This window comes from Patella vulgata, chromosome 2, assembly GCF_932274485.2.
Source record: "Patella vulgata chromosome 2, xgPatVulg1.2, whole genome shotgun sequence".
NCBI lineage: Eukaryota > Metazoa > Mollusca > Gastropoda > Patellidae > Patella > Patella vulgata.
Window position 1 is genome coordinate 62,546,678 of NC_065880.2, and position 144,179 is coordinate 62,690,856.

Consider the following 144,179-nt stretch of genomic DNA (forward strand, 5'->3'; position numbering starts at 1 on the left):
CACAGAGTTATGGGTATGTAAGTCAATTTCTTCGTTCGTAAAATTCGGTGATTTCGGATTCGTAAAACGTTTTGAAAATATATTTAATCAAAAGCTGCTACCGATTTTTGGGGTGTAGGTCAAAATTACAGAAAGATCCTATGGTTAGATTCTGAGAAATCCGATTTGCAGAAACTACACAAAAAATAACAACTAGGTCTGCTACTGTCCCATGCAGATATGAAAGCTTTCATATTTATCGTCACGTGACATAGATTATATCAAGTATCTTAAAAGGAAAAAGGACAAGAAAAAACAATTATCAAAATCGGTGAAAAACTCGCGAAGTTACAAGTCTAAACATAGTGAGAAACATTGCACCCGGGCAAAAAAGTAATCTGAAAACTAAAGGGAAATAACTGAGACGTGGATTGCTGTAATCGGAATGACTTCCCGTTCCAGAAGTTTCAGAAAAATGGATCAAGCCGCTTAAAATGAAATGAAAATGGCAAGAAAGAACTAAAAAAAGGCAGGAAAATATCGAAAAATAAATGAGATAACTTTGAACGGAACTAATATTTTTTTTTAATCAGATTGGCCTCAGCTGTTCTAATATTTAGGTTAAATTTGTAAATTTTGAAAATTAAAGACATAAATTGTCCAGCAAACAACTTTGTCGGCACGTAAAAGGTCATAGGCGAAATTCGAAATTTTAAAATTCAGTGCAATCTGACATATATTTAGTCGATTTTTTTTTAAAACTTTGATCCTTAATTTCTCCAAGGGGCGATAAATTAGAGAATATCTAATGGTAGTGTTGAAGTTGGGCCAATGAGATCTACATACATTCCAAATTTTACGAAAATCGTACCAATATTAAAGAGGTTGTCAATTCTGTTTTACTTACGGGGCGAAATGTCAAGGACGTAATTATCGAAAATCGGAAATAGCAGATTTGAAGTAAATATATCAAGGTACTCAAAGAAAAAAAAATAGTAACATAGGTCACATACTCACAGAGGTAAGGGTATGTAGGTTAATTTCTTCGTTCGAAAAATTCGATGATTTCGGATTCGTAAAACGTTTTGAAAATATATTTAATCAAAAGCTGCCACCAATTTTTTTTTTTTTTTGGGGGGGGGGGGAGGGGTAGGTCAAAGTTTCAGAAAGAGCATATGTTTAGATTCTGATAAATCCGATTTGCAGAAACTACAAAAAAAGAAAATAATAATAATAACAAGATCTGCTACTGTTCCATGCAGATATGAAAGCTTTCATGTTCATCGTCACGTGTCATGGATTATATCAAGTATCTTAAAAGAAAAAAGAACAAGAAAAAGTAATTATCAAAATCGGTCAAAAACTCGCGAAGTTACAAGAATAAATATAGTGAGACAATATTGCACAGGGGCAAAAAAGTAATCTGAAAACAAAAGGGAAATAACTGAAACTTGTATTGCTGTAATCGGAATGACTTCCCGTTCCCGAAGTTTCAGAAAAATGGATCAAGGCGTTTAATATAGGGACGGGTGAGAAAACGAAATGAAAATTAACGACATAAATTGTCCTGTAAAAAACTTTATCGGCACGTAAAATGTCAAAGGCGAAATTCGGGGGGGGGGGGGGATGGCTGAATGGTTAGCGTGCGCGCGCTGTATCATAAAGTCTGTCATTGAGTCGACTGGCGTGGTTTCGAATCCCCGGTTGTACGTGACAAGGAGTAGGGTCGCCTGTCCAACCTCGTGGGTTTTCTCCGGGTCCTCCGGTTTCCTCCCACTGCTAAAGACCCCTAAGCGCAAGCGAATTATGTAAATAAAATTAAAACCATATGTTAGTCCCGAAATGACCTAGTTTGTGTCGAGTGGACGTTTAACCCCATTTCTCTCTCTCTCTCTCAAAGGCGAAATTCAAAATATTGAAATTTTCAAATACCAAAAATTCGACCCTGATCCCGGAATGTATTAATTTCAGAAATAGGAAACGCATTGAACATACTACGGCATATTGTGTTTATTTTGACGTTCGTTAACGTGGATTTTTCACTGTTTTCCATATTAAATTCAGAATGATGACCATCAGTTGACCGAAATCAAAAATTCTGCACTGAAAGTTTCTTAGACATCCTTCAAGGATTCAGAAAATGGAACTCCCATGTCTGTAAGTAAAATATCGCAAAAGCCTTAAGGATTTTTCACATTTCAAGATGTTGGCACTTCCGGCTCCATCAATAGACTTCATATTTTGTATACGCATCAGTAATTTCTTACCTAGTACAGAAAACAAATTTCAAGGCAATCTGACCTATATTTTGTCGATTTTTTTTTTTTTAAATTTGATCATTATTTTGTCCAAGGGGAGATAAATTAGAATTTTTTAATGACACCGTTGAAGTTGGATTAACCAGATCTACTTACATTCCTAATTTCATGAAAATAGTACTAATGTCATGTTGGTTTTACTTCCGGGATATGATGTCAATGACGTAATATTCGAATTTCGAAAATAGCAGATTTAAAGTAAATGTTTCAATGTACTCAAAGAAAAAGGAATTAGTAAAATAGATCAAAAGTCACAAAGTTACAATTTTTTATCAGTAAATTTCGGTGATTTCGGATTCGTAAAATGTTTTGAAAATATATTGATTCCAAAGCACCATCTATTCTTGGAAGGAGGCTAACCAGAAATTATTAATTTCGGAAATAGGAGACGAATTCACGAAACGCCGGCCGATTTCGATTATTTTCACGCCGTTAATGGGAATTTTTCACTCCTAAACAACTTTGTCAAGGGTGAAATTAGAATTTTTGGAATATTCAAATACCAAAAATGCGACCATAAGCCAGGCTATCCTGAAATGTATTAATTTCAGAAATAGGAAACGAATTCAACAAACTACGGTCTATTCTGTTTATTTACAAGCCCGTTAATGTAGATTTTTCACTTTTTTCATATTCAATTCAAAATGGTGACTATCAGTTGACCTAAATCAAAATTCTGCTCTGAACGGTTTTTTTTAGGCATTTTAGGATTTAGAAAATATAATTCCCGTGTCTGTAAGTAAAATATCAAAAAAGCCTTAGGGATATTTCACATTTCAAGATGGTGGCACTTCCGGATTGAGCTACAAACTCCATTTTTTGTGTACGAATCAGTTGTGTCGTAGCTAGTAAAGAAAGAAAAAATAATTCAAGGTAATCTGACCTATATTTCGTCGATTTTTTTAAAACTGTGATCCTTAATTTGTCCAAGTGGAGATAAGTTAAAAAGTTTCTAATGACATCTTTTAAAGAAGTTGTCAAATTGGTCTTAACTTCCGGAACGAAATCACAGCGACGAATTTTCGAAATTTGAAAATCTGAAATTGCAGGTGAAAATGTCTTTCGTCAAGGTACCCAAAGAAAAAAGAATTAGTAAAATAGATCAATAAACAACAACGTTACGACTATGCATTGTTAGTTAAACGTTCGTAAAATTCGGTGATTTCGAATTCTCAAAACGTTTTGAAAATATATATTTAAACAATACTCACCACCCATTTTTTTTTTGGGGGGGGGGGGGGCGGTAGGTCAAAGTTTCAGAAACTTCCTATAGTTGGATCCTGAGAAATCCGATTTGCAGAAAAAACACACAAAAAATAATAATAATAATCTTAACAGATTATGAGAGCTTTCATATTCATCGTCACAGATTTTTACAAAACTTCACGTCGGGTGTTACTGACTTTATCAAAATGACAACCAGGCGTCACTTCAAATCAGTTGTTATTGATCTTATCTCAAAGATAGGTTGCCAGGCAACGAAACATACGCCCACAGCAGCTAAATCGTACAGGCAGACACCATGAGTTGTCGCATATTCTTTCTTTTGATGGTAATAAATTATTTATAATACACTAAAATCTGATTAAGAGTAATAACTCATTAAGTAATTATCAGAGAATCATTAGAATTTGTTTGGCCCATGCTAACGTTTAGTGTATATGAAACATTTAGCTGTTCATGTTATCAAAATTCATTGAAAATCAATATACTTGTGTATCAATCTAAAGTCAATCGAAACGATTATATATAGGCGTAAACAAGGTGTATAAATATGAAATCAATCAAATGATAACTATGGTCTTTAAAGTAGCCTCAAGAGTTTTTGAAGTGATCACGGGCCACAACTCACGGGCGGTAATTATCGGAAATCGTTGAAATATGTCTGCAATATTCTTACTTTTAAATTACTTACATTAAAATTCTTCACAAAAATAAGATCTAAAATAATATTTCCATCAGTTGTAATTTCTATGACACACTGCTTATAAACATTCCTCTCCATACATTGTTGTATTCCAGCTTTACCCTTTAAAATATCTTTATTAAAATCACCCATTATCATAACACTACCTCCAAAGTCATCAAGTTCATCTAATAATTTCTGTAAATATGTAATAAATAAATACATCACTTTTATAACATGGAGGCCTGTATATGACAACTATAGTCAGATTTGTGTCTGGTAAACCAAATGCAATATGCTCAATATTAAATACAACTAAATTATATAAATGGCACATTCTATTCCGTCTGTAATATAAGCCAACCCCACCATGGAGTATGTTTCTTAATTCTGTAAAAATCTGAGAATTATAATAACATGCTTGTCTTGATTTATTGTGTAAACTAAAATCATTTAAATTCAAAATTTCTGCCTTCAACCTCATTTAGCCAGGTTTCAGTTAAAAATATATTATCACACTCAGTAAATCTATAGTCTGTTTTTAAATCTTCAAAATGTGAGTTTAAACCTTGTATATTTTGGAGAATTATCACAGTTGCTGAACGTTCTTCAGTACTTGGTTCACTATAAAGGGGCATTTCATTCAATGAATCTGTTATAGCCTTATCACAATATATAACCTTCTCATTGAAATCTTTAACAACAAGTCCATTCAAAGATGTTACTCGACTTAAGGCTACATAACTTTGACCTGGTGCAAAAACTTTTTTTTAATGAAACAACAGCGTTTTAAGGAGATAGTCCTTGAGTTTTATGAATCGAACAGCTATATGCCAGTTTCAATGGGAATTGACGCCTTATGTCATTGCGGTAAAAAAAATTTCACCTGTCTGCCAATTGGAATACAATTATTTGGTACATTTTCTGGTAAAACCCTGTCTTTTCGAATTTTGGCTCCAACTTTTTTATTATCACATTCTACATAAATTACTTTCACATTTTCATCTTCATCTAAAGCAATATGACGAACATAACCAAATACACCATTACATAATCCATCTGATACATCCAGGTTTTTTGTTAGTAGAACTCTTGCACCTTCGGCAATATTTAATACATTACTTAAACAGTTATCTACATCTTTTGAAGTTATTGTATTTATCTTAACCATTTTACCTGATCTTTCATCCTTTGAGAAATCATTTGCGTCAATACGAATCAGACTGTCACATAGCTTACCCAGCATCTTTGTGTTATGTTCATCAACCAGAGCATTAGTAGCAAATATATGTAGAACATTTTCATCGTAGTCTTCGATCTCTCGACTATTTAACAGATTGACATCTTTTGGACTGAGAGATTCTGCTTTGTTCTTATTCTATTCAAAGCTTGTGCAAAAATCAAATCATCTTTTTGTCTCATTATGTCTTGTAATTCAACAATTTTAAAATTATTCTGCCACAAACTGGTAAGGTCATCAGTATTTCTATACAGTGGTTCTGCTTTTACAGGTGGTAATTGATAGAAATCTCCTACAGCTATTATACAAACATTTCCAAAAGGTGTAAAGTCAGCACATTGTTTTATTTGTCGAAGTCTTCCATGGATATAACATAATAACTTTGGGCTCACCATAGAAATCTCATCTATAGTAAGTATTTGTAAATTACCTAAATCAGCTCTTAAGCTATTTATCTTGTCTAAACCTAGTCCAACGTAGGGTAACTTTATACCAGTTCTAATCTTTACGGAATAGTGGATTGTGCTACAGCCTAAATTCATTGCCGACACTCCAGTTGGCCATACAATAAGCACTGTCTGTTCATCTGGATTATCTGTTATTTGAGATAATAATCTATTAGCTTCATAGTATATACTCTTCATGACGTAATTCTTTCCAGTCCCAGCTACTCCAGACAAAAATAACATAAATTGTTCTGGATGTTTCTTATGTATCTTGTTCAAACAAAATTCTGTTACTTTATAAAATACATCCATTTGTAATCTGTTCAGTGATCTTAACATGGGTATAACTTATGTCCTACTTACAACAGTATTGTATGATGCCTTTTAAACATTTTTGTTGTTTTTTTCGGATCCCTATCAAATCTGGTATTTCAATTTCCTCAACATCATCGTGTATATTCTCATCTGGTATGTCAAGACATTCAAGATTATCAACTTGATTTTCTATATCCAATGATGACCAAGCATCTTTTAAGTTTGCTCCACATGTTTCTATTATGTCAGTCGCAGCATCAATATTTACTTTTATCTTTTTTAAATAAGCTACGATTACTATCAACAATATCTTTAACATCTGCAGTTTTTTTTACATATTTGAACTGGACCAGATTTGTAAAATGTTTCATATCCTATTGGTTTTAACTGTTTAACTATACGATGTGGTAAAAATAGTTGTAAACTACTAAGATAATATTTTTTCTGGTTCTTTTGTAAATGAGAATCTCGCATATCGAATTACAGCTGGTTTAGATCTTGTTCGTTTAATGATATAACCTAAATCTTTCTGAAGTTTATATGCTTGATTTTTTTTCAGAATTTTCATTAATTCTTTCAGATTTGGACATAACTCGATATTCTGAACAAAATGTAGCCAAACACATATTATTGAACTGCTCTGTCTTAGGTCGAGCTTTATATCTATCTATTATACTGGTCATAAACATGTTTTCATCACTCAAAGCTCCTTTTGCTTTACTCTGTAGAACTTTTAAAGGTAATGTAAGTCTGACGTTATTTTCACCAGTTGGAATAAACTGAACCTTTCGAGATGATTCTCCTAACCTTAAATTACATACTCTATAAGCACTTTCTTGTGCAGAAACTTCTCTACAATGTAGATATGTACTTGACATTGTCTTTAAACTTTCTTTTGCTGTCAAATTTCCGTCTTTAGCTTCTTCTTTTGCCTCTGATAAAACTAAATCCATTTCAGGTTCCTATTTCGATTTCGATATATACGAACTATATAAACTATAAATGAATAGGCATCAAATACATACTGTATATCCATGTTTGCATCCTAAGCTCTCAACAAATTTGGATTATAAGGATTTATCCATACATCTTTCGGGTTTCGTTTTAATATTACATTATTATTCTTTGATAGCACCTGACAAGCTTTCTGAAAAAATTCCTGTGTCATACCAAGATCATTATATAATTCATCAATATAAGTTTAGTTTTTCTCTTTATCCGATAATGCTTTCCATAATGCTTCAAGAAGACTTTTTGCTGTGTTCTGGGTCATTTTATCATTGCTACATGTATTGTCTCCATTTTCATCTTCATTTTGTTCTGGAATGTTTATATCATAATTATCTATTAAACGACATATGAAACTTTGTTTTGATGGTGGTGTAGGAAAATTAATCTGCAAACCGTTTTGTTTTTCTTACAACTCTTTGTATATTTATAACTATGCCTTTGCACACTATTAACAATGTCATTTAACTCTGGGTTATGATCTTGATCTGGCATTCAGATGATATATATTTATCTTAAAATCAACCACATATTCATCCTCATATTCATCAATTTTAGGTGAATTCTCAATCCAAAATAAACAATGTGCATGAGGCGTTCCACGTGCTTGGAATTCTAATCTGTAGAAATAATCAATTACTTTACCAACTTGTTCAGCATCTGACATAATAATATGCTTTAGAAAATAGTGAAACCTATGGTCAAACATTCTGGCAGTAGTAATATGATTACTTCTAAGTATTTCACATATCGCCGCCTCGCATCTTACTATAACTATAGGTACTGAAGAAAGTCGGAATACCCAATTGTCTTAACACTGCAAATAATCTTTTCTGTGTACTCTGCCAATATGGAGCTGTACCTCTAATAGGAGTCATAAATTTATAGCCCTCATCATTTCTGAAAATATTTTTTAATGGCTCTTTTGTTGTCAACATGTCTGACGTTATCTTATTTAAGTTATTTAAACCAGTTTTTCCTTTTCGCAAGGCAATAGATACATTTGATACAGATTGGCTTAATTCAGAAAGATACTGGGTGTAAAATATGTAATCGGTGTTTTGTGCAAATCTATTGTCAGCAGTCATCAATCGACAATTTAAATATCGTGACAAGGTGATTCTCTCTTCATGGTTATCATGGTATGTATCAGTGCCATTAGGAAATAGTGTTTGGCTTCTTTAGGTTCATCAGACAATATTCTAATAGGACTATTACCTTCAGCAGGAGAAATAGAAAATATACTATTAAAATGATTATCTAATGTTTCACTTACAATATCAAGAGGTTGTAAACATGTAGCTAATTCTGGGCCATCTATGTCAGGTAATTCGTCGTCTTTTACATCTATGTCAGGTAACTCGTCATCTTTTTTATCTATGTCAGGTAACTCGTCTTTTTCATAATCTGAATGGTTTGAAGCCAATTCTTCTATAACACTTCATCTATGTCTGAAACATCAACCCATTAATCATTAAATTCTATATCTGAATAATATTTGTTATTATGTTTTAGATAATGCAAAGCATGTTTCATTTTTTCTTACTTGTGTATTGATATTGATAATAGCCTTTTTGGCTTTTACGCCTTTTAAGTTTTATCCTGATAAATTGAGTATCACTTTCAATTCTTTGCAATAAACTAGTTGTATCTCCAGAGACCTTATGTTGTTTGAACTTTGATAAATTAACCATTTTCATGAAAGGAATATGTAGAGATACCAAGTGAGTTTCTAATGAATCCAGTGCTTTTTAAACTAGTTTATTCACCGTAATAAGTAATATGATACAGTAATATACACATTAACATACAAGTTCATAAAAAAATGTAGACACATTCAACATTACAATCAGTTCATGATGTTTGTAAACTTCTTATCAATCGCAACAGTTCGAGGAAGATCAGTGACTCAAAGGGATTTTCCACTTTTCTAAATTGTCCCTATCTACTTGTGAGTCTATCCTTGCGTTTGTAACCTTCTTTAGTTGGTTGATTGGATTCAAGTTTTGTCTTGTAAATATAATATTTGGTTAATATTATTGCATGGTTCACAAAGGAAAGCTCCGACTGGTTTTTGAAATTGCCGATGTTTTCGTGCACATTATAGTATCCAAAATGGATGACGGGAGATGTCAGGTTACTATAGATACCTCTTTTTTGCAATATTTCATTCAGTGAAGCCCATAGAATCTGGGAGTATTGGCAGTGTATAAACAAATGGTCGATCGTTTCGATATTTGATTGACAAAAGTCACATAAGGTTGAGGAGACCTTTCCTATTTTAAAAAGTTTAAAGTTGGTGTAGATTATTTTGTGAATGTATTTGAATTGGTATATTCTAGTTTTTATGTCTGTACATGTGTTATTGATTAAATTAAATATTGACTTCATTTCAAGTTCGTTGATTGTTGTACCGAGTTCCTCTTCCCATTTAGTAATGGCGCTTGGAATAATTGTATCGAGGTGAATTCTTCATTTGTAAATGTCTTTTGGTTTAAGGTTTTGTCCTTTTATGCCATAATATGATATTAAATTTGTCATAATATACTATTCAAAAAAAGTAGGGGATATTTGATTTTTAAGTGTTATTAAAGTCACCTAATGAAACTGACGAAGAAACAAATGACAAAATGAAATGAAGTTCACATTCATCGATTTATTCCAAATGATCGTTAGACTAAGTAAGGCACAGACTGACCATTATAAGGGTAAAATGATACCCGGGGTCAAACAGCAAAGTTACCACAGCATCACAACCAAGTCAGTAACGGGTAAATCCTCCTCTGTTTGCCAAACAAGCATTGATCCGACGTGGCATACTCCTAATGAGACGTCTAAGGTCATTTTGGTCCAGATTGTCCCATTCCTGTTGCAACGCAGCAGCAAGTTCTTGGACATTGGCAGGACGTTGTTGACGTTGACGTAACCTCTGTCCAAGCATGTCCCAGACATGCTCGATGGGGGAGAGGTCGGTCCTCAGTGCTGGCCAAGGTAATGTGGTGATGTTCTGTTGTTGGAGGTAACCTGTAACGATCCTGGCCCTGTGACATCTTGCGTTGTCATCCTGGAAGATGAAACGGCGGCCATTACGTCGTGCGAACGGCACAACATGGACTGCCAAGATGTTGTCCCGGTAGTACTGGCCTGTAACACGCCCTGGAACAACATGTAAAGCCGCTCTTCCAGCAACAGTGATGCCTCCCCACACCATAACAGAACCACCCCCAAATCGATCATGTCTGATGACGTTAACGTCTTGGAAGCGCTCGTTTCGACGACGCCACACCCTCCTACGTCTGTCCAAAAAATCAACAGTGTTGACGATCCCTACACCAACGACGTCTTGCCTGAATGTGATGATCTCTCAAACAAGGGATCACGCGAGGACGTCGGGCGCGAAGGTGACCCCTATGCAGTCGATTCCGAATCGTCTGGCCACTCACTCTCACACCAGTGTCTGTTTGAAGACGAGCGCTGATCTGATTTGCTGTGATGACACGATTTCTAAAGGCCAAGGTACGGATAAATCGATCCTGGGCTTGAGTTGTCGCCCTTGGTCGACCTGAGCGTGTTCTGTCCTGTACAGAATGTGTATCACGGTATCTGGACCATAGCCCGCTTATGACAGACTGAGAAACATTCATCGTCCGCGCCACAACCGCCTGTGTTGTGCCGATCTGTAGCATGCCAAGGGCACGTAACCTTTCATTTTGGGTAAGCCGACGCATATCAAAATTTGTTTTCTGGTCACTAAAACAATTAAACTGATGTTTCCAATCTGGAATTCAATGCCACAATGACTGTAACATTCAAAGTCAGAGTCGTGCAAATCTTGAGTTGGACCCCCATGATGATCCCAAGCATCACCTGCATTCCATGCGGTAGCTATTGGTGCGTTTGGGCGTCACATGTAACTGGAAATGTTTCTTCTGTTAGGTTCTATAGTGACTTTTTTCGTAGTCATTTGCATATTTTAGTATTATGCCCCCAAAATCAAATATCCCCTACTTTTTTTGAATAGTATATTATAATTTAGTACATGAATGGGTTTGTGGTCGCTTATAGGTTTATAGTCATCGTACAATTTTTTCACATTGTCTTTTGATAAATTTGAAGATTGGTCTTGGCACAAATTGCATGTTAATCTCTTATAGGATTGAAATATAAATAGTTCGTTGGATGTATAAGGTTTGGGTAAAGGTTTAAATGTATCAGAAACAAAGTATATGTTTTTATGAAATAATTCCATCGTTTTATATTTTGTAATATTCAGATTTTTGTTCATATATAATATCTGTTCGGTTATTTCTAATTTGTCTAAATTCACGTTATAAATTTTATGCCAATTTGCAAATAATTGTTTGTAGAAGCATGATGAATCCAATGCTTTTAGCTCATCGACTTTAAACCAGGATCTAAATTATTAGCCATCGATTCTTGTCGCTTCTTTCCCGATTTAATTTTTCTGTCACATGTATAACATATCCATAAAGATTTAGAACTTTCCGGATAAACGCATTCATTTTGGCATGTGTTTGAACAGTCATGTAAATATTTCTTAGATATACATTCACTTGCTATCTGTTTAACTTTTGGAGCTTTATAATGTTTCTCACTACAACAAGTTACTTGATTATTAAATAACAATCTATGACACACAGCAGATTTTTTTCCTTTTTGAAATCATTGATAACAATATCTATTTTACTGATTTCTATTCTTTTTTTTTCATCCCTATCTTTGTTTTTTTTTTTTGGTTTTTTTTTATAACATCTCTGTGGTTTTTATCCAATTTATACTTAATTTGACTTCTTGACTTTACATCAGACTGAAATTGTTTATCTGTCTTATATTTGTATTTACTTTGATCTTTTAGGCTTTTCTTAAATTGTTCATTTGTTTCATATTTGCATTTACTATGAGCTTTAACAAGTACCTAAAATTCCGTATTTGTTTTATATTTTTTCATGCTAATAGATTTAAGGTGGTCCGGATATGTACTATTAGATTTATATTTCATAATTTCATATTTCTTCAATTTTTATATTTAATCATTATTTAACCTATACTTTTCTTTTTTTTTCTGGATTAAATTATGTTTGAATATTTGACAGAATTTGTATTTGTGATTCAATTTATGACAAATATTATCATATTCATTCTTTAATCTATAGTTCATATTCATTCTTGACTTTTGAATTTGCCTAAATTTATAATCTGTATTATATTTGGATTGTCCATCTTCTTTCAATTTATCAAAATTGCAACTTGAGAACTGTATTAGTGAAATTAGAAAGTGGATGTCAAAGAACTTTCTAAAATTGAATGATGATAAAACCGAATATTTGTTACTAGGCTCAAGGCATCAATTAAGTAAATCTGCACAAGATAACCCCCCTGTTGTAATTGGTAATTGTGATATATTTTCATCTTATTCTGCTCGTAATATTGGCGCTATCTTTGATAGTTTTATGCTTATGGGAGCTCAAGTAAATAATATTTGTAAATTGTGCTATTTTAATATTAGAAATATAGGTAAAATACGTAAATGTGTAACTGTAGAGGGAACTAAGTCACTTGTTAATTCTCTGATCACTTCTCGATTAGATAACTTTAATTCACTTTTAGTTGGTTTACCTTTAAAGCTTATAGATAAATTACAAAAATTACAGAATACTGCGGCTAGACTTGTTACTTTAACTAAGAAATGTGACCACATAACTCCTGTTTTATATAATTTACACTGGTTACCTGTTAAATATCGAATTGATTTTAAGATTTTATTACTTACTTTTAAATGTTTAAATAATTTAGCTCCTGTTTACCTCTCAGATCTTTTAGAACTTTATACACCTGGCCGAACATTACGTACATCAGATAAACTACTTTTAAAGCCCAAAACTGTTCAACTAGTCTCCTATGGTCAGCGCTCTTTTAGTTATCAAGCACCTGTTTTATGGAATAATCTACCATTTAGTTTAAGATGTTGTACATCTCTGTATTCTTTTAAAAAAAACAACTTAAAACACATTTATTTAATCAGGCTTTTAACTGACTCTGTATACAATCGTTAACATGCCCATAATCTTGTTGTTTATGTGTGATTTACATTGCACTTTGTAAAGTGCCCCTGAACATGTTATATGAAAGGGTGCACTATAAATATGCTGTAATAATAATAATAATAATAATAATTTAAATCGTCTTCTATTTGTTCTATTCTCTCTTTGATCTAACAGAATCTCATTTTCTCATAAATGTCCAATATCTATCATATTCAGATTTCTGTTTGTCCATTATTTTGTCAGTATCAACTTGTGTCATATATGTGTATTTCTTTCTAGAAGACCACTTGTTTCCCCTTCGCTTACGTTTTCTACACTTTTGTTTTCTAGTGACTTTCAAGTCTGTTTCATCTGGTTTTATAGGGATGTCATTATCATGATAAATATCTTTATTAAAACTTTTACCTTGCGACTGTACATCATTATCGTTACTTCTATTACACGATGCAACATTCAATACTACTTCATAGTGAACCTATTTTCCGACGTGGTTTCCCCTTGTCAGTGATGCAGGACGGAGGGCCTGACAAGGACAGCTGTCTAGTCCTTCGGATGAGACAAAAAACCGAGGTCCCGTGTAAACATTGGAATGCACGTAAAAGATCCCTTGACAGTTGGAATTCGATATAAGAGTAGGCGATAGTGCCGCTGCCCGGGCAAAATTTCCCTCATAGCACACTGTATGGCGTATGCCCGTCTTCATTAGCCCAGTATAGGAGCAGAACAGTAGGACGTTAAACTCCATTTCATTTCATTTCATTTCATAGTGAACCTGATTGGCATGGTGAATATAAATCCGCTCATTACTATTCGACCCATCGTCCAATAACTGTAAATTAGAAACTTCCATCCACCTGTTGTTACTATAAGTATTTGTAATAAATCAGCACAAACATATATTTCAAGTTCTGTAGCCCATGACCCTAAACATCTCATTCTTGATCTTTTTAAATAGTCATCAACAGACAAAAAGCCAGCTCTACGATATGGTGTAAAAATAACTGCATTGTTTTTAAATGATTAACAATAGCTAACCTGACAATTCTATGATTCACTTCTGTACCAGATATAGCATATGATACTGACCTAAAATAACAATTACCATCTCCAGTAATACTTTTAATTTGTGATGGTCGATTGATTGGACATCTATTCACATTACTAGAATTATCGTCAACTCTATTTACTATATTAAGTTGTGTATATATTCTGATTTGCTCATCTAAAGTCAATGTATACTGAGCGCCATGGAAAACGCATCACTTTTTTTCCCCAATATTTTCTTACTAGATGGTTTTGTATGTATAATATTATGCAATACTATGAACTATTGTTTCACACAATGCTCCCAAACGCAAAAAATATCGGCCCGTGTGCAAAAAAAAAAAATTGCACGAGATGCACATGAAAAACCCAATATTCACGTGCAGCATTGTGTGTGAGCCCTTTAAAAGCATGTTTTCAACTTAATGTGCAGTACATGAACTGTTAAACGTCAATCTGTCGTAATTTGTTGTTGGACGTGTGAAGGAATTAAGCTAGAGATGCTGAGACTAACTGAAAATCAACGGAATGAAGCCATGGGAATGTCCCGGGCTGGCATGTCTACACGTGCTATTGCTAGACACTTCAATTGTCATCAGTTCACTATTTTAAGGTTGGTGGAACGTGTTCGAGTTACTGGATCAACACGTGACCGTCAACGTCCTGGTCCACAACGCGTTACAACCCAGGCTCAAGACCGCTACACTCGGGTCACTCATCTGCGTGACAGATTCCGCCCAGCGACTCGAACAGGTGCAGCAGTCGTCGGAAGACAAGGACCAGTAAGTGCCAACACCGTAAGACGTCGTCTAAGAGAAGTAGGACTCCCTGCACGACGACCTTATGCTGGAGCTATCCCCAGGGATCATCACCGTCAGCGGCGTTTGATATGGGCCCAAGGACACCAGCCAGGGAGAAGAGTAGACTGGCAAAGTGTGCTCTTCAGTGATGAGAGTCGCTTTCATCTTTATCACGCTGATGGCCGTTAACGTGTGTGGAGACGTCTTGGGGAACGTCTTGCAGACTGCTGCGTCTTCGAAACGAATCGATAGGGTGGGGGAAGTGTAATGGTGTGGGGATGCTTCACATTTCATTACCGGACCGCCCTACACATTTTCAGGGGTCGCGTTAATGCTGTAGCCTACCGTGATGATGTCTTGTAACCAATTGTTGTTCCGATGTTTCGAGCGCACCCACAACTTCAGCACTTCCAACAGGATAATGCATGTCCGCATACCGCCCGTTTTAGTATGGACTACCTGGCTGCTAACAACATCAATGTCTTGGACTGGCCAGCCATGTCTCCGGACATGGCACCGATAGAACATGTCTGAGATGAGATTGGACGCCGTCTGTATCGGAGACCACAGATGCACACCATTGCTGCTTTAGAAGCTGCTCTTGTCCAAGAATGGAACAATTTGCCCCAGGCCTTCTTTCAAACATTGGTTAATTCCATGCCACGTCGCTGCACAGCGTGCGTAAGAGCCCGTGGAGGACACACGCGCTACTGACATCTGTGTCGTACTTTTGGTTTTGACCTCTCTGACTTTGTACCGTTGATTACAGATTAAACATCCATAAGTGTACAAATGAGTTGTTATTGATGTGTTCCCATTTGAATATTGTTCACAATAAGAAGCAAAATAAATAAGATATGTTTACAGGATCATTTTGTTGTACGAAAAACTAAGTGATGCGTTTTCCATGGCGCTCAGTATGTAAAAGAAAAAATTGCTTGTTTCAATATGAGATATAAATACATCATCATATATTTCATTTATGGGTTTTTCACTGAAAATTTCACTACTATTGTCATCAATTAATACTTCATCATGTCTATGTATTAATGCATCATTAATGATATATATACCTGTTACTTCAAACTGTGTATTCATACCGATTTCCATTGATTCAGCTAAATTACAGCAGTGTGTATAAACATCTACAATATCTTTCAATTCAATCAGTACTGATGATCCATCTGGAGTTAATAGACCCACTGAATTTCTGGAATGGCTATCAAATATATAATACATTTCATTTCTTTTTATGATTACAAATGTATTGCCGCCAAAAGTTATAAAGCATGTCTCATATTGTAAAAGACATGTCTGCAGAGCTTCATACAATGTCATAGACATTTCATTGTTTTCAAAAATACAGTCTCCAGTTCGCATCAGTCCTACTACAGAATCCAGCTGAATATCTATATTAAAGAGTTTTTAAAAAAACAATAAGGTTTCTTGGCAATTCAGATATCAAAATATACCGGTTATCCATTGATGAAGAAGATTGCAAAAAACTGTATAATTCATTACCAGCTATTAAAATCTTATCCAAGTCATTTGTATTCCATATATGAACAGGTCTAATTGCAGAAAATAAAACAGCAACTAAAGAATTTCCAGGACATTGTGTGCCACTAAATATACCAAATCTTACCTGATAAAAACTACCAAAAACATATTTATAATTATTTTCCTTGGACTTAGATATTTCCTTCCTACATGAAGGGGAGATTGAATGGCCGAATGGTTAGCACGCGCGCGCTATATAATACGGTCTGTCATTGAGTCAACTGGCGGGGTTTCGATTCCCCGGTTGTACGTCGCCTGTCCAACCTCGTGGGTTTTCTCTGGGTCCTCCGGTTTCCTCCCACTGCTAAAGACCCCTACGCGCAAGGGAATTATTGAAATAAAATTGAACCATGTGTTAGTCTCGAATTCACCTACCTTGTGTCGAGTGGACGTTAAACCCCATTTCTCCCACGCTCTCCTACATGAAGTTTCATTACCGGTATCTGATTTTATCATATTCTGTAAACATTTATCTACTGTATTCTCACCACTGTTATTTGATCTTTCTTGTGCTGTCATATCATTTTCAACTTTATTATTTTTTTGCAAACGTCTTCAAATTCAAAATAGCTTTAGACTTTATAGCTGCCGACACCTCTTTTATGGCACAAAATCGGAATGGAGGAGGGAGGTCTAGGCGGTTAGAATTTACATATCAGGTTCACAGGATAAATAAGTTGATAAGTCGAGTTTTATTACTGCTGACAAATTTATTAAAAGTAACTGTTCAAACTGGATACATATAAAGTTTACATCATATCTGTTCTTTTTAAGTACTCAAATACTTGAAGCTTATGTAACCTTCATTTTAAATGCTCAAATACTAATCACAACCGGATAGGTATTACTTAGATACTTAGATTTCTACCACATCTGTGAATCAACCGTCACATCAGAAATTATGTAGACGTCATAAATAATAAACGTATGTGACTGTTAGAACAAAGTAATTGCGACCAATACTCAGGGTCTAAAATAAGATACGTTTACCGCTGATATCGTCACATCATCATAATCCAATTATGAGTCCATGGGCCAATTCGATTATGCAGTCCGGACTCTCCACGTTCTCCAATCCGGATTGTCCGCGTTTACGGTGTAATCGAGTACAGGTGGAGAACCAAAATGGCGACTGTAACTCTAGTTTTGATTCTAGAGAACCTCCTGGATCCATCAAATTGCCAGCGAGAGCACGTCAAAAGAAGACGACGTATTGCTTTATTGTCAACATTGTAAGTCGGTTAAATTAATCATTTGGGGGTATAATAAATATCTGGATCTCCGGTTATGGGCTGTATTTTGAAGATAGATAAAAAAATAAATTCAAAATCAAATTTAGTTTATGCCTGATTTTGAGACAGACAACTGTTTTTAGAAAACTAGGTTCTATCCCTCGATCGTTACGTATTCCAGACTACAACTGGTCAATTGAATGAGCCTTCGCCAGTCATATTGGATATTCTTGCGAGATTATAAAATTGTAAACCCGAGCAAAAGGGGGCCTGCCAGGTCGGATTTTCTAGTTTTCCATTTTATAATTTCAGAATGCGATCAGACAGAATTAAGATTGGCAACTATGTCGCAGATATAGTGGACAATTACTTGGTGGATGATTTTAAGAAACTTTTTAGAATGGCACCATCCACTTACGAGATATTATGCAGACAAGTAGTTACGTGCCCATCTTTAAAAGAGCCAGAAGTTCCGCATGGAAAACCACCTGTCCCAGTTGAGAAAAAAGTTCTTGTAACTCTCTGGTACCTCGGTTCCCAGGACACATCAAAGCAGATATCAGATCGTTTTAACATAACCGAGTCGACTGTTATTAAATGTATAGGCAATGTCATTGATGCATTTGGAGTTCATTTGCGCAGACATTATATAAAATGGCCAAATGATCAAGAAAAGGCAGTAATAAGTAATTATTATTTCAACAAGAATGGGTTTCCTGGAATTATTGGCTTTATCGATGGCACTCACGTTGAAATAAAAGCCCCCCCCCCCCCAAGAAATGATAAACAGGTTTTCATAAACAGGAAGGGGTATTATTCTATGAATATACAGGCTGTTTGTCGTGAAGACATGAGCTATACCCATGTGTATGTGGGCTGGCCGGGCAGTGTGAATGATAGTCGTGTTGTACGAAACAGCGATCTCTGGGATAATAATCATCTTTTTGGCGAGAGGCATTTAATTGGGGATGGAGGATATCCTTGTAAGAGTTGGTTGATCATACCCTATAGAAATGATGGTAATCTTACTCAAGCACAGAGAAGATTAAATTATCTTTTATCAAGTAATAGATCAATCATTGAGAGATCATTTGGGAGAGTTAAAGGTCGATTTCGAAGACTAATGTTGTTGAATTGTAGGTCAGTTAAGAAAACAATCAAAGTTATTGTGTCCTGTTTTGTCCTACACAATGTATGCATCATGTCAAATGATGATCTTGAGGGTCTAAATATCGAAGAGAATGGTTTAAATGATAACCTGGGACATAATCCAGCAGGTGTCTTGGAAAATAATGCTCAGGGTGCTAACAAAAGAGACATCTTGAGACGACAGATTGTTGGAGAGTAATAAAATATAACTTGCCTAAAGTTGTGTCAATTATAGCAAAAAGCACTGCCTTTATATTGAAAGATTGTGAACACTTTGAAAAGAATATTTTTATAAATGTAAACTTTATTTCTTGACTGAAAATAAATCATTACAATGGAATTGTTATCTTAATTGGCGTCTTTTGAATACAAAGAGTAAGTTCTCAATTACTCTATAAAAAAATAAAATATGAACAAGTAAAATGAGTATTAACAAAAAATTTAAAACAAAATAAAACAAATAAAACAAAATAAAACAAAAATCACAGATGACACTATTTGTGCATTTTTAAGTGTTCAATCAGAAACTTTGAACTACTGACTAGAAACTAAAAATGTTCACTTTTTTGCCAGTATTCCGACAATGGATTTCAACAAATCCATTTTTTCAGTGTGCATTTTCTGTGTGGCTTGAAGTTCACGTTCTTGTCTTTCTTCATCCTTCTCGTCCATGGTTTGCAAATATGATATGACCTCGGCTGCTGAGGTCGAATTACGCTTCTTGGTGCTGTATCAGAATTATGTTTCTCGGCAGGTCTTTTGTTCGGGGCCTCTGGAATGGAAATAAATGAATCTTCTGTATCTGATTCCTCCATAATAGCAGATGTTTCTTCATCCATAGTTGACAGTGTAATTGGATTTATGTTAGCTGCTGATTCACCGAAAGTTTCATCCAGTTCTTTTTCATACTCATAATCAGTCACACGGCCATTTCCAGATTTATTCTTCTGGTCTTTAACCCGTTTATAGCCGCTTGTTATTGTCTTCCAGCGTCCTCTAACTTACTCTCCAGTAAAATTACCAATGTCAGTGGCTATTTTCTTCCATAGAATCACTTTACGCATTTTCCCACTGTTAACTTTATCGATATACTTGTTATACAAGTCGATAAGATGTAATGTATTGGCTTTGGTCCAATGTGCTGCAAGACCTTCACCATCAGAGTTACCACTTCCAACTACTGCTGACCGCGAACTAGGTATGGTTTCAGATGCAGTAGAAGCACAGCTGGTTTTAGACAGTACTGGGGTATTAGCATCAAGTACCGGTGTCTTAGAATTACATGCAACAGTCTCAGAAGAGCAAGCTGATGTACCCAAAAGAGCTTCTGAAAGAAAATAATATATGACACTCATTAGTATACATATAGGCTATTTGATCTTAGTCAATAATTATGAGACATATTTTACAATGTTATTAAATATATACTATACTACTACTCTATATTGATAAAGGCTTAAATAGTCATTACCACATTTTCAGACATCCAATACTACCTTTATGACTCCAGCTTTTAAATAGTGGCCATTCATGATGATGGAGTCACAAAGCATCAACTAGAAATTTATAAACTGCATTTACCTGCATTATTATTCCCTCCATTTGTCTTTGCAAATTGGTTGTAATTAATTACCAGCTGTCTAATAACATTTTCATCTGTAAAACAATCAAGATAAATCATTCATTTGATAATCAGCTGTCAAGAGGAGGAGAACTATTTTTAGGCAATATGAAATCTAATCCAATATTGGTTTCCTATTCAATTATTTGTTACTCAAAAGTCTATTTTTCTGAATGATTGGTCAAAAACAACAACACAGAATATGTTTATATGAGTAGGCCATATATGAAAGAAGTATTTCTTAGGCTTTTTTAAATTAAAATTTTGAACCAACATACCTTTACGAAGAACCACAGCATCAAAAACATCTAGGCCAACTTCAAATTTTACCAACTGTTCCCCAATTTTTAGATGCACTGTTTTTAAAGCAATGCCTGGAGCACTATCACACATGTTGCTAAAATATTTATAAAAAAAACAACAGTTATTAACAATATTAAATCTGATGTAGCTAATTAATTGAGGAAAGTGGCCGACGATGTTATTATAAAATCTCTCATTCAGGCCTCTAGAGGCGATGATCCGATTTATTGGACGTTGTTGTTATTAGGCCTATTGAAACTCTAATCGAATTGAAGTTGATTCACATGTCATACAGTCGATTACATGTTTGCTTCTGAAATGCAGCGATTTGACGTGAGGCGAGGCAAAATTCTATCGACAAATAAGATTACGAAGCGATTGAGGCGACTGTAGGGTGAGATTATCGTCAGAAAACAACGAAACTGATTCATATTTGTAAAATATTTGTAAAATTTGGAAGGAAATTTCTTACCTTGCCGCCATCTTGTTACGTCACTCTCCGCAATCGCACCGGTCGAAAAATTGGAGAGGTTGGACGATCCGAACTCTCCAAAAATGGTCACGTGACCAATAAACGAATGGAAATGGACAGAAACATATTGACGTCACCGGACCGAAGAAATATCTTGAACCGTTAGTCGGCCGGCATAAACACTAAATGCTAAGTGGCAACCATAGCTCGGCGCTATTGCACTTTCGTACCTCTACCAGTTCCCGTGGTCGTAGGAACTTGAAAAGTTTGAGTTCAGTTTTCTGTAACATGACCTTGACCTACGACTTTGACCCATTTATCTTTTCTGAAGGACGTTGTCTCTGCTTTCACCCCAAGCATTAACTTTGATAATACAGTAAGAAATAGGGTCACGGCAAGCATAAACGAAAAGGGCCCGAGATGGATGGGAAGTTTGGACTCAAGGTCGAAGTCGAGGTCACGGATGGTTAAAGGTGACTAGTGGAGGTCACCACGAACTTTCACATTGGCCACGCCCATTGACTTCCTTTCGGGCACGGGCCCCTCTGCGTTTGACCGTTTTCTGACCGAGCAGTGTGCGACAGGACCAAGGTAAACGCCCATGATTCAAGCCAAGTTGATAGCCTTCGAAATTGGTTAGGGGGTCAAGGTTGTAAGTCAAGGTCAAATGTCCCAAAACTGACTTTGAAAAGTTTGAGTTTAGTTTTCTGTAACATGACCTGGACCTACGACTTTGACCTTTTTAACTTTTCTGAAGGACGTTGTCTCTGCTTTCACCTCAAGCATTAACTTTGATAATACAGTAAGAAATAGGGTCACGGCAAGCAAAAACGAAAAGGGCCCGAGATGGATGGGAAGTTTGGACTCAAGGTCAAAGTCAAGGTCACGGATGATTAAAGGTGACTAGTGGAGGTCACCACGACCTTTCACATTGACCATGCCCATTGACTTCCTTTCGGACACGGGCCCTTTGCGTTTGACCCTTTTCAGACCGAACAGTGTGCGACAGGACCAAAGTAAACGTCGATGGTTCAAGCCAAGGTGAAAGCTTTCGAAAATGGTTACGAGGTCAAGGTCGTAAGTCAAGGTCAAATGTCCCAAAACTGACTTTGAAAAGTCCGAGTTTAGTTTTCTGTAAGATGACCTTGACCTACGACTTTGACCCAATTATCTTTTCTGGAGGACGTCGTCTCTGCTTTCACCTCGAACATTAACTTTGATAATACAGTTAGAAATAAGGCCACGGCAAGCATAAACGCAAAGGGCCCGAGATGGATGGGACATTTGGACTCAAGGTCAGAGTCAAGGTTACGGATGGTTAACGGTGACTAGTGGAGGTCACCACGACCTTTCACATTGACCACGCCCATTGACTTCCTTTCGGACACGGACCCTCTGCGTTTGACCGTTTTCTGACCGAGCAGTGTGCGACAGGACCAAGTTAAACGTTCATGATTCAAGCCAATGTGATAGCCTTCGAAAATGGTTACGGGGTCAAGGTCGTAAGTCAAGGTCAAATGTCCCAAAAATGACTTTGAAAAGTTTGAGTTTAGTTTTCTGTAACATGACCTTGACCTACGACTTTGACCCAATTATCTTTTCTGAAGGACGTCATCTCTGCTTTCACCTCGAACATTTACTTTGATAATACAGTAAAAAATAAGGCCACGGCAAGCATAAACGCAAAGGCCCCGATATGGATGGGAAGTTTGGCCTCAAGGTCAAAATCAAGGTCACGGCAATATTTACACCTAAAGGCCAATCCACTGATCAACACCAAATAGTATTTTATAGAAAATGGTAGCTTCGCGCAAAAATTAAAGTATACGAAAATTATATTAATTTTTATGAACTGCAGTGTTAGGCAGCTAGTGCAGTGTGTCGGTTTCCGTCTAAGTGTCTTGTTATTCGAGTCGGTTTCCGTCTTTGAAAAGTTTGAGTTTAGTTTTCTGTAACATGACCTTGACCTACGACTTTGACCCAATTATCTTTTCTGAAGGACGTCATCTCTGCTTTCACCTCGAACATTTACTTTGATAATACAGTAAAAAATAAGGCCACGGCAAGCATAAACGCAAAGGCCCCGATATGGATGGGAAGTTTGGCCTCAAGGTCAAAATCAAGGTCACGGCAATATTTACACCTAAAGGCCAATCCACTGATCAACACCAAATAGTATTTTATAGAAAATGGTAGCTTCGCGCAAAAATTAAAGTATACGAAAATTATATTAATTTTTATGAACTGCAGTGTTAGGCAGCTAGTGCAGTGTGTCGGTTTCCGTCTAAGTGTCTTGTTATTCGAGTCGGTTTCCGTCTTAGTGTCTTGTTATTCAAGTCTAATTAGTAAACAAAGCAAATGGCGTCAAACGGATGAAGTTCTCTCTCGTTAGAAATTAAAAGGTCGGTAAAATAAAAAGTTATTTATCGATTTGGCTGAAATTTGGTGTGTGGTCATTGCTAGCCCCCCTTAACATCCTCTGAAAATTTCAAGTGCCTATGACCACGGGAACTGGTAGAGGTACGAAAGTGCAATAGCGCCCCATAGCTCTGTATACAGCATCATCAGGCCCAGAAAGTTTACCACGTGCAAACTAGATCAATGCAAACTAGTTAAAACAGTCATATTTAATAATGTCACCGTGAAAACTCTAACTTTATCACGCACAAAAATTCTATGGCTCCTCCATTTTTGCCCGGGAAAAACGTTGTGCGCTGGAGTAATCCTTGATATGCTAGAGCTTACCAAATCAGCCTAAATTAGTAATAAATGACCTAATTCATACTTAATGAAATATGATAACCTATTAGAAATTAACCTAAAGGTATATATATGTAACAAAGTAATATTAATTAGATATAAAGTAGAACGGTAATTAATTCTAAATTAAACAATGAATACTCCAACTTTCAGCAAACACATAGACTTGCATACCAAGTCTCTCAAATACGGACATTCGGCTCACCATTTCTAATCTAATACATATATGAATCTACGGCAGTTACAGACTTCTTTGTCTTTGACGCATAATTAAAATTTCACTCAGTGAAAACTGGAGTTATTTCCCTTTAATTAGACTTATTGAAAAAGGGATTCTACAACCTTCTGACTAAAATATTTATTTCTTTTTTTTTTTTTTTTATTTCTTTTCTTTTCTTTTTTTCTTATAGTTTTCATGTTATTTGGTTTAATATTGTTCTTCAAAAAATGACCTTTTCCTAAGACAATAGAACGTCACAATCCTATTGAATAGCAGATTCGTATATAAGACAGTGTTGCCAAGCAGAGTGTTTCAACGTATATCAGTTTGCAAAGCTGATATACAAGCTAAGTAAATTAGAACAGTTAGCCAATCTGTTATACTGTCTGTCAAGTTACTACCACTAACCAATAAACCAGAGTTTAACCAGTCTAAAGCCTCAGATCTGAAAATATACAAAATATACATATTATAAATATTTGTAGTCTGTGTGCGTATTACATTAGAGTGAAAGTCTTATCTCTAAAAGAAATATAGTCAATTCCTTACAATGTTTACAAAGATAGGAGGAACTAAATTTCAATATTCGCCATACACTGCAGACAATATATAGAATATAATCAAAAGCAGCTAACACAAGTATAATTCTCATAGAAACTTTCTAATGTTTTTTTTATAGGAATGAGATTGAGATTACAGTTGAAGAAGAAATATTACTTGTATCTAATGTATAGCAACTTTATTATGATTATAAATTATAGCTATAAAATGTAAACAAGCCGATGGTGAGACTGCTGTCATCTGCCTCAAACCCAAAGAAGTGGATTCCTTAATTACATATTTATGTTTATACAGCATCTAGAAATCAAATTATTAATCACTCTAACCTAAGCACAAAATCTTAGAAAACCCACGAGGTTGGACAGGCGACGTACAACCGGGGAATTGAAACCCCGCCAGTTGACTCAATGACAGACCGTATTATACAGCGCGCGCGTGCTAACCATTCGGCCATCCAACCCCCCCCCCCCCCTTCATGTAGGAAGGAAATATCTAAGTCCAAGGTAAATAATTATAAATATGTTTATGGTAGTTTTTATCAGGTAAGATTTGGTATATTTAGTGGCACACAATGTCCTGGAAATTCTTTAGTTGCTTTTTTTTTTTCTGCAATTAGACCTGTTCATGGAATACAAATGACTTGGATAAGATTTTAATAGCTGGTAATGAATTATACAGTTTTTTGCAATCTTCTTCATCAATGGATAACCGGTATATTTTGATATCTGAATTGCCAAGAAACCTTATTGTTTTTTAAAAACTCTTTAATATAGATATTCAGCTGGATTCTGTAGTAGGACTGGTGCTTACTGGAGACTGTACTTTTGAAAACAATGAATTATCTATGACATTGTATGAAGCTCTGCAGACATGTCTTTTACAATATGAGTCATGCTTTATAACTTTTGGCGGCAATGCATTTGTAATCATGAAAAGAAATGAAATGTATTATATATTTGATAGCAATTCCAGAAATTCAGTGGGTCTCTTAACTCCAGATGGATCATCAGTACTGATTGAATTGAAAGATATTGTAGATGTTTATACACACTGCTGTAATTTAGCTGAATCAATGGAAATCGGTATGAATACACAGTTTGAAGTAACAGGTATAAATATCTTTAATGATCTTTACATGAACATGATGAGGTATTAATTGATGACAATAGTAATGAAATTTTCAATGAAAAACCCATAAATGAAATAGATGATGATGTATTTATATCTCATGTTGAAACAAGCAGAATATGTACACAACTTAATATAGTAAATAGAGTTGACAATAATTCTAGTAATGTGAATAGATGTCCAATCAATCGACCATCACAAATTAAAAGTATTACTGGAGATGTTAATTGTTATTTTAGATCAGTATCATATGCTATCCAAATTTAAGACATGTGATGGCTGCCTGACAAGTCACACCTGGAAGACTGTCTACAATGTTTTAGCATTTATACAAATTGTAAATGAGTGTGAGCTGTAAAAATTTGTACAGATAAAGTTAAGAAGCTAGATAAATGATATAAAAAAAAATTCTAATCTAAAATACAAACTTTGCTGAATTTGGACAAATTAATTTTTCTGAAGATTATCAGTAGTGATTACTCATCCGTGACAGGTAAATACTGAGCTATACAACACTGCAGTGACCACAACTAAAGCTAACTCAAACAACTGATTACCTGCTCTCGCCTGTATTCAGGTCATTGTGTGTGTCAAAGTTAAAACTGTCTGCAATATGTCCACTGGTCAACCACAGAAACGAATCAGAGAAAGTTCCACACAGTCGGATTTAACAGACCCGTTCATGGATATTGGTGAGTTCACAGAAGTCGTCGACGGACTTAAACAAAAAATGGACTCAATGATGACTAAGAACGACTTCAAAATTATGATGAAAGACATAGTAAGTGTTATATATAACCAAGTTAAAGAATCTATCTCCGCTGAAATTAAAACAATTGAAGTGTCGACTAACGAAGCGCATGAGAAAATTGAAAAACAACAAGATAGTATAAAGCCCGTCGTACACGAGCAAATTTTCTTTGACAAATGGAGATTTTTTCAAAGAAATTTGCTCGTGTACGAGAGGAAATTTGCCACATTTTTATTTGCCATATGAGATTTGACAAAAGCTGGCATGCATAGCTTTTCGTCAAATAAATGTGTCAAAGATTTGGAACTTATGCTCGTGTACGATATGCCGTCAAATAAATTTGCCACAAATCTGCGCACACATCTAATGATTTCACTTTCATTTTTCGAAGCAGGGGCGGGTAAGTGCAAAGAAAAAGTAGTTGAACTTTCGATTATCGTCTCGTTAATTAAATTGCAAATATGCCTATTAATTGGACTGATCGAACGGTAGAAATCCTGCTAGATGGACTGCGAAGTCGCGAGTGCTTATGGAACACTTCAAGTAAGGAGTATAAGGACCGAAACAAGAAAAGCGCTCTTTCGGAATTAAAATCACTATTCTGAATTTTTTGTACACTAGTTGGCTTTCTTTTTGTTCTATGAATGCGGTTCTTTCGGAGTACCGACCAACCATGTAAAGTGGCGCTGTGATCGTCATTTGCTGGCTTCGTACACGGTCAAAGAAAATTTGAAGAGACCGTCAAAGAAATTTGTCAAATTTTCTTTGCTCGTGTACGACTGACTTAAGTGTCATTAAAATAAAAACCAAAAGCTTCAAAGTAAACTAGACAGTGTCACCCAAGAGTTAAATGCACTAAAAGCCACTAGCAATCAAGCCATTTGTATGGCAAACTACAACGAGCAGTATAGCCGAAAAACTAATATAAAAATATTAAATTTAACTCAAACAGACAATACTAATTTGCAAGCGACAGTAATAAAAGTTATCAGTCAGGTAACTGGAAAAACAATTTCCGATAATGATCCGATAATGAATGTGTCACTAAAATTGACTAAACTTATAAATTCAAACCTCTAAAAATATTAAGGTGTATTAAGCACAATTCCAACCTAATTCATCCTAAGTTACCGTGTTTAGTTTTGAGTGTTGTGCTGGTCTTTAAAGTAAATGACACTCAAGTCTTTTAATTGGCACAATACATTAGCATGTATACTTTCTGATAAAATGTATGCTCACTCACTCAAAAACCAATTCTTTTAATGTTGTAGAAAAGTCTTTCTACAAAAAATGGTAAAACTAAAAATAGACTTTCTCATATTTTTAACATACATTTTTAATTATTTTTTCCCTCTACATTTACGTAACAAAATGTTGTTTGTACCTAAGAAAACATGGTTCTATCAAGGTTATTGTCTGTTATTAACAAGTCATTCTCTTATATTACATATTTCTATTAAATTAAAATTTAAGAAATATTTTAATAAGTAATCATATAAAAATAATAACAATTAATAGTCAAGGTCTAGGATCAAAACGTAAAAGAAACGATGTTTTCAATTTTTATAAACAACACAATTATAATATAATCTGCTTACAAGACACTCATTTCAGCACACAAGATGAAACTCAAATTGAATTACTTTGGGGTTATAAGTGTCTATTTAATTCTTATTCCACTAATTCGAGGGGTGTTGCGGTACTTTTCAGAAATAATTTTGAATTTACAATACATCGATCCAAAAAAGATGAAAATGGTAACTTATTGGCAATTGACCTTAATATTGAAGGAATCCGAATGAGCCTTTTAAATATTTACGGCCCTAATCAAGACCTCCCTGATTTCTATGACTTGGTAAGAATAAGTATTATACTAGAATTCGGAAGTAACTCTAATATAATTTGTGGCGACTTTAATCTTGTTTTAAAACCAGAAATAGATACTGACAATTACTTACATATTAACAATCCCAAAGCAAGGTCCTGTATTTTAAGCGTTATGACAGAATTTAATTTACTTGACAACTTATAGAATTTTATACCCTGACTTAAGAAGATACACTTGGCGAAAAAAAGAGACCAAAGAAACAAGCTAGATTAGATTTTTTCTTAACTTCAGATAATCTTACTAATTTCATAGAAAATACGCGGGGTATCGATCGGATCATTCAACTGTAGTTTTAGAACTTTCAGTAAGTAAATTTGATAAAGGCAGAGGGTTGTGGAAATTTAATAATACTCTCTTAAAAGATGAAAACTATTCAAATATTATTAAAAATACAATTAACCAGGTTAAACAGCAATACGCCATTATTATTTTTGACAGAGACATGATACCTAATATTGACGAACACGACTTACAATATAGTATCTCGGATTCAGACCTTTTGTCAATTCTAATTATGGAATTACGATCAAATTCTATGTCGTATTCTATACACAAAAAAGGTGAAACAAAAAGTAGAGAATCCCTTTCAGACCAAAACAAACTAAAATCAGAACTAATAAAACTAACCGAACATAAAAATGATCTTGAAAATATTCGGAATGGCTATATGAAAGGCGTTGTAATTCGATCTAAAGCTCAATGGATTGAGGATGGTGAAAAACCTTCAAAATATTTCTGCAATTTAGAACTAAACAATTTTATGAATAAAACAATTCACAGGGTAGAAACGGGAAATGGGAATATTATTAGAGACCAGAAAGAAATTCTAAAACAAGTCAGACACTTTTATGCCTCACTTTATAATGATCGCGAATTAGAACTAGATAATTATGACCTTAACGAACTGCTGAACAATTTTAATTATACTATTTTGGACGATACACAATCTAACAGTTTAGAAGGACTAATCTCTGAAGAGGAATTACTTATAGTTTTGAACAAAATGAAATTAAACAAATCACCTGGGTCTAGCGGATTCCCGGCTGACTTTTACAAGCATTTTTGGGGTCAGTTAAAAACCATTATCCTCAGAGCTGCAAATGACATTTATGACAAAGGAATACTGTCTATTGATCAGCGATTTGGAGTAATAACTTGCATCCCTAATGGTGATAAGCCGAGACATCTTCTTACCAACTGGCGACCCATAACCTTACTAAATGTATTTTATAAACTATTATCTGGTGTCATAGCAAATAGAATAAAATCTGTTTTAAATATTTTAATATCCAATTCTCAGACTGGTTTCATAAGAGGGAGATACATTGGGGAAAATACTAGGCTTTTGTTTGATTTACTTCACTACATCGAAAATAATGACATACCGGGACTACTAATTCTTATTGACTTTGAAAAAGCTTTCTATTCAGTTGCTTGGTCTTTTGTTTATAAAGTCCTAGACTTCTTTAACTTTGGCGATACAATTAAAAATTGGATTAAGATTTTTAACAATAATATCCTATCCTCTGTTATACAAAGTGGACATCTGTCTGAATCCTTCAATGTTAAGCGCGGTTGTCGACAAGGTGATCCCATTGCCCCTTACATTTTCATATTGTGTGCTGAAATTTTGTCCATTTTAGTTAAAAATAATAAGCTCATTGGAGGAATAGTTATAGGAAAAACAGAACACGTCATTTCGCAGTATGCCGATGATATCACTCTTTTTCTAGATGGATCGAAACAATCATTTCGCTCAGCATTAGATACCCTAGACCAGTTTGCAAGCATATCTGGTTTAAAAATAAATAGCTTCAAAACTAAGATTGTGTGGATAGGTTCTAAAAAATACAGTAATCAAGTCTATCATCATGATAAATGGAAATTATATTGGGGTTCTACTTCCTTCTCTCTATTAGGCATAGACTTTTCTATTGAACTTAACATTATCATAATGTTGAATCTTGACAAACAGCTAATTAAAATTAAAAGCTCAATAACACAATGGAACCGGCGAATTTTGAGTCCGATAGGTCGAATTACTGTAATAAAAACTTTACTACTACCAAAGTTAATACATATATTTATCTCACTACCAAATCCTTCTATTGATATGATTAAGGCAATAAACACTGACTTCTTTAAATTTATATGGGGTTCTAATGTCGATAGGGTTAAAAGCCCATTAATGTGGATTTTTCAGTATTTTTCATTTTCAATTCAAAATGGCGTCCATCATTTGCCAGAAATAAAAATTCTAAGCCCGACATTTGATGGGCATTCCTTCAAATATGAAATATGAAATATTAATAATCTTAACAGAAACAATAAGCTTTCATAAGAAATATGAAAATTTAATAATAATAGTAACTTAACAAAAACAATAAGCTTTCATAGAAAGCTTAATAATAATCTTAACAAAAACAATAAGATTTTATATGAAATATGAAAGCTTAACTAGATCTGCATAGCAGATATCAAAGCTTTCATTTTAACTGCAAAAGCGTGTATTAGAATCTATTGAAACAATAAGTATAAATGTCATCAGGTATCTGAAAAATTACATTTTCTTTACGAACAAGATGGGGAAGATACAAAACAAAAATTGTCGTGTTGTAGCTACCCTCAAGGCATATTTAGAAAACAGTTATATACAGAATATGTTAACTCTTGAATAGAACTTTTAGTAGTTTCGCGTACGCAGGGCAGGAAGTAGTTGTGTTTCAATGTAAACAGTCCTGTTCCTTGCATTTAGTTTTAGAGTTAGGTGTGATTTTCAAAGGATTTAATCGGAAATCGCTGAAAATCAATAAGCTTCTTTGTGTCATGACCTTAAACACTGTGCGTAAATCTAAAGCCAATCAAACATTAACTTTAGCCTGTAGAGCATCCACAAGAATTTTCGAAGTGGTCAAGGGTCATAACTCTGACAGTAATTATCGGAAATGATTGAAAATAACTAGGATTCTTCCTGTCGTGACCTTAAACACCGTGTATCAATTTAAAGTCAATCGGTTATTAACTTTAGCAGCCAATTCTTTTTTGGAATTGTCAGATATCCTCTCATCGTCTCATATAACAACTTTTCATCTTCAACTGAATTATCAGTGAAATGAAATTCGATCGTTTGTATGTTACCGCTCGTTACTTCAGTCAGTTTTATAGAAGGACAACTCGTGTTTTTCATGTTTGACATCACTTACCGTTTCTGCACGTGCTTGTTACACATCTCCCGTAGCAATGATCTCTGTGTTAAAATTATATTTGGGATGTATTTAACGAGCTCTATCACATATTTTATAATGACTGACACCAATATTGTCCTTTAAACGTTCTACCTCAATTAAAATCAGGCCAATCAAACTGTTATCGCTACTTAGCCTAAGCAGAACATTCTCATCGTCGAACTTAGTCAAGGTATTGCTATAATGAATCTATTGAGTTTCATCACTCTCACCCAATTAGAACCGAAGTCATCGTGTTCCAAAGTCTATCTGCTTAGCCTTCGTGGAAAATGCGTATAATCGAACACTGTCAAGACTTTCACCTAATAGACATCTACACCAGGTTTGAAAATTCTTCCTCAATTAGAAGGAGAGTTATTGTATTCAAAGTTCTCGACCAACCAGGCTGAAATCTCTACTTAACCTAAGCAGAAAATGCTCAGCATCGAACTTAGTCAAGGTATTGATGTAATGAAACTATACACGAAGTTTCACCACCACTCTCACTCAATTAGAATCAATGTTATCGAACTCTAAAGTCTCGACCAATCAAATTGATTGTCGCTACTAATGTCCTAATAATGTGAAATTGTCAAAGTCAAAAGTGAAATTTCGAGTTTAGATCCAGATTGCACAATACCGATACACCATTTATTTCTAAATATCAGATTAAATTGCCAAAAAGTTGTCATTTTACAAATCTGTCCTGTTAATGTAGACCATATGGGTAGAAATCACGGTGTCTGAGTGCAGCAAACGCCGAAAAATGGGGTTAATGCGATTTGATGATCATGATTCGTTTATTTCCCGCGTATTTTAGTCTCCAACCTTTCGAAAAAAGCAGGGGACTATTAAAATGGGTCTGTCCATCCGTCTGTCTGTATGTCCGTCACACTTTTGGGGACACAATAACTCTCCTTCTAATTTAGCCAGAATGTTCAAACTTGGTGTAGATGTTAATTAAGTGAATTTACACTTGGCAAACCTAGACAGATTCCGTTACTCTACATCTAGCCTCGGCTGTATGACGGTAAGTGATATGTACCTAAGCCTATGCAATTGCTTATCAGGAAAACGTGTCGCTTTCAAAAAGAAGTTATCAAAATTTGCTTCGTTCGATGCGTGTGTAAAATTTTCAGTGCAAAGTTGTCCTTGTTTGAAGAAAATCGGAAAAACTTGCAAGAAAAACAGCTTCAGACTTTGAAATATTTGTATTATAAAACATTCTTCAAAGGCGTCGTCATGGGCAACGCCATTGGTAATCCAGGAACTTAAAAGTAGTTCCAATGGCGGACTTTGTCATACAGCCGAGGCTAGATGTAGGGTACTGGAATATGCTGAGGTTTGCTGAGTGGTGAATCCATTGATGGAGTTCGAAGCTGAACATTTTCTGCTTAGGCTAAGCAATTTGATTGGTTGATGCGTTGGGACACGATAACTTTGATTCTAATTAAGCGAGAGTGATGAAACTTAGTGTATACTTTGATTACGTTCGATTATGGACCATGGTTCGACAAAGAGAATTTTCACTGTTTTAACTTGCTGTATTCGTTACTCCTCGGTTTTATGGGAAATACGACTAACGAAATGGTAAGTAGCGTTCGTAACTACAAAATTGGTTCGGAAGTCGTGATTTCTACTCGGGTAGATAGACCTATATCAAGTTCACGACATGGCGTAAAAGTTGAACTTTTTGAACGGTAATAATACTGTTTTTGTAGTTAAATGCCGGTTGGGGGTGGGGGTGGTGGTGGATGGCCTATTGGTTAGCGCGTGCTATCATAAGGTCTAACCTGTTATTGTACGGTAGTTCAGGTTTTAGGATGGTACGGTCTGTATTAACAAAAATGTTTCAGTAACGTGAGAGAAGACTCGGCAAAAACTAGTTCGTTTCGGGACTAACGTACGTTTCTTTGAATTTAGATGTCTACATACCAAAACAATTAATATTTAACCCCCGTCAGACCGGGGTGGCGTCCTTACTTCGCTGCTACGGCGACGGAAAATGGTTTTAGAGCGCGTTAAAATCGCCATAAGCGTGGTGGAAACACCAGCTATAGTGCTGTGGTCACCATGGTCGCCAATGATCGCTGATTTACAAACGCCAAGGTTCTGCGATCTGAACTGGAAAGCTATGAGAACACGACTTTTTTCAAGTTTGTAATTTTTTGGGACATTTTCTCGCGTTGTGTTCACGTTTGCCGGCGACCTTGTGCATTTTCTGATCGCCGTACGGTCGCAGCAGCGCAGTAAGGTCGCCACCCCGGTCTGACAGGGGTATTAGATATTACCAGTAGACCCATGCTAAGCTAATTGACCGTGCCGCTCATTGACATTTGCATTTTTAGACAATAGGCCCTATCTAATTTTTGCACGGCTTAATGTACATTTAATTAAGAAAACAAAACCAATATATAGGCCATCAACGGTATATGTAAATATTTTCCTAGTTTGAATTGGATTTGACAATGGCCCATCGAAAGATTTACCAATACTTAAGAATTACACTGGCCTGTTTACATCGTTTGCATTGGATGCCGAACGCTGATAAATTTTCAATTCATCATCTCTTTGTAAATACTGAACAAAGCTGAACCTTCTTTAGACTGGTATTCCTTTTAGCGATTTAAATTTCACAAATGGCGATTAGCGGTTTTAATAATCCTTGACGGGATAATGATAGCCATGTCGATTTCCCCACTTGTTGCAGCCGAACACGACAAGTATGTTATTTACTATTTCCTAGTGGGAAACACCATATTTCCAAGCGGTAACGAATACAGCAATAATATGATTTCTTCAGAATGTGCTTGATTTTGTACACACGTATTTGGATAATTTCTCTTCGGAATTATTGTCAATTCGCATGCAAAAGCAGCACCGTGACTAAAATGGGAGGCGTTTAAAATTGTGTGTTCTTTCTAGGGCCTATTAGGCCTGGGCGTCTGCTGTTTTTTAATTTGGCATAATGAATGCCGACGACTGAACCGCTTATAAACTGGGGGGTAATACCCCCGTCAGACCGAGTTTGCGTCCTTACTACGCTGCTACGGCGACGGAAAATGATCTCAGAGCGCGTTAAGAAAGTCAAAAGCGTGGTAAAACTGTGGTGGGTATTGAGAAAGTAAAGTATGGGCACTTTTGAGAAATAGACTATTATGATATTACGGTGGCTGATTTTGGACACGCAAAAATAATTTAATATCTTGAGCGCTCGAATACTAAGTCGAGAAATTGAGATACTAAGTCGAGCGCTCGAGATAGTTATGTCGAGCGCTCTAGATAATTAACTCGAGCGCTCCAGATACTAAGTCGAGCGTTTGAAATAATACAATCGAACACGGGTCAACCGATGTTTTAATCTGTATAATTTTGTGCATTATTTAATGGTAAACTTGCAGAACAAAGATATTCATTTGTTCGTTTTTACAGACCATCCAAAGCTGCAGTGACGGAGCGGCCCCCTCCCCACTCACACGCACACACACACACTCCATCCCATGTTCATCACCACCACTAAATATTTCCCGTTATATTTACCCGCTTCCAAGTAGGGAGTATATCGCATGTTATTATACGAATCAATAATTGTATATTTCAAGGTTACAGAGTTTTGCTAGGAGAGACTGGCATTTCCTCTTATCTAGAAGCTCGGGTCTGACCCAAGGTTATTTATTTCATATGTAGGACCTGATCATTGCCTAATTTACTCTGGCCCAAGTGGCGCGATCCTGCCGGGCTTCTACATTCAATCCCCGGGCCCTACAGGCCGCAATTCTTAATCAATCATCTTGAAAACTCTTCATACTTATTCCTTATACCCCAAAGATGACTTCTATTATTTTTGGTGCATTTCCGACCCCGTGGGACAGAGCCACACCAAATTTTTGTGTGTGTTTCTCCTAGAGGATGACCCCTATTGGGGTTTTTTGTGATTGCTTGGCCCCCAGGATCAACGCCACACCCATTTTTTCTTTGTATATCTGTGTGTTGCCTACAGGCCAGAATTCTTAATGGATCGCTCTTGGAACTTGGCATATGTATTCCTTATAGCCCATGGGCATGGGATGGTGTGAGTGTATGGGGGGGGGCGGGGGCGCTCCGTCATAGCAGCTTTGGATGGGCTGTAAAAACGAACAAATGAATATCTTTGTTCTGCAAGTTTACCATTAAATAATGCACAAAATTATACAGATTAAAACATCGGTTGACCCGTGTTCGATTGTATTATCTCGAGCGCTCGACTTAGTATCTCGAGCGCTCGAGTTAATTATCTCGCGCGCTCGACATAACTATCTCGAGCACAAAATTATACAGCTTAAAACATCGATGCTATGGAAACGTATTTGGGTCACTACTTATTGAAATAATATCGCAACATATCGAACTAAAACATGTCATCTTCATGAGTTATATTACAACATATCGACTTAATAAAGTCGACTTGGCGCATTAAATTCACCACTCTTGTCGACAAAAGCTATATCGATATGTTTACATAATGTCAATAGCCGATGGATGAACTTTCTCGGCCAATGCAGGGATCGAACACCCGACCTCCAGGCTAGCGAGTCAGCATCTTACCCATCTTGCACAAAATTGGCATTTATATCTAGTACAATAAATAATCTGTAAAATTTAAAATGATATACCTGTAATTGTATTGATCTCTAAATTTGTGAGAGAACAAAAATACAAACAAATTTAAATTTTCTCTCCGCATACAAATTCATTCTTATTTTTCTGTTAGGAAATAACATAAAATGGGGTTTAACGTCATACTCCTTGTAACGTACAACCGGGGAATGGAAACCACACCAGTTGACTCAATGAACACCTTATAAAACAACGCGAACGTGCTGACCATTCGGTCATCCAACCTCCATTATACACTTAGCACCCATCCACATCCTTTCTCACACCAAATTACACTAACAGTTATTATCGAAAAACATTTCTTGTTTTATCGAAATACAAGTTAAGGAGGACTATACATTTTAATAGAATAGAGAAATGCCAAAGTATCTACTCGGTACAGTATAATACATCTTGGGGCACCAGTCTCCATTTCCAGTTCTAGAAATTGGACAGATATTAACAAAATTCCCCAAAAGCACACTGTATGGCGTATGTCGGTCTTCATTACCCCAGTCGAAGCAGAACAGTAGGACGTTAAACCCCATATCCTTTCATTTCGTCATTTCCTTTCATTTCGTCATTGAATTCCAATTGTCATTGGATCTTTATGTGCACACTAACGGGTACAAGAGGCCCAGTCTTACCATACAAACGACTAGTTGCCTTTCCTTGACAGACCTCACTCCCTTCCCTATTGACGGTATCTTCTATGGAGTGATTACGTGTGGAGTGTGATTTATGGAAATAAAATTGTAGTATATGTTAGTTCCCACCGACGTATGCCCCCGACCGCCCCCCCCCCACACACACCTAATTTGTGACTTTTTCTCTCTGTTAAAAGTTCTAATGCTATATATAAATATTTAACAATTAGCATAATTAATATGAACATGTTTTAGGTTGCATTGGACTTATTACCATAATTAAGACCTTTACAAAACACTTAGCACTAATCCACAACATTTCGCACAACTAAACGTAATTATCGAACAACATTTCCTGTTTGATCAACATACTACGTTTCGACGATGGTTCTTTCGTCTTGGAGGGTGGGGGAGATGGACGAATGGTTTGGGCGTACGCGTTGTATCATATGGCCTGTCATTGAGTCAACTGGCGTGGTTTCGATTCCCCAGTTGTGACAAGGAGTGGAATCGCTTATCCAACCCCGTGGCTTTTCTCTGCCCCCCCCCCCCCAACCTGCTACAGGCCCAACGCGCAAGAGAAATATTGAAATAAAATTGAATCATATGACCTAGTTTGTGTCGTGTGGATGTTAAACCTCTCTCTATCTCTCTCTCTCTCTGTCTCTCTTTTCCAAACGAATTGTAGACATGTTAATTATACTACTGATCTACGGACCCCCCTCCCCACGACGTACAAGTACAAAATATTTAGGAAAATGACTCTTAATAAAATGGCTGACTATAAAATGTACAACTGGCGTGGTTTCGATTCCTCAGTTGTGACAAGGAGTGGAATCGCCTATCCAACCTCGTGGCTTTTCTCTGCCCCCCCCCCCCCCCCACCTGCTACAGGCCCTACGCGCAAGAGAAATATTGAAATAAAATTGAATCATATGACCTAGTTTGTGTCGTGTGGATGTTAAACCTCTCTCTATCTCTCTCTCTCTCTGTCTCTCTTTTCCAAACGAATTGTAGACATGTTAATTATACTACTGATCTACGGACCCCCCCCCCCCCCACGACGTACAAGTACAAAATATTTAGGAAAATGACTCTTAATAAAATGGCTGACTATAAAATGTATTCGTTACAGACGGACGAGATGATAGATTCAAACCACATTAGTTAGGCTCGTTTGTTTTTTTTTTGTTTTTTGGTTTTTTTTCGGGGGGGGGGGGCTTAATTTATACAGTGTGAGACATTGACTGCATTCATAATTCACGCGATGTTATATCAGTTGTAGATTAATCACAACAATAATAAAACTAATATTAAAGATACATTATATAATATTTAGATAAAGAGATGACCATTCTTACTATAATAGTTCAAAAATAGATCATGTAAAATAAAAATATTGAAAATTCATTCAAATTACTCCATTCTGACAGGACGGAGGGCCTAACAAGCTGTCTATTCGTTCGAATGGGACGAAAAATCGAGGTCCCATGTACACATTGGCGTGCACGTAAAAGATCCCTTGGCAGTTGGAATTCGATATAAGAGTAGGCCCGGGCAAAATTTCCCCCATAGCACACTGTATGGCGTATGTCCGTCTTCATTAACCCAGTTTAGGAGCAGAACAGTAGGACGCTAAACCCCATTTCGTTTCATTTCATTTCTTCAATTGTGTACCAGATAAATCTATGGTAATACTTGAAAACTACAGGAGGACCGCACTTCACACAAAACAAATCTGATAAAGCCGACAAGACAATATACACCGACTTTAAAAAACACAACACAATTTACATGGGAAACAACTTGTTTGTACACATTGTCTACTCTTATATCGAATTCCAACTGCCAAGGGATCCTTTACGTGCACGCCAATATGTACACGGGACCTTTGTTGTTCGTCCCATCCCACCGACTAGACGACTGTCCCAGTCAGGCCCTCTGTCCTGCACCACTGACAAGGGGAAACCACGTCGGAAATCCCGATGAACTTTCTCGGCCAACACCGGTATCGAACCCGCGACATCCAGGCTAGCGAGCCATCGTCTTACCCACTTAGCCACTGCGGCTCCTGTACACATATAGCACGACGTTAAGACACACTTGTAATAAAATGAAATGGGGTTTAACGTCCTACTTTTCTGAGACACTTGTAATTAATAACAATAAGAGAATATTTGTCGAAACGTCGTGACGATATATGTCATATATGTATATAAAGGATTTCCATATAGATTGTGCTGTGTTTTTTATTATTGTGCTCAATCGCTAAATACAATTCAAAGATTATAAACAGACAGTAGAAGATCTAAACAACAGAATATGAGATCAAGTTTATTTATCCAGGGGGTAGTCGTAGGCGTCCAATACTTTGTACTTTCATCCATTATTAATAAACTGTAGCTTTTACGATCATAAGCCAGGGACATAAACTGCAATGTGAGTGTGAATCTATGAATATCAAAGGGACAGTACTCTAGATGACCGTGGCCGCTCACAACATTGATCATGAAAGTCGACAAGTCGACAACCCGACATCACGACAACCCGGCACCACGACATTTTTACCCGACATCACGACATTTTTACCCGACATCACGACACTAAAAATGTCGTGATGTCGGGTAAAAATGTCGTGATGTCGGGTAAAAATGTCGTGGTGTCGGGTTGTCGGGTTGTCGTGATGTCGGGTAGAAATGTGTTGTCGGGTTGTCGCGTTATGAAATGCAACATCACGACATTATGACATGATACCAATCAGCCACCATAGTATAGCGAATTCTTCTGTCATTTCAATGTAAAATCTCCCTCCGTGAATTTGAATATTTATTGGGCGCCCCCCACCCCCTCATGGAAAAATTCGGCGCCCTTTCTATAGGACTGGACGCAATACGAGGACAGCGACAAATGTTCCCATATCAGTATGGGCGCCACATAAAGGCGAGTGACACTGGTTGCCCGCCAATGTCACTTGGTTTTATGGGCGCCTCGACAATCATGTCGTTATATATGAGGCGCCCCTCAAATGGTTAGGCGCCTCATAATATCTCACACGATTAACACCACAACTTGATTGATGGTGCGCCCAAAACGGCTTGATCTGTGGGGTATCTTATCCAGAGGGGCGCCTGTAATGATATGGTTGGTGGGGCGCCTTATAATGACAATATATGATTGTCGGGCTGCACATAATACATAATGCCTAGTAAGATTGGTTGGGCGCCCCCGACTTGATCAATGGGGCGCCCAAAACGGCATGATTGGTGGGCTGCCTCATCCCGTAGGTGCGCCCATAATGCTGAGATTGGTGGGCCGCCAATGACGAGGTCATGGGCGCCCATAGTATAATTCGCAAAAAGCCTCATAATGACTAACATGATTAACACCACAACTTGATTGATCGGGCGCCCAAAACGGCTTGACCTGTGGTGTGTATTATCCCGAGGGGCGCCTGTAATGACATGATTGGTGGGGTGCCTTATAATGACAATATATGATTGTCGGAATGCACATAATGCCGAGTAGGATTGGTTGGGCGCCCACGAATTGGTCAATGGGGCACCCAAAACGTCATGATTGCTGGGATGCTCATCCTGGAGGGGCGCCCATATTGCCGAGATTGGTGGGCCGCTCATATTATAATTGGCGGGGCACCCATAATGGCGAGGGAGATTGGTTAGGCACTTAAAACAGCGTGATAATCTTCAAAATTAAAAAAATTCGCACTCTAACCCGATTCCGAACTTTTCGTTTTTCTCATAAATTATTACAGGTGCATTATTATGTTCATATCAAAATATCATAATACGCCAATATCGCAAATTCATCCTCAAAATGAAATTCTCCGTCATTTTCAGGTGCAAATCCCATTTTCCAATATTTTCTGGGGGAGAGCACCAAGTGTAGGTATATCAGCGCCTCCAGAAGCCTCATCGCCCCCCCCCCCCCGCCAACAATTTTGGGCTAGCTACGGGCCTGCCGCCATTATCTACCTACCATATCCAAAATAATATAATATATGAAATCGAGAACATTTTGGATGATTTGTAGAATGTCTATATTTAAAACACATTTCCCCTTGACAAACAATCTATCTTGTCGGTAACATCCGAAAACTGAAGCTAACTTGAATTTGAGTTTTGTACATTTATGAAATATGATATGACTTTATCATATGATTTACATGTATATCACATTTATGAAGTACGATATAAAAGTCATAACTTTCATAACAAACTGAAATATATCTTTAAAAATGTTCGTGAACTTTAATAAACTAATTGGTTTTTGTTACAAACTCATAATTATAACTCAAAAAAAGATGGAAAAAAACTTTGTGAATTGTAAATAAAACTTTTCATTTATATCCAAGTTAGGCATGCTATTGTATTTCTTTAACAGGTTATTAAAGTGAAATATACTATTCAAAAAAAGTAGGGGATATTTGATTTTGGGGGCATAATACTAAAATATGCAAATGACTACGAAAAAAGTCACTATAGAACCTAACAGAAGAAACATTTCCAGTTACATGTGACGCCCAAACGCACCAATAGCTACCGCATGGAATGCAGGTGATGCTTGGGATCATCATGGGGGTCCAACTCAAGATTTGCACGACTCTGACTTTGAATGTTACAGTCATTGTGGCATTGAATTCCAGGGTGGAAACATCAGTTTAATTGTTTTAGTGACCAGAAAACAAATTTTGATATGCGTCGGCTTACCCAAAATGAAAGGTTACGTGCCCTTGGCATGCTACAGATCGGCACAACACAGGCGGTTGTGGCGCGGACGATGAATGTTTCTCAGTCTGTCATAAGCGGGCTATGGTCCAGATACCGTGATACACATTCTGTACAGGACAGAACACGCTCAGGTCGACCAAGGGCGACAACTCAAGCCCAGGATCGATTTATCCGTACCTTGGCCTTTAGAAATCGTGTCATCACAGCAAATCAGATCAGCGCTCGTCTTCAAACAGACACTGGTGTGAGAGTGAGTGGCCAGACGATTCGGAATCGACTGCATAGGGGTCACCTTCGCGCCCGACGTCCTCGCGTGATCCCTTGTTTGAGAGATCATCACATTCAGGCAAGACGTCGTTGGTGTAGGGATCGTCAACACTGGGATAATCGACGCTGGAGCAATGTGATGTTTTCAGATGAGTCAAGGTTCACTGTTGATTTTTTGGACAGACGTAGGAGGGTGTGGCGTCGTCGAAACGAGCGCTTCCAAGACGTTAACGTCATCAGACATGATCGATTTGGGGGTGGTTCTGTTATGGTGTGGGGAGGCATCACTGTTGCTGGAAGAACGGCTTTACATGTTGTTGCAGGGCGTGTTACAGGCCAGTACTACCGGGACAACATCTTGGCAGTCCATGTTGTGCCGTTCGCACGACGTCATGGCCGCCGTTTCATCTTCCAGGATGACAACGCAAGATGTCACAGGGCCAGGATCGTTACAGGTTACCTCCAACAACAGAACATCACCACATTACCTTGGCCAGCACTGAGTCCCGACCTCTCCCCCATCGAGCATGTCTGGGACATGCTTGGACAGAGGTTACGTCAACGTCAACAACGTCCTGCCAATGTCCAAGAACTTGCTGCTGCGTTGCAACAGGAATGGGACAATCTGGACCAAAATGACCTTAGACGTCTCATTTGGAGTATGCCACGTTGGATCAATGCTTGTTTGGCAAACAGAGGATGATTTACCCGTTACTGACTTGGTTGTGATGCTGTGGTAACTTTGCTGTTTGACCCCGGGTATCATTTTACCCTTATAATGGTCAGTCTGTGCCTTACTTAGTCTAACGATCATTTGGAATAAATCGATGAATGTGAACTTCATTTCATTTTGTCATTTGTTTCTTCGTCAGTTTCATTAGGTGACTTTAATAACACTTAAAAATCAAATATCCCCTACTTTTTTTGAATAGTATATAAAAAGCGATTAAATATCACTGCATTCTTTGTCCAAAGCATAATTATTTAACTGTAACAAACAGAAAATGTCTTCTAAAATCCCTTAAATCAACATTAAAGAACAAATTATAATAGCAGGAATGTCACTTGTTTTCTTTTAAATTTGCACAATCTGATTAAAATACAGATCTATATTTCGTTTTGTTTTGTTTTTATACTTTCGATGGCCAACACTACATGAAGATGTGACAAGTGGTACTCGAAGGTCGTATCAGGGGTCGTACGAGCGGGTTTTGACCCTATGACGACAGACATTGATTAATCAACCAGCGTTGACGTTTCTAGTGGTTTATACGCAGTTCCGTGCATCAACAGGTCAAGAACTCGCCGTAACAGACCGTTTCATTGGCTTATACCCGACTTCAACCAAAACGGCGGTAATATAACAACTCTTCCATATCCTAGTATAGATTGAAATTTGCAATGCAGTATTTTACATATAATAGTTAAAAATGTCGAAGTAAATGCATCAAGTTACAAAATAATACACGAGAGTCTTCAATTGTTGACGGCAATACTATATCATGTCTTGATATTCCTGTCAGCAACTCGATTATTTCAAGAAAATGTGTATCACATCCAAACAGTGGAAAATTCGTGCTGTATTCATTGGATATTTCTTCCAGCGTCTGCAAACTACAAGGTAGAGGAAATGCATGATCGACTGTATTATGTATCTCTGGCATATGATACAGGATATCAGGGACTCCGGTTGGCTCAACATTACCTTGACGTCTTATTCTATGGCTATTCCAAACAACTGTAAATGTGTCTAATTGTTGTTGTAAAACACTTAGAAAACAAAATCGGATGCACTTGACGTGAAGAACATCTGTGCGATCAAATTCAATATCAATACACATATCGTTAAAATAATTTCTCCAAAATTGTATAATAAGCGCTCTTAAAGTTCCCCAAAAACGCTCTATTCTTTGATTAGCAGTAGAACGAGAAACTATACACGATTGTAATCCTCTATTTCGTCCTATCACAGTCCAAAATGCAGTTTGAATATCACGAACAATGACGTTTTCTGTCCCGGCATCCATACGAACGCAGAATGGAACTTTTCGAATCTCCTTTATGTAATCCAAAAAGAACCTTGCAATATAATTGTGTTATTATTTGATGGCCCAGCTTTAAGCCATAATAATTTCCTTGAATAACCATCTATATCACCAATGATGGCGATGCCGAAAGGTTTTAATTTATCATATCCGTCGATTTGGATAAGGTAATTAGGTCCCTTACTCTGGTACACCCTCCTGCGTAATTTCCTGTGTGTTCGTAACATAACACCTTCGGGATCAATGACGCGTAGACACAGAAGTACAGTCTCTTGTGTGACACGGATACCATAATGAGCATTTAGTAATCTCCAAATCGTTTTGTATCCACTATTTGAATAACCATTATTTAGTAATTCACAAATTTGTTCCAAAATTCCCATAACATTTTCCTGGTTTCTCCATCTATGCAGCCGCATCCGTCTTAATGTCCGTTTCAACTTTGAATGACTAATTAGTGTATGGTGGCATATAAGTAAAAACCCGAGTATTTCGTAATAAGTGTACCCTAGTCTGAAGTAATGCCCGATTAAAGATTCTAGAGAGGCGTCATCACCAGTATAAACTGATATCTGAAATAAAATTAAAATGTTAAGCTATTGTTCAATATTTAATTACTTTAAATGCATAAAACCCGGGAGCCGTGGTAGCTCAGCGGGTAAGGCGCTGGCTCGCTAAGCTTGAATGCCCGTGTTGGCCGAGAAAGTTCCTCAGGGTTTTTTTTTCCACCGTGGTTCCCCTTGTCAGTGGTGCAGGACAGAGGGTCTGGCAAGAACAGTGTCTATTCGTTCAGATGGGACGAAAAAACGAGGTCCTGTGTATACGTTGACATGTGCGGAAAAGAACCCTTGACAGTTGGAATTCGATATAAGAATAGGCCGTAGCACCGCAGTCCGAGCAAAATTTTCCTCATAGCACACTGTATGGAATTTGTCCGTCTTTTAATTCATTAGCTCGTTAGGTGCAGAAAAGTAGGACGTTAAACCCTATTTCATTCATTCATTCATCAAAAGTTTATGATCGAGTTTAACTGTTGGTGGTGGGATTCAAATGTATTTCGGATATTTTCAGCCCTCATAGTTAAATTACAGGAGTTTGTAAATATGGCTGAAACTAAGAAATAATGAACCCGAAACTCACCTGTAAAAGAGTGTAGCCTGTAAAAAAAACATTTTGTTGTTAATCAAACGACAATCACAGATAGAATGGCAGCTGTGGTTATTTGCGCTCAATTAAATAATGTTGGGATGATATTAAGTAAAAAAGCGACATTATTTCTATATAAAAACATGACATGTCGATTTAGAGTCAAATCGGCTATTGACATTATGTAAACATATCGATATAGCTTTTGTCGACAAGAGTGGTGAATTTAATGCGCCAAGTCGACTTTATTAAGTCGATATGTTGTAATATAACTCATGAAGTTGACATATTTTAGTTCGATATGTTGCGATATTATCTCAATAAGTAGTGACCCAAATACGCTTCCATACTTAAAACATCGATTGAGACGTGTTCGATTGTATTATCTCGAGCGCTAGACGTAGTATCTCGAGCGCTCGACTTAATTATCTCGAGCGCTCGACTTAATTATCTCGAGCGCTCGACTTAACTATCTCGAGCGCTCGACTTAGTATCTCGAGCGCTCGACTTAATATCTCGAGCGCACGAGATATTATTTTTTTTTTGCGTGTCCTAAATCAGCCACCGTATGATATTAAATTTAGTCATATTACTATAATGTACATAAACATCATATAGACTATAATTTGGCGAGAAATTGTAGAAGGCGGCTCAAAGATAAAGATAGTCTTTGAATAGTTGTTCATACTGCATGTTGGAAATAAATTGATTAGGAGCCATTGGGTCGACTGGAATCTGATATGGTGTCAGAAGCTGGAGTTAAATAGTAATAATAGGCCTAGAATGATGTAAAGCTGGTTAGTGATGGTTGCACATTGAATTGTGACACAGGTCGACGAGAAGAAATTAATTACGAAGACAGAAAATGGCAAAGTTTTTACCTCCACAGAATTTTCATTTTGACAAACCAAGCGAATGGCCCGAGTGGAAACAGAGATTTTCAAGGTACAGGTTAGCTACAAAATTAAACAGAGAAGAGGGTGACGTCCAGGTTAGTACATTGATTTACACCATGGGCAATGAAGCTGAAAATATTTTCCGCAGTTGCGGGGGAAGATGGAGAATATTATGACGATGTGCTAGCCAAATTTGACGATTATATCATACCCAAGAGAAACATTATTTTTGAGAGATCAGTATTCCATCATTGTATGCAGAAATCAGGAGAAAATATTGAATTATTTTACGTCATTTGTACGAATTATCGGAACACTGTGGATTTCATAATAAAGAAGAAAGAATTCGCGATCAATTTATAATTGGTTTGTCAGATAAGTCGGTATCGCAGAAATTACAGATCGAAGCGGATTTAAATTTAACAAAGGCTGTTGATCTGGCGAGAAATAATGAACTTGTGATAGATTTGATACGACAGAAATGAGACGAAAACTTGATGCTGTAGGTCGTGAAAAGAGACAGCATCGTCCAAATAATAATTATAGTTATAGAAGTTATGATTCGAGTACTTTTAATAAACAGAACAGACCTGTCAATCAGTTTAACCGGGGATTTTCAAATAGTTATTACAGATTTCCACAACAAAAAAAGCATAGATATTATCGTGAGTCAAATAATGGAAACGCTTTTGTTCATAAAAACTGTACCCGATGCAATAGAAGACACCGGCAAGGTGATGGATGCCAAGCTGAGGGAGCAATATGTCGAAAATGTGGGAAAATGGGACATTTCGCTATTCGATGTAGAACATATAAGAGAAATACAAGCCAATAATGCACGCTTGCAGTCACCTGGCAACAACGTTTCAAGCATAGACGCGCACACCTGTGATAGTGGGGTTTATCAGACAATAATGTCCAGTGATTATAACAAGGCATGTGGATTTTTAGGTTTAGTGAAGTGTTTACTGTAATGATAATTGCGAGCCAGCTTGGAATGTTGATTTGGAAATTAAAGGGCAATCTGTACATTTAAAATTGACTCCGGTGCAGACATTTCAGTCATGTTTGAAACGAGTTTAAAAGGGACAATAACACTCTGGCTGACTTGACAGCTCCAGAAAATAGAAAAATAGCCTTATTTTAAGTACTAGATGTGTTAGTGTCTTACCTGATGTGTTAATTATCCATTAAATCCTATTTTACTTGTCCAAAGGGTTCGAAAGTATTTTTTAAGTCCCAATCCAGTTGAATCGTCTAACGTCAGACGATTCAAATAATCTAAGAGCCATTTCTATCAAGGGAGGTAATAAAATCCAGATTTGATTGACTTCCTGTTCTAAAAATAGCTTTCCACGATGTCATAAGGGGGATATCCTCAAGTGTTGCGCGGTTTATTGTCGCAAATAAATAAATACGTAATATCAACGGGAATGTGAAAGGAAATGGGGATTAATATGGCTTGGATTACCACACAATTAATTCAAACTTATTAATAACATTCTAGACAGTCCGTCTTAGGTCTAATTAGCCTGAATTGTATATACACGTAGAGGTGTCAATCAGCTAGATCTCTATCTATCTATTGACTACATGTATTGTCCGCGAGTTCGAACAGTGTGATTTTTTTCCCTTCGATTGACAAGTCTAATTAACCGTGGTACGAATTGAAGGAGAAACTGAAAAAAGAGACTCACCAAGAAATAGCAAAGCCTTTATTGGACAGGTAGGCCTAATTTGCAAAAAAATATATTTTTATGAGAATCTATATTCAGCTTATTATTACCATTGGAATGGGAAACGTTTCGTTTTGAAAAATATTACTGATTCTGAATATTATGTGGGGATCACGGTAGCTATTTGGGCAAGACGCTGGCTCGCTAGACCAGAGGTCGGGTGTTCGATCCTTGCATTTACCGAGAAAGTTCATCCAGAATTTCCGACGTGGTTCCCCATTGTCAGTGATGCAGGACAGAGGGCCTGATAAGGACAGCTGTCTAGTCGTTCGAGGGAAAGGAAAACTGAGGTCCCGTGTACACATTGGCCTGCTCATAAAAGATCACTTTACAGTTGCAATTCGATATAAGAGTAGGCCGTAGTGCCGCTGTCCAGGCAAAATTTCCCTCATAGCACACTGTATGGCGTATGCCCGTCTTCATTAGCCCAGTTCGGGGCAGAACAGTAGGACGTTAAACGCCATTTCATTTTATAAAAGATGTGAAATATTGTTTCTATTTCTTTACCATTGTTTAAATCGCTAATATATGGGACCTAGAAATTGACACAAATGGGTCGCAACGTTAATAATAATGTAATATATGTGTACATATATATAAACTGATTTACAATTTACATTCAATCATTTCTGTTTTTACTGTAAATTCTAATCAGTTATGTTCGACGAATTGCCCCAGAAGTATCAATGGGGCGGCAATCTATTTATTACGCAGGCTCTCCACCTATGGGGTCACCGTCCTGACTTGTGGAATATGTCTAGCCCTGTTATTCGAGTCCCTTGTTACAAATGGTAAACATGTAAAATGTTCATTTTGTCTTAAATATTGGATGTCAGAAGCCCATCTTTTCCCGGTAAAATCACAACATCAATGTCGATTTAAATTGACAAATAATTTGTGTCAGACTTTGGGTGATATTGGGTTAGAGACTTAGCTACTGTACTTTAATCTAGATGGTTGACTATCTCATATGAGCTATGGTTTATTAGTAACCTGAATTTAAATTTAATTATTGTAAGGTTTTCTTTTACTATCTTGTATAATAACTAATATTAACAGACAATTTTTTGATGAATGACTGGTGAATGTATTTATTTTTTCAGCTATTGGCGGAATTAGTGTACCTTCAAATGCTGGAGCACTGCATGTTTCAGAACTATCATCCATTCATGGCAGGTAATATTTGTACAGCACCTGATTAATTTTTTTTTGACAATTATGTTACATGTAGATCACCCTGGGCTGTTTCATCCCAAAATTACATCGGTCGTTTCATTCCACTTATATAGGGTTGTGTTTCATCTTACTTATACTGTATAGGGTCGTTTCATCCCATAAATTTAAAAATGAGGGTTATATGAAAAAACACAAACACAACTTTTAATATATGAATTTTTAATATGTTATTTATATATTAATAACAATAACAATTTGATCACTGTTTCGAATTATTCAGTGACATTATTGTCTCAGTGACATTATTGTTTCATTCACTTTGAATTATATCCATTATTACTACACCTTATTTTTTGTCACAATATTTTTCCAACGCTGTGAAAATCTTAGTTGTTGGTCAAGTACCAGACACTTTCATCATTAACATACTGGTGAGGATATCGTCACTTTTATACATGATAGTACCAATTATTACAACTAATTTTGTTTTTGTAGTACTGATGCAGACAAGGGAAAGAACAGGCCTCCTGAAATGTCTACAATCTTTGTAAAAATTAGCCCCACACGAAACAAGAATTTGTATTAATTGCCAAACCATCCTGGAACAATTTTGATGTCTTGAATTTACTATCTTTATAGGGCCAGACTCGATGATAAAGGCAAATCGGGGCTAAAATGAAAACTAGACCAGGATGGTCCTCGAAAGATTGCAGACACAGTTGCAAAACCCCAACCAGAACCAACTTCAGAGACAGCCAAGAAACAGAAAACCAGATTTTAATGTAAGTATTTTCATAATAATCGTCTTGGATTAAAACCCATGCCATTTCTGTCTTGAAACGATAATCCTATTTTCAGAACACAACAGGAGGGTACTACTACTCTATTCCCTGTACCACCACATAACAAATTGTCTTCTCCTTTGATTAATGTCTTCGTCCATATCAATTGCTAGTACACCGTTTCTATATACATTAGCAAGATCCAGAACTTGTGGCTCTAAACAATATTGTTCAAACTCCTGAAAAAATTAAATTAAAGACACATTATGCGAGATAAGATAACGAGTTGGCAGTTCTCACTATAATAGTTAAAAACTAAATAATGTAAAGGCAATTTGCTGAAAATAAGTGATCGAAAGTTCCGCATAGCCTTGGTCATCATTACTAAAGTCGGTACGACAAAAATCAGTCTCGATTATCCATTTAATCGTTAAATCGAAAAGGGAAGTTATGCAGCAAATCGGATCATAATCCAACAAATATCGCAGGTTAGCATTGACATCGAGTGTTGATTATGGTCAGGATACGTTAATTAATGTCTAATTAATAGTTTGTATAACATTTCAGGCCTAAAGAAAGACCTACAATAGGCATATTTAGCTCTTGCATAATGTATATTTAACTATTTTTAAAATCTATTTTCAGTAAACCAGCCAATTTAAAGTGACTGAAATGAAGGCTGCAGAACTTCCTGCTGCCGGTACTACCCAGGCCAATGACATTAATGTTTGTGGATGAAATATATCAAAGGATATTATTACAGAAATAAATCACTTACTGGTGGTAATGAAATACAATTCTCTGGTCTGATACCGCAACATAGCTTCTCAATATCTGTTGGCATATCTCCACATCTGTCATAGGAACACCAATCTGGTGCAGTTAAGGTTGGATATGGGGGTTGGATTGGATGTTGGTTTCTTAGTTCTTCAGAAATGTCAAATAAAACTGCAGGCATTTTTTCAGCCACAGACAACAAAAGTATCCTGCATCCATCCACTTACCAGTTTCTGAAATTATTTAGGGTTTCACACTGCGTAGCCAGTGTGAGACACTATTGTTTTTGTTCGGATTATTATTCTTATTAGGGTTTCACACTGCGTAGCTTGTGTGAAACACTATTGTTTTTGTTAGATTATTAGGGTTTCACACTGCGTAGGTTGTGTGAAACACTATTGTTTTTGTTAAGATTATTCTTATTATTATTCTTATTATTATTATTTTTCTTATTCCATTTTGATTGTATCTAAGAAACTACTTGTCGGATTGATTCGATGTCTTCGGTTTTACTGGGAAAGTGGGTGTGACTTAGAGATTAAAGCTATTTCGAACGTTCTGCGACAATGCGAAATGTCCGAAATCGTCGAAGTTATTGTTTTTCGAAATATTGCCGTAATATTAACAATAATCGTTGGATTTTAACATTGGATACATTTTGACATAGCCAGAGACAAGGCACATAGCTACGGTTCTTTAGATTTTTTATTTTCGACGAATCTTCGGAGATATTAGGCGCTTAATTTTGAAAATTTAAATTTTTACGAAAAACTTTTTTATTAATGAATATTTTTATGTGGTATTTTACCCAGGGTTCAAGAGTCATCTGATTTGACCAAAAATTGCAACATTTTTTGTCACCATATTTTTCCTTGGCCCCCATTGGCTAATTTAGTTTTTCAGTCCTGGATTAATTATTTATTGTTCGATTTGTATAAACCAAAGTTCATATGCCCCGTGGTCCAAAATGTCATTTTTTTTGTTACGGTACATTTTCCTTTCGGCAACTTAAAGGTGAAAAAGGGTGAAAAAATGAGCTATTTACAACCCATTCAGGCTTTTCATATTTTAATATATTTTTTCGCAACTTTCATAAACTAGTAGCAATAATCCATACGAAGAGAATGTATGTGAAAATTAGTTTGTAATATAAGCAGTTGCCGAGAAATGGGCAATTTTGCATAAGTCCCTTTTACGCTAGTTTGCCTGTAAAAGAGTCAATTATTATTCGATTTTCATAAAAGTGACACCATTTGATGCGTAATGTCAATTTTTACTAGGTCAAACGAATTTAACATTTTCAATGTCACCGGAAATGACATAATTTGGGCAAAAAATGTATTTATAGCCTTCAAACCAGTAATTTATTCAAACGAGTCGTATTTGTTATTTGTTTAGAATTTTGATATTTGATTCCAATCAACTAATAGAATGAACCCATACGATCATATAGATATCACAAAATAGTTTCTAACTTGTTCAGTTGCGGAGAAATATACGATTTTCAACAGGTAACTTTTCAAGGTTTTTGGTCCATAAATGTGTCAATTATTATTCGATTTTCATAAAATTTCCAGTGTGTGATACCTAATGCCATTTACGATTTTATACAAGTAATTTAACACTTTTTCTGTCACCGGAAGTAACGTCATTTTGGCAAAAACTGTATTTTTAGCCATCAAAACAGATATTTTATTCAAATGAGCCTGATTTGTATTGTTTTTAAAATTATGATATTTGATTCCCATCAACTAATAGAATGATCCCATACGATCATATAGATATCACAACATGGTTTCTAACTTGTTCAGTTGCGGAGAAATAAGCGATTTTCAGCAGGTCACTTTTCAAAGTTTTTGGTCCATAAAAGTGGCGATTATTATTCGATTTTCATAAAATTTCACTGTGTGATACCTAATGCCATTTACGATTTCATACAAGTAATTTAGTATTTTCATTTTCACCGGAAGTACCGTCAGTTTGTCAAAAACTGTATTTTTAGCCTCTAAAACAAGTAATTGTTTGAAGTAAGCGATATTCATTATTGGTGTAAAATTATGATATTTGATTCCTATGGACAAATAGTATCAATCAATACGATCATACTGATATCACAAAATTGTTTCTAACACCTTCCCTTGCCGAGAAATAACCAATTTTGTCAGGATCAATTTTTAAGATTTTTCGCATTTTAATTTCAGTGTATGGGTTCTGGGTTAATTATTTATTGCCTGATTTGTGTAAAAGAAAAGCCCACCTGGTGCAAATTCTCAACTTACTTCTACATATAAAAGTTTCTGACGGCACCGGAAGTGACGTAATTTTGCCCAAAACTTCAATTTTGACGTGTCGAAAGGTCTTTTAAAAAGCAAATATTAATCTAATAGATCAAGATGAATGCTCATACTAAAGAAGCAAAATATGTCTTGCTTTGTTTTGTTTTTTTATTTCGGTTTTGCATTTCCATCATTTTGATTTAAAGCTGAAAAAGGTGTAAAAATGAGCTATTTACAATGCATTCAGATTTTTCATATTTTAAAATATTTCTTGACAACTTGCATTAATCCATACGATGACAATTTATGTCAAAATTAGTTTGTAATATTAGCAGTTGCCGAGAAATAGGCAATTTTGCATGAGTCACTTTTCACGTTATTTTGCCTGTAAAAGAGTTAATTTAATCCGATTTTCTTTTTTTTCACCATATGATGCCTAATGCCATTTTTGACTGGGCCGATCCATTTTACATTTTCAGTGTCACCGGAAATGGCGTCATATGGGCAAAAACTGTATTTATAGCCTTCAAAACAGATATTTTTTTCAGAGGAGTCTGATTTGTAATGTTTTTAAATTTATGACATTTAATTGCAATCAACAAATAGAATGAATCAATACGATCATACAGATACCACAAAGGTTTCTACCTTTTACGGTTGCAGAGAAATAGACGATTTTCTACAAGTCACTTTTCAAGGTTTTTGGTCTATAAAAGTGTCAATTATTATTTGATTTTCATAAAATTTTCACCATGTGATGCCTGATGCCATTTATGATTTCATGGAACTAATTTAACATTTTCATTATCACCGGAAGTAATGTCGTTTTGGCAAAAACTGTATTTTTAGCCTTCAAAACAAATATTTTTTGAAGTGAGTTATATTTATTATTCGTTTAACATTATGATATTTGATTCCAATGGAGATATAGATTGGATCAATACGATCATATTGATATCCAAAAATTGCTTCTACCATCTTTCTTTGTCGAGAAATAACCAATTTTGTCAGGATCCCTTTTTAAGACTTCTTTCACATTTTAAGTTCCCATTAGATAGTCAGCTAACTTAGTGGTAAGTTAGTAATAAATTGTCAGGATCACATTTTTGACATATCTAACGCATGGTAAAAAATGTATAAATGGAATTGATATTGCTGGATTTGGTTGATTCTGCGTCCATTTCATAACACGTGTGCAATGCTTACGTTGAAATCTGTTTAAAGGTTTCATTGGTACCGAATGTGACATAAGTTCAAGGGTAACGTGGCACCAGTGAAACCCGTCATTACTGCGTCGCAGTTCTAGTTATTATTATTATTATTATTTTTCCATTTGAGCATATCTCAGAAACTACTTGTCGGATCGATTCGATGTCTTCGGTTTTACTGGGAAAATGGGTTTGACTTAAATTTTAAATCTATTTCCAACGTTCTGCGACAATGCGAAATGTCCGAAATCGCCGAAGTTGTCGTTTTTCGATATTTTGCCGTAATGTTAGATATCACAAAATGGTTTCTAACTTGTTCAGTTGCAGAGAAATAGACGATTTTCAACAGGTAACTTTTCAAGGTTTTTGGTCCATAAAAGTGTCAATTATTATGCGATTTTCATAAAATTTCCAGTGTGTGATACCTAATGCCATTTACGATTTATACAGGTAATTTAACACTTTTTCTGTCACCGGAAGTAACGTCATTTTGGCAAAAACTGTATTTTTAGCCATCAAAACAGATATTTTATTCAAATGAGTCTGATTTGTATTGTTTTTAAAATTATGATATTTGATTCCCATCAACAAATAGATTAAAGCCACACGATCATACAGATACCACAAAATGGTTTCTAACTTGTACGGTTTTATTATTCGATTTACTTAAAAATTTTCACCATGTGATGCCTTATGCCATTTATGATTTCATAAAACTAATTTAGAATTTTCATTATCACCGGAAGTAATGTAATTTTGTCAGGATCACTTACATGTAACAAATGTATACAATGAATTGATATTGCCGGATTCGATTGATTCTGCGTACATTTTATTTGATGTGTGAAATGCTTACATGGAAACCTGTTTAATGGTTTCATCGGTACCGGATGTGACATATGTTCAAGGGTAATGGGGCACCGGTGAAACCCGTCATTACTGCGTCGCAGTTCTAGTTAGGGTTTCACACTACGTAGCTTGTTCGAAACACTATTGTTTTGTTAAGATTATTCTTCTTATTATTTTTTTTTCCACTTGAGCATATCTCAGAAACTACTTGTCGGATCAATTCGATATCTTCGGTTTTACTGGGAAAGAGATTAAATCTATTTCGAACGTTCTGCGACTATGTGAAATGTCCGAAACGCCAAAGTTGTCGTTTTTTGAAATATTGCAGTAATATTAACAATAATCGTCGGATTTAAACATTGGATACATTTTGACATAGCCTGAGACAGGGCACATAGCTACGGTAGTTTAGATTTTTGATTTTCGACGAATCTTTGGAGATATTAGGCGCCAAAATTTTGAAAATTTAATTTTGACAAAAAAACTTTTTTATTAATGAATAATTTTTTATGGCATTTTACCCAGGGTTAAGGGGTCGTCTGATTTGATCAAAAATGTGAACATTTTTTGTCTCGATAATTTTTCTTGGTCGCTATTGGCTAATTCAGTTTATCGGTTCTAGGTTAATTATTTATTGCCCGATTTTTATAAAACAAAGTTCATATGCTCCATGGTGCAAATTCTCAATTTTTTTATTACCGGTAAAGTTTTCTATCGGCACCGGATGTGACGCAATTTTGCTAAAAACTCCAATTTTGTTGCAAATCTGATAGATCAAGATAAATGCCCCTACAAAAGGCGCACAAAATGTCGGACTTGCTTTTTTTAATTTTGGTTTTCTATTTGCGCTATTTCGATTTAAAGGTGACAAAAGGTGTAAAAATGAGCTATTTACAACCCATTCAGGCGTTTCATATTTCAAAATATTTCTTCGCAATTATCATAAACTTGTAGCATTAATCCATACGAAGAGAATCTATGTCAAAATTAGTTTGTAATATGAGTATTTGCCGAGAAATGGTCAATTTTGCATGAGTCACTTTTTACGCTATTTTGCCTGTAAAAGAGCCAATTATTATTGGATTTTCATAAAAATGACATCATTTGATGTGTAATGTCAATTTTGACTAGTTCAAACCAATTTAACATTTTCAATGTCAACGGAAATGGTGCTATTTGGGCAAAAAATGTATTTATAGCCTTCAAAACAGATATTTTATTCAAACGAGTCTGGTTTGTAATGTTTTCAAAATTATGATATTTGATTCCAATCAACTAATAGAATGATCCCATACGATCATATAGATATCACAACATGGTTTCTAACTTGTTCAGTTGCGGAGAAATAAGCGATTTTCAGCAGGTCACTTTTCAAAGTTTTTGGTCCATAAAAGTGGCAATTATTATTCGATTTTTATAAAAATTTCACTGTGTGATACCTAATGCCATTTACGATTTCATACAAGTAATTTAGTATTTTCATTTTCACCGGAAGTACCGTTAGTTTGTTAAAAACTGTATTTTTAGCCTCTAAAACAAGTAATTGTTTGAAGTAAGCGATATTCATTATTGGTGTAAAATTATGATATTTGATTCCTATGGACAAATAGTATCAATCAATACGATCATACTGATATCACAAAATTGTTTCTAACACCTTCCCTTGCCGAGAAATAACCAATTTTGTCAGGATCAATTTTCACGATTTTTCGCATTTTAATTTCAGTGTATGGGTTCTGGGTTAATTATTTATTGCCTGATTTGTGTAAAAGAAAAGCCCACCTGGTGCAAATTCTCAACTTACTTCTACATATAAAAGTTTCTGACGGCACCGGAAGTGACGTAATTTTGCCCAAAACTTCAATTTTGACGTGTCGAAAGGTCTTTTAAAAAGCAAATATTAATCTAATAGATCAAGATGAATGCTCATACTAAAGAAGCAAAATATGTCTTGCTTTGTTTTGTTTTTTTATTTCGGTTTTGCATTTCCATCATTTTGATTTAAAGCTGAAAAAGGTGTAAAAATGAGCTATTTACAATGCATTCAGGTTTTTCATATTTTAAAATATTTCTTGACAACTTGCATTAATCCATACGATGACAATTTATGTCAAAATAAGTTTGTAATATTAGCAGTTGCCGAGAAATAGGTAATTTTGCATGAGTCACTTTTCACGTTATTTTGCCTGTAAAAGAGTTAATTTAATCCGATTTTCTTTTTTTTCACCATATGATGCCTAATGCCATTTTTGACTGGGCCGATCCAATTTTACATTTTCAGTGTCACCGGAAATGACGTCATATGGGCAAAAACTGTATTTATAGCCTGTATTTAGGAGTCTGATTTGTAATGTTTTTAAATTTATGACATTTGATTGCAATCAACAAATAGAATGAATCAATACGATCATACAGATACCACAAAGGTTTCTACCTTTACGGTTGCAGAGAAATAGACGATTTTCTACAAGTCACTTTTCAAGGTTTTTGGTCTATAAAAGTGTCAATTATTATTTGATTTTCATAAAATTTTCACCTTCTGATGCCTGATGCCATTTATGATTTCATGGAACTAATTTAACATTTTCATTATCACCGGAAGTGATGTCGTTTTGGCAAAAACTGTATTTTTAGCCTTCAAAACAAATATTTTTTGAAGTGAGTTATATTTATTATTCGTTTAACATTATGATATTTGATTCCAATGGAGATATAGATTGGATCAATACGATCATATAGATGTCCAAAAATTGCTTCTACCATCTTTCTTTGTCGAGAAATAACCAATTTTGTCAGGATCCCTTTTTAAGACTTCTTTCACATTTTAAGTTCCCATTAGATAGTCAGCTAACTTAGTGGTAAGTTAGTAATAAATTTTGTCAGGATCACATTTTTGACATATCTAACGCATGGTAACAAATGTATAAATGGAATTGATATTGCTGGATTTGGTTGATTCTGCGTCCATTTCATAACACGTGTGCAATGCTTACGTTGAAATCTGTTTAAAGGTTTCATTGGTACCGAATGTGACATAAGTTCAAGGGAAACGTGGCACCAGTGAAACCCGTCATTACTGCGTCGCAGTTCTAGTTATTATTATTATTATTATTTTTCCATTTGAGCATATCTAAGAAACTACTTGTCGGATCGATTCGATGTCTTCGGTTTTACTGGGAGAGTGGGTTTGACTTAAATTTTAAATCTATTTCCTACGTTCTGCGACAATGCGAAATGTCCGAAATGTCCGAAATCGCCGAAGTTGTCGTTTTTCGATATTTTGCCGTAATGTTAGATATCACAAAATGGTTTCTAACCTGTTCAGTTGCAGAGAAATAGACGATTTTCAACAGGTAACTTTTCAAGGTTTTTGGTCCATAAAAGTGTCAATTATTATGCGATTTTCATAAAATTTCCAGTGTGTGATACCTAATGCCATTTACGATTTATACAAGTAATTTAACACTTTTTCTGTCACCGGAAGTAACGCCATTTTTGCAAAACTGTATTTTTAGCCTTCAAAACAGATATTTTATTCAAATGAGTCTGATTAGGGTTTCACACTGCGTAGCCAGTGTGAAACACTATTGTTTTTGTTCGGAGTATTATTCTTATTATTATTATTTTTCCATTTGAGCATATCTCAGAAACTACTTGTCGGATCTATTCGATGTCTTTGGTTTTACTGGGAAAGTGGGTTTGACTTAAATTTTAAACCTATTTCCAACGTTCTGCGACAATGCGAAATGTCCGAAATCACCGAAGTTGTCGTTTTCGGATATTTTGCCGTAATGTTATCAATAATTGTCGGATTGTAATATTTGATACATTTTGACATAGCCAGAGACAAGGCACATGGCTACAGTTCTTTGGATTTTTTATTTTCGACGAATCTTAGGAGATATTAGGCGCCAAATTTTGAAAATTTAAGCTTTTACAAAAAACTTTTTTATTAATGAATATTTTTATGTGGTATTTTACTTAGGGTTAAAAAGTCATCTGAATTGACCAAAAATGGCAACATTTTTTGCCACCGTATTTTTCCTTGGCCCCCATTGGCTAATTCAGTTTTTCAGTCCTGGATTAATTATTGATTGTTCAATTTGTAAAAAACAAAGTTCATATGCTCCGTGGTCCAAAATGTCATTATTTTTGTTACCGGTAAAATTGCCTTTCGGCAACGGAAGTGACGTAAATTTAGCAAAAACTACAATTTTGAGAGTTCGGTACCACTTTTTGAAAGCACATATTATTTTTTTCGAATTTGGTATGACTGAAAGGGTGTGCCCTGTAAAGGCGCAGAAAACATCGGACTCACTTTTTTTAATTTCGATTTCGTTTTCGTGTAATTTCGATTTAAAGGTGAAAAAGGGTGAAAAAATAAGCTATTTTCAACCCATTCAGGCTTTTCATATTTTAATATATTTTTTCGCAACTTTCATAAACTAGTAGCAATAATCCATACGAAGAGAATGTATGTGAAAATTAGTTTGTAATATAAGCAGTTGCCGAGAAATGGGCAATTTTGCATGAGTCCCTTTTTACGCTAGTTTGTCTGTAAAAGTGTCAATTATTATTCGATTTTTATAAAAGTGACACCATTTGATGTCAATTTTAACTAGGTCAAACCAATTTAACATTTTCAATGTCACCAGAAAATTACGTTATTTGGGCAAAAAATGTGTTAATAGCCTTCAAACCAGTAATTTATTCAAACGAGTCGTATTTGTTATTTGTTTAAAATTTTGATATTTGATTCCAATCAACTAATAGAATGAAACCATACGATCATATAGATATCACAAAATGGTTTCTAACTTGTTCAGTTGCGGAGAAATAGACGATTTTCAACAGGTAACTTTTCAAGGTTTTTAGTCCATAAAAGTGTCAATTATTATTCGATTTTCATAAAATTTCCAGTGTGTGATACCTAATGCCATTTACGATTTCATACAAGTAATTTAACACTTAACAGTAACGTCATTTTGGCAAAAACTGTATTTTTAGCCTTCAAAACAGATATTTTATTCAAATGAGTCCGATTTGTATTGTTTTTAAAATTATGCTATTTGATTCCAATCAACAAATAGATTGAACCCACACGATCATACAGATACCAAAAAATGGTTTCTAACTTGTACGGTTGCAGAGAAATGGATTATTTTCTACAGGTCACTTTTCAAGGTTTTTGTTCTATAAAAGTGGCAATTATTATTCGATTTACATAAAAAATTTTCACCATGTGATGCCTTATGCCATTAATGATTTCATAAAACTAATTTAGAATTTTCATTATCACCGGAAGTAATGTAATTTTGTCAGGATCACTTACGTGTAACAAATGTATACAATGAATTGATATTGCCGGATTTGGTTGATTCTGCGTACATTTTTTTTGATGTGTGAAATGCTTACATGGAAACCTGTTTAATGGTTTCATCGGTACCGGAAGTGACATAGTGCGTCATTACTGCGTCGCAGTTCTAGTTGAAAATTATGTTTGCAATTTGTAAATAATTATCTCTGGGCTCATATACTATGTAAATATTTTATATAATTATGGCCAGAAATATATATATATATTTGTTATATAATTACAAGATAAGTGCGTGAGTAATAATCCATTGTGAGCTTACAAAATATTTCTTTATATCTTAAAAACTATTAAAAAGAGTTTTCTTACTTTGAGTCCCTCAGTTTTTTTTCTTTTTTGAGTCTTTCGACCCTCTCCCTTGTTGACTCAGTTTTCCCTTTTTGTCTTTTCCCTCTTTTTGGTCTCGGTGGGGTGGTTTCGGATGACGTAACATGTAATTGCAGCTTCCGTTAAGATCTAATTGTCCTTGATGTAGATGTGGATGTTGAAGGTTGGGCAGCATGAGTGGCTTCTGGCATAATTGGTAAAGTAGAGACGGTTGGGAGGGGGGGGGGTCAACACCTGGCATGCTCGACACAAGAATGGTAGATCACTCCCAGTTTTGACTGACCTCAAATAGACAGCTTTCGAAATACCTGTAAAACCAAAATGCAAAGTGAATAAAAAAAGGATTTTCTTAACTCATAGAAAATTGGAGCCAATAAACTTAATTAATAGCCTAATTGCACACAAGAAATTTGTCGGACCTGTTCTACATGTCTTAGGTGTCCATTTACCACAGGAATCACAAGTAACTGCTTTTTCATTGGCACCAATGAATTAATTACACACATAGGACACTGTCAGTCATAATAATTATCAAGTTCAAAAGTGCAGAAATAAATCTGATGAATGATTCATTTAATTTGATATTATTTATATATTTTGAGGGTGAAACCATGTTGCAACCTCAAGAAGTTAAAAATAATCAGCTTCTAAGATTACTCATTATCAATTTAAAAAATGCAGGTGGATGAAGCCATATCGGTCTTACGTCTAATCAAAGCTAAGTATGAACCCAATCATTAAATTTTAAAGATAATCTGTCTGTTTGATCCATCAATAAGGTACCGGTAACCAAACCAAGTGAAGCCATGCAGTGAGTCGAGTGACTGATAATAATTTAGTCGAAGTAGGCCTACCATTACCAAATGACAACCATTCAATCTAAATTCCGATCATTCACTTCGCAATTCGTTGCCGACTTTGAAGCCATGCGAGCATAAGTAAATAATCGTAATGAATATAAACTTACCGGGAAAAAATGGATTCATGGTTTGGCATGAATCGTAGCAGTTAAAGTTCCATATCCTCTAAAACTGTCAGCTAGATGTATAAACATTACAGAGCGAGGTGTATTTGACGTTTTGCGTATGCGCTACAATGGGATTCCCCCTTTTCCGTTTTGTAGACTGTTTTTACCAGTCTCTCATTGTGAAATTGGTGAGAACACCATCCACCCAACGGAATTTTTACATTTTTTTTAAATACCGTTGATAAGATCATGCATATACCACTAATGAATTGGGATATTGTATAATAGTACAATTTGTTGACCAGAATGAAGATTTCGACATATTATTCAGTTACGGCCAGAGTGTTATTGTCCCTTTTAATAAACTTGTAGAGAAACCAGTGTTACAACGAACTAATATTTTATTAAGCAGTCCAGGTGGAAACTTAATCTGTAAAGGATACTTTTCAGCTGAAACAGTTTACAAAGGCGAGAAATATAATTTTCAAATTTATGTAGTTAGTTCAAATATGAATCACAATCTATTAACTCGTTCAACAGCTGCCCAGATTGGTCGTTTTCGTTTTAAAAGACTACCATTCGGAATAACCAGCGCTCCAGAAATTTTTACCCGTATTATGAACGATATTTTAGTTAATTTAAATGATGTTACTGTTTACATGGATGATAGTTTCATATTTGGCACCCTCGAATAACATGATCGACACTTAACCGCTACTTTAGAAAGGATAAAACAAGTAACAAAGAAAAATGTTTATTTCGTCAAATTGAAATCGACTTTTTTGGTCATAGATTGAATCAAAATGGTATTAATCCGCACCCTAATATGATTTCCGCGATTAGAGACCTTAGATACTTGGCATGATTAACCCTTTGGACGGTGACGCCCTGAACATCATTAGGCCTATATACTAGCCCTCCGGGGTAAAAATGGACAAAAATATTTTTTTTGTGATATACTTGTTTTATGCATATAAACCCTTTTAGTATTTACTGGCAAACAAGAATACATGCAAAATTAGTGAAAAGGGAGTTTTTGTCTTATTTCTTGTTTATCGCCAGTACTCCACCTTGTGATGCCATTCAAACCAGCAGTTCTGTTTCGGTTTGTCAATGCACAAGCACTCCTCACAGAAGTTAAGGCGAAAAACAGTCTTGCATCTCTTGGGCAAGTCAGCATTTCTATCATCAGGGTCGGCTCTTTGAGCCCGAAGGTATTTCTCCCTGCAGACATGACATCCATTATTCCCAGTGTCATCTGCAGCCCGTTCCACGTCATGATGTACATCCCGTTTCAGCCGTCGTTCGTTCTCAGCTGCAGCTGACACGCGTCTTCCAAATGTGGTCTGCTTACTTCGTGTTGTGCCAACAAATTGTTCATAAAGAGCATGTGGAATGTGTAGGGTGCTTTACCTGGGGGCTTGTGTTGAATCACGAAACCCATCTGCACATATGCGTTGTAGGCGGTCCACACGAAGAACGTCATGGTCAGTCACCTCGGCCATTTGTAATGCCTTCTACATTTCTGTACCACCCATGAAATCATTGTAGGCCATCAAAGATTTGGGATTTTATGTACCTAATCTGTCTGATATTGTGCAACCTTTGAATGAATGGCTTAGAAAGGACATTTCTTGGATATGGGGATCGCCTCGGGATAATGCGTTCAAGAAAATAAAAGATGTAATAACTTAGAGTCCTGTTTTGGCTGTATATGATATTTCAAAGCCAACGATGGTCAGTGCTGACGCAAGTCATTATGGTATTGGCGGTGTTATTTACAGTTACATGGTAATAATTGGAAACCAGTCGCGTTTTACTCCAAGATACGCTCTAATCGGAAAAGAATGCCCGTCTTTATTGTGGGCCAGTGAAAAATTTGAAAAGTATTTATGTGGACTTGATTCAAATCGCTAAGTGACCGATCATAACCCTTTTATTCCTATAATCAGTTGTAAAGACATAGATCAAGTACCAATTCGTTGTCAGAGAATGCTTATGCGCTTAATGCGATATAATCTGGTAGCTGAATATACTCCAGGTAAAAATATGGTAATCGCTGATACACTATCCCGAAGCCCTGTTAATTCGGAAAACAAACGCTATAATTTAGAAGATGAAATTGAAGTTCATGTGAGTCCTGTAATTAGTTCTTGGCAAGCATCTGATAAACAGTTATCTAATATTCGTCATGACACATTGGTAGATCCTACTATACAACGTGTGTTACATTATGTGCGACATGGTTGGCCAAAGTATCAATGTGATGTTTGTCTGAATATTTTTCTGTGCGTGATCGTTTAAGTGAAATTAACGGCTTACTAATATATGGAAGTCATATTGTTATTCCAAAATCAATGAAACAAGAAATGATAAATAGAGTTCATGAAGGACACTTAGGCATAACGAAATGTCGAGAACGTGTTAATCAGACTATCCTGTGGCCTAAGATAGTTCAAGACATTACAAATAAAGTTTTTTCTTGTTCATTTTGTCAAGGTAGTAGACCATCGCAGCGGAAAGAACCTCTGATTTGTACATCGTTGTCGGATCGTCCTTGGCAACACTTAGGCGCCGACTTATTTACTTTTAGAAATAGACAGTTTTTAGTGATCGTGGACTATTTTTCGCGATATATTGAAATTGTATATCTTTATAGTACTACCAGTCAAAGTACTATCAATAAATTTAAAGATTGGTTTGCTCTTTTCGTATTCCAGAATTGTTAACCACATAAAACGGACCACAGTTTGTTTCCGCAGATTTTGTTCAATTTTGCAGTCATTATGGTATATCTCATATTACAACAAGTTCTTATTATCCCCAAGCAAACGGGGAGGCAGAAAGAGCGGTTCAAACTACCAAGAAGATTTTAACTCAAGATGATCCATCTTTAGCCTTATTTATTTATAGAGCTACCCCCTTGCAAACAACAGGTACCAGTCCCGCCCAGTTACTTATGGGAAGACAACTTAGAACAACATTACCGACACTTGCACAGAATCTTCGACCTAAATGGCCAAATCTTTACCAAGTAAGGGAAAGAGACTCACAAAATCTAAGTTTGATAAACACAATTCTGTTTAAGATTTGACAGAGTTATTGCCCGGTGATCAAATCTATGTTAAATTGGGCTGGGAAAAATGTGGAACTCCAGGAATTCTACTTAGTAAATGTTCCCAGCCCAGATCTTATATGATTAAGGCAAGATTTGGTATTTACCGACGAAATCGTAGACATCTCCGCCGTGCTAATATTGTTAAATTGAATGCAGAGTCTGATGATAAACCACTTGATTGGATAGATTTGCCTAACACTGTACAGCCGGGTCAGCAACACGAACGCCGTTTAGATCAACCACTACAACAATGTATTAATATAAACCAAGATGTACCTCTTCTTCGTTCCTGTCGTACAATCGTTAAACCAGTACGATATCGTGATTAAGTGAACCGTTTAAATGTGTCTAAAGTTGTTAAGTAAATGACAAGTGAATTTAGTTTAACATAGTTTCTATGAATAAGGACACAGGAAGTGAATTAACATTTTAGTTTGAAATAATTGTATTAAAATTATTTTCTTTTCAAAAAGAGGGAGATGTTGAGAAAGTAAAGTATGGACACTTTAGAGAAATAGACTATAATGATATTAAGTTTAGTCATATTAATATAATGTACATATACATCATATAGACTATAGTTTTGCGGGAACTTGTAGAAGGCGGCTCAAAGATAAAGTCCGCCTTTGAACAGTTGTTCATGGTGCATGTTTAAAATGAAATGATTAAGAGCCATTGGGTCGACTAGAATCTAATAGTGAAAACGCCAGATATCGTGCTCTGATCTCCATGGTCGCCAATGATCGCCAAATCACAGCGTTTGTTTTGAGCATGTTAAAAACCAACGCCAAGGTTCTGACAGTAAGGACGCCATCCCGATCTGACTGGGGCATAATACAGGTAAGTGAAGGGCACGAATATAATAATCAAGGTGAAGGACATGTCACAGAACAATCCAATGGAAACAGGGACATAATTATAATGTTTACTCGATGTTGCAACTAGATGATACTTACCTCTCAAAATGAGACTATGTTTTGCCCGTTTCCTTGTTCCGCGTTTATCTAACTCGTCTTTTAATTTCCCGACAGTAAATCGATCGTCATTATTTTCCACCGTGGTTTTGCCGCTATCAGTCGTAACGAGTAACCACAGTACAGTGGCGCCACCTCACACGATATGCGTGTTGTTTTTTGTTTACTTAGTTTTTCTCGGATTCTTTTTACTTTGTGACAATCCGCATAAAGCGCCGCATCAATGCTATACCGTGATTATCTATATTTTATTTGTAAATATATATATAGATGTGATAACCAATATTTTTGTAAATTTGCATATAACTATATAACATATCAAAATGATTTAAATCATTACCAATGTACATCATCAACTTTTTATGTTTATTTGTGTTTTCCTGTTGTTTATAGTTTTGCTTGTTGTTTGTTATTTTTTCAATACGTCCCAAATATTATATCTATGACCCTTTTAGTTTCTAGTGATATTGAAAGCAATCCTGGCCCTCCTCGCAACTTGTCTATCGTCCATCTGAACACAAGGAGTCTCCGCCACAAAGTTGATATTTTAGCAGCTGAACTCTCCGAAAAATTTGACATTATTCTCCTAATTGAATCATGGCTTGATAAATCAGTAGACACCAACACATTACTACTAAGTTCTTTCCACGTACCGATAAGAAATGACAGGACATACGGACATGGTGGGCGTATTGTGGCTTACATACGGGACACATTCTCTGTGAAAAGAAGACCTGACCTGGAAGTCGACGGTGCAGAATGCATATGGTTACAATTAAATACTTCAAATAAAACTATTTTAATAGGTACCTTTTACAGACCTCCAAGTTCTACTGCTGAACAAAAGAACATTTTTTTGATTCGATTGCTAAGTCAGCACGTGATAATGTCGATAACTGTTTTATTTTTGGCAATTTTAGTATCGATTTTATGACTTCAAGACAATCATTTCTACACAATGCAATGATACTTTTCGATTTTTATCAAGTAATTAATACTCCAACGCGATTCGGAAATTACGGTACTAACTCACTTATAGATTTAATTTTAACTGTCCAAACTATATATAAAAGAATCAGGCTGTCTAGATAATTTTTGTAGTGATCATTGTCCTGTGTATTGTCGACTTTCATTCCAGAATCCAAAATAAACATGCTACAGACGAGTTATTTGGCACTATAACAATATTAATACAGGCGAAATGCGACGGGAAGTTACTGACGCGGACTGGGAAAGCTTACTTAACATCGAATCAATTAATACAGCTTATGTTAACTTCACAAGTGAGCTGACAAGGCTAGCGAAAAAACACAATCCTAATAAAACAAACAGTAACTATCAGACTCAAAGACCAACCATGGATGAATAATGCGATTCGAAAGTTGAGTAGAAAGAAAAATAAAATACATAAAAAGGCATTTCAAAGAAATTTAGAATCAGATTGGCATAAATTCAGCACTATTAGAAATGAATATATAAACCTAATCAGAAATTGCAAAAAGCAATATTTTGACAAAATCGATAACAAAATTAATAATTGCAATCACTTTGGAAGTAAAAATTGGTGGGGCCTTAACTCATTTATGAAAAATAATCGTGCTGGCACTAGCAATGAATTGCCGCCTCTGTCAGTAACCTACACTACATATCTTATATCATCCGACAAATGTAACTGCCTTAACGATTTCTTTATTAACATAGATAGCGACAATGCACAACTTCCTGCACTAGAAAAAATACCCAACTCATTAACTAATATTACCCTCAGCCAGAAGGAAGTTGAAGACATCATTACTACTATTGATCCCTCGAAAGCCAATGGACCCGATAACATCAGCGGAAAACTAATATCAAACGAAATCTCTAAACCTCTCTCTAAATTATTTAACCACTCCCTTTCATCGAAAACAGTACCGAATATCTGGAAATTTGCCAATGTAACCGCCATATTAAAAAAAGGTGACCCGTCGTCAGATTGTGGAAATTATAGACCCATATCACTACTTAGTATCCTAGTTAAAATATTCGAAAAATGCATTTATAAAAATGTCTTCAACATTCTAAGGGAGAATCCTGTTCTAACTAACCTTAGAACGGCTTTTTCCATGGGGATTCTAGTGTTTACCAACTTACCGATATTGCACAATACTTTTGTCAAGCCATTGATCACGAGATCAGTGTTCTGCGACATCAGTAACGCTTTTGACAGGGTCTGGCGTGCTGGACTGTCACAAGCTTGAAGCTGCGGGGATACGGGGAGACATCATTCAATGGTTTCAGAACTATTTAGAGGGAAGAAAACAATCGGTTATTACTGAGGGTGTCTCCTCCCGCCCCCCAAACCATTCCCTCGGGCGTGCCATAGGGCTTTGATCTCGGTCCCCTCCTTTTCTCATTTATATAAATGACGTTGTGAATGATATTACATCAAATGTTCGACTCTTTGCTGACGACACTTCCCTTTATCTGAAAATTGATAACCCGACCCAAGGCGCAAATATACTAAACAGTGACCTGGATAAAATTAACTCATGGGCTAAAACATGGCTGGTATCCTTCAACCCACTAAAGACCGAAACACTAGGACAGACAACCAAACAAAATCCCATTACTCTAAATAATGTTCATACCAAGGAGGTCCCCCATCACAAACATTTACTATTTAGGCTTGACATTTCAACAAAATTGCAAATGGAACAAACATATTAACCACATTATAGAAAAAAACAGCAAATCTCTCAATTGTTTAAGACCCCTTAAATGCAGACTTAACCAGAAATCGTTACAAACCATCTATACCTCTTTTATCCTACCCCATTTTGATTATTCAGACGTCATCTGGGACAACTGCACAGACCAACTAGCTAATAAATTAGAGCACCTACAACTGGATGCACTTGGATTCATATGTGGTGCTGTAAGGGGTACCAGCCACAGAATGTTATATGAAGAAACCGGTGTTATTACGCTAAAAGAGAGACGCAGAAGACATAAACTCAAATTCATTTATAAAATTATAAACGGCCTTTCTTCATCCTATCTTCATGATTTAGTCTTGACAAAAAGCGCACATTATATTCTCCGAAAAAGAAGCCTACCCGAATATAAATGTAAAACAAATATCTTCTATAATTCTTTCATACCATCGTCAATTAGTGAATGGAACAAATTAAGTGCAGACACAAAAAATTCAATATCTCTAAATATTTTCAATTTGAAACTCATGGCTCAAGATCCAAAACCACCAAAAACCTTTTCGTTTGGATCCTGCGTAAACCAAATCATTCATTCTAAACTGCGTCTCTCTTGCAGCAATCTAAACGGACATATTTCTGACAATCCATCCTGTAAATGTGGTCATCAATTTGAAGACATTGGATATTTTTTATTGAATTGCTCCTTATATCCAGATGCCCGAAATAATACAATAAATAATTTTTACCTACTATCCATCGAAACACTATAATCTTATTGTACGGAATTGACTACATAGAAAACTCATTCAATATTTTTAAAACTGCCCACTCGATTTTCGAAATCACCAGACGGTTCCAGGGACAACTACAATTATATTTTTACTGTAATTATATTTTCACTAGTACATTGTTTGTTTCTTTATGTAAATACATGTATTTATATCTCACAGGGAGAAGGGTTTAATGTAGGCTATGCCTGTTCTCCAATCCCTATTCAGATACAAATCTGAATAAAAATATTGCTTATATAAAAAAAAAGACGCTATGCGCGAGCGGGCAACCCCATTAAACATGAATATTTTATGTTTAGACTAGGTATAGATAAGCAGTTGGATTGTTCGATTCTTTATAAAAGGACACATGTTCAATTAATTAATCAATTTCGGCGGGAAACACCAGTCTCAGAGTTGGCTTGTTTTATTTCAGATTAGTCAGTTTGAGTATGGTGATATAAAATATATTTCTTTCTGAAAAGTGAATGGATGTTATGTTATTATTCTCTGTATGAAACCACAAGTTACGTGGTTATTAAATAGTGCCATGTACCCCCACCCTTCCGTGACGAAAGCCCGTGCTTAGCCTGCCCCGCTCGCATTGATGTGCATGGGGTTTTTTTAATTGTGGATGATATTTATCTTGTGACAGTCATCAACACTTTCGCAAATAAAAAAGCTTGAAAGAAACTTATTATGTAAAATCAAAAATGACTATTAGTCAATATTCGCTTGGACGCCAAAAGCAACGATAGAGATGACATCTGTGCGAATTAATTAGCTCCTCTGCAAATTAAACTCTAAAACATTTTTTTAAATTATTAAGGGACAAAAAGGTTTTTGAAGTATATCTGAATAAAAAATATTTCCAGTTTGTATTGCTAAGTCAAGGTAGAACTTTACTTGAATTGACCTTGTACAGTGTTAAAGAAGGCCTTCGCATTAGAGTTGGTAGGGCAGGGTGTCCCAAGCAGTCCAAATTTACACTATTAAAAGTTGAACTTACTTCTACGAAATGACGATTTCTCTAGCGATTAAAGAACAGACACACAACACGTGACAGGGTCTATACAACTAGCAACTAATAAAGCCGTAAAAAATATAATGTTAACGATTCTGAATTACAGTAATATGTAGCTTGTTGGATATCACAACAGTTTTTGAAAACTACGTTCAGTCTTTTTTTCAATTCGCTATATTATTGACCATATCGTTAGGAGCGACATCTTTTGGTTTTGCAAGGTTCTGAAAACAATTTTTGGGTTGCTTAAGGCGCGTGTTTCTAAATTTGATTTCTTGTTCTAGCTTTCTGTTATGTTTCGTAGAAAATATCTAGACCTGACAATCAACCGGAGAACGGTCGGTAGACTGGTTTAGCACGTCTAGTTTTTCAAACCAAGGGCACGTAATCCATTTTACACTCAAAAAGGCCAAGATGTAATGTCCGCTTGTGGTTTACATTTTCAGTCTATTTTTGGTGTTTAAATGGTTATAATTGTTAAATACAATATGACCGTTGTTTAGTGCTGCCCACGTTTCAAATGTGCCCACAACTCATCTGACTACATATACCTTCACCATTATTCAATAAAACTATGTTCTCAATCCAATCACTAATTGGTAGTTTTTAAGAATTCTGGTCCACATCTTACTTAAAATTGCCCCCCCCCCCCCCCGACGCCAAGAATAGATTGTGAGATGGTAGTTTTACGAGAACCCTATAAAGTTCGCATAAATAAATGAGGAATATGCATATTGCAATTCATAAGTAATTACAAGAAAGGGGTGAATACAATATAATGATAACATGGCAATCAATGTTAATCCCGCGAGGCTTTTCTATTGCAATGAAGCCATACTGACAAGAAAATAAAAACCATGCCAATACAAAAGAAAATGGGGTGGGGGATGTTTTCTGATCTAATTATAAAATATGATATAGTCCTTAACTGCGGATCAGCTAATGATAGTCACGTTTGTAGTAATAATGGATGGTGTAAACATATGTGCAGTGAAAGAGAGAGAAATGATTGGACATCAAAAGATATCTGCGGTCGATTTTTCTGCTGTGTGGATTTTAGTAACTTGTCTATTTAGATTATTAAATTTGTACATTTCTTAATATCCATTTTTAGATTATTTTTAGAACAAAGAAAAATGATTGGACATCAAAAGATATCTGCGGTCGATTTTCTGCTGTGTGGATTTTAGTAACTTTTCTATTTAGATTATTAAATTTGTACATTTCTTAGTATCCATTTTTATCTTATCTTTAGAACAAAGAAAAATTTCATATCGAAAACATGTGATAAACTGTGCATGTTTTAGACTAGTAATTGCTTCCGCTGGACTCACGATGGAGTGAGTTAATTTATATCACCCCCCCCCCCCACACACACACACACACACACACACCCACACACACACCCACTTCTTAGCATGGCTCTTTTGTTGACCTTTTAATCTAAAATTGACGAAGAGTGTTTGAAATTACATTTACTCCCAGGATTTGGTGAATGGTTACGATTTTGAGGCGGGCGGACCAGGAAGTAAACAGATATGAGTGTGGGAAATCACAAAAATGACGTCAGAGATTATAGATTCCTTTGACCATGAGTAGCAAAATATTGAGGTGGTCAACACCCTTCGATATTTATATCAGATGATTGTGACATCTTGGGCTCTTTTTGGTTAGAAAGATTGAGATCATCGGAATATACAAACAAATATTATAGGCACAGGAGTGGCATATATTTAACATTCAGATGGACTAAGACTAGTAATTACCTATATTTATAACGGCGCATATGTGTTGGGGTGTGCATCTGTGTTACGTTTGTATAGCTGATAACTGCATAAATACAAAATCGTTCAAATGTGAACACATATCAAGTTTGGTACAAATTATACTTCTAGACGACTCAACTGATGTTAGCCGCTTCAAGAGGACTTGGGTTAGTGATGTTAGCCGCTTCAAGAGGACCTGTATTATTAATTTATCATATATATTATTATTTTGGCTTATTGAAGCGGCTAACATTAACACATGTGTATTCTCTATGGAGAAACTTTGACCAATGAAAATCATTATGTGGTCTTTTTCACGCACGACCAGACGGTCCGGTTTTTGTAGTGTCGGGTACTGTTCCGTACGACCGTTGAGGTCTGGTGAGGGTGGGTGCGATTAGATAACAAACCTCATCTCTCTACCTTTTTACGTTTTTAGCTACGTTCTCGTAGCTAGGGTGCCAGGTGTGTGAATGTCGCCAGTATGGGGTTTATTTCACCATTGCAACGTTTGGCAAATATTTGTATTGCATTGCAGTGGACCTTACGGTAGGCCTAGGCATAGTATAGTTTAATGGCCATTTCCCCTCGCCTGTTACCCAGTCATGCTCCCAAACACAAGCACCGACTAAATTGTTTTTGAACCAGGAACTGGTTGCATGTAGTTACTAATCTTTTTCTTGTTCTTCTTCTTATTATTATTATTCTTGGTGCAACGCTCTTCAAAAAAAGACTAAGGCTCCGCCATTTCAAGTACGATCGATCTGAAATTTGAACAAATGCGCATCGACTGACGGAGTTCGACTTTTGAAATGACGTCATGGCCAGTTCCTGGTTCATGTTGTACGCTCGTGCTTGTTCTTCAGATTGCAGCCTTGTTTTATAATAATATGCCGAATGGTCCCGAACCGCCAAAAAATCGCGCTTAATTTCAGGCAAAATGGAGGGGGGAATGCGTAAGGAAGGTAGGACCGTTGACGTCCTACTCTAGTTGGCACTTTTTATATATTGATTCCGTGGCTCATAATCCTAACATCTTATTCCGTGTAATTAGGGGGTTGTTTGCAGAGAACAAAATTATAAATTTTGCTAGGCCTATATGATCGAGCCACGTTAGACTCAATGCTCTGTGTGTGCCTTTTTTGCACCGAAGAGTTAGTAGAGGCCTATATATTAGAATAAGGGAAGAGGTCTCGGTTAGAAAGATATCACCGTTGACGTCTAGTGTTAGAAGACATCGCCTACACTGTAAGATAATACATTAATGGTGTAGCCTAACATCGGGCTGCAATGAGCGAGTCACTTAAAAACTAAAGGAAGAGGCGTAACTGAGTTTGTTTACTCATTAATATTAAGATCCAAGGCCTGTTTCAGTGAAAGTGTTTGATTCATACTTCGGCGTGACAGAAACATCATTATTGGAATTGAAAACATGCAGATTAATTTTTTTGTGTAAAATCATGAGACCTTTTTATTTGAAGTTGAAAAGAACCACCATTTGTCATGAAAACAGAGAAATATTAAAGAATTATTATTATTACCAAAAAAAAAAGGGATGAATTCCAAATCAAAATTGAATCAAAAACTCCATCTTGAGGCCGCGGCCGAAACCGGTTTATCACAGAAAATGGTTTTGGTAAGTCGGCAAATATAGGTCTACATGATTTAGATCTACTTTAATTTTATTTATAAATTATATTAGATTATTCAAAATTTAGGATAAAATTAAATGGATCAATTTCACAAAACTTTTGAAAAGTCACATAATTGAAGATCTATATGCTTATAACCAATCGATTCAAACATGTTAGCTTTACCTCAATTATATATTTGATTAATAATCCCGTTGAAATGAAAATTCTGTAAATGAACAAATTAAAATGTATAAGCTTACAGGCTTAGACAACTTAGAGCTTATTTTCTCCATGAAGCAATCTAGATGCCTTATTGTTTGTTTATTATTAAAGCTTATCATTTCAGGATTGGGTTGGCAACCAAAATAGACATAATGAAAAACATAACCCGCAAAAAAATGTACAGAAAGGGTGTATCGGCCTTTAACCTTTTTGTTAAAGATAATAAAGGTATTAAGATTCTTTAAAATCCCATATAAAACTAAACTTTTTTGTCATACTTATACTCATTCCAAAACGACAGGATACAGATTATTGCTTTACTGCTTCACCCTGTTTATTAATATGACTAATTTTCATTATCATTTTTGGAAAAGCTTAGTTCCATGACGCCCCCCCCCCCCGCCTTTCATTCTATTAGTAATGTAAAGTGCAAGATGACCGCACCGCACACACAAGATAATGCAAGTAATAATATCAAATTATGTGAATGGACATCAACATTTTTTTAGTTCTAAGAACTTCTAATAATTATTTCCAAACTGAAATATATTAATCTACTACTAGAAATTGTTATTACAGGTAATTAGTTATGCGGCGCAGAGGAGGTTTGAATTATAAGTGTGGGCCCCGGGATGGGGGAGGGTCATTGGAGTAGCGTTCGTGACAAATATTTAGTTTTCGGAGTCTCAAGCAGCCAGGGGATCACGTGGCTAAGTGGTAAGGCGTTGGTTCGCTAGCCTGGAGGTCGGGTGTTAGATCCCTGCATTGGCCGAGAAAGTTCATCCCGATTTTCCGGCGTGGTTTCCCCTTGTCAGTGATGCATGACGGAGGGCCTGACAAGGACAGCTGTCTAGTCGTTTGGATGGGGCGAAAAACCGAGGACCCTTGTACACATTGGAGTGCACGTAAAAGATCCGTTGGCAGTTAGAAGTCGATATAAGAGTAGGCAAAATTTACCTCATAGCACACTGCATGGTGTATGTCCGTCTTCATTAGCCCAGTTTAGGAGCAGAACAGTAAGACGTTAAACCCCATTTCATTTCATTTCATTTCTCAAGCAGGCAAACTGCAGAGGTACCATACTCCTTTTTGCGTTAACGAACTAAACTCGTATGTTTTTTATTTATTTTATTTATTTATATGTATATATTTTTGAGTGACAGAAAGAATGCCCGAATTTCAATCAATTACTTTCTATAATATTCCATATTTTAACAGAAACACCAGCCTGGAATCAATTGAATGAAGAAGAAAAAAGTAGTTACCCAAAAAAAAGCCAAATCGATTTGCCCTGTCAGCAGCAAATAAGCTTTGTTCGGACAAATTGCTTCTCTTATAAGTTGTTGTCCTTTTGTATCCTTTTGTATTTGAAACAATAATGAGGGTCTGAATGACACCTAGATATTCTATTGCGTTTTGAAAAACGGTTCTTCATAATGTATTTTATTTTTTCATAATATTTCATTTTAGATGACAGAATTATCAAATAAATATGGAGTTGATTTGGTTTGTGTGGGTCATGACCGCAACAGCCAAATACAATATCTTTTTGGCGAAGGTAACCCGTTAACCTTCACAAAGAATTCCAAAGCATATCTTTCAAACCTATATGCCGACTGCTGCGCTGGAGGTATATATATTTTATTTTTATAACGATAAACTTGTTACACACACTGTCTTTTTAAGTTAAAAGTGTCAAAGTTTATTTGCCAATCAGGGTTTTCACAAAAAAAGTAGGTCTACATATTGCATATTTATCCCCAGTCTCCTATCATTTCAGGTGCCAGGGTAATGTTTCATAGAGTGGAATGATTGACCTCAACACAAGTATTAAAAAAAAAGAAGCAAAACAGGTGAGATAAATGTGCATTTCATACACTGTAAGAAGTACATCCAACCTGATCCCCACTTCTGCTCACTAATAGTAATGGGCTGGAAATTTGGTACTGCACGGCCTGTCTTCTCCTCTGAATGACAGAATTCCATATTTTGACCATTTTCTGGATGTCAATGACCGTTTCCCTGGATAGTATTCGCCCCATAATTCTCATTCTTATCCAAATTTAACATTTCAGGTCTACATCTCAAAACCTGATGTCTTCCTGGAATGGCTTTAGTAGAACGATGATGCATATCAATTTCATCCCTGATCTCTATGATACCTGTGGTGGAAGTGGAGGGCAAATCGTAATCAGTTTGGGTTCCAGCCCCGAGGACCTCTGTAAACATTGCTTTTTGGTGATGACTTCATTTCCGAGCTTGAAAAGGACGCCCTTGTGTTTATCATGGCCTCTCATATTGGAAGATAACATAAATGGCTTGTGTGTTGATCGACGGTTGTGCATATCTCTTGGTCAGGAAAGTTGTAGGCACCATCGCCATTGTAAATCATTTGACAGGCCAGAGTGAACAGGGAGACCTATGATTGGTCAGCAATGTATCAGATTCCATACTGGGGGGTGGGAATGAAAAAACAGTTGTAGTGTTACATAATCAGATTATTTCAACTTACTTATCCTGTGGAAATACAGCTATATAGGAGATATTTTGAAATTCATAGGCACTGCATGTTTCAACATTTTAGATTTGACCACAATTTGGCACTTGAAACTATGTTAACAGAGAAAAACTGTGTGGTTTTCGATGAAAGTGTTAAAAGTCTAATATTGCATCATGATTACTGTTTTAAAGTATTTTCGTATTTGATTTATATTGAATTCATCTCATCTTTTTGAAGAATGCATTTATGTTCAAAAATAAAAATGTTCTGTGGAATTCAAAATTCATGTGCTTTTAAATTATCAGATTCCAAACTGGGGGGTGGGGATGAAAAAGCTGTTGTAGTGTTACATAATCAGATTATTTCAACTTACTTATCCTATGGAAATACAGCTATATAGGAGATATTTTAAAATTGATAGGCACTGCATGTTTCAACATCTTAGATTTGATCACAATTTGGCAATTGAAACTACGTTAACAGAGAAAAACTGTGTGGTTTTCGATGAAAGTGTTAAAAAGTCTAATATTGCATCATGATTACTGTTTTAAAGTATTTTCGTGTTTGATTTATATTGAATTTATCTCATCTTTTTACAGAATGCATTTATGTTCAAAAATAAAAATGTTCTGTTTAATTCAAAATCCATGTGCTTTTAAATTTATGTCTGCAATTCCGCAGTTTTCTGATGTATTATAGTGTTTGCAGAATGCCGCACAGCTCATCTGAAAATGCATAGATTTTCATATTCTTTGGCCAGGGAATTGCATATATGTTTGTTTATTAGATAACAACAGATTTGTTTAAACATGTGAGGTATATAGGACTAAGACTAGTAATTATTTCCCCTTATTTCATTATTTCCCCTTATTTCATGATGGACGAATGTAGTGCGAGTTATAAATAGACAATTTTTCCCTTATTTTTTTCTCCCCTCTTCCTGCATTTTTGGGTTGACTTTTTGGTCTAGAATTGGAGAAAAGGGATCAAATTTGCAATTTCATAGCTGTTTGGGGTAATACTGATGATATTACAGCGGAGGGATAGGGGGTGTAAAGTGTCTTTCTGCAGAGCAATCATTGTGTCGGAAGTGAGATTTTCACCCCAGTCAACTTCAAATCCGTGTAGCAAACAATCTAAATGGTCAATTATGATGAGGAGATTGCCAAATGTTGTCCCCACTGTGCCTATAAAGATTGGAACCAACGGAATGTTGAGAAAAACGCTACAGCCTGTGATGTTACAGCCATTTAACATTGAAGTCAATGGGCAAATAATTGCTAGTCTGAGTCCATAACATCCAGACACTTTACTTTTGAGTAAAAGATAGGTTACGTGCCCTTGTTTTGAAATTAGTCTCGCTTAACCATTCTACGTCTGATTGACAAGTCGGGATACTCAAGACTACTTATTTACGAAACATAACAGAAAGCTAGAACAAGAAATTGAATTTAGAAATAAGCACTTTAGCCAACTCAACAATTGTTTTAAGAAACTTGTAAAAGTAAAATGAAACTACTGCTAGTATCATGTTCCTGCTAACGAAAGGGATTCAGAGATATTATTTGTACTAAACCAAAAGATGACGCTCTTAACGGTACAGTTGATTATAAAGCAATTTAAAAAATAAAACAAACGTAATTTCTAAAGCTGCTGTAATAACCAAGAAGCTAAATTTTACTGCTATTCAAAATCGTCAACGATAGATTTTTTACGGCTGTAATAGTTGATATATTTGTAGAGAATTGCCCGTGCCATGGCTATTTATCGACACAAAGAGAGTGCGGGGTAGTCAGAAATCAGTTCGAGACACGCAACTGAAGCGTGCACATTTAGCCGTGTCGAGACCAACTTTCTGTAGAGTGCACGGGTCACCCTAGTATAAGTAAATGTTGTTATACCCACTATCTTGAAAGCTTGGTCTATGTATTGACGAGTTACATAAAACCTAGAGTTACCTTACTCTTTATATGTAAATACATACATGTAAATACATATAAACATCAACGCATAAGTTTTATGTATAATTAGCCAATCCAATCTAGCCCGCAGTTTTTCCTATATTTTCTCTTTGAACAGACCCAGACCCATTTTATCGCGTCATCAGTCTATGTATAAAGTTTGGTTTTATTTACGCCCACAATATTCATGTGGACGTATATTGTCGTCTCCCATGTCTGTTTGTGCGTCCTTTCACCATTTTTATCCGATTTTGACAAAATTTGAAATATAGGGTTGTATCCCCAAAACACTGGCTCCTTTAGATATTGGCTGGTATCGGACCGTAACTTAATGGATTATGGTCCCTGGTTGTCGGAAAAATCATGGTTTTAGCTTGTGGAAACTCTTAAGAGGTCACAATTTTAATCCGATGTAGATAACTTCAATTGTATGTTTATCACCCAAAGATCGCTGTGTAAGATTGTGAAACCCCCAGAGATCACAATTTTTATCCGACTGAGGTAAATAGGTATGTACTGGGACTTTAAAATGATTTTGTTCTATTTCTTAGGTTTATCAATCGGAACAAAAGCGGCTTTCCCGTATAAATCATACAGGGAAGGGAGAGTGGCCATTGATGGACTACCGAAAGACTTAGCACCGTTAAAACCGCCATCCCAGTATGGTTTAAAAAAACTAAAAACTATTTGATCTCTTAATGCCTTGAATGTAAGGTATGTATTTTTTCTAAATTCCTCATAATTTGTATGGTTAGCGCGTATCATAAGGTATGTCATTGAGTCAACTGCCGTGCATTCTATTCCCCGGTTGTACGTGACAAGAAGTATGGTCGCTTGTACAACCTCGTTGGTTTTCTCCGGTTCCTCCGGTTTCCTCCCACATCTTAAGATCCCTGCGCAAGCGAATTATTGAAATAAAATTGAAACACCTGCTAGTCCCGATATCAACTAGTGTGTGTCGAGTGGACGTTACCCCCCCCCCCCCCCTCTCTCTCTCTCTCTCTCTCTCAAAACTAGAAAGTTGCCATTTGAAACAGTGTCGAAAAGGGCAATTTATTTCTTTTTGACCACAAAGAAAAAACGGTTGATCTTCTGTTTACGGATTTATCTAGCGTCTCGCGTGTTGTAGATATAATGCTAAGGAAATATACATTGTCTGATCTTCTTCTGGCAACCGAAACAATTATTTATCATTTTTTTTTTACTTTTATTTTGTAGAATTACAATTGATGACTTACAAACCGCTACCGTCACAGGTACAGTATTGTTATACACTTCCATCACCTACACGTACTTCAGCCACTAATAATCAATGTCCTTGATAACATGACATACGTAGCAAACACCACGATGAAAAGCTCTGTGTAAAAATGTAGTTTTGCAGCTAAAATACGGGGCTGAGCAACATCAAATACTGTAAATAATATCTACTCATTAATTGGATTAATATGTTACGAGAATTTATGTGATAGAAATGATAAGTGTATATTTGGTTGTCAGTTGTTATATATTTAGTATTAAGAAGTAGCCTCTTTCGTCCTGTGTATGGTTTTAGTTTATTTAGTCACTTAACTCAGTTTTTTAATAGTCTTGTTCAACTAGACACTTCATATAGCTGGTAGGCGTGCTTTTCTATGTCATCTGTAGTTTCAACCTTATTTGGAGTGAGTAGTAAACCGTTACTTAGATACTGTCCCACCTTTAGTCACTTTTTCTTACATCTCTATCTTGGATGCATCATTTTCTGAATTCACTAACTCAGGTAGGTTTATATTTGTTTAACTTGACTTGACAATATAATAGAAGACAATTCCTTTCTAATTTAAATACTGTTTTATTCTGATATAATTTACAAATAAAATAATACATGTATATTCAATCTAAATAAGTAAAAACTTATATTTTAAAAATGTATGTCTAATTTGGTGTTTGTTTTATCTTTTAGTGTTTCGCTCTTTTCATATGATATATGGTTTCCACAATATTAGTTTTCTATTTCCTCGAATAATAAGAGCACCTTTATCAGGGTATGTTTTTAGTTAGTTTCCCATTTTGTTATATGTTATTTATGTATAATAATTCTAAATGCTTCATTCTTATTACCTATAATAGGCAATATATCTCTAAACTATATAACTGGTTATTAGAAGCTATATCTAAGCTATATCCTTTATATATATTTGCTAATTTAGTCATTTTGTTATTTCAGTGCTCTTCTACTTGCTCTATTGTAAATAATTTCCTGTTTTGTTCCTGTGTGTATTGTAAATAAACTGTATATAGGGTGACCCACCATAAATAAATATCTCCAAATATCTCGACAATTACGCCACAATATTTATATATAATTGTGTGAAACTGATTTGAGGCTTGGCATATTATGCATATTGGCATATTATGCCAAGCCTCAAATCAGTTTCACACAATTATAGTCACTAAATAAACGATCATGTTGTACCTGATAAGCTATGACCATTAATCATCTATAAATAATAGACTGGAAACTGGTTCCAAGTGTCGTCCATAACATCCAGACACTTTTGAGTAAAAGAGAGGTTACATGCCCTTGATTTGAAATTAGTCCCGCTTAACCAGTCTATCGACCATTCTACGTCTGATTGACAGGTCGGGATAATCAAGACTACTTTTTTACGAAACATAACAGAAAGCTAGAACAAGAAATTGAATTTAGAAATAAGCACTTTAGACAACTCAACAATTGTTTTAAGAAACTTGTAAAAGTAAAATGAAACTACTGCTATTATCATGTTCCTGCTAACGAAAGTGATTCAGAGATAGTATTTGTACTAAACCAAAAGATGCCGCTCTTAACGGTACAGTTAATGATAAAGCAATTTAAAAAATAAAACAAACGTAATTTCTAAAGCTGCTGTAATAACCAAGAAACTCAATTTTACTGCTATTCAAAATCGTCAACGATAGATTTTTTACGGCTGTAATAGTTGATATATTTGTAGAGAATTGCACGTGCCATGGCTATTTATCGACTCAAAGAGAGTGCGGGGTAGTCAGAAATCAGTTCGAGACACGCAACTGAAGCGTGCACATTTAGCCGTGTCGAGACCAACTTTCTGTAGAGTGCACGGGTCACCCTAGTATAAGTAGGGTGACCCTACTGTATAGCCGTGTTCCTGTTTTGTCTCTTTTGGCTCAACCCACAACCTGGAAAGGTGGATAGTCCGTCGTCCATTGATCCTGCTACATTTTGTTTGATTTTGATTTTCACTTAGTTATTTTCATCTACATGGTGTGTAATTTGAATTTAAAAAAAAAATTTATATGTCATTTATTTGGTATTTATTCATTAATATTTTGTTGTTACATCGGTGCTTAGTTTACACAATGGCAGAAGCAAATGCAAATGAAGACGCAACTCGTTCAATTATTAATGAATTAAAAGTGGTAATGTCTCAATTAAATTTGGACTTGCAATATGAAGTTTGTAAGGATGTACTAGGATATGGCCCTTTGATTGATAATCTTCCTCATCAATTTTCATCTTTGTCAAATTTGTCATGTCCGGTTTCAACTCCCAAGTAATCCTGTGTATTGTCCTCGAACAATTGTCAGTTCTCGAGGTGCTTCCACAACTTCCACTGTTAGAAATTCTACTTCGCGAAGAACCCCAAGATCAGGCAACGAGACTTTGTATGTTAATTCTACACCATCATCGATTATGAGATGTCAACCATCAAATTTTCAGAATACAACACCAGTGCAGTGTTATCCAGATTCAGCAGTTCAATTAAACCCTCCAGTCCAGACATTTTCACCTGCTTCCATACCCCATACACTTCAGCAAAATTCTTCATCTCTTTAAATGAATCCAACTTCTACATTTCAAAGATCTTCTTCAGTTTCCAGATTTGAAACACCAACTAGTTCATACTTACCTTTGGCATCTTCACCACGATTATCTTGATTTTCGGGAGACAACAACAAAGGAGACGTTTCCTATAACCAGCGGAGTCTTGAGATTGTTGGATTAGAAAGAGAAGGTCGGTATTCTATCCCATCGATTATTAACACCATTCGTAGAGCCGCACGAGGTACAGCAGCCGAATTTTTAATTGGTATTAATCCTCAAACAATAACTGATATATTCATGCACCTTGATCCATTATTTGGTGATATTTTATCGATAGAGGTCTTGATGAATAAACTATACACAGCAAAGCAGCAGGCAAATGAATCCATTTCATCATGGGCATGAAAAATCAAACATATTGTTTCAAAATTAATTAATGCTGGTATTCTAGTTGAACCTGCTTCAAATAAGATATTGAAGGACAGATTTTGGCATGACCTGACCAATTCACAAGTCAAATCTAATACTAGGCACATTCTTGATGCTGATGTTTCATTTTCAGTTTTAATGACTGCAGTTAGGAAAGCTGAAGAAGAGATGCATATATTTCCAGTCACTTCTAATTTCGCTAGTTCTGGGTCATCATTTCATTTAACATCTACAACTTCAAGTTCTTCAGACACTTTTCAAAATAAAATTCTTCAGCAGATTTCGGGTTTGTCAGAGCCAGTGAAAACAGTTAATTCTCGTATATCTGATATGGAGCACCAGATGCAGCAACCACGACAGAGGTACTATAGACAGCCACCTACACAGTTCAATTCTTCGAATATGAGAGATCCACCTCGTTAAGTACATGTTCCTCCTGTTGTTGTTGTAAGTTAGTTGTATTTTACGTCCGCTTCCACCGAGGTGATATCGCAGACAATAACATGTTATGCAATAATTTACAATGTGATTAGTGAAAAAGGGGATAATTAGGTTTTTATATAAATGTACAGAATACAATAGATAACAGCAAGAGACATGAGATAGCAGGTGCAAAGAAAAAAAGGTGCAAGTGGACGTTTACAAAACAGACGAATTTGTAACAAAACAGACATGAATGTGGACGAACATTTGGACAGAGACAAACATTTAGACATAGTATGTACATATATATATATATATATATATATATATATATATATATATATATATATATTTAGGTCATTTTCGTCGGTCTGGTCGATTTGTCCGGTTGAATGGCAGGGCGGTGCAACTCTTCCTTGGGGCTTGTTGGTGAGTGTAAGGCCTGGACCATTCTTCCTTCCATTTGGTTTTGTTGTCCGGTATGGTGGTTGATTTCGTCATTATTTCTGTTGTTCATTCCTTTGTTGTTGGTTCTCTGAAGGAAGAATCCAGCGCCTGAAAAGAGAAAGCTAGAGAAAAAAGAATAGCTGGTCTTGTGATGGTTTTGTTTTTATTTCGTCTAGTAAGGCTTCAGGGGGGGGGGGGGGGCTGGGGTTGGAGGAAAAAAAATGCATTTATGGCAAGTTAGTATGATATACATTCAATCAAAATTTATTAGGAGTTAATAAATACAATAATACATATATGGTGGCTTAATATGATCTACAATCAATACTTATTTAGTCAAATAAATAAAAGTGTAAAGAATATTTCAGGGTATGTAGCGTTTCCCTCTTATGGGAACATTTTTGCGCTATCACCCTGATTTATTAATTAATAGTTTTATTTGTGGTGTAGGACAGGTGGCGATTCCCTCTAGGGGACGTTTTTTCGCTTCATCCTACATTGTATAATTTGATTTATTAATTTTATCGGAGTTTTATTAGTAGTGTAGGGCGGTTTACGCTTCCTTCTAGAGGACATTTTTACGTTCCGCCCTACTGTTAATTGATTAATTTTATTAATTGATTTATTAATTTTATCGGAGTTTTATTAGTAGTGTAGGGCGGTTTACGCTTCCTTCTAGAGGACATTTTTACGTTCCGCCCTACTGTTAATTGATTATTTTTATTAACTGATTTATTAATTTTATCGGAGTTTTATTAGTAGTGTAGGGCGGTTTACGCTTCCTTCTAGAGGACATTTTTACGTTCCGCCCTACTGTTAATTGATTAATTTTATTATTTTATGTATTTGGTCATGCCTATATTTATTATTAGTGTAGGGCGGTTTACGCTTCCTTCTAGAGGACATTTTTACGTTCCGCCCTACTGTTTAATTGATTAATTTTATTATTTTATATATTTGCTCATCCCTATATTCTCAATAAAATTCCAGACAAGTTGTGATGTCCAGTCTCTATCGTCAGGTTGTGGAGAAAGGAGAGATTTGAGACAGAGAGTTTTTCCCCTCTCTGCTAGTTTCTTAATTACGGATTGACGTTCTTTGTTTAATTGATGACAGTTGATTAGCAGGTGTGACGTGGTCGCAATTTGTCCACATGGGCATTTAATTGGTGTAAAGGTGAAGTCTTTTATTACGTTTATCGTTTTAAGCCTCGTGATGAGTTTGCATATTTTAATTGAGGGATGATTACAAGATTGCTATCAATTTGATAGCGATGAGTATTCTCTTGTTTTAGACGGGTTTTCCATGCATTTTTAATTTTATCTTTAGCTATGCTTGTGAATTCCTGACTGCTGTATTCTAAATTTTCTATATCATTTAGTGACAACCCTTCCTTGGCTAGCTTGTCAGCTTGTTCATTGCCGAAAATATTGATGTGGGAGGGGATCCATGCAAGGACTACCTCTCTTCCGTTATTCTTGATTGTTTGATTGATATCCCTAATTTGGTGGATTATGCCCTGTCTGCTTTTGGAATAATCTGATTCGATGGATTTGATGCTACTTAGGGAGTCTGATAGGATAACGGCTTTTTGGTGTGTTTGCGTGGCTAGCCATTCTATTGCAGTCTTAATGGCCATCAGTTCTGCGGTGTACACAGAACAATGTTCTGGTATCCCTTTCCTGATGTTTAGCTTTGCTTTGGGTATGAAAATGCCGTACCCTGTTAATCCCTGTGTATTATTTTTCGATCCATCTGTATAGATTTTGAGATAGTCTGCCCATTTGGTGTCTATTGGTTCTAATGCTAGTGCTCTAGCCTCTATGGGATTAGCGTGTTTGTTTTAACGTTAATTAGGTGCGTGTTGATGATTGGATCGTTTAGTTGCCAGGATGGAGTGACGGGATAAGTTTTTGTTTCTATGATTGTTCCTTTTAAACCGTGCTTATTTAAGACATCGTTTGACATTTGCCCGAATGTCATGGGACGCGTATTTTTTCTATAGCCTATGCGTTTGAATTGTTGGAGGCACTTATATGTCGGACATTTTTCTTTTAGCATTTGCAGTTTACCCCAGTACTTGAGTGACAGTTCCTCTCGCCTGAGATCGAGCGGGAGTTCTCCCATCTCTTGTAAAAGGGCAACTGTTTTGGTTCCTATTGCTGCTCTTGTTACTAGTCTCAATGCTTTACCTTGTATTATGTTCAATTTATTTAGTTGTGTATCACTTGCATTTGCATAAGCCAGACATCCGTAGTCGATTACCGAGCGGATGAGTGCTCTGTATATTAACATAAGAGTGCTTCTATTTGCGCCCCATTGCGTTCCTCTGATGTAGTTCATTAAGTTGAGTGTTTTCGATGTGCGACTTACTATGCTGTCTATGTGTGGTTTCCAAGAAAGTTTGGAGTCAAATATCATTCCTAAAAATTTGGTTTCTGTTTTGAATTCTATTTTTGAGCCGCTAAGATTTAAGACTATTTTCCTGTTAGTGTCAGTCGGATGAAACATTATTGCTACAGTTTTCCCTTCTGAAATTTTGAAACCCCAGCCGTCTGCCCACTTTGAGATTTGTTTTAGGGTATATTGAAGCGATTGTTTGATTATACCTATGTTATTTGAAGCTTTCCAGAACGAGCTGTCGTCAGCAAATAGTGCGGATTCTGTACCCTTCCCTCCGTAGCTTGGAAGATCATTTATCATTATATTGAATAGTATTGGGCTGATAACGGATCCTTGCGGCGTTCCGTTTTCCATTTTCAATTTGTCACTTAAGCAATTACCTACGCGTACTCTGATATGCCTATCGTTCAGAAAGTCTTCAATCCATTTGTACATTCGGCCTTTGATTTTCGCGTCGTGGAGTTTGTGTAAAAGACCATCCACCCATACAATGTCGTAGGCTTTTGTTAAGTCAACAAAGATTGCGCAGAAATATTGTTTAGCTGTGAAGGCTTTGGAGATGTCATGTTGTAATCTAATGATATGGTCTGCTGTCGACCTATCGGAACGATAGCCACTTTGCTGTTTTGTGAAGATGTTGTTGCTTTCACAGTGAAATTTTAGTCTGTTTGTAATTATTGTTTCTAATGTTTTACATAAAGTAGACGTGAGACTGGCTGGGCGATACGACGTCGTTTCGTTTTTGTCTTTATTGTGCTTATGTAGGGGAATGACTGAGGCAGTCTTCCATTCTTGTGGTGTTTTTCCGTTGGACCATGAGAGATTAAAGATATCAAGGACTAACGCCAGTGCTTTCTCGGGTAGATTTTTCAGCATTGTGTATTTCACACAGTCTAGCCCTTCTGCACTGTCGGATTTAGTCCGTAATGCTTTTTTCAACTCATCTATATTAATGGGACTATTTAGATCTGATTCATTATCTGCATCTTTGTGTATTATTGGAGGTTGGTTTTTTAAGAATTTACTTTTAATGGCCTTGAATGTTTCATTGTGTTGGTTGTTACTAGAGCCATCTGCATAGGTCTGTCCTAACAAGTTTGCTTTGTGCGTATTATTTAAGGCTGTTTCGGTTTTATAGGTTAATAGAGGTATATTTTGTCTTACTGTTTTACCGGTGATTCCTGATATTTTGTTCCATACTGTTTTTATATTTGTTCGATCATTGAGGGAGTTACAGAAGTTTTGCCAGTTTTCTTCCTTGGACTTTTTTATTTCTGTCTCTGCGGAAAGGTTAGCTTCAAGGTAGTCAGTTCTAGTTCCCTCATTCGGCTTACGTTTGTATTTTCGTAGCGCTGATTTTGGGATGTTGACTAGAGTTTGTAGATTATCTGACCACCAAGGTTTGGGGGATTTCCTGTTAGTTTCTTTTGTTCGGGGGATAGATTGCTCTGCTGAGCTTATTATAGCCTTAGTTAGATTATTTGAAAATGTGTCTATATTATCATGTCTTATTGACTCAAAACCCACCCATTGCCAAGTTTTTATATAGTTCCCAGTTTGCCTTATCCATTTTCCATTTAGCCTGACATTTGGTGTTTTCTGTTTTAGTATTGCAAGATACGGAGATATGGATTGCTACGTGGTTACTTCCTAAGGTTTCGTTACCTATTTCCCAGTTGCAATGGGGGTATAGTTTTGTTGATACTAATGCCAGATCTATGTGGGTTCCTTGTTTACTAGTTTTCCCGACGAAAGTTGGTTCGCTATTATTGTCATTGAGTAATAGAAAACTGCTGTCTTCTATATACTCGTACAGTTCTTTCCCGTCTTTGTCGCTTGTTGGTAAGCCCCATGCCGTGTTGTGGTAGTTGAAGTCCCCACATATAATTAGATTGTCTCCCGGAATTTGTTTAAAAATCCTATCATAATCTGTACTTTTTAATTTATTGACTGGGGGGTTGTAAACGTTTGTTATGCTTAGAGATTGATTATTTCCTATAGCAATATTAATCGCCATTAACTCTAATTTATTTGTTTGGTTTACTGTTAATCTACTGAATGGGATATTATTTTTGACATAAATCGCCAGTCCGCCTCCGTTTGATTGGCCCGGTCGATCGCGCCTTACCATTGTGTAACTGTCTAGATTGATATCATTGTTTTTGGGAGTTAACCGTGTCTCTTGTAGGCATAGTATGTCTGGATTGTTTTGATAGACATATTGTTTTAGTTCGATCAAACGAGGCCGCAGCCCATTCACATTGAGTTGAAAAATAGTGATTGGCTTCTCCATTGTAAATGATAATGATTTGTTTATTTAAGTTATTAGTGTGTTTACAGTGCATCTTCCTTACTGCTTACACTGCAAGTACGTTTGTTTTGATTAGGTATTTCGGTCTCAGTGATCATGGGGTTATCCCCATGTCTGAGTGAATTGTTTTTATCTTCTGTAACAACTAAGTTTATGTTTCTTTTTGCCGACAGCCTTGAGTAGCTTCTACTGCGATCCTTAGGTTTAGTTTCGGAGGGTGGGGGCATGAAATTGTTTACTGGGGTCTTCTCTGCTTGAGAAGATTTTCCCTTATTTTTGGGGGTTTGGGTCATTGTGTTTACTGGGGTCTTCTCTACTTGAGAAGATTTTCCCTTATTTTGGGGGGTTTGGGTGATTGTTACATTATTTATTATGACTTTTCCTATTTCAATGTTTCTTTCCTCCTCAGTTCTTATTGATCCTAGTTTTGCCAACTCTCTGCAGAAGCTGACGAACTCTTTTATTCCTTTAAATTGGGGCGTGAACGATTTATTTGAGTCAGTATTATTTAGTTTTTGCGGTTCTTCCCTCATATTAGTAGCTGATGCTGTTGGTTTGTTAGGAATTGTTTTATTTGCAACATGTGTCGTTGCTTCTTTGTGGCTGATGCCATGCGTGTATTGCATGTTTAATACTGTTTTGGTGCTTAAATATTTTGGACATTTCGGTGAGTCGGCACCGTGGTTGCCCCTACAATTGACACATTTTAATTGTGAGGCCCTGCAGTCTTTGGTGTTGTGGGAGTTCCCACATTTCCCGCATATGGCCTCACTCCTACAAAATTTCTCTACATGCCCTATCCTCTGGCACTTTGTACACCGTTTAACTTTAGGGATGTATGGGTGTACGGGACGTCTCTCGTACAACATGTATATTATTCCCTGCGGTGTTTCATTTTTGTTAAAGGTGATCTGGATAGTTCTTATATTTTTTCCCTGTCTTACGGGGTATTGGTAAAGGGCTAGGGGATTATAGCCTCCTAGTTTTAAATTTTCTTTTATTTCCTCGTCGGAATAGTCCTTCGGAATGTTGTACACAATTACCCTATCCGTCTGATTATGCTCCGACATGGAGATCTCGACGTTAAGGTCCCCTAAGATTTTGATATTGGTGGCCAATTGGGCATCTTCCATATTTTGGAAGGCAATCCTGACCCCTAGCAAGGATCCGTATGCCTGGGAGAGCTGCTGTCCCCCATTTCATACGGATTTCATCTCCTATTTTGGACACTTTTGTGCCCTTAAAAGATTTCCCATTTTTGGGAGTACACAATACAATAAATTTATACTCCGGCACCGATCTTGATGCGAAAGCTGGTTGGGGTTTTCTTGGTGAGTTAACCAAGGCATTGGCGAAGTTCATTGCCATGATGATGCAAATAGGTATAAAAAAGAAAGAAAATAAAGAATTAAGTAAAATGGAGAATAAAACGGAGTGAAGAAAAAGAAAAGACAAGTCAAGGTGGGAGATTTGGGGAAGGAGTCGAAAAGGGACGAAAGTCTGAAGCCTAACTTTGTTGAACAACTAAGATTAGCCCGCCCGCTAACTTGAGTTGTTCAGATGACGAGTTTAGTTAGATAGTTTAAAACAAATATCAAATAAAAGCGAAGAAGAGAATAAGTATAACTTACAGTATGGGAGTAATCCTAATAATCCAATAATCCACTAAGCACAGTTAGATGTTCCTCCTTTTCCTCCTCCTCCTTTGTTCAATCCCGCAGGAGGGATTAAAGTTTCATATTTAGGATATATCTCAGTACCAGTTCGTATTCCAGATACTTCAGAAGATTTGCAAGCCTTAATTTTAATTGTTCCTTCATGTTCTTTCAATTCAAAGGTTCCATTTTTAATTGGTACAAATATTTTATCTAGGTTGTGTAATGTTCAGACTAAATCCATTGTGTGGAATTCTACGTTTACAGTTTTATGTGATACGATTAATGCTAGTAATGTTCCTCAATTTAAAAAAAAACACTTCTAAGCCTGTAACTGTTCCAGCAAATTCTTCTATGGTTGTTGTTGGTAGTTGTAATTTATCTAAACCTCTACCTGGTAAACAATATTTGGCGTTAGACTACAATTCACTTCTTGGTTTCCTTCATGTAGTTCCTGGGATTGTACAACCTTCTGCTGATATTCATATAAACATCACAAATTCTTCAAAAAAGCCTATTACTACTTCTCGTAATATTGTTCTTTGTCAACTTCAGCAAGTAAATATTGTCAATGATTCTCCATTTTCTAGCCCACATGATTCGCCGTTTAAACCTTTTGAAGATTTATTTAATCTCAATTCACTTCGTTCTAAATGTTCTCCTTGCGAAACCCAGCAACATAAAGATCTCCTTCATGAGTTCAGAGATATTTTCAGCATGTCCGACACAGATTTTGGCAGAACAGATTTAACAACGCATAAAATTAAGCTGACAGATGAAACACCTTTTAAACAACGACACCGTAGGATTCCGCCATCAATGTTCCAAGAGGTAAAAGAACATATCCAAGACATGATAAAAGCCAATGTTATTCGGCCATCTAACAGTCCATTTGCTTCTCCTGTTGTGCTTGTACGCAAGAAAGATTATAGGAAACTTAATTAAAAAACTGTTCGTTATTCGTATGCCCTTCCTCGCATAGACGAAATTTTGGATACGTTAAATGGCTCAAAATATTTTTCATCTTTAGACTTAAAAATTGGATATTGGCAGATTGAAATGGCGGAAGAAGATAAATGTAAAACCGCTTTCCCTACTGGTAGCCTTGGCTTTTGTGAGTTCAATTTTATGCCATTCGGATTAACCAACGCACCTAGTTCTTTGAAGCGTTGTTTAGAGCGTTGTATGTCAGATATTCATTTATTTCATTGTTTAATTTATACTGACGATATCATTGTATTTTCCAAAACATTTGATGAACACATTTTTCGTCTTCGCTCAGTATTCTCCAGGCTAAAGAAGCACAATCTTAAGTTAAAACCTTCAAAATGTGAATTTCTGCAGTCATCATTGAAATATTATGGGCATATAATTTCGGAAGATAGTATTAAAGCTGACCCTGATAAAATATCTACTCTTACAAGCTGGCCTATTCCTACATCTGTTTCAAAAGTACGCAGTTTTCTTAGATTTTGTGGATATTTCAATCGCTTCATCAAGGATTATGCTAAGATTGCTCGACCTTTAACTGATCTTCTTACTGGCGATTCACCTAAAAAACATAGAAAATCTGCTGGTAATTTATTTCATTGGGGTGCAGATCAACAACAGGCTTTTGATAATCTCATTTCTCATTTAACTTCTTCCCATATCATAGCTTTCGCTGATTTTACTCAACCTTTTATATTAGAAACAGATGCTAGTTCTCATGGTTTAGGTGCTATTTTATATCAAATTCAGGAAGGAAAACAAAGAGTAATTGCATATGCCAGCCGGAGTATTACAAAAAGTGAAAAGAATTATCCAGCACATAAACTTGAATTCCTAGCTTTGAAATGGGCAGTCACACACAAATTTCAAGATTATCTTTATGGCAACAAATTCACTGTTAAAACTGTTAAAACAGACAATAATCCACTTACATATGTTCTTTCTTCCGCAAAACTTGATGCTGATGCTACAGGTCATAGATGGTTGGCTGATCTTTCTGCATTTGATTTTTCTTTTAGAATATTTACCTGGATCTCGTAATGTTGCTGCATACGCTTTATCAAGACTTCCCGCTTCATGTGTAGATAATTCTGTTGTAGCTGCTATAACTAATTTCACCGACGTTGAGCATAGTAAAGTTGAAACTTTTTCTTTTAATCAGGATGCCATCCAACCCCCCGTTGCATGAGGAACCAACCCTATGTGCGGCATCGATAATGATTTCAGATTGAATATCCAGTTTATCTTTAAATAGTCTAGTTACGACAGACACACAGTTTTCACCCTCACGTTCTTCTATACCAAAAATTCTCAAATGAGATTTTCGACTATATTGTTCAAGATGATTTAGTTTTAATTGTAAGTTTTTTATTTCAGAATCGTTGACTTTTAACAAAGCCTCGGTGTTTTTTATTCTATCGTCAAAATAATCAAATTCCAGACTTACAGTTTCATTTGCAAGCTCAATATTTGCCACTCTGTCACCCAGTTCATCAAACCTCTCGCCTATAAGTTTATTTAGATTGGTTTCAATTTTCTCGACAGCCTCTTGCACTGCTTTGGAAACAATTTCATTAAGTTGTTGATGATTAACAAATATACTATCTGACGTACCTAAAATGATTATTTTCTCTGTACTTGAAGTATTTAATTTCGCCCTTGATTTCACTGGCGTGTCTTGGCTTGATGCAGAGGATCCACTTGTAGCAGGATCAATGGACGACGGACTATCCACCTTTCCAGGTTGTGGGTTGAGCCAAACGAGACAAAACAAGAACACAGCTATACAGTTTATTTACAATACACACAGGAACAAAACAGGAAATTATTTACAATAGAGCAAGTAGAAGAGCACTGAAATAAATGAAATGAAATGAAATGAAATGGGTTTTAACGTCCTACTGTTCTGCTCCTATACTGGGCTAATGAAGACGGGCACTGAAATAACAAAATGACTAAATTAGCAAATATATATAAAGGATATAGCTTAGATATAGCTTCTAATAACCAGTTATATAGTATAGAGATATATTGCCTATTACAGGTAATAAGAATGGAGCATTTAGAATTATTATACATAAATAACATATAACAAAATGGGAAACTAACTAAACACATACCCTGATAAGGGTGCTCTTATTATTCGAGGAAATAGAAAACTAATATTGTGGAAACCATATATCATATGAAAAGAGCGAAACACTAAAAGATAAAACAAACATCAAATTAGACATACAATTTTATAATATAAGTTTTTACTTATTTAGACTGAATTTACATGTATTATTTTATTTGTAAATTATATCAGAATAAAACAGTATTTAAATTAGAAAGGAATTGTCTTCTATTATATTGTCAAGTCAAGTTAAACAAATATAAACCTACCTGAGTTAGTGAATTCAGAAAATGATGCATCCAAGATGGAGATGTAAGAAAAAGTGACTAAAGGTCAAACAAGTTGTTAGGACAGTATCTAAGTAACGGATTACTACTCACTCCAAATAAGGTGGAAACTACAGGTGACATAGAAAAGCAAGACTACCAGCTATATGAAGTGTCTAGTTGAACAAGACTATTAAAGAACTATCCCCCCAGCACAAGAAGTGGCGTCCCGACACGAACAACCCTAAACAGCCTACGGTACACCATAATAAAAACAACAGTATACATATATAATACAAAAATAATGAACCAATCCACATAACCAAAATCATAATCCATAAACAAAACCAAGTCGTCATCAAGTAAAACTGTAAGCAACTGATAATGGAATTTATAATCAAACTAATAATGCAGAAATAAAAAAAAATCGTTATCAAAATACCAGTAGATACAATTAATATAAATCAAAGCCAAACAGTATTCTCTAAAACCCAAGCATCAGATTTCATCCAAGAAGGTGATTTACGTTGTCGTTTAGAAGCTATAACTGGTTGTGAAATATCACCAGAGGAAATATCAGGATCAGGTGGAGAAATTGAATCATCAGAATTATCAGTAACAGTAATATTAGGAACGCTCATATCAGGAATATCTGGAACAGGAATATCTGGAACAGTAATATCCGGAACAGAAATATCAGGTAACACGTTGGTAACACAAACAGAATAACCGGATGAAATATTAACATTTGAATTATTATCATTATCATTCGTGTAAGGTTGAGAAATGGGAAAATCAGGAATACTAACATCAGGTGAAGAACGAACACGTGGAAGTGGAACATTTAATCGTGGGGCAGGAATAGATCGACCCGAAGAACTTATCGGAAGTACAAGATATCTGTGTAGAGTACGCCTTAATGAAGTGTCAGCCTTCTGAACTACAAAAACTGGAATTTCAACATCTGGTTGTGAAATAACAATCATTCTCCCATTTATCTGCAAGTTTATTTTTACCTCTGATATGTACATTACGAACTAACACAACATCACCAACATGTAGATTAGCACCTCGAGTTTTCACATCATAATAAAGTTTCTGCTTCTGCTGCGCTTTCTGAATATTTTCTGTAGCAATACTGTTCACGGCTTTAAATTTATCTGAAAGTTAGTTAGCTGCTATAACTAATTTCACCGACGTTGAGCATAGTAAAGTTGAAACTTTTTCTTTTAATCAGGATGTAATTAATACTAAATTAATTGACAATTCTAAGATTTTAAAAGCTCAGCAAGACTGTTTGGGAATACGGAATATCATTCATTTTGTGAAAACTGGTTGTAAGCCGTCTGATCCATTTTTGTTTTATATTGATAAAGACTCACGAGTTATATTACGTCATTGGGAAAATTTAATTGTAAAAGATCATATTTTATATAGGAAATACTTACCTTCACCCTCATCTGATACTGTGTTTCAAATTGTTTTACCTGTTTCTCTTCGGCAACTTGTATTATCATTACTTCATGACAAGATGGGTCACATGGGTCGTGATCGCACATTGGACTTGGTCAAATCACGCTTCTTCTGGCCTTCAATGCATTCGCCGAAAGTGTCCTCAGCAGAATATTAGAGCTCCTTTAGTCAGTATTCAAACTTCGGAACCATTACAGCTTGTTTGTACAGATTTTTTGAGTTTAGAGCCTTCTAAGGGTGGTATTGGAAACATTTTAATTATTACTGACCACATCACAAAATTTTCTGTTGCTGTTCCAACTAAAAACCAGACTGCTAAAACCACCGCCAGGGCATTAATTCATAATTTCTTTCTACCATATGGAATTCCTGAAAAACTTCATTTTGATCAAGGTCGAAATTTTTAGTCCAATATTATCAAAGAAGTCTGCAGTATTTTAGGTATACACAAATCACGTACTACTCCATATCATCCAATGGGTAACGGTTTATGTGAACGCTTCAACAGAACACTTTTAAATATGCTAGGTTCTCTTACTGAAGAACAGGAAGGTAGATGGAAAGATCACGTTCCTTATTTAGTTTTTATTTATAATTCCACTAGACATGAATCAACTTCCTTTTCACCTTTGTATTTGATGTTTGGTAGAAATCCTAAGTTATCTGTTGATATAATTTTTGGAGATACGTAGTTCCTATACACAGTTTACTTCTGAACTTTCAGATAAATTTAAAGCCGTGAACAGTATTGCTACAGAAAATATTCAGAAAGCTCAGCAGAAGCAGAAACTTTATTATGATGTGAAAACTCGAGGTGCTAATCTACATGTTGGTGATGTTGTGTTAGTTCGTAATGTACATATCAGAGGTAAAAATAAACTTGCAGATAAATGGGAGAATGATTGTTATTTCACAACCAGATGTTGAAATTCCAGTTTTTGTAGTTCAGAAGGCTGACACTTCATTAAGGCGTACTCTACACAGATATCTTCTACTTCCGATAAGTTCTTCGGGTCGATCTATTCCTGCCCCACGATTAAATGTTCCACTTCCACGTGTTCGTTCTTCACCTGATGTTAGTATTCCTGATTTTCCCATTTCTCAACCTTACACGAATGATAATGATAATAATTCAAATGTTAATATTTCATCCGGTTATTCTGTTTGTGTTAGCAACGTGTTACCTGATATTTCTGTTCCGGATATTACTGTTCCAGATATTCCTGATATGAGCGTTCCTAATATTACTGTTACTGATAATTCTGATGATTCAATTTCTCCACCTGATCCTGATATTTCCTCTGGTGATATTTCACAACCAGTTATAGCTTCTAAACGACAACGTAAACCACCTTCTTGGATGAAATCTGATGCTTGGGTTTTAGAGAATACTGTTTGGCTTTGATTTATATTAGTTGTATCTACTGGTATTTTGATAACGATTTTTTTTAATTTCTGCATTATTAGTTAGATTATAAATTCCATTATCAGTTGCTTACAGTTTTACTTGATGACGACTTGGTTTTGTTTATGGATTATGATTTTGGTTATGTGGATTGGTTCATTATTTTTGTATTATATATGTATACTGTTGTTTTTATTATGGTGTACCGTAGGCTGTTTAGGGTTGTTCGTGTCGGGACGCCACTTCTTGTGCTGGGGGGATAGTGTAGTAGTGTATATTTGGTTGTCAGTTGTTATATATTTAGTATTAAGAAGTAGCCTCTTTCATCCTGTGTATGGTTTTAGTTTATTTAGTCAGTTAACTCAGTTCTTTAATAGTCTTGTTCAACTAGACACTTCATATAGCTGGTAATCTTGCTTTTCTATGTCACCTGTAGTTTCCACCTTATTTGGAGTGAGTAGTAATCCGTTACTTAGATACTGTCCTAACATCTTGTTTGACCTTTAGTCACTTTTTCTTACATCTCCATCTTGGATGCATCATTTTCTGAATTCACTAACTCAGGTAGGTTTATATTTGTTTAACTTGACTTGACAATATAATAAAAGACAATTCCTTTCTAATTTAAATACTGTTTTATTCTGATATAATTTACAAATAAAATAATACATGTAAATTCAGTCTAAATAAGTAAAACCTTATATTATAAAATTGTATGTCTAATTTGATGTTTGTTTTATCTTTTAGTGTTTCGCTCTTTTCATATGATATATGGTTTCCACAATATTAGTTTTCTATTTCCTCGAATAATAAGAGCACCCTTATCAGGGTATGTGTTTAGTTAGTTTCCCATTTTGTTATATGTTATTTATGTATAATAATTCTAAATGCTCCATTCTTATTACCTGTAATAGGCAATATATCTCTATACTATATAACTGGTTATTAGAAGCTATATCTAAGCTATATCCTTTATATATATTTGCTAATTTAGTCATTTTGTTATTTCAGTGCCCGTCTTCATTAGCCCAGTATAGGAGCAGAACAGTAGGACGTTAAAACCCATTTCATTTCATTTCATTTATTTCAGTGCTCTTCTACTTGCTCTATTGTAAATAATTTCCTGTTTTGTTCCTGTGTGTATTGTAAATAAACTGTATAGCTGTGTTCTTGTTTTGTCTCGTTTGGCTCAACCCACAACCTGGAAAGGTGGATAGTCCGTCGTCCATTGATCCCGCTACAAGTGGATCCTCTGCATCAAGCCAAGACACGCCAGTGAAATCAAGGGCGAAATTAAATACTTCAAGTACAGAGAAAATAATCATTTTAGGTACGTCAGATAGTATATTTGTTAATCATCAACAACTTAATGAAATTGTTTCCAAAGCAGTGCAAGAGGCTGTCGAGAAAATTGAAACCAATCTAAATAAACTTATAGGCGAGAGGTTTGATGAACTGGGTGACAGAGTGGCAAATATTGAGCTTGCAAATGAAACTGTAAGTCTGGAATTTGATCATTTTGACGATAGAATAAAAAACACCGAGGCTTTGTTAAAAGTCAACGATTCTGAAATAAAAAACTTACAATTAAAACTAAATCATCTTGAACAATATAGTCGAAAATCTCATTTGAGAATTTTTGGTATAGAAGAACATGAGGGTGAAAACTGTGTGTCTGTCGTAACTAGACTATTTAAAGATAAACTGGATATTCAATCTGAAATCATTATCGATGCCGCACATAGGGTTGGTTCCTCATACAACGGGGGGTTGGATGGCTGAATGGTTAGCGTGCGCGCGCTGTATCATAAAGTATGTCATTGAGTCGACTGGCGTGGTTTCGAATCCCCGGTTGTACGTGACAAGGAGTAGGGTCGCCTGTCCAACCTCGTGGGTTTTCTCCGGGTCCTCCGGTTTCCTCCCACTGCTAAAGACCCCTATGCGCAAGCGAATTATTGAAATAAAATAAAACCATATTATGTTAGTCCCGAAATGACCTAGTTTGTGTCGAGTGGACGTTAAACCCCATTTCTCTCTCTCTCTCTCTCCTCATACAACACTTCTTTCATGGGTGAGACCAGGCAGAAACCGAGAGAGGCATAATTGTTAGGCTGCTAAGAAGCACTGATAAAAGCAAAGTCATCATAGCACGGAAAAAATTTAAAAATTCTTTAATAGCATTGTAGATGATATGACTAAAACAAATATTCGTCTGCTAGAAGAGGCCAAACGACATCACAGTGTGAAAAGTGCATGGCTAACAAATGGAAAATTGTTTGTAGAAACAATTAACAATATAAAATGTAGAATTGAAGATGTATCTGACATAGATAAGAAAATTAAACCTTAAATTATGTTTTAAAAATATTGTGATAATAACTTTAGTTTCCTGATTCAGTTGTAATAAGCTTTTGAAGGGGTAGTCCCAAATAATTATTGAGGGCCTAAAAATAACACCATATCTGGGTATATGCAATTTTAACGCCCATATTGTATTAACTTTCAAATGATCTTGAATGGGTTAATGGCCTTTTTATTCAGTTGAATATTTTAGCAAATGACGTGAAACATCTTGGATAAGTATACAGTAACATATAGTCTGGTGTTAACTTACACAATTATTCTTACAGAGACAGTTTCAAGTGCAGGTTTCAGTTGAGTGTATGGGGCTACGGTTGGGTTTTTTTTTCAATTGTTATTTGGGATATTCCCTTTTAAGCGGCAGATTATTTATAACAATTAATGGTTTATGTTCACTATTTCCAGCAATTGTGCATCGTACTACACCTGCTTCACTAAACACAGTTCATACTGCTGTATGGTAATAACTACACTGTGAACTAAGTTTAACAATAGGCCTATAAACGAACGTTACAAATCATAGGTTTGTATCGGTCAATGGTGATTTTTAAATATTAAAAATGGCATACACGAATTGGAGCTTAAATATAATAATGATAAAACTTTTTGACTATAATAAGATATATAACTAAACAATGTAGTACTGGTGTCTTGATCTCAGTCCCAGTATTTTTTGGGATCAGCGTTATTTGATAATTGTGGTCTGTAGTCGTGCCACATGAAATGTGTGGTAACCTGACATCTCGGAAACCGCTAACCGGAAGTGGCCGAAACTTTGGCTACTCTGAGAAATTATTAAAGTGATTATAATTTGCAAGTTTCATTGAAATCGGTTGGTAATTGCGTTCTGCAGCCGTGCCACATGAAATGTGTGGTAACCTGACATCTCCGAAACCGCTAACCGGAAGTGGTCGAAATTTCATTGAAATCGGTTTGTAATTGCGGTACGGAGACTTGCCACATGTGGTAAATAGTCTCCGGATTGTCTTACCACATGTGGCAAATAGCCCCAGCCTTCTTTTTTTGTCTGTATATATGTTTTATTTGTTTACTATTTATTTACATCATGTTCTCCTGTCTCTATATCCACCAAAACTAACCACTAAATATTTAAGATCTAACTGTTTGATGATTTCTCACTCCCCTCGTGCAATACTGGGGCAAGTGCAACACTCATTATATTTTCATCGCTATTGTAATAGTTGACATTTACAACACAATAAAGAACGAGGCATCTGAGAAATTGCAATGTCGAATAATTATGGAAGCCTATTGCGGCCATTTCAGAATCTCGTCTTCTCGCCGAGAGAAGTCGAGGGCGAGAAGACGAGAAGTCGAGGGCGAGAACACGAGAAGACGAGAACACGAGGAAATAGGGCGAGAATACGAGGATCTCGCCCTGAGAACACGAGATTACTTTCACCTCGACTTCTCGCTCCCTCGTCCCTCTTGTTCTCGCTCCCTCTTGTTCTCGCCTTTGAAAAACCTCGTGTTCTCGCACTCTCGCCCTCGACTTCTCGTCTTCGACTTCTCGTCTTCTTGTCTTCTCGCCCTCTTGTCTTCTCACCCTCGACTTCTCGCCCTCGACTTCTTTTTTTGTCTGTATATATGTTTTATTTGTTTACTATTTATTTACATCATGTTCTCCTGTCTCTATATCCACCAAAACTAACCACTAAATATTTAAGATCTAACTGTTTGATGATTTCTCACTCCCCTCGTGCAATACTGGGGCAAGTGCAACACTCATTATATTTTCATCGCTATTGTAATAGTTGACATTTACAACACAATAAAGAACGAGGCATCTGAGAAATTGCAATGTCGAATAATTATGGAAGCCTATTGCGGCCATTTCAGAATCTCGTCTTCTCGCCGAGAGAAGTCGAGGGCGAGAAGACGAGAAGTCGAGGGCGAGAACACGAGAAGACGAGAACACGAGGAAATAGGGCGAGAATACGAGGATCTCGCCCTGAGAACACGAGATTACTTTCACCTCGACTTCTCGCTCCCTCGTCCCTCTTGTTCTCGCTCCCTCTTGTTCTCGCCTTTGAAAAACCTCGTGTTCTCGCACTCTCGCCCTCGACTTCTCGTCTTCGACTTCTCGTCTTCTTGTCTTCTCGCCCTCTTGTCTTCTCACCCTCGACTTCTCGCCCTCGACTTCTCGTCTTCTCGTCTTCTCGCCTTTGAAAAACCTCGTGTTCTCGCTCCCCCGCTCCCTCGCCTTTGACTTAATCTCGTCTTCTCGTGTTCTCGCTCCCTCGCTTCGTCACAATCTCGACTTCTCGTCTTCTCGTGTTCTCGCCTCGGAAGTGCAGTTTATACGCATGTCCACTGACTACCGTATCGGAATTTCTATTTGGACATGAATTATAATATACGGAAATGTATGAAGTTCTTGAAAATTTAATAGTCCTAAACAATTTTAATCTTTTCTTGCACAGATAGTATTGTATTCTGGAATCGATTTTAAAAGTCTTCCGTCGAATCTTTCTTTGCCCTCTAACTTCATCAACCTTCATCGGGTTTTTTGATGCGTGGTCTTGTCAGTGTTGTAGGATGTAAAGTCTGACAAGGGACAACGCATAGTCGTTCGAATGGGATTTAAAAAAACGGGGTCCCGTACCTGTAATCAAAATGAAGTTGGTTCTACGGTGGCCCAGTGAGTAGGACGTTTGCTCTCTAACTTCATCAAAGTTCGTCGTGATTTTTCTGGCGATGTCCACCCTAGGACGGAGGGCCTGAGAAGGGACAACGTATAGCGTTCGGGAATACAAATAACCGAGATCCCGTGTCCGGAATCTAAATGAAGTGTGAGCTACAATGGCTCAGTGAGTAGGACGTTTGCTACTTTATCAAAGTTCTCATTTTTCGGTCGTGGCTCCGGCTTGTCAGTAGTATAGTCGTTCGAATGGTATAAATAAAAAACGAGATTCCTTGTCCGAAATCGAATAAAGTGAGGGCTACGGTGGCTCAGTGAGTAGCACGTTTGCTCTCTAACTTCATCAAAGTTCATCGTGATTTTTCTGGCTATGTCCACCCTTGTCAGTGGTGTAGGACGAAGCGTCTGGCAAGAGACAACATATCGTTCGGATGGAATAAAAATAACCGAGCTCCCATGTCTGGAATCTAAATGAAGTAGGAGCTACGGTGGGTCAGTGAGTGGGACGTTTGCACTCTTACTTCACTTCAGTGGAGTAGGAGGAAAGCCCTGGCAAGGGACCACGTACATTCTGTAATTTTTACAATTGTATTGTTTCTGTAAAACGCCTACAGCGCAGTTCTGTTATCCTGATAACAGACACAAGTCTGTAAATATTTGAGAAGTCGAAATTTCTTCCGTAAATATGATATACGGGCAGTGCCGGACTGGGCCCACCTGTCCACCTGTCCGTGACAGGTCGGCCTAAGCTCAATAAAAAAGTGGGCCTAAGCCTATAAAGAAAAAAGAGAAAAGGAGAGGCGGGGAGAAAAGAAAAAAGGAAGTAGAGGACAGGACACAGGACAGGAGAAAGAAAAGATAGGAAAGAAATGACTGACAAACAACACAAAAAAAGAAGTGTACTAGAATTCTCAAATTCATCTAATGATAGTGTTCTTAGGTCATTCTGTTATCTCATTGTTATCTGCTTTGGTCTGAAATGCTTGGAAAATGGGTTTGCGGTTGTCAATTTTCAAAATTTTCCTGGGGGGGAGAACCCCCTGAGACCCCCTTCGGCGCGTACTTGTGTGGGCCTTAGTCAATGACCTGACAGGTGGACCTTCGGCCCACCAGTCCGGCACTGCATACGGGTGCTTAAATTAGAGTGACGTCATCGGTCTTCCTGGGCGCCATTACTGCCAATACCGTTAGTTATAGAGGCAAAGAGGAATCCCTCTGCATCGAGCACAATAGTTGAACCATAGATGATATAGTTCTATGGTTGAACACTACAGTCAATACCCAACATTGCAGTTTTAGGTAAGTAATGTTTATATAGTAGGCACACATCTTTGTTTGATACAGATTGTACGAGGTAACTGATGTTTGACAAATGGACACACTGCTAGTGCTACTACTAGGCCTAATATTTTTTAGCATTGTTTTTGGATGCTTCAGTTCTAGTTGAGGCTACTCGGGTGACATAACCCATTCAAACTCATTGATAGAAATAAATATATGAACTATATGAAGGGCTAACATTTATGGGCTTCATGTCTATCTTTATCTTAGTATCTATAGACTACCACTGAAAACCATCATTGTTAATAAGCATTAAGAATTTATATTGAGGGAATTGTCAATGTCTGGATAATAAGATCTTTAATTTTTTATTTTACTAATTTTTTTAGGCACATCTTATTGCATCTTTGAGTGTCATTCCTGTCATCTATTGAGTAGCCTACCCAGCCTTTCTCTGGGTTACTGAAATTTTTTCAAAGGTAAAAGTAAAAGAAAAATTACAAGATTGAAGATAATAATTTTGGGAATTGAGCGCATCAACGACATTGTCAGTGAAAACCAACACTTCCTGCCCTCTGCGTGTACCTTGAAATTTGAGGGGGTGGTTGGATGAATGGTCTAACCATGGAGCTTATTATATAAAGTTCATGGTCTAACATGGGCCTTAGTTAGGTCAGAATATATGTCTTTGAGTCGTGGCGTGGAAAGGAGTAAAATTGCCGGACTAACCGTGTTCGTTTTTTCTGGGTCTTTCGTTTTCTTCCCACTGTTTATAAATACCTACGGTTTAAAGTGAATTATTGAAATAAAATTCTACATGTTATATATTATTAGTCAAAAAATGACCCCATTTCTCTCCCTTGGGGTGGGCCCTATTAGCAACAGGTGAATCTCATTTTAATCTGGTTTTACCTGTCATAGGTGCAGAGTCGCCACTGGTTTGTCCAAAATTCTGATCAGAAACCCAAGATGCGGTAACGAGAGAAGATTAGAAAGCGTGGGTTTTAACCCACGATAAAACGATGGGTGTTGCTTTAGCGAATACCAATATGATCAGAGAAGTTCAACCTAACTTAAAAGTAAAGGAGCTAAATCTGTATTCTTTGGCACCTAGAAATGAACACAAATAGGTCGCAAAGCAATAATGTAAAATGAATGTATATAAACTGATTTACATTCAGTCGTTTCTGTTTTTAGTGTAATTTCTAATCAGTTATGCTCGGCAAAATATGCAAAGTGTCCAAATTGAATGGCAGTCATTGGTGTCTGGTTATTCCAGTCTACAGTGCTAGTATTCTCCTGTGTGGTATGTTTAGTCTCCTGTTTGTGGACATGAAACTTCATTTTCTCACACATTTAGCTCCCTTTTCCTTAATTAAAATGTGTTCTTTTGAAATGAATGCCATAGAGAAAAACCGGATTGAGAATATTTGTTTTGCAGGTGCATTTTTGAAATAAACCCAGATAACGGACAGAAATCATGAAAAAGAGGAAGACTCAAGTGTGCCAAAAAGTGATATAACTAATTACTGAACCGTCCAACTTTGAATGGATGAAGTATGGTTGCAGTAATATACTGGTACCGTGAGATGGTATACGGTGGTTTAGATGTCACATTTCGGGTCAAGGTGCTTTAAATTCCGTACCACGGTTCGGTTAACATGGTACAGATATTTTAACTGTCCGTTTTCTTCCGATGCTGAACTATCATGCAGAATACTCCCCTGTAGTTCATGCGACAAGGAAAAGGGATGGCTTTCTGCATTGAAACTTGTCCCACTGAAAGTACATTCCCCTACGGCGAACCACAAATCACGGACATGCGAACATTTTGAATTAAAAACGTCAGATGGAAAAGCAGTGACTAATAATGTGACAGTGTGTCGCCATTGTTTTGTTGACATTTCTTACAGAACTGGAAACACGTCCAAGAAGAAATACTGTGATATGTATCGTTGCAACCAGTACATAGTGTGGATAAAATTGGGGATAAGGGATCGAGCCACGGCCCTTTTATGAGTGGTACTTTGTAAATGAGGCTTTAAACACACTGCAAGAAATCTTTTTAATGAATCTTCTTAATTAAACTTGATCTTATTTTACTTTTGATGAGATGTCAGTTTACTTTGATGGAAATATCTGTTAGTCATCTAGTTTGTCCATCCACAATTTGGTACATTTGTAAAATTTTTGTAATGAATTTTCTTAATTAAACTTGATCTTCTTATTGTACTTTTGATAAGATGTCCGTTTACTTTAATGGAAAAATCTGTTGGTCATTTAGTTTGTCCATTCACAATATGGTATATTTGTAAAATTATCCTCCGTTCATTTTGTCTCTAAATATGCAGCTGCGTTGCATAAACATTAAAAATGTGCAACTCTCATCTATACATTTCATTTTGGGACTGGTACATTAACTTTGTCAGTAATCGAGTTCCATCTAAATTTTTATCAAGGAAACTGAATCAATTTATGCCATTCTCATTAAGGAATGTACATACTTAGGCAGAGTTATTGTGCAAAATTGTATACATTTTCAAACAGAGATTAAGCTAATCATTAAAACAAGCTGTACATTCAAGGTAGAATAATAGGAATTCTGCATTGATGCTGTTCTTGTTTTAAAGTCATGATACTATTGGGGTTCAATAATTGTTAGATTTTAAATTGTTCATTTAAACATTTAGAATGCAAATTCGTTAATCTCCAAAAAATTTCATGATTTCATTAGATCATGTTTTACTGTTATAATTTACTGATAAGGTGATAGTTTTACTTTCATGTAGTTGATGTTTTAAATAATAGATTTGAGGTAAATATTATAATACCTTGGTATGATTTTAGAAAAAGATTTGAGGGTAATACTATTGTAACACACTGATTTTATATTTGTAGAATAGATTCTGAATGTTATTTAAATATTATAATCTAAATGTTACATGTACAAGAATCTGGATGGATAATTGTATTATTGTTAAATTTTTCATGAACTTTCCTTTGGACATTTGTATTTTGTTGCTACCCATTATTTGATACATCCATGGAAATGTTCATTTTTTACTTGCTGGAAATTTGTGTTTGCCTCTCTTAAGAGAACTTGACAAATATTTTGGAGAGTTATTTCCATTGTTAATAAGGGTAACAGATTCTTTTTCTTTTTTTTTTAAAGTCTTCATTTTTCCATGTACAAATGTTCATTATTATTAATGAAGAATTATGTAAAGAGCTTTGTTTTTGTTGAAATATACCACCAAACTGCTTGACAGCCAAAGAATATTTTCAATCTCTAAACCTCCATATTGTAATAGCAAACCTGCTCTTGATCAAATATTTTAAAAATATGGATTTGTGGTTGACAGGTTTTTTTTTTAAGGCAGTTGTTAGCTCAACTTACTGACAGTAATCTACAATTTCCAATATTTTCAGGTCTTTTTATTATATCTTAAACTATCATGTAAAAGCATTTTTGAGGAATTATATCTTGTTTTGAATAATTAAATTCTTGTTTTAAACTTAAGTAAATGTCTTATTGATGCTTATCATACCATAAGTTTTTTACTGCTATAAAACATTTTTCGTAAAATTTACGAACAAATGGTTGCCAATCTTTGGTCGTAATTATTAAATGTTCGTAAAAATATATTTATGGTGTGTCGTAATTTTTACGTACATTAGTTGGCAACCTAGCTGCCAGCCATTTGTCCGTAAATTTTACGGGAAAAAAATTTACGGTGATATAGTCGTTCGGATGGCATAAAAAAAACGAGGCCCCTTGTCCGGAATCGAAATGAAGTGGGAGTTAGGGTGGCTCAGTGAGTAGGACGTTTGCTCTCTAATATCATTAAAGTTCGGAGCCACGGTGGCTAAGTTGGTAAGACGCTGGCTTACTAAACTGGAGGTCACATGTTCGATCCCTGCATTGGCTGAGAAAGTTCATCAGGGTTTTCCAATGTGGTTTCCCCTTGTCAGTGGTGCAGGGCGGAGGGCTTAGCAAGGACAGCTGTCTAGTTGTTCGGATGGATCGAAAAACCGAGGCAAAAATTGGCGTGCACGTAATTGGAAGTTTGAATTCGATATAAGCCGAGGCCTTGGTGCCGCTGCCCGGGCACAATTTTCCTCATAGCACACTGTATGGCGTATTCCCGTCTTCATTAGCCCAGTCGGAGCAGAACAGTAGGACGTTAAACCCTATTTCATTTCATCAAAGGAGAGAAAGGGAGAAATGGGGTTTAACGTCCACTCGACACAAACTAGGTCATATCGGGACTTACATATGGTTAATTTTATTTCATTAATTCGCTTGCGCGTAGGGGTCTTTAGCAGTGGGAAGAAACCGGAGGACCCGGAGAAAACCCACGAGGTTGGAAAGGCGACCCTACTCCTTGTCACGTACAACCGGGGATTCGAAACCATGCCAGTTGACTAGATGACAGGCCGTATGATACATCACGCACGTGCTAACCATTCGGCCATCCAACCCCCCAGTTGTGAAGGAAGGATGGGATAAAAAAGAACCGAAGTTCTGTGTCCGAATTTGAAATGAAGTAGGGGCTGCTGTGGCTCAGTGCGTAGTCGGGACTTTTCTGGCAAGGGATCCCCTTGTCAGTGGTGTAGGACGGAAGGCATAGGGACAGCATGTTGTTCGGATAGCATGAAAAACCGAGGTCCCGTGTACACATTGGCGTGGTGATGTGTGGGGCGCGGAGGGAGGGACTCTGGTTTCGATCCGCCGCTTATATGTGACAAGGAGTAGGGTCGTCTGTCCAACTTTGTGGGTTTTCTTCAGGTCCTCCGCCCCCACCCCTACTAAAAAAACTGTTAATTGCTTGATTTGTAGAGTGGACGTTCAACCCCCTACCCTTTTATTTCATTTTCATTTCGAACGTCAATAAAAACCGATAATAATTGTTACCTTTGTATTAGAAAATAACGTTTTAAAACACATTAATACATAATATAAGTACTAGACAAAAAATAACCACATTAAGTCAAACTGTACACACACTAAAATGTCGCACACTAGACTAAGTGAGCACGCAGAAAAGGGTACCTGCATCAAAAAGTATTCAAACCAGCTTTGGTGGCAGCATACTTAATATTTCACAGAATCAAGGGATGAATAAACTACTAGACTGCAAAATTCCAGAAGCCTCCTTTGCTGTTTTGTCGACATATATTACCATAGACGTACCAAAAATATGGGAAAATCGGGTTATTTTAGGCTCACTGCGCACATAATAACTTCTTAACTAGCTTTGGTGGCTCCAAGATGTTTATGTTTTCGAATTAACGGATGAATAAGTTATGAACATATCAATGTTCATTACCTTTCTATGATGCATTATCAAATTACTCGTAGGAGACCCGGCTTTACACGTGCCCAAACTCGCCCGGAGCCTAATTCGCCCTTGGTCCAAGTTCGCCCGTAGCCAAAATTTGCCAGTGGCCCATATTCGCCCAATGCTCAAATTCGCACGGAACCAAAATTCGCCCGAGGCCCAATTCGTTCTTGGCACAAATTCGCCTGGAGCCCAGATTTGATGGCCTAAAACATTCACGTGGTCGTGCTTTTAAATTTCATACGAGATATGTGGGGGTGGAGCGCGGCGACGAAGCGCAATTCGCCTGGGACCCGAATTCAATGGCCTAAAACATTCATGTTGTGATGATGGTTAATTTAATACCACATAATAATGAGTGGGTGGTAGAGCGCGGCGACGAAGCGTGATGGGCGAAAATACATACAAACATACATACACACACCCATACACACTTAGATTTTATTTATATAGATATCACCGCAAAGTTCTCATGGCCACGAAGCGTGATGGTCGAACATCCATACATCCATACCTACCTACATACATACACAACTTGATTTTATTGATATAGATATCACCGCAAAGTTCTCATGACCCGGATTCGGGACAAACAAAAGGGTACGTTCAGGCTGCATCAAAACCACCTAAATGAGCCTTGGTCAACTTGGTGGCAAAATGTTATTTATTTCACAGAATCAACTAGCAGACTGCACACTTTCGGGACCCGGAAAAAACCCACGTGGTTCGACAGGCGACCTATCCCTTGACACGTTCAAACGGGGAATCGATACCCCGCCAGTTGATTCAATGACAGTCCTTATGATCAAATGCGAACGCGTTAACCATTCGGCTACAAAAACCCATACTGTTCTTCTCCAACTGAGCTAATGAAAGCGAATATACGTCATGCAGTGTGCTACGAGGGCCTACTCTTATTTCGAATTCTAACGGTAAAGGGTTCTTGTACCTGGACACCAATGAGTGTGAAAGAGAGAAAAAGAGGCACAAACCAGGTCATTCCGGGACTAAAAATTTTATTTGAATAATTTGCTTGCGTTTATGGGTCTTTATCAGTGGGGGAAACCCGGAGAAAACCCACACGATTGGACAGACGATCCTAATCATTGTCACGTTCAAGCGGCGAATCGAAACCGAACCACTTGACTCAATGACAGACGCCAATGTGTACACGGGACCCCGTTTTATTTTGTCCCATCTGAACGACTACACGTTATCCGTTGCCAGGCCCTCCGTCCTCCACCCTACACAACTGACAAGGGAGGACATCTCCAGAAAAATCCAGATGCACTTTGATGAAGTTAGAGAGCAAACGTCCTACTCACTGAGCCACCGTAGCCCCCACTTTATTTCGATTTCGGACAAGGAACCTCGTTTTTTTATTTATACCATTCAAACGACAAAACCACTGACAAGCAGAAACCCCGACCGAAAAATCCAGGAGAATTTTGATGAAGTAAGAGAGCAAACGTCCTACTCACTGAGTCATCGTAGCTCACACTTCATTTAAATTCCGGACACGGGATCTCGGTTATTTGTATTCCATCCGAACGACTATACGTTGTCCCTTCTCAGGTCCTCCGTCCTAGGGTGGACATCGCCAGAAAATCACGATGAACTTTGATAAAGTTAGAAAGCAAACGTCTGGGCCACCGTAGAGCCAACTTCATTTCTATTCCGGGCACGGGACCTCGCTTTTTTAATCCCATACGAACGACTATACGTTGTCCCTTGTCAGACTCTACATCCTACAGCACTGACAAGTCCATGCATCAAAAAAACCGATGAAGGTTATTGAAGTTAGAGAGCAAAGAAAGATTCGACTGAAGACTTAAAATCGATTACAGAATACAATACTATCTGTGCAAGAAGAGATAAAAATTGTTTAGAACTATTAAATTTTATAGAACTTCAAACATTTCCGTTTATTATAATCCATGTCCAAATATAAATGCCGATACGGTAGTCAGTGGACATGCGTATAAACTGCACTTCCGAGGCGAGAAGACGAGAAGTCGAGATTGTGACGAAGCGAGGGAGCGAGAACACGAGAGGACGAGATTAACTCAAAGGCGAGGGAGCGAGAACACGATGTTTTTCAAAGGCGAGAAGACGAGAGCGAGAACACGAGAAGTCGAGGGCGAGAGTGCGAGAACACGAGGTTTTTCAAAGGCGAGAACACGAGGGAGCGAGAAGTCGAGTGACGAGGGAGCGAGAAGTCGAGGTGAAAGTAATCTCGTGTTCTCGGGGCGAGATCCTCGTATTCTCGCCCTATTTCCTCGTGTTCCCGTCTTCTCGTGTTCTCGCCCTCGACTTCACGTCTTCTCGTGTTCTCGTGTTCTCGCCCTCGACTTCTCGTCTTCTCGTGTTCTCGCCCTCGACTTCTCACGGCGAGAAGACGAGATTCTGATAAAGGCTTCCATAAATAATATCTCTAATAGTTTTATGTAAACTTGATAATTTATATCTGTTAAGTACTGTTTTGGCCTTATTAGTTCTAAGATCAGGAGACGTTCATAAAAATCCTGGACCATGAAATCACGATTCAAATGAAAACCTATCAGTCTATCACTTAAATGCACGTAGTATAAGACACAAACTTGAAACAATATACGACGATGTCAATGATTACCATATTTGTAGTTTCACTGAGACTCATCTGGATAACTATACAAATCTCTGGAATTTCTAGCGGTTGGCTACGCCGCGATGATATTTATCACATATTAAAAGGAGAAAATGCTCAGATATCAAGAATAACAAAAATTCGATAAAATACGGCAATTTTTTAAGCAAAAAAACTTTGATGGGTGGGGGTGGGTTTCGAATTTATTTTCAACGTTCTCGGAATTCCACACTCTTCTATTTTTAATATGTGATAGCTAGAATCCCAAGGTACATTCCGTGCAAATTTGAAGGCAATCAGACCAACGGAACGTTGCCTGGGAAGAGCAAATCAACCCTGGTCGCGAAAATTTGCTCATTCTTCAACGTTATTATAATATTGTATTATGACCGCCATCTTAGATCCATCTGGGTCCCCGATCCACCGTCACTTACCAAACCACTCCGAAATATACCCAAAATCCCAAAATCGACCTTAATTTCTTTTGAATTCGCGCATGCGCCACGCTGGAACCAAAGGTACCATGACTACCAAATTCCGGCGAGGAACTTTTCACGTTGGTACCTAGGTGCCCGAAAAATTCAAGGCGATACCTGCATTCGTTCAGGTCGTTTGTTCTTCACACGGTTCCTGTCGTTCGGCTTTTTCCGCCATTTACGGCTTCAGTAGGTGCGAAAAAAGTGGAATTTCGCCACGACACCGGCACCGATTGTCCGAAAACCATGAAATTTGGACACAATACGCCCATTGCCACCCCTGACTTTGTACCTTACTCCTATTTTGATCCGATTAAAAAAAAAGAGTTTTAGGAAATTAAAAAAAAAAGATTTTCGGTCAACTGATAGTCTCCATTTGGAATTGAATATGAAGAACAGTGAAAAATCCACTTGAACAGACGTGAAAATAAACACAATAGGCCGTAATATGTCCAATGCGTCTCTTATTTTGGAAATTAATGCATTTCAGGATAGCTCGAGATCAAGATCGATTTTTTGGTGTTTGAAAATTTTCAAAATTTCGTATTTCGCCTTTGACCTTTTACGTGCCGACAAAGTTGTTTGCAGGACAATTTATGCCTTTAATTTTCAAAATTTACAAATTTAACCTAAATATTCGAACAGCTAAGGTCAATCTAATTCAAAAAATGTTAGTTCCGTTCAAAGTTATTTCATTTTTTTTTTTGGATATTTTCCTGCCACTTTTTAATTCTTTCCCGCCATTTTCGTTTCATGTTCTCATCCGTCCCGTGTTTAAACGGCTTGATCCATTTTTCTGAAACTTCTGGAACGGAAAGTCATTCCGATTACAGCAATCCAAGTCTCAGGTATTTCCCTTTAGTTTTCAGATTATTTTGTTGCCCGGGTGCAATGTTTCTCACTATATTTAGACTTGTAACTTCGCGACTTTTTCACCGATTTTGATAATTATTTTTTGTTGTTCTTTTTTCTTTTAAGATACTTGATATAATTCATGTCACGTGACGATGAATATGAAAGCTTTCATATCTGCATGGGACAGTAGCAGATCTAGTTATATTTGTTTTTCTCAATATTTTATCCATCGTTTGGCTATTTTTAAGGATATGGATTTAATTTTCAATGGTAGACTTCCCATTTTCCTGGGACGGATTGAATGTAGTAACTAAAGCAACGTTCCTTTACAGGAACTTTAGGTTGTCTTAAAACGCTTTGGTCCAGACTCAATGCTCTTTGGTTAGCATCGTCTATTAATTTACCTGGATATTTTTGTTTTAATAAGAAACCTTTTAGTTCCTGTAGTCTCTGAACTTTGACATCTTGATTGGATACAATTGTACAAATTCGTCTAGCTAAGTTATATGGGATGTTTCGTTTCGTATGAGGTGGGTGACAAGAATTAAAATTTAGATATTGATGTGTATCGGTTTTTTGTAATACACATCAGTTTCAATAGAGCCGTTTGCGTGTAGCTTAACTGTGACATCCAGAAAATTGAATGTGGATTGACTCGGCTCAATTGTAAACTGAATACTGTCATCTAAACTATTTAACATTTTATGAAGCTCTGAGTATGACAGAACAATCATCTAAGAACCGTTTCCATGAAGTCTTAATTAAATCACCGAATTCATTGCCAAACGTTGTTGTCACCCTCTCATACCATATTTCCTCAAGATAACCTAAAGTTAAAGTAGCATAGGTAGGGCTAACTTTCGTACCCATAGTGACTCCCTTGATTTCTGTATAGTATAGGCCATTGAAGAAAAATATGTTATTTGATATCACAAGATCTAATGCACCGAGGATAAATGAATTTGAAAACCGGTCTGGTATGAGGTCTGCGTGGTTATTTAGCCAATATTCGACAGCTTTTAGTCCCAGATCTTTGCGTATATTGTTATATAAATTAACTACATCAAAGCTAATAATTCTACTACCAGGTTCTACATGTGGAGGTAGTTGATGTAGAAAAGCTTTTAACGCGAGAAGATAATGGTTTTAAGATGATGTCTATAAATTTGCTAAGTCGTTAGGTACTGCTGTTGGCCCCCCCCCCCCCCACTATTGGTCGAAATTTTAGGACTTCTGGACTAAGCACTTCAACAACTTCATTATTAGATTGTTTGAACCTTCTTCTATCAGCTTACTCTTGTGCACTTTTGGTAGACCATAGAAGTAAGCCGTGGTAGGTTCAAAATCCTCTAAATATTCCTCTTCTCCTTTATGTAGAGGCTTGGCGTTTTTAGTGATAAATTTCACTATCTTTTTCTTTACGGCATTGTTATCTTCGATGCTCGATAGCTGGTAGTATTCAGTGTCATTCAGCATTTTTACAATGTTCCGTTCATAGAATGAGCTGTCCATCATTACTATAGCTCCTCCCTTGTCAGCTTGTTTGACAATTATATTTGGATTATAATTATATTATAATACCTTTAGCTCACCCTTACTTAAATTTTGTTTGTAGAGTCTTGGTTGAATTTTGTGAGATGCAATAGAAGTAATGAAGTTATCTAGATGTGCATCTTTTCCTAATCTTGGTGTAAAGTTTGATTTATTTGTAACTAGACACTCCGATTCATCTTTGTGAAAATGATATTGGAGTCTTAACTTCCTGCAGAATTGGGAAATTTCAGAACGTAAAATACATCACTTCGGTGTGTTGGCGTAAATTTTAAGCCCCTTTTAAATAAACGAATATGATCCGAGGTGAGTTTCACGCTGCTTAGGTTTATGACAACAGGATCTACATTCGTTGGTTCTTGTATCGACTTCGGGTTTTCTGTCGGCCTTGGCCTAAAAAATTGACCCTATTGTCATACGTATTTTCTGTATCACGGAAAACTTGTGGATTTCTGGTACTGTAATTTGGTTTTTGTGGCCTTTTACGGCGGGGTTCCACTTCTTGCCATGCATCGTTTTTACGATACGACTGTGCTTTAGGCTTTGGCATTGGCCGTTCGGTGTAAACACGTCGGTTTGAAGGCTGTTTCTTATTTCGAACCCATTTCATTTTATCGCTTGTTGTGTTGTTTTCGGTTCTTTGTTATCTTCCGGCTCTTCGTCGATCACTTTGAAGTAATCAGATCCGTATTTATCTGAATAATTGTCAAGCCAAACGATGGATAAAATATTGAGAAAAACAAATGAATGAACCTCCATCGACAGCACATACTTCAACCAAAATACAGGATGATCCCGCCCAGTAAGCATCTTGAAGTATGTGGTGGGGCCAAATTTAGTGTTTTTCCTTTATATAGACTTAATAAGAAAAACAACGACCTCTTGGAGGCAAAAGAAAGCTGTTTTATTAAGAAGTACCAACCGAAACTTAATTCTAAATAAGAGAATAATTAAATTAAATTAAATAAAATAAAGACCGTGGTGGGATTGAATATTTGTAGTCTGTAGGCTAAGAAATTACTACCCTTGCCTGTATAATAATGTAACTTTGACATTGTGACGTCATAGACTATTGTTAATTGAATTATTGTGTTACTATGACGCTATGACGTCATAGTCATTGTTGTATTACCGAAATGTTGATTATCTGAAGAGCTTAATAAAATAAGCGAAAGTGCTAGTAATCGACAAATAATGTAGTTCTTTTTTCAAAACCTTTTATATTTTTGTGTATTTAATACCTAAGAGTAGGTATCTTTAACTTTTCACATTATATATATATATAATAACAGACAGCTTTATGGATGACATTATTAACTGCAACGTTTCAATGGGGTTACTCTCACCGTTATCAAGCAATGATACAATCAACATGTTACAGAAGGTTATATATAAACAGTTAACAATAAACTAATTAACAAAATAAGGCCGAAGCCATTTAAAGTCATACCTAAGTAAACTATTAATAATCAATGAGAAAACCTTAAAGGGGGGGGGGGGGGTGGAATGTACAAATCATGCTAAAACAACAACTGATCATAATTAAACACTTAATTTCCATATTGCAAATAAAGATTACAAAATTTAAAAGTAAAGATTAAATTATTTAAAAAAAACTATGAATGAGAAACCATGTTATTGTTGATACCATTAATGACCCTCTCCATTATATATATATATATATATATATATATATATATATATATATATATAGTAGAATAGTTAATTGAAGCTGCTCTTTGGTAATATATAATTGAAATTAAAGATGGCAAAATAAAACTACATTTTTATGCTAACGTTTTCACCGCGATAGCGGTTCTTCGGGCATTTATTAAACAATAATTCAAGTAACAATAGTCTAACAGTAGTACAAAGAGGGAATATAACTTAAATATCAAATCAGACAACAATAACTAGGCCTATAGTATATGTAATGAAATTACTACAATGTTGCATTTAAAGCTGGCCGACATTTGTCAATAAAATATGCCTCGCTGGCTTCTAATAAATCATTATTATTGCTATTAAGCTTGTACATCGGAAAGACACTAAATTTGCAACCACCACAAACATCTATATGTCCACTAAGAGGGGTCATCCTATAATGTGGATTGAGTATATGATGTCGATGGAGGTTCATCCTTGTCTTTAGCATACTTATAGTTTTTCCAATGTACCGTCTATTACAGCCCGAACAAACAATCACATATATGACATAACTGGTTTTACAGTTCATGGGTTGCTTAATATGAAAGAGTTTGTTATCGGTGATTTGGAGCGACAATGGAAGCGAATTTACAGTCAAGGTTATCTCTGAACTGAAGCTAGTTTGGCCCAGACTGGTCATGGTTCATGGTAAACCTCGACACCCTCAAAGTCAAGGGTCTGTGGAAAGGGCAAATGGTGACATAAAGGATATGCTTGTTGCTTGGATGGGAGATAATAACACAAATGATTCCAGTCTGCATTCTGGAATCAAACGATCACCATATGCCGCTATGTTTGGATGTGAAGCTAAAGTTGGCTTAACATCATCATCTTTGCCGACCGAGGTTATTAAACGGATGCAAAGTGAGGATGATTTATTGTTCGCATTTCCCAGTCCGCAAGACTCAACCACCAATCTTGACCCGACACAAACTTCCAGCCAGGAACCGTCACAAACCACCAGTCTGGAACCTTCACACACTTTCAGTCAGGATCCGACGCAAACTACCAGCCAGTTACCGTCACAAGCTACTAGTCCGGAACCGACACTAACTACCAGCCAGGAACCGTCACAAGCTACCAGTCCGGAGTTGACACTAACTACCAGTCAAAAACCGACACAAACTACCAGTCTGGATTTTGACTTTGAACCTCCAGCTAGCCCAATTAAACAGGGGAATAGTCCCTCCGATTTACTCAATGCCCGCTTGCAAAACATACTATGTAATACAAGCTCAGCGTATGGTCAAGAGGATTCGAGTGGAACTAGCCACTGGTCAGGTGGGAGACAACGCAGCTGTGCCTATCCCTCTATTGGATAGGGATCGTGGTGATCCACGTAATATTCTGGGAATAAGCATCTACCGCGATGAGAATAACATGTACATCATTTGTGTCAAAGCAGGGATTCGAAAAGGGAAGTTTTCACGCAATCAGTTTGATTTGTGTCCCCAACAGTTACTTACTGAATCTGATGTAGATCTTACAAAGAGGGTAACACTTCGCCAGGCTGTACATAAAGAATCCAGCTGCGGTGGACAGGGATATGTCCGGTGCAACTGTGCAGGTTTCAAGAGATGTGGGACGAATAGATGTAAATGCTTCAAAATCAAATGCGTCAGCCGCTGTCATAGAAGCCTGTTATGCAAAAACAAGTGACTTGAGTGATGAACCAGTCGGGATTTTTTTTAAAACTTGATTTGACAGTAAGACTTTTGTGATGAAATTAATATTTCGTTTCAACTAATTAATATTTCGTTTCTACGAATTAATATTTTGTTTAAAAGAATTAATATTTCGTTATAATTAATATTCTGCAATGTATGACTTAACGTTGGATGTGAAGTCAATAAATGTTTTACAGTAATTTTTTGGGATTTGACAGTACTTCAGTCATTTCGCATAATGTCTGCCCATGATTTTTAGTCATTTCGTGTGATTACACAAATTGACTGTAACATATATATATATATATATATATATATATATATCCAAAATTATTAGCACAACCGCAAAGCTGCACTACTTTGTTTCACGGTAAATGATGAAAAGATAAAAAAAAGGTATGCCGACACAAACTGATTAATCTTGTTGAATACGGCATCTTCGTGAACAGTAAATATATATCCAAAATTATTAGCACAACCGCAAAGCTGCACTACTTTGTTTCACGGTAAATGATGAAAAGATAAAAAAAAGGTATGCCGACACAAACTGATTAATCTTGTTGAATACGGCATCTTCGTGAACAGTAAATATATATCCAAAATTATTAGCACAACCGCAAAGCTGCACTACTTTGTTTCACCATCTTCGTTATATATATATTCATACACACGCATACACACACACACACACATATACAAATTACATACATGCGCATACATACACATACACACACATATATGTAATATTAAACCAATTAAAATCGTTTTGTAATTTCTATGAAATTATGAACTATTGAAAATATGGAGTAGTTGGTAGCATTGGTAAGTTCGGAAGATCCAGAAAATAGTATTTTTATGCTTCTCGGTTGTGTTGGGAGAGTCTCAATTGTCATCCGTCGTTCATCCAAATACAAGGGGCAAACTAATGATATCTGTCTTCAAATTGATGCCAACAATCACAAGAGAGATTTTGTTGAATATGTCTGAGAAATTTATGACCGTTTAAATCGCCCATATTAAGGCGGAGTTTTGAATGAATTATTTAATGTTTCCTAGAGCCATGTTCAAAATAGTTCGGAGGGAAAGAATCAGATTTAGAGAGATATGTTTTGAAAGAACTAGCGGAGGGTAAATGCTTGACAGCATCGGGTAGGGAATTCCAAAACCTGACTGCAGACGGAAGGAACGAATTATAGAAAAGAGAATTCCGCCAATAGAATACAGGAATATTGTTATTACGAAGATTATAGGAAATAGTTCTAGATGGAATAAGAACATAGAGATAGTCTGGGGTTAAATTATTTAAAATTTTGTGTATTAGAATTAGCTTATGTCGTCTGCGTCTTTCACTATACAGAATGGAATGGCTGGTTCATTTTACAGCCCCGCAGATAATGCGGAGTGCGTCAAGGTGCAGGTGTTCAAGCTGATTGGACAAGTGATCTGTGTAACCGTCCCATATAATATCCCCATAGTCAAAATCGGTATTTCAATGAACGAAAGTAGTTAACGAGTTTATACACTTTTTGACTGATTGAATTTACTTGCGAATCCAAGAAGTTTATGTCAAGGTCATGATATAATGAATCTATACTCGGCGTTTCATCACTCTCACTTAATTGTCCCCCGCCTTTTGAAGAAAGCAGGGGACTATTAAAATGGGTTCGTCCGTCTGTCTGTCTCTCTGTCTGTCCGTCTGTCACACTTTTTGGGACACAATAACTCTCCTTCTAACTGAGCTAGAATGTTCAAACTTGGTGTAGGTGTTTATTAGGTCATTGCCTTGATGGAGTTCGAAGATGAGCATTTTCGGCTTAGGGTAAGCAGAGATAAGCAATTTGATTGGTTGATCCTTTGGGACACAATAACTTTAGTTCTAATTAAGTGTGAGTGATGAAATTTAGTGTATAGTTTCATTACATCAATACCTTGACTAAGTTCGATAATGAGCATTTTCTGCTCAGGGTAAGCAGAGCGATAAGCAACTTGATTGGCCGAGACTTTGGAACACAATAACTCACCTTCTAATTGAGCTAGAATGTTCAAACTTGGTGTAGGTGTTTATTAGGTCAATGTCTTGATGGAGTTTGAAGATAAACATTTTCTGCTTAGGGTAAGCAGAGATAAGCAATTTGATTGGTCGAGACTTTGGAACACAATAACTCTCATTCTAATTGAGTTAGAATGTTCACACTTGGCGTAGGTGTCAATTAGGTGAATGCCTCGATGGAGTTTAAAGATGGGAATTTTCTGCTTAGGGTAAGCAGAGATAAGCAGTTTGATGCTTTGGGACATGATAACTTCAGTTCTAATTAAGTGAAAGTGAGGACACTTGGTGTATAGCTTTATTATATCAATACCTTGACCAAGTTCGATAATGAACATTTTTGCTGAGGGTAAGCAGAGTGATAAGCAATTTGATTCGTCGAAACTTTGGAACACAATAACTCTCCTTCTAATTGAGGTAGAATGTTCAAACTTTGTGTAGGTGTCTATTAGGTGAATGTTTAAACTTGATGTAGATGTTCATTACGAGAATGTCTTGACTGAGTTCAATGATTAACATTTTGAGCTGAAGCTAAGCAGAGCTAATCGATTTCATTTGTCGATGGTTTGGGACAAGATAATCTTGATTCTATCTGATAGAGAGTGATGAAACGTAATGAAAAAAATAAATGTGCGATTAATTAATATGTGTCATCTATTTATTTTGCAATTTTGGAGGGGGACATCAGCCTCACTGTTGGCTTGTTAAAACTAAAGTTATCGTGCCCCAAAGCATCAACCAATCAGATTGTTTATCTCTGTTTTCCGTAAGCAGCAAATGTTCATCATAGAACTCCATCAAAGCATTCGCCTACACAAAATTTGAACATTCTAGCTCAATTAGAAGGAGAGTTATTGTGTTCCAAATTCTCGACCAATCAGATTGCTTATCGCTCTGCTTACCCTCGGCAAAAAATGTTCATCATCGAAATTAGTCAAGGTATTGATGTAATAAAGCTATACACCAAGTCATCGTGTCCCAAAGCATCAACCAATCAAATTGCTTATCTCTGCTTACCCTAGGCAGAAAATGCCCATCCTCGAACTCCATCAAGGCATTGACCTAATAAACGCATACACCAAGTTTGAACATTCTAGCTCAACTAGAAGAAAAGTTATTGTGTTCCAAAGTCTCGGCCAATCAAATTGATTATCGCTCTGCTTACCCCGAGCAGAAAACGCTCATTATCGAACTTAGTCAATGTATTGATGTAATGAAACTATACACCAAGTGTTCGATACGATGCCAGAGGAATGACGAAACGATGTATATATAATTTTAATGAATCTTCACATCTTGTACTATTAATGATGGATACAAACGATGTCGATCAAAACAACGATGTAAGGCAAACAATCATTTTCCCCCGAACTCTCCACGACCTCTAGCGAACACTAAAGGAACTAAAAGCTATTAAGAGTTACCACCAATTAACTACTTTGGAAAATATATAATTAATTACTATGACTATCTCACTATCTCTTTTGAAAATATCCCCCTCCTTGATGTTTTTCCCAGTAATCATCAACAAAATAATCTACAATAGAAAGTGATCTACAATACACTGACACTAGAAACTATGACAATGATCTACACTAAAGAGCATTTTGAAACTATTTACGATTTATAACTACCGGTATATGAAACGAATATCTATAATAACTAGCAATGTCTTTTTATCAAACTGTCTCTATTTCCGATAACGATGCGATTTCGAAGTCTATTTAACGAGACGATTAACTATTATTCGATGTCTACACAACTAGTATACGATGTCTATGCCTCTTAATGACACCTTTTAACTACCGACTGACCTACTTGAATCTGAACGACTCGAACATGACCATGTTCTGCGCATGTCTCGTTTATGTGAAAAACAAAACATTTTGCGCATGTCTGTTGGAGGAAACTAACACGTGCCATTTTGACCCTTTCTAATTTCTGGTCGCTTTAACTTTTATCTAGGCCTAGATTCAAGCCATTTTTTGGTTGTGACGAAGATTTCTAAACTTCTTGGGCCTGTTCTGTTGCACCCGCCTTAATTTTAACCTGAACTGTGAAGCCGAAGGGTGAGATTTTACTTTCTTTACGGTTCCAAACATGCAGATTTTTCCTCCATCTCACTCTATTTTGGACTTTTTACTTCATTCCATTTCTTCTTCTTCTTCTTCCATTTAATTGACCAACTTCAACACGTTGAAGGTACTGTCAATGGGGTGCACAAGAGTGTTAGGAGGACAGTGAAGGTTAAAAATAATAAAAGATAAAGATAAATACATAATTAATTAAATAAATAAATAAAATATTGCTTAACATTTTTAAAATTTTAGATAGTGGATTGGGCCAGTTGAGTTTTGAATGACTTAAGAGACCCAGCAGTAGCTATATCTGGCGGTAGGCTGTTCCAATCTCGCACAGTTCTGGGAAAGAATGACCACTTCCTGTAATCAGAGCAGGCCGAGATGGTTTGAAAGGACTTAGGGTGCATGTTTATAGAGAGACGACGGGGAGGAATTAGTCTTTGATTGTTAATGGCTACCAGCTGCCTGTCAATCTTATACATCATGATCAGTCTCGCTTCCCTACGTCTTTCCTCAAGGCTCTTCCAGTCCAAGGTCATAAGCATTTCTCCAACACTTGACCTGTTCCTGTATCGATTTGTTACAAAGCGAGCAGACCGTCTTTGTACCATTTCAAGTCTTTTAATGTCATTTTTGTCATGGGGGTCCCAGACGGTACTAGCATATTCAACAGTTGGTCGTACGTAGGTCTGGTATGCTTCGGTTTTTACCTTTACAGATCCAATATTAAGATTCCTTCTGAGAAATTCTAATGTCGAGCTTGCCTTATTGGTTATGGTGTTGATGTGCTGCCCAAAATCCATTTCAGAGTTAAACGTGACTCCAAGATATTTAGCGGAAGTCACATGCTGGAGGACCTGGTTGTGGACTGTTCTTTTTACTTCATTCCATTTCTTTGAGTCTTGTTCTTTTCCATCGGGTGTTCGATCCCTGCATTGGCCGAGAAAGTTTGGGCCTGTTCTGTTGCACCCGTTTCAATATTGTTCTTTTTTATTGAATCCTCGGAAGCGAACCTGCCGATTTTTTTTTAGATTCTGCCTCAATCTTAACTTGAACTGTGTGAAGCCGAAGGGCCTAGTGAGATTTTACTTTCATTTACGGTTTCCAAAAATGCAGATTTTTTCCTCCATCTCACTCTATTTTCGACTGTTCTTTTGTAAATTGTAAATACCTCTTTTTGGCTCCACTTTAAAGTTGTTATCGGACCGGGACTGTGTGCTTAGCCATTTAAAATTCTTCATTACTTTCTTCTACTGTTTCCAAAAATGCATATTTTTTTTTGCGATTCCGACTCAATTTTAACCTGAACTATGTGAAGGGGTTCTTTATCTGGCTAAGTAGTCAGATTTTACTTTCTTTTACTGTTTCAAAAAATGCATATTTTTTTTCCGATTCCGGCTCAATTTTAACCTGAACTATGTATGTGAAGGGGTTCTTTATCTGGCTAAGAAGTCAGATTTTACTTTCTTTTACTGTTTTAAAAAATTTGGTATCCAATCCATGATGGTAGCGCCTGAGACCACAGAAAATTGTGCTTTCCCTTCATTTTTGGTACATATTCCGGATATGAGCTAGAAAATCACTTCATACAATTGAAAGAGTGTACTAAAAACATTATGGTCCACTCTTTAGCACATGACATCGCAATAAGTGATGTGAGAACCGAATGGGTGCTGATTTCTTGACGAAGTGGACATTTTGATCTTAACCCTTTCCCTTGCAACATATTTCATACCTGATACCTAACAACTGGGTGTAACACACCCGTCCATATACTAATTATATAGGAATAGTATTTTATACCCGATCCCTGACAAAACAGCCGATTTGATGATTTACCGGGAACTTATTTTTAGTGCACAATGTGAGTGATTTGGCTAAATACATGAAATTTCTGAAGAAATGCAAGTTTGAGTCGCCATCTTGGAGCTTTGTTAACCCTATCTCTGACAACTGGGTGTAATCCACCCGGGAGCTCCGTATTTTTGTAATTACTCACTTTTCGTTTTTTGGATTTGAACGAAACTCTATCTAATCTTTTGTCTGAAATAAAATTGCCTCTAGTATCTGTTTGTAAAAAAAGGATTTACTTACTACTTTTGTTCAATGTAATATCTATTAAAATATAGACGGGTGTGATACACCCAGTTGTCAGAGACTGTAGAAAAAAAATTGAACCCCCGCAGATTCCACCAAAATACAAATACGATAAATTGAACCAATCCGGCAATGCACAACAACTATCTTGAAAATTAGATAGAGTTTCGTTCAAATCCAAAAAACGAAAAGCGAGTAATTACAAAAATACGGAGCTCCCGGGTGGATTACACCCAGTTGTCAGGGAAAGAGTTAATGTGCTGCCCATTGCTACCGCCTGGATCTGAACCGGAATATTCCAAAAGGATGTAAACATTCACTGCATGGTACCACACCTAAGGGGAATCCATATAAAGACCGTGCTGTGTCACTTAGAATCAGCTTGTTCCTATTGTATCGGGTAAGTGAAATAAAATACTATTGAAAAAAAGAAGGAATAAATTGTGTCTTTGAAATATCGATGAAAACTTTAATGTGTGCTCGACCACAACCAATTATAACTGTAATACCTTTTCTTTGGCAGCATAAAAAAGTATTGTTAGTTTTAGAATTTGTTTATTTTATTCTAGGTACATGCCGGAAATGTTATGCTACCCATAATGAGGAAATGGAACGTCAAAAAGAACCAGGTTAGTTCTTCAAAATAATATGGCATAGGGTCCAAAATTCAACTTCATCATATGATCATTTTCAGAGCCCAAAATGGATTTTGTCTATTTGGGATTACGGCAGGCACATTAGCCTAACTGTGCGCGGACAATTTGCTCATTGTTTATCAAGAGATAAAAAAAAATACCAGGGATTAGGGGCCTATATATTCTATTATTGAGAGATTGCTTAGAGATTTTTTTTATTGTCATGGTTACCATGCAAAATCCAATATGGTCACCAAAAAGGCCATTTTATGTAATTTCAATGACAAATGAACCAAAAATTGGAATAATCAGATTAACCCAGGCCCAGGGCCATTTCTTGCGTGAGCCAACGTCACACCCCTAGACCCCAAAATAAACAAACCAAATATTTTTTTTTATCATGTATTTATTAGGATATTTAAGGTTTTACAGAAAAATACAAGAATTTATTTGGCAAATATTTACAATCAAGTCAGCTATATCTCTCTGTACATTATTCACAAAGCTACAGTAAATTAGTGGTTAGGAATTCAGCAAGAACCATAAAGACCATAATCACAAAAGCGGCAGTAGTTGTCATAAACTGGACCGCCAGCAGTAATGTGGTTGTGGCCTTTACGTTCATAAACCCAAACACTGCCACTTGAACGTAAAGACCATACTGGAATACACTCCAAGATCCTGAGAGTAAAAATTCGACTTATTCATTGAAATTCTGAGGAGTCAAGGAAGTGCATTTCAGTATAAATCCTGAAATAAAAAAGTAAAATGTAAAATGTTTAATAATTTTCCTTTTCTCAGTGCTGAAACATTAAAAGTTAATAAACAGGAAACTAAGCTAATAAAAAAATATATGCTGAAACATAAAAAGTTATAAACCCTGAAAAAGAAAAGAAACAGGAAACTAAGCTAAAAAATTTATATGCTGAAACATAAAAAGTTATAAACACTGAAAAAGAAATGAAACAGGAAACTAAGCTAAAAAAAAACCCTATGATTCAGAAGTATATGCTGATCAAAAGTGTTTTTACTGGCAAATCTTACGCATGCTCCACTGGCCTGAAAACAAAGGTAACAAACAAATGGTTCATGTACAGATTTAATATGGTGATTTAACATGGACAATGTGGAACATCTAAAAACTGGTTTTATGTTGTTATCTAAGCAAATTCCACACATTACGTTTTTTTGAATTTCCTTCTTTTTTAAAATACGTGGAATTCCGTTGTCATGTCTTTCGTTATTATTAGAATTGATGTTTTTTATTGAAATTTTAGTTTCGTCAATACAGTCGTCGATAACATCGTCATTGTTACAATTGTCTTCTAAAGTAGAAAGAGTGACATGTTTTCCCAACTGTAAGTAGGCTTCTTCAACAATTTTATTTAATTTCCGACCTCTATTCCTAGATTTTATTCGTTTCCTCCCACCATGGCGCTCATGTGCATTTTCAGGAAATTTTACCTGTGGACGGTATGGATCATTTTGAATTTCTTCAGGCTCAATTAAAGAATAACGATCTGGGTTAATTGGTCCATCCTTGCGTCGGTTTCCCATGTTATGTGGCTGTTTCTGAGTCAGTGGGCCACTATAATTTGTACATTTAATTTTTGAATTATGTAAAATGTTTAATAATTTTCCTTTTCTCAGTTTTTCAGTGTCCAATATAGTTACAGGATGGACCATGTCTTCTAATAAATTAACGTGATCTAAGACTGGAGGCCTTGGCTGTATAACTTTTCCAACTCCCAATGTGTCTAAATAAGAAGGTATTGTGGGAACAGTGTTCAGATATAATCCTAATAATTTGTCCGGATCGTTCACACCATAATGGAAAGAGAGACATGCATAAAGATGCTTGCAGAAATATGGCTGACCACGAATAATAAAATAGAGACATGTACAGGTACATAATTTGATATTGCATATATATTTATTATTATTATTATTATTAACTGAATTTATTAAATGGGACGGTATGAATTTTATTGTCTCAGTTCTAAAATGTGAACATATCAAGTCAGTTAATAGTTTAATTAGGTTTTTACATTTAAGATGAGTGTCCCCTGCTTTTGCATTCAAGTTTTATGTCTGTTTTCTTATATTATCATGTATAACAGGTTGAGTTTCAGAATAATCATGATCAATGAGGAAATGTTCACCATGTTTTCTATTTAACAAAACAAAATCATCATGTATAATTGAATCATCTTTACTATTTGGTTCTACTAAAAACCAGCCATCTTCTGCAGCACCTATAGCTTCAACCCTAGGAACTAGGTTTATCCAAACGGTGGCCAATTTACTTTCTTTAGTCCTGTCTTTAATTGAGGGTTTAAATGTGTCTGGTATATCTTTTACGTATTCAACCTCACGATGAAGAACACTACCTATGATTGTGACAACAAAATTTGATAATTTTTTATTAAGTTTATTATTCAAATCAGCATTTTCTATTGATCTAAAGAGCCTCTCTGTAATATTATCTGTCATGAGTAAACAATTTCTTCGATATTCTATAGGAACCGAAAAGAGGACTTCTGATGTAAATGTTGATTGCCACATATTACTCTGAAACCAGAGGTCTTGTAAGTATTTTATTAAGTTAGTTTATTATTCAAATCAGCATTTTCTATAGATCTAAAGAGCCTCTCTGTAATATTATGTGTCATGAGTAAACAATTTCTTCGATATTCTATAGGAACCGAAAAGAGGACTTCTGATGTAAATGTTGATTGCCACATATTACTCGGAAACCAGTGGTCTTGTAAGTATTTTATTAAGTTATTTTTAGTTTCCGTATTGAACAGAAGGGTGGGCAGTGACTCACGAATAAATGTAATAAATCGAAGAGCCATGCCCTTTCTCATAGATTCACACGCATAACACATTTAAACCCAGTTTCTAATGGTAAAATAAACATCAATAAAATTTTGTTCGAATGAATTTTCTCTTGAAATGCATTCAAGAGCGTGTCCGCGAGAGCACCGTGCAGGGGGTGATAACCCTTGGGTCAGGGATTTGGACCAAATTTTTTCTGTGAGATGGGTTAGTACCCAGATACATTCCCACAAAATATTAGATTGATTTAGTTGATACTGACCTGGAAAATTGGAAAAGTATTTTTTAATCGAAAAATAAGCCAAAAATAGGCAATTTTGGATCCAAATTTGAATGACCTGCTATTCGGACAATAATTGATTTGGAAAGACAAAATTTTGGGCAGTAGTAGGACCACTCAGGTTCCTCCTTCACACTGAGTTTGAAGTTTCTACTGCTAATTATACCTTGGTACTGGCCGGATACCCAACTCTCTCTGAAAATTGAATTTAATGAAAACCAATGTTTAAGAGGCTATAGCTCGTTCTTTGCAGGGACTAGGACCAAAGTTGAATATTACCCACAACTAGCAACCTTCCTACTAACAAAATAAAAAATAAAAATGACCGGAACAGTCATAATAAAAACAGGAGAAATATATTAAAAACACCAAAAATTAGGATAAAATGTCCCGTCTATCAATACCCCAGATGAAGTATATGTATGGACATCTTTACAAATTTAGATATATTCCATTTAGTCGTTAGCAAGGATGATTTAGACATGAGAGGAACAAAGTAAAATGAGATTTAAAGTCCACTGGACACAAACTAGGTCATTTTGGGACTAGCATATTATGGTGATGCATACTGTATCTATGGACATCATCACAAAGTTAATATATTTGTTAGTAAGGGTGATTTTGACTTAAGAGAGAGAAATGGGGTTTAAGGTCCACTCAACACAAACTAGGTCATTTTGGGACTAACATATGGTACAATTTTACTTCAATAATACACTTGTGGGAAAAGAGAATATCCATGAGGTCGGACAAACAACACCACACCATGTCACCGGCATGCTGTCACACCACTTAACTCAATGACAGACCTTAGGATCTAAAGTCTATGTGTTAGACCAGGGACAAGTTTCATGAATATCCAATGCAATTTAAACAGAACAAATCGTCTTCTATAAATATGATATAATGAAAGGTGAAATATGATACACGATTCAGTGTAAGCATATTTTAGCTCTTGGGTAAAAGAAGTGTTTCGGAGGGATGTACATGTTCGCTCTTGTAACAGGTTTTAAGGACGAGGGGATTGTAGATGATCCAGTGACAGTAAGTCGTAGTCACACAATCAGCAAGACGACTATACAACACCTTTTCTACCAATGTTCCTTGTGCCAAATAGGTTATTTTGGTCAAACATATTTTAGGAATCAGACCAGCTTATTCCTATCTGTATTTAGGAGCCGATCATTGTATAGAAACATTTGGACGTTTTCATGGAGAGGCATTACAGATCGGGAGGCTATGATAATTCCAAATTGAAATCCCTGAAGGAGAAGAGGTCAAAAACAGTACTACAAAATAAAACAGTACTCTGTGGTCCAAAAACCTTGAAGGAAGGTCAGAGAGAATTTACACTCGAACGTAGGAATCTAAGTAAGTGAGCACTTCTGCTCGAACGTAGGTATATGTAGGAGTTAGGCACATGCGGTCAACATTATCCTGGAGTGCCATAAATCCTGTTGTGATCTATGCCATGATTCAGAGATTTCAATACCAGATATTAAATGTCCCTACATGAACACTTCTGAATGTTTCTTCTTATGGTTCTTCTTTACATGAGCAGGTGTTCAAATTAAAAGATATCAAGTTTATAATAGTCATGTCAGTCAAATTTATACGATGATCTGCTCATGAATACAAATCTTAATAACAGTGGTCTGATCCCTGCAAAATTACACACCACTTATGACTCTTCCCTATGGCTATCAAGCAAGCGTGAAAGTCAGATTTTGTTACATAAATATTATGATTTTAAACAAAATGATCTATTTGACACGATTCACGTTGAAATTACGAAATATTACAAGTAATGGTGATGATCAGTAGTCATTTGAAGATAATCGTTGGTCATTGCTGAAAAGGTGCTGCTTTGGTTAAATTGTGCTAATATAAAAGCTTGCTATGCCAATCCTTACATTTATGCACTTCCGTGCTACTAACTACTGAATACAGATGAGAATAATCGTTGCCTGATCCTGCAAAATTATACACCAGTTAAGCCCCTTTACTACGATGACCGCGAACGTCCGATTTTGTCACAAAAACTTAATGATTTTTAACCAAGATAGTATATTTGGCACAAGGAACGTTCAAGTAACAAAAAATAGTACTAATGTTCATAATCAACGGTCATTTGAACTCTTAAAAATAGTAGTCGGTCATCAGTGAAAAGACGAATTTCGTGGAAAATACCGTTTTTACACATTTTCAGAATATTACAGTACTCTAGTGGGTTGCGTTCCGGTCAGTTTTTTTCTTTTGACATTTACTTTGAGAAATGCCCTTCACAACCACACCAAGCAATTCTATGTCAGACCTGCAAAGAAGCAGCTACATGCGTTTTAGGATAGCATAGTTTTAAACATATGTAAAATGACCACTTTATGATCACTCACAGAAAATTCCACACGATTCATTCATTCCCAAACGACTGCAGGATTTTAAGACGACTACTAGGCCTATCATACCTGACCAATATCAAAAATTTAGAGACACAACATTTCGGGTAGGAGCGTTTTGAAATTAGGGTAACAAATTGGTCGAAATATGTCAACTTTTGCCCCAAAACAACAATTTCCAGTTATACCGGAAGTTGTCCGTTTAAATTTTTTTCACTTCATCATGTGACTTCTGTCGCCTAGGGGTCCCCATAGACCAAGTATGGTTGAAATTTGCTGACCCCCCGGGTTATCATTTTTTTCAATTTCTGCATGGTGCTCTCGTGGACACGCTCTTAATGCGTGAAAATTACACAGAGAAGAATTGAAATTTTGGTAAATGGCACAATTTCTAATTTGGTTGGCTTTTTCATGACCTAATATTGGAAAAAAACATTTCACTGCTTTTTGAACATGGTCTTGTATAGTACCACCCTTCATAATCATTATAGATCTGTAACTCTTTAGGGTGATTACAATTTTCTCCACATGGCATATTTACTAGAAGAATCTGCATGTATAAGGTGTGGGTCATCTCAGTCACATTATTGGAGATGGCAAAGGCAGCAACACGCCCTGTGTTGTAGGAATCACAAAAAGTATACATGAATGTTTTGAAACGTACAGACATAAAGTTATGATTAACGTCTAAACCCATAACATGCTTTCCCCATTGGAATAATGTTTGTAGATTCGACTCATTTGAAATTACAATGTGATAGTCCCTATTTCGTTTAGAATAGCCTCTTTGAAAAAATAACACAGATTCAATATTGTTTTCTAAAATTTTTTCAGTACTGCGCCAATCTGAAGTAATTTTGACATCGTCCTCTTTGCCAACTCCAATATGCTGATCGATAGAGTGTTTATCGGATGTCACTATTCGTTTTTGAATTTTTTTCATGACTTTCCTTGGATCTAAATGAAATATTTCAGGAGTACTCAAATTTCCTGTATATATGGGTATCTTTCTTATATGACCTGCCAAAATTTGCTGAGGTGTGGTTTTATATGTGCTTCTAGCTCCATCAACTTTATCCCTGAAACTTAAAGACAGACCCCTTTTATTAATCTGTTGTACCTCACTGGTGTGATAACTTTCAGAAAACTGAAAGATATCCCACTGTGATTGATTCTGTTGTGAATTTACAAACTTTAGGGCAAAATTGCAACCAAAATGAAAATCATGACGCATTATTGATTCTTTATTTTTATTGTCCAAATCATAAAGTTGTTCAGGTCTGTTAGTTTTATTAATTTTGAAATATTTGTGGCATGCACTGCACATGTCTCCATTGGTTTCTTGATTTTTATACCACTCATGGCTATTTTCAACGCAACAATTCGTACAAATCTTTGAAAGCAGTTTAGTATTGCATTTATTACAATGATTAATTGAAGGGGATCTGTCAATTTCCGATAACAAATTGCCGCATCTTGCTTTGCAAAATGAGGTTTTGCCAGAACAACGGATGTAAAATTTTGATAAAACTTGTTGGCTTCCCATATAATGATCTAAAAGTTGGTAACACTCGTCAGGTCTATGTGTTTCACCCCATGCTGGATTAATAGTCAATGACACCTTTGGTGTGTCTTCATCAAAAATTTTTTCAGTACTATTTTTGTTATTTTTATATTCAATTCTAAAATCAAAGTCTAACAAATCCATGTATCGTTTCGTTTCAATACCAGTTTGAACAGATTTGATAAAAGTCCATTTTAAGTTATTTTTCCCTGTTACTTTATTGGTTAGCCAATTTAAACAATTATTTTCATTTATTAAAAAATCATTTATTTTATCATAACTTTGGATTTCAGTGTTGGCGACTTCAAAGAATTTACATTTAGTTGTCTCAGACTTCAACTTACAATCAAGACGGTACTGACATCTTTTTTTCAGAAAAGATACAGATGGATCAGTAGAAAGTAGATTTTTAATACTTGTGGGTAATTCAAATAATCTTTTAATTTTATTTTCCTGAATGCCATCATTTGTCCAAGCCGCACCTTTTGTACTTAATAAAAATGTTTTTATCTTTTGTTGACAAATTTTGTCCTGAAATCCCAAATCATTGCATTTGAAAGAAGTGTCATGGCGCTTGCCCTTCAAAGACCTATATACTAAACGAAATTTTTTCTGTTGCATATTAAAATATATCTTTAAATCACCTTTATCCTGAAAACGATTCCTAATTTCATTATCCTTAAACAGCCATAGTTTAAACTGTTCAGTACCTGTGATTAGAGATTTTTCATTCAAAATAAAATTATCATAGGTACAATTCAATATTTTTTCATTAGATTCTTTTGTTTTTGGAACATTAACTTGTTTTGTTTCAAGTGTTACAGATTTCGCTAAAACGTTATGACACTTCTTTAATGAAAGTCGCGGAAATGAAGCATTTCTTCTTAGTTTAATAATATTCAATGAAATGGTATCAGATAACACCCAGTGAATTAAAACTAACCTTAAAAAATCGGACCATTTGGAAATGTCACGCAGATAAGTATATTCATTATTTGTAATATTTGCACTATTTGGAAAAAATCTTTTAAAATTGTCATAGTCATAAACAGCAATGGCTGAACAAATTATATTTGACACCCCACAAATTGAACTGCAAGTTTGATATGGAAATGTTGATGAACATTCTTCTTGGCAGATATGTTTATCCACCAAAGAGTTGGGCATGTGCATATATTTGTATGAAATATTGCATTTATCAAAATAATTGAGAATCTGCTCTATCTTCAAATCTAAATCATATGGTCGGGAATATCCTAAAGTATCACAGTAAAAAAGAGTGTTCATATCAAAATCATAAATAGCAAAAGAGAAATGGTTTGCTTGATAAATTTTCTTTTCGATTTCTATTTCTGGACCTAAATATGTCAGTCCATCAACATTTCCAACATGTAATCCTATTATTAATATTTTATTCTGAAAATTATTATTGAAATGCTGTGCAATGTGGCTTGCTAGATGAGTATATCTTTGATTATTAATTTGATTTAAAAAAAAAAGGCATAGGAAGTTGGACTATTATTAAAACAATTTAAAAAGTATGATATGACTGAATCTGATAGCCATCCTGTAGATGGAATTGTTTGTAAGTCACAGACTTCTAATGAACCGTATGTTAGCCTGTGAATGTAATTATTTTTGTATTTATATGCCAATATTTTAAAATTTTCTATTTTTGTTTGTGAAATGGTTTCTAGAGTTACTGGCAAATTCATGGTTTTACTGAACCAAGAAAAATGATTTCGATACTTAAGTATAGTTTCCTTTTCTTTCAATTTTGATAATAAATATTTTATGCCAGAAATATCGTAAATTCCAAAATCTAACTTAACAACTTTATTTTTATTATGACTTAATGTTTTTAAAATTTGGTTAATTTGATTGTAGGGCAGCATATATCTGGATTCTTTCGCACAGATTGTAGCCACAGAATGGATATCAATGTATTCTATGCTACTGTTTCTTACTTCAGGAATGAATATTTTATCAGACAGCTGTATCTTATCATGCTCACCTACACATATTAAATTCGAAATACAATTCAATTTTATGTCATCAATCACACACACTTCCTTATTTTCATTCAATTTCATATCATCAATCACACACACTTCCTTATTTTCATTCAATTTCATATCATCAATCACACACACTTCCTTATTTTCATTCAATTTCATATCATCAATCACACACACTCGATTCACACACTTGCTCATTTCCACATCGCTCTTCACACATGGTTCTTTCACACACTCTTTTTGCTCTTTACCACATTGCTTTCCATTCACACACCCTTTGTTCATACATGTACAGTCATTCTTTTCCTTATTCACTATTTCTTTATCGTTTTCTCCCATAATTACCTGTCCTCCTCCAGTAAACCTGACAAAAGAATAAAAAAAAAATTCAATGATTATTTTATTACAGTAATTATAAATAGGTAATACTGTCTTTGTATTTCTGTGAGAAAATTAATAGTTTGGAAATAAAGCTTTTCTATGAGTAATTAAAAGTTATGTAGACTTAAGGGCCTTTTTATTTTTTATATAGGAAATAAACAATTAGTTGGGTAAGAAAATGAATAGTCCACTTATGGTTTTGAAATATTGGTTTTGTGGGCCCATTTCTATGGGTACTATGTCGACTATGGGTACTTTTAAAATCTGTATATTGTACATAAACTAAATAAATTGAGTTAAAATAAGCCAAATATAGTATTTGTTGCACACCTTGCAACATAATGTTAAAAATAAAATAAAGTACATTTAATGTTATTTGTTGCACACCTGGCAACATAATGTTAAAACTAAAATAAAGTATATTCTAATGCTATTTGTTGCACACCTGGCAACAGAGTTTAGATAAAGCATACTACTATAAAACAAAAAATTAATGCGACTTGAAGGAGATGGACATAAATATTTAATGTGACCTGTATTCTAATAAAACAATAATTTACGTATCAGAAAATTACACAGTTAATGCCAGCAACTATGATTTTTACTTTTGATCACTTTGCTGATTCACTGTTTCAACAGCATACTTTATTTTGTTGGATCCCAGAATAGGAATGTGTCTTGAGATTAATAGATTGGTGGAAGGTCACATTTTATGCATTAATTTTTGGGTCGCATTAATTTCTTGCTTTACACTAAAATAACTGTGCGCAGTGCTAGAAAAGCCAAAAGTAGGGAAGTGTTTGTGGTGTTGATTTAACAAACTTATTTGCAGTGAAGTTTGTTTGCATTCTCATGCAAATGAGTACCATTACCTAATCTTGATCACATTGGTCATGAAAAAGAAAATAATAAACCACAAAGCATCGTGCAATACAGGATATTAGATGTTTCTCACCCAAAAATCATGTGAGATATTAAATTTTTATACTTATTGAAATAAAGTTATACTGTTGAAATAAACACTGGGTAAAACATCTTCTTTTTAATATGCTGTGATTTACATAGCAGTTGTTACTGAAAATTTATATACTTTCAATCATAAATACCGAAAAAAACGATATAAAACATCTGTAAAAGTAATAAGTTTCATAAGCTTACTAACCTAATGGTATCCTCAATAAGTTCACTGGAGAATATAAATTTTCTTCTTGTCTTACGTTGTTTTCTGTCCACAGAATATAAAGTTCCTACACTTAAGAGAAAAAAACATGCATAAATCAAGAATCCAGATATACCAATGGTTCCCTTGAAAGATGACAAAATTTGAATAGTTATACAAATTTTTGACTACCAACCTATTAGATGTATTGTCTAATGTAATTATCACCTCATCACCAGGAATAAATGTACCTTTAAAGGTACCAGATAGATTATGCCTAAAAAATTTACAGCCATTTTAAAGTTAAATCATTCAAAATTCTTCATTATTGTCATGACAAATTAAATTTTTATCATTTTGATTTACGTTTTACTATACATTGTACTTATCGTGGGAATCCGATATTCAAATATATTTGTTTTCCTTATAAACTAATATGTATTAAACTTATGTTAAAAGATAACTTACCAATTAAAATCTCTACTTCTCCCACTGGAACTCTGTATGTGGCCTACACCAACATCATTATCTGTTGTGTTATGAAAATAAGAGCATTATTGTATTGTAATGTTTTTATCATCTTAAGACTCACATTATTACTGTTTTAGTTTGATTTTGTGGGATTTGAATTGAAATATAACTAAATTCACCCCAAAGTTCATAAGATTAAATAAACTACTCACCACCACGAAACTTTTTCAAATTTCCTTGTAGATGTAGATCTTTTGGAGGACAAGGACTTGCAATGGGTTCAGCTATAAATGAAAAAACAACATATGATCACCTTCCAAGTATTGCTAATCTGTTTCATGACCTTTATTACACATACTGTTATATCAATCAAATACACAGAACATTACAATGTTGAATTATGATATAACTGAACTTACTTTCAAATAGTCCATCCATGACCGGTTGGAGATTTTTCATAATTCCAGACCGGAAGCATCAATATGTTGCATTATTATATTTGGTTTTTGCTTGTAGAGACTGCATCAAGTTGCAAAAATTGTTTTTATTTTTCTTTAGAGATCTGTGTTGTCTCGTTACTCTATCTATTTTTAAAACTATACATGTAATCCTTTTAGGATGTTTTAGCTTTTAGGATAGATATGCTCATGTGTGGTCTAGTCATGCGCTTTATGGCTTTACTCCGGGTACTCCGGTTTGCCCCAACACGAAAGACTCCTGTAAGAAACTCTGATTGTCTCATCCTTTGAAGTCCTGTTTGTTGCGTGGTCTTATGAAATGGTTGAATAGTATACCATTTAGAGAATGAGTGAAGCAGTATCACAGAGAGCCAGATAATATCTGAAATACACATGTATTAATTTATGAAGAGGCTTCTACCCCCTTTTTTCTACCTCCCTGATTTGTTATGTATTTACTTCAAGACAATATCACATTAAAATTTGTTATGATTTGTAAAACAATTGATTACCTTCCACAGATTCCAGTATGTTGCTTACTGAAAAAAACATTGTTAAAAGCTATAAATTAGACATTAAAGCGGGAAGATTAGTTAAAGAGCTGACATTTATCGTTATAATAGTTGAAAAATTGATAATGTAAAGAGAATATCTTGAAAATTTCAGTCAAATTACCATTGTTACCGGGAGTAGGACAATTGCCGGCGAGGACAACAGCCGGTGATATCTTTAATTTTTTTATGAGTATATATTCAATGAATCTCGATCATATAATTTAAAACGGAAACATATAATAATGGTTGGCTAAAAAGATATCTAATATTTTATGAAAGTATATAAAATGTTGAACGTTTAATATAAGTTTTACGTACATAGATTTCTGAAAAATACCCTGTAAGTTGCATCTGTGAAGTGTACGTCGTCTCTGTATAGGGGTTTGTAAATGAACTCCTCTACAGAGATGAAGTTCACTTCCAGCTCTTCACAATTTTTTTTTTTTATTATTTGACAGTAAGCTTTATATACAGTTGAACTGGGTTTTTTGTCCGGCAAAGGAGCACATATAAACTGAAATAAAGACACTTGACAGTTATATTAAAGTATCATACAGTAAACAATTGGCATTAGCTTTGAACCTCAAAAAAATTCAATACAAATTAAGGATATTCAGTAATAATTTGTTTTTCATCCCAGTGATTAGGCCGACAAAGCCAAGGAACAAGAAACATAGCACTTCAATTACTGTATACTTACAATGTATTCAAACCGTTTTTTACAATCTTTTATTAAACGCCTTAACAGGCCTTCTTTAGGAACTGAAAATAATTACATTGCAGTTTTAGAGATAACATTTTCATGCATTGTAAATTTGAAAAATCACATACCCAAAAGGTTACAGCCTATTGCATTGAATATTGTAAATAACCTTCCCCAGTCTCCTTCATAACACTCCATCAATTGAAAATAACAATAGTAATATTTAGTGTCATTACGGTAATATATTTTTAGAATGTAACTAAAAATTAAAACTTGTATAATCACCTTTATCACGCCGCATATCGTTCCCTAGGGTAAAAATGATACCAACCTTGGCCTGTAATGATACATTTTTAAATATTATATCTGAACTGTATGTGCATTTCTTTTATTACAGTCTGGAGATTTTGTAAAACATGTAACTTTAGAGAAGGTTCAAAATAATGGAAATGATTTCGAAAAGGTCTTCAATTACCAGGTTGGTTATTACCGAGTAATAGGAACTCTAATGAATTGTTTTATTTATACATATACAATCCATTTATTTACTCAGTTTAGAAATCTTCGCATTTATTACGATTGACTTGATTTTAACCAAAAGAAGACTTTAAAACTTACCTTTCTCAGTGTTTGGACAGCTTCAATGGCATGTGTTACGTAGCCGCCTTGGACGGAGGTAACACAGCCATTGAGGTTTGCCAAGCTTGAGTTTAAAGAGCGGGTGAGGATTCTCACGTGCGAATTTCCAATAATTGAAAAGTCCTTCGAAGAAAAAATAAATATACATGTATAATGAAAAGCATAGATGTATTATTTGAAATTACTCAGAACATGTACTAATCACATGGTTGTATTTCTTTTCTTTCAGGGATGGACAAAAATATTATCAGTTCATAAATCTGCATATCCGGTCACAGATAGACAAGAATATGTTAACCGGTTGACATAAATAATAAAAGTAACTTGGTACTAGGCACAAAGAATTTCTACCATATTTGGATGGCTTATTATTTGGCCTTGCAAACTGTTTTTTCTTGAAAATGGAATTTACAGTTTCATAAATCTCAATTAAATTTGCCCAGAAAAAATAGATCAAAACTGTCATAAAATGTGCAGCATTGTTTTCAGTTTGACTTCGAAATAAAACAAGTCCAGACAAAATTTCTCTCATAGCACACTGCATGGTCATGCTGGAGCTGACGTTAAACCCCAGTTCTTTTAAAAAATCTCCAAGTATAAAATAAATATAATACGTACAATGCATCATCAACTACTTACATGCACAGCACCAGAATCCACGGTCGTTTGGTAGAAACAGGCCTGAAAGCCCTGTTTAGACTTAAAACCTGTAATTGTCATTATGAACAAATTGAGTACAAGTTACAACATATATTTACTGAAAGAACCTAATTATAATTTCGAAAGTAAAACGACTTATCGAAATAGACCATCTACAGATTTTGATATTACAGATTTTGATAATACAGATTTTGATATAATTGGAAATTGTAATTAAGTTGTGTAATAATTGGAATAAACGTCTGCAAGAATCTATGTTAATATTTATATTTCTGATATTATGTCGATGATGACACCCATATTATACAGTCCCTAAAAAAGCCGATCGGTATTCAAAAATAGAAACAAGTACGAAGTAGCGGGTGGCCGATAAAGTTCCTAGAGATTTTTTTTTTTGGCGTTGTCCTGTTTTATTTTTACTTAGAATAGGTTTAGGACTCAGTAGTGTGTAGAAATGGGAATTGGTATACCGGTATGGGATGTTATTAGGCCTAACTCACTCATTAAGGTGCCATATATCTATTGGTATCGTATTCTGACTTGTCACGCCTGATAGTCACAGGGGGTTTGCCAGGATCCTGTTACTTCAATACTTGTACTCAGAGCCGGATTAACCATGGTGGGGGCCCTGGGGCCTGGAACATGTGGGGGGCCCCTGATCACTGACCGCGGAGCTGTGGCCGGCGACACCGCGAGCGTCGAAGGCGCGAAGCCCCGCAAGGGGGGGGGGGAATTTTCAGAAATTGGAGGCCGGAAACGTGATTTCCTGGCATTTCAGGCACTTATGTGGAGCCATTTAGAAGTACCTCCCCCAAGAAAAAAATAAAATTCTGCCACGAAATTAGCGCATTCTGGCGTTATTTCCGTGGACCAATCCATGCCAGTGTTATGAAATGATATCATTTTTAGAGGAGGGGGCTGGACGCAACTGAGATTTTTGTGGGGGGCCCTCTAGTGGGAAGGGGGCCTGGGGCATGTGCCCCATGGTTAATCCGACCCTGCTTGTACTTGTAGGATTAATTTAAATTAGGCCTAGGCCTAACCGGCTAACCTTTTGACACGAAAAATAGCTATTTTACTTGTATTGTATGCGCTTTGGGGTTGGGTTCGGGAAAGTGTTTGAGTAAAAGGTCAGAACATTATGGATATAATATATAAATATAATAATATATCGCTTGGAGTAGACCAGTTCCACGCTTAGTGATTCAGTAACTGGGGTAGGTAGTGTAGCCGTTGTAGTTGTAACTAGTACTAGGCCTAGTACTTCGGAATTCAAATTTTAGTGTTCGGCAATTCCTACTTCTGAATTCAGGCCTGACGATTAAATCTACACAAGGATTCGGAAGAACTTAGATTTCTAGAAAGATTCGGGAAAGTTCTCTGGGAAAAAGTAATAAGTATAAATATTAAATATATAATAATTATTATTATATCGCCTTTATTAAACAAATCTAACGCAGAGTGAGTGGCCAGTGGGGTAGGTAGCCTACTAGGTAGGCATAGGCCTAAAGTAGATAAACAAAGGCGACACTAACACTGTGTGTAGTGTTAAAGGCCAACGTTTTCTTAAGGACTTTCACTTAAGCCTTACCTATTTGACTATTGCCTATTCCTAAATAGGCCTTTTAATGGTCAAATTGAATCTAGACAAGGGTGTTAATAAAACAGTTTGTGGTACAATACCTTCACTCCCAGCCTGGTACGAAATAAGCTCACGGAAAACCATTATAATATAATAAAATTTAAACTTTCAAGCACTCAGAAAAATTTCAAGCATCAGAATTTAAAATTCCCGCTAGAAAGGATCAAACGTTAGTTTCCACCAACGGACATGCGCAAAATGTTTTGTTATACATATAAGGAGACAAGAAAAGGTCAAGGTCATATTAATCGCTTCACTGTATGGACATGCGCAGAACATTTTGTTCAGCCGAACAACGACGAAGAATGGCAGATTTGCGACCATCACTGCCTGGAAATGTTTTAATGACTCCGCCTAAAGGCCACTTTCCACGAGGGCTGTGTGGGTCTATAACTAAGTCACCGATCTCTAAGTTTTTATTAGAAACATTTCACTTTTTACGATTATTAAGAGTGGTCAGAAATTCCCGCATCAAACGCTGCCAAAACTGCTTAATGAGATCCTGTCGCCAGCGCAGACGGGGATTAAATTTCAAATAATCGACAAATTCAGGTGCTAACTGTACACTACATTGTCCAAACAAAAAATGGTTAGGCGTGAGAACTGGATCATCTGGGCTATCACTAATATAGCATAATTGGCGTGAATTTAACAAGCCTTCAGCGTGTATAATTGTTGTCAATAACTCCTCATCAGTTATATCTGCATTTCCTAATATCGAATCTATAGCTTTCTTCGATGTCTTGATAAGCGACTCAAACACTCCACCGAAATGTGGAGCTAGAGGTGGATTAAACTTCCAGTCGATTCCTCTATTAACTAAAGAACTACCAATTTTATCATGATTTAAGGCAAGAAACAATTCTCGAAGTTCACAGTTGACACTTACGAAGTAAATTAGTACCGTTATCCGACACTACTTGGATAGGCTTGCCTCTGCGACTAACAAACCGATCGAAGGCACAAAGAAAACTGTCAGTGTCTAAACTCCATGATATCTCTAGGTGTACAGCGCGCGACGCTAAGCAGGTAAAAAAGAATAAATAACGCTTAGTTCGCACTTTACCACGACCTTGTTTTGTCAGGTACGGTCCTCCATAATCGACTCCCAACTCTTGCAAACGCTCTTAAAGGTACACCTAAACGCATTTTAGACAATGGGGCCATAAGTTGTTTTACTGGTTTTCTTAGTCTCCGACGACACTCTGGACATTTTGTATTTGATTTCTTTAATCAATTCACAACCACGAAGAATCCAATACTTCTCTTTTAAACTAGCGAGCATGTGGGAAGTTCCAAAACTATGATTTCCTAGTTCATGATAATAATTAACTATTATGCGAGAAATCTCATGTTTCTTTGATAGAATAACTGGATTACCACAGTCATACGATAAATGTTCGGCTTCCTGAAGTCGACCATATACACGAAGAACGTTATTCGAGTCGAGGAATGGCTTGAGTTGCACAAGACTAGATTTACTATCAACCATTTTTCCCTTTTCCATACACCTGATCTCATCAGCAAACGAGTCATGTTGAGCATATCTATACCAATAGTTTTCCGATTCTATCAGTTCATCTATCTTGAGAATACTATCTCTACGGCGATTGTCAACGGATTTACGAAGATTATTAAAGAATCTAAATACCAAGGAAGTAACTCGGACTAAATGTATCCATTTCAAATATCTAATCGGGTTAAGTCGACCTAGATCTGACTTCACTGGAAAAGTAACAAATGCGGAAGACACGTTTTGACGAATTTCCTGTTTCGGCCAATTACAACTGTCATCTAAAAGAAAGTCTGGACCATGCCACCGCAACTTACTATTACTTAGGACTCCAACCGATATGCCTCTGGTAGATAAATGGCGCTGTTAGTTTTCGTTGACGTAAACCTCCACTATTCTGGGCTGGAATGACTCTGAATTTCTCCTATTCTATGAGCGACGAAAGGTTTGTAAATACGAGACTCGTTACGAATCCAATAAAGGACATTCTGACTATCGGACCAATACGTAGCATCTGTCGAGGGCACTGATAAAGTTTCACAAACTGTTTGAGTTAGACGTAATCCTAGGACTGCTCCTGAAAGTTCTAATTTTGGAATTGATAATGTCTTAAGCGGAGCAAAACGCGTTTTAGAAGCAACCATAACTACCGAAATACTATTATTGTCATATTCACATCTTAGATAACAAACAGCGGCATCTACGAATGTATGAATTGACCGACTATTAACTATTTAACCACATGTGACAAGGCAACGAGGTATTCGAATTAAGTCCAACTGCATAAGCTCATTAAACCATTTGTCCCAATATGATAATAAGTTGTCTGGTAACTCTGTGTCCCACTCTAAATCTTGAATCCACCAATCTGGATACCTATTTTTGCACGAATAGTAAATGGGGCTAAAAAGTTCAAAGGATCGAATAGAGTAGCTGTTTTGCTAACGACAATTCTCTTAATTAAAACTGATTCTGTAGGCTGTTTAACTTCATAAGTAAAATGGTCATTTTCTGCGTCCCAAAGAATCCCTAAAGTTTTCATGGTTGGAAGACTTTCATCATCTAACGATAGTTTAGCGACTCTGTCTTGTACAGGAATATCTGACAGTACTTCGGGTTCATTCGATAACCATTTGCGTATTTCAAAACCTGCTTCTTTTAACAGTTCTGTAATCTGATGTCTCAGTTCTATGGCTTTTGGTATTGACGAAACACTATCTAATAAATCATCCACATACATCGAGTTGAGGATTGATTCTGAAGCTAAAGGGAAAGCTTCTTGATTTAAAGTGGCATGATGACGAATAACTGCTTGTGACAGAAATGGGGACAAAGTATTTCCGAATACTAAACGTTGGTACTCGAATATCTTGACAGGTGCGTTTTTGTCCAAATTTCTCCATAAAAATCTGTGATACTTTCTGTCATCTTGGTCTATCTGTATTTGTAAGAACAGCTATTGATATCTGGTTTACTACGGAATCTAATTAATATATCTAAAAGTTCTCGCTGTAACTTTGGACCTGAATGAATACATTCATTAAAAGATTTACCTTCATATCGAGCGGCTGCGTCAATGACTATTCGAACTTTCGTTGTCTCTTTATTTAGGCGAACTACAGCGAAATGAGGAAGATACCAAGAAGTGCTATCTGAAAGCGATTTAACTTCTGCTGTGTCACCTTTAAGCAAATGATCGTTCATTATTCTTTTATACTCTTCTAGCTGTGACTAGAGGACGTTTCTTTAAAGATTTCCTTAAGGTTTTTAATCTGGATTCTGCTAACTCGTAATTATCTTCAAGAATAGGCTCATTTTTCTTCCATGGAATTTTAACTTGATAACGATTATCAACCAGATGCATCGATTTATCTGCACGATCGAGAATCTCTTGTTCTACCGATGGGGCTTGTTTACTACTGAAGACTACACCCATAGACTCTACATCCCACATCTGACGAAGTAATTTGTCAGTGTCAACTTCCAGGCTGCTCATTATATTAAATGTCCTAGCATAATGTATACTGCCTTGATTACTATACGGTTGTGGACCTAATGCTCCTACACAAGTCAAACCGAGTGGCGTGAGACGTGCGATGGGATCGCCAGGGCGACCTGCACTTTCTGTAATGTTCTGGAACATTGAGACCGATTAGAATATCTATATGAGAACCTGCAATTTCCGGAAAGTTAATCCAACTAAGATGTGGCCAAATCGATGCCCTATTTGACCAGTCTATTACAGGCATGTTTCCTGTTACGCTATTCACAGTAAATGCACTAAATGTGACACAAAGCGATTTATCATAGCTCATTAAATTAACTTTGACACGAGTTGTATTAAGTTTGTTAGTACGCCTACCTAGCGCTGATACATTAAGTTGGTTGAATGCCCCTTGAAGACCGAGTTCCGACGAAACATCTTCATTTAAGTACCTGTCTGTCGAACATTCATCGAGTAAACAGTTTAGTAGTTTACCCCGACTACCATTTTGAAGATAAACTGAAACTGTTCGAAATACGATATATTTAAAATCGTTTTGACTTGACGATGTATGCGCGTGCGCACGCATTTGTGATTGTGGAAGCGAATAAACTGGTGCCGAACGAGTTTCTTCTGACTGGCGAACTCTACTATCTTGTGACGAATATTTACTCGGTTGATTCGAATTATCAAAATATTGTTTTGTAAGTCTGGATCCCTCTCCGCGAAGGCGTATGTGATGTGTCTTTGGACAACCATCTCTCGAACATTGCCTTGCATTATTACAATCCATACCAATATTTGAAGAATCTAAACAACGAAAGCACGAATTCTTTGATTTGGCGGCCTCCCATCTGTTGTGAACTTGCATCGATTTGAATACGTGACAATCTTGTAGGTAATGATCTCTTTGACAAAATCATACATGGATTTCTATTTTTTGAATACGAACGATATTTATTAAGGGTTGTAAAAGTTCCAGAGCAACCTGTGTTAATATTATATTTTGGTTTTGATGTGAATAACGATCTATTAAAACCTTCTACTTCTTCTTGTGCTTCTGTTCTAACTTTAACTTCTGCCGACAGCCATCTACGAAGCGAAACAATATTTCCATCTTTTTTCTCAGCAACGATCCAACGCTTTAAATGTGTCACTTGAATTGTAGATAGTTTTGATTTGACGATACAATAAAACATTGAATTAGTCTCGAACTCTTCGTTTCTGCCGTTATCTTGAAGACTAATGGTGGCTAATTCTAGTTTATCAG

The 144,179-nt window shown here is 36.0% G+C and overlaps 1 protein-coding gene and 4 long non-coding RNA genes across 5 annotated transcripts; 3 read left to right on the forward strand and 2 right to left on the reverse strand.

The window, feature by feature from the left end:
* Nucleotides 1–19,406: 19,406 nt before the first annotated feature.
* Nucleotides 19,407–21,789, reverse strand: LOC126811231 (uncharacterized). Its single transcript, XR_008786038.1, has 4 exons — nucleotides 21,459–21,789; nucleotides 20,962–21,080; nucleotides 20,644–20,718; nucleotides 19,407–20,389 (listed from the first exon to the last, which is right to left on the reverse strand). It is a non-coding gene; the product is annotated as an uncharacterized LOC126811231 (long non-coding RNA).
* Nucleotides 21,790–50,154: 28,365 nt separating this feature from the next.
* Nucleotides 50,155–51,064, reverse strand: LOC126812601 (P2X purinoceptor 7-like). Its single transcript, XM_050539070.2, has 2 exons — nucleotides 50,847–51,064; nucleotides 50,155–50,307 (listed from the first exon to the last, which is right to left on the reverse strand). The coding sequence occupies exons 1-2, from the start codon at nucleotides 51,024–51,026 to the stop codon at nucleotides 50,170–50,172; spliced, it is 318 nt and encodes a 105-aa protein (XP_050395027.1). The 5' UTR covers nucleotides 51,027–51,064; the 3' UTR covers nucleotides 50,155–50,169.
* Nucleotides 51,065–65,486: 14,422 nt separating this feature from the next.
* LOC126811278 (uncharacterized) lies at nucleotides 65,487–98,660 on the forward strand. Its single transcript, XR_007675502.2, has 6 exons — nucleotides 65,487–65,804; nucleotides 79,063–79,225; nucleotides 79,730–79,767; nucleotides 96,695–96,822; nucleotides 97,006–97,087; nucleotides 97,270–98,660. It is a non-coding gene; the product is annotated as an uncharacterized LOC126811278 (long non-coding RNA).
* On the forward strand, nucleotides 74,300–77,257 carry LOC130010757 (uncharacterized). Its single transcript, XR_008786037.1, has 3 exons — nucleotides 74,300–75,680; nucleotides 75,831–75,903; nucleotides 76,126–77,257. It is a non-coding gene; the product is annotated as an uncharacterized LOC130010757 (long non-coding RNA).
* A 24,952-nt stretch (nucleotides 98,661–123,612) lies between the features above and the next one.
* LOC126811288 (uncharacterized) lies at nucleotides 123,613–126,232 on the forward strand. The gene is made up of 4 exons (XR_007675522.2): nucleotides 123,613–123,640; nucleotides 124,924–125,004; nucleotides 125,297–125,552; nucleotides 126,169–126,232. It is a non-coding gene; the product is annotated as an uncharacterized LOC126811288 (long non-coding RNA).
* Nucleotides 126,233–144,179: the final 17,947 nt, after the last annotated feature.

What these genes read in the sequence shown, in the direction of transcription:
- LOC126812601 (XM_050539070.2), bottom strand. Translation starts at nt 51,026, where the DNA reads ATGCCTGCAGTTTTATTTGACATTTCTGAAGAACTAAGAAACCAACAT. An exon ending in ATTGTATTTCATTACCACCA is followed by an intron (nt 50,308 to 50,846) that starts GTAAGTGATTTA and finishes TAATTTTTTCAG; the next exon opens with GAGTTTGAACAATATTGTTT.